The sequence below is a fragment of the Lepidochelys kempii genome, chromosome 25, assembly GCF_965140265.1.
Source record: "Lepidochelys kempii isolate rLepKem1 chromosome 25, rLepKem1.hap2, whole genome shotgun sequence".
NCBI classification, from domain to species: domain Eukaryota; kingdom Metazoa; phylum Chordata; order Testudines; family Cheloniidae; genus Lepidochelys; species Lepidochelys kempii.
In genome coordinates, this window is record NC_133280.1 from 5,636,950 (window position 1) to 5,766,833 (window position 129,884).

The 129,884-nt window shown below is 48.0% G+C and overlaps 1 protein-coding gene across 1 annotated transcript; it reads left to right on the forward strand.

Moving 5' to 3' along the window:
- The first annotated feature begins 25,005 nt into the window (after positions 1-25,005).
- ONECUT3 (one cut homeobox 3) lies at positions 25,006-107,602 on the forward strand. The gene is made up of 2 exons (XM_073324147.1): positions 25,006-26,023; positions 107,310-107,602. The coding sequence occupies exons 1-2, from the start codon at positions 25,006-25,008 to the stop codon at positions 107,600-107,602; spliced, it is 1,311 nt and encodes a 436-aa protein (XP_073180248.1).
- Positions 107,603-129,884: the final 22,282 nt, after the last annotated feature.

Sequence of the window (129,884 nt, forward strand, 5' to 3'; positions counted from 1 at the left end):
CGGCTTTGTTTCCAGGAAAAGCTTCCCAAAGGACTTCAATCATACCGCCTGAAGGCCAGTTATTATTGTGTAACACACTGATGTCTGGTCCCCTTCAGTGCCTGATTGGCAGAAATCTAAGTCAGTTACAACCCTACTTGAGAGCTTTAGCTTAAGCTGTTTCAGCTCATGCTTGGTGTCTTGCACCATTGCAGTCACACTTTAATAGGTGTTAACATGTTTACATGTTAACATGCAGGTTTACCTCTCAACTGGAAACTTCTGGCTCCTGCCCTTACACCATGCCGTACATGTGGCAAGGCTGCGACAACTGGAAGAACAGGTCTTTTAAATGACACCGCAAACCAAGGTCTCATTTCAGGGGAAAGGAGAAGTCCCAGGGTATTTGGCAAAAGTGTCAAGGAGAATTACTAGAGTTGGCTGACAAAAGCTTTTCCTCGTTTTTTGGCCATTCAGGAAGCTGGTCAAAATTTTTCAAATTTGAGTCTCATTGACTTTGATTAAATTAATTTAAGTATGTGTTTAAGTGCTATCCTGAATGGTGATATTTGTCTGAGCCCGATCCAGCTTCTGTTGAGATCAATGGCAAAACTTCTGCAGAACTTGGGGACAGCAGGACCAGCGCCTGTTAGAACTGGGTCAGCAATGCAAAACTTTCTGAGTTTTCCAGGGAATTGGCCCTCAGCCCTGCCCCTATGCCCCCTTTTGTGGTCACTTTCCAGGTGCATGCCTGTGTTTTGCTGCCCAGGGAGAATTGCAAAGTGTGTGAGGATATCAAATGTAAACTCACAGGTGGGTGAATTCACATTTCTCATCCAATCAGGGAACAGGGACCAATCATCGTTAAGAAACTAGCTCAAATTGCTGGTATTTGTGCTCAATCCACAGAGAAAACACTCTGGAAAACGTGTTTGGCAAATATATTCAAAGGGGGCTGAATTCACCTTCAGGCAGGGGGCTCACCTATGACCTGTATGCCACTACATCCCATGTAAACCAATTAGATTTAAATGGGGCTTAATCCACCAGCAGTGAATTTCACCCTGAGAGATGGTCCCATCCCTTGCTTAATGGTTTCAGGGCATTCACTGATGATACCCATTAAATCTTCCCAGCTAGTCACCTTCCCATATTCCCTAGAACAATTATCTTGTAACAATTGTGTTCTCCTATTGTACAAGCTGTCAGGACATCCAGTATCTTTCCCTGGTGGCTGGTCAAGCAGAAAGTTTAGGGAGCTCATGATACTAAAATGACCCCATGACATGTACCGTTCAGGGGGTTCCCTGTGATAAGGCATGAGTATGGAAGTCCCTGTTTTTTTAATGTCAAATGGATTCAGGATTCTAAGAGCACCATATGTAATATTTTTTAAAGGGCATGCACAGACAAATCAATTGAGGCCTTATGCCTGACCCTGCTCCCACCTGGAATCAGGAGCAAAACCAACATTCTCTTCAGTACGAGCCCAGTCAAGGCCTTTCTTTGTTAACACAGGAAAAACAAATGTTTTAGACTCTCCACAGGTGGGGACATGAGAGAGGGATTGTGATGCCATGATTCAAAGAGAGGCAAAAGAAACAGCACTCCTGGGTTCTCTTCCTAGCTATGTATGGAGCTGGTGTGTGGTTCTGGGATAGTCTTTTAGGTCAGTCTGCTCAAAGTGGCTGCCCTGAAATCAGTGGGAGAACATAAGAGCGGACATACTGAGTCAGACCAAAGGTCCATCTAGCCCAGTATCCTGTTGTCTGACAGTGGCCAAGGCCAGGTGCCCCAGAGGGAATGAACAGAACAGGGAATCATCAAGTGATCTATCCCATATTGCCCAATCCCAGCTCCTGGTAAACAGAGGCTAGGGACACCATCCCTGCCCAATCTGGCTAATAGCCATTGATGGACCTAGCCTCCATGAACTTGTCTAGTTCCTGAGTCTAGGAGCTGTGGGTAATCAGCACATCTGAAAATCAGGCCACTTAGTTTGTTCCCCAAGGCCCCGATCCTGCAAAGCACTTCAGCTCATGAGTAACTTTGCTCATGTGAAATTAAAGGAATTACTCACATTGAGCGCAGTGATGTACGCATGTCACCGGATTAAGTATGGATTTAAGAGCCTAACTTTTGTGGATTGGTGGATTCCTAGATGTTAAAGCCAGAAGGGACTTTTATGATCATTTAGTCTGACCTGCTGCATAGCACAGGCCAGATCACTGACTGTCTTGAACCCAGAACTAGACAAAGGCACCCAAGTTTGGCAGTGTTGGCCTTCATTGCTCTGTGCCTCAGTTTCCCCATCTGTCCCATGGAGATGATGATCCTGTCCACATGTGTCATTCAGCAATAGTGCGTAAAATACTTTTAGATCCTTGGAGGCAAAGGAGGTTGATGGAGTGTCACATTCTATTAAGATCATGGCTCCTAGGCCACATAATATTTGTTGGTGGCTTTTTTAAAGATCCCTAGTCATTTTGGGAAATCTCAGCTCATCTATCCATGAAACTCTCTTGGATCAACCAGATTCCTGAGAGTTCTTTTCACCCCTCCCTACCTAAAGGGCATTTGCCCTGATCTATGACATTGACCTCGTGACAAAAATACAAACCCCTGACGTAGGCGGGCTGCGTCGGCACAAAGCAGGGCTGACCTCGGGATATGACAGGGTTAAACCTCATGGTTTAATCCACGCTGCTATGGATTTTAATGCAGACAGGGAGGACTGCTTGCTGCTTATAGCCGGTATTTGCTGATGAAACAACAGGATGATCGAGAATAACGGGAGAGACCAATCATCTTGGAAAAGGGAACGGAGCCTGTTCACACGGCTTCCGGTTCAGCAAAGCATTTCAGTACATGCTGAAGGCCGTCCCTGTGCAGCCAGGCCCCAATTCAGCGGAGCATATGAGTAGTTCCATCGGGGTCAAGAACATGCTCAAATTTAAGCATGTGCTTAAGTGCTTTGCTGAATTCAGGCCCCATGTACTTAAGCACATGTCTAACTTTAAGCACATGTTCAAGTCACATTGAAGTCAATGACCTGAATGCTCAGTAGCTCTAAGGCCTTGCTACATCCTTCTGATTTACATACGCTCTGAGCCTCCTTTACACTGCAGAGCCATGGAGAATTAAGGCCATTCACATCCATGGGACATATGCACATGCTTACATGCTTTTCTGAATAAGGATGCTCTGCTGAGCTGGGGCCACAAGCAAAAAACAAAAACAAAAAAACACCCATGCACAAAGCAGCAGCAAGGGTATCCAAGTTTCTTCTTTACAGATCCCGTAGAGACTTGGTGTCTGGAAGCCAAACCCTCAGCAGCCACTAAAAACCTCAAGTGTTGAACTGCCAAGGATTATCTGTTTTTTTCACTCTCTGCTTGATTTCTACTGGACATCCACTGTGGGCAGGAGAGAGGGAGAGACCGAGAGAGAGGAAAAAGTCAATTGACAAAGCAAGGTTATTAATTTTTCAGAAAAGAAAATGCATTATGTATATTTCAGGAGAAATATTGATAAGAGGTTTAATGCTTGCTTTCTTTGCCGTTTTATTTTTGTTCTCCACACCATTACATTTTAATAAGCCTCCATCTTTTGATGCTCATATCTTGTGCATTAAGCAAATACATTTTCAGCCAAACTGCAGGGTTTTCATTTTCTTCTTCTTTCTTTGTTTATTGAAAAAGGCGGTTACCAGTTAATGTCATGGGATGATTTCACAGGCATGTTGCACATACACTTGCTTAGCACCTCACAACATACCTGCTGAATGATTTTATTTATCCAGGCAGAAAAGTGGCAAGGGGCAGGAAATAATGAGAGATCCAAAATCTGGCAGCTTCTGTGCTGGTGCATTTCAATGCTATTTCTTCCAGCATTCCTAGGGTGTTTCTGGAGTGAGTGACCATGGAAGCAAAACACCCAAACATGTGAAAGCTCCTTTTAAAATTTGTCTTAGCGTTGTTGGTTTTCTTTTGCAGTAAAAACAAGTGAGCCCCTCTGTGCCCAGGGCTATTATTATTGTTATTAATATACTAGTGGAGACTACAAGCCCCAGTCAAAATCAGCGCACCCATGTGATAGGTGCTGTACATGCCCATCGTGAAGGAAAGTGCCTGCTCTAAAGCTCTTACAGCCTAAATAGACAAGACAGATAAAGGGACCAAGGGAAAAGTAGAAATATAACTCACTGGTGAGTGGGTTTTTCAGGGCCCCCTTTTTGCTGATCCACAGAGGGTATGAGTTGTTCCAATGTAAGCTACAGCAGCTGGGCTCAAGCCATGACAGCTCCTACTTTTGGCTCTTGAGGTCCCCAGTTCAATTACTTGTGTGTCCAACATCATAGAAAGTGCAGAGGTCAGGGAGGACAGAAGCCAGCTCACCTGAGTCCTGCTCCATTGCACTATCCGCTAGGCAACACTGACTCCCAGCAGGTCACTTCTGTGAAGAGGACCCACAGAAGTCCTCTGCACCACTGAACACTGAGGGTTTAGACCCCAACCCTACCAGGAGCTTACTGTGGGCAGAAGGACCGTAACACTCATGTGGGGCCTTATTGCTTTCAGGGGGCTCCTCTCAAGCACAGGTGTCAGCCCCCATGCGCCTCTTGACAGAATCCAGGCTTCTGCACAGGGATAAAGGTATTGACAAGTAAAAGGGAATCAGTGGTTCTTTCAAGGGATGGATGGGCAGCTTTTAACATAGGGCCTGATCCATCTCTTGCTGAAATCAATGGAAAGTTTGTCCCCGCTTTCAGTGCGGATGCATCAGCCCTGTCGCGGAGGGGCTGTCCTTTCTCAGTGTGTTTTCAGTTGCAAAGGTCCCTTCTCAAGGCAAATAAAATATATTAAAAGAAATCCCTTATGCACACTATTAACAACACCTTGTATTATTAAAGGGACAGCATGACCTTATAAATCAGATCTGTCTAGAAACAATTGTCACCTGTTGTTACAACTAACCCCTAGATAATTTTAGCAGAAAGATATTAGAGGAAGGGGAAAAAATCCTTTCTTAATCCTGGTGTTTGTGTGAATTCTTCACACCACAAAGACAAAGTTTAAAATAGACAAATTGTACCAAAAACCCACAAAACTTGGCAGAGGGAACTCAGGGGCACTTGAAACTATTTTAAAATCATTTTAAAGATATGGATTAGATTTCAAGTTGATTGTGTCCCTTTAAAATGGAAAGAATTTTTAAAAACTTTCCCTTTCCTTCATTATCATCATCAGCATTATTTCATTCCACTTAACTTGAACATTCCCAGGGGTCAGTTTCCCTTCATTTATGGTCAATTTCACTTTTCTGAGGCTCATGTACCAGCCCCCTGAGGTTACTGTTGCCATGAATGTGTAGGACACCCTGCAGACAAGAAAGAGCAGCTGTGTTTGTGTTGACAATACCACACAGCACGTTAACACTGGAGGGGGGGAGCACTTATTTCCAGTGAGAGTTTTTTAAAGATCATGGAAATACCCTGTGGATCTAATACATGTAAAGAGTCAGCATGGTCCAATAGGTAAGATACTTGACTGGTAATCTGGAGACTTGGGTTCTGTTTCTAGCACTTGGGTTAGTTGCTTCTTGGGTTAGTTGTCCTTGGGTTAGTTGCTTCTTCCTCAGTTTCCCCTCTCACCCCTTGTCTATTTAGATTGTAGGTTCTTTGCTGCAGGAATTGGGTGTGTTCAGTGGACTTCAATGAGAGTTTTGCCTAAGTAAAAAAAAAAAAGAAAGATCTGGCCCATACATTCCTCTGTGATTTATGAAACTTCATGGGGTATGTCTACAGGGCAATGAGCCATGCCCATTGGCTCGGACCCTCGGGGCTTGGGCGAAGGGGTTGTTTACTTGCTGAGTAGACGTTCAGGCTCAGGCTGGTGCCTGGGCTCCAGGACCCTGAGAGACGGGAGGGTCCCAGAGCTTCAGCTGCAGCCCAAGCCCTCATGTCCACACCACACAAAGCCTATGGTGTAGGGTTACTCAGCACTTCTGGGGACAGACCGTCTGCAGTCCTCAGTCCATGTAGCTCCACTGAGTGATACTGACTTACAACCCTGAAGTGGCACCTCCTTTAACCCAGGCCAGCACTGGCTTAAGCTCTGGCATGCCAAGGCAGCAGGACACGTTTATCTCTTGGACTTGTACCGTCAGAATGTTCTCTGGTTCCCTTCATCAGGTCAGACCTGACCTTTCATCACCTTGCTTATTGCAAGACATGCCCTCACCTTTGCAGCTAAGAGCTGAGCTACATTCCAAGAGCTTCCCCAACCCCCTTCTTTCTTCTTATGCAGCTTTTAGTGGATCCATGTAGCTGTTCCTCCAGATGGCCACAGATTTATGTTTTTGCTCTGCAGTCTCTTCTTTGCCTCCCTTTCCGCCTCTCTCTCCCGCTGCTATTTACTATTTCACTCTGCGTTATTTAACGTGGTGAAGATTTTTGTGAACACACCCATTTGGGGTTAGGGGAGGAGAACCTAGAAGGGTCCAGCCAGTTCCTATAACCCCCACACTCCAGTGCTGCAGGCCTGGAACCTACCAGAGCCTTGCGAAAAGGGAGTTGGGGGGGTCCACATGGCTATGGAGAAATGGCCAGCACAGAATAACTACCTCCTCCCAAAGACACAGGCTCCCTCCTGCACCAGTGAGAGACATCAGTGGGGTTCCTGGCTGAGGAAGGTGTTACTCAGCGGGAGTGGAGGTGGCAGAATGAAATATAAGATACACAACTGCAGGTCATGAAAATACAACCTCATTCGGGAACAGGAGGAAATGCACTCCCAGCTCCTGATCTGAGGCCCCAGTTCAGCTAAGCGCATGCTTAACTTTCAGTCAATAGGACTTAAGGACATGCTTAGGGGACCTCACAGCTTAGGTTTCTACAGAGCAATATGGGGCTGACACACGTTACGGTGGCGACTGGATGTATGGATTAAGGGTGCCATAAACAGCGGAGAGATTCTGTTTAAACAATCGTTTGTTGACAAGACTGTTCTAATCCCATCGAAGCCCTAAGTGATAGATGTATGTTGTCTTTCTGAACCTCATGCTGCCTCAGCCATTGATTTTTTCAGCCTGGATGCTAAAGTAACCTTTACCTGAGAGCTTAGGCAGAAAGTGATAGGTGTGTGTGCTCATGCTACATCCCCTTGTTTGCACTGCGGAGGGAGGACAAAAAAGGGGTGGTGGTTGCATTTATCCCCAGAGGAGAAAGGTGGCCTGGCTCGGCCCTTTTTAGGACCACCACCGGGGGAACTGGTCTCAGCTCGGATTGCCTGGTGCTACTGTGTGGCTGCATATGGTTGCTGCAATGCACACAAGGTACATATATATGCTGAAGTGAGGATTCTGCTTGGGGATATTTCCCACAAAAGGCCTTTTCCTGAGCAGGGGGGTTGGAACTAAGGGTGCTGGGGGTGCGGCAGCACTCCCTGGCTTGAAGTGGTTTCCATCATATCCAGGGTTTCCAGTTTGGTTGACTGGCTCTCAGCACCCCCACTCTACACATTGCTCCTGGGTGCCATGTTCCATGTGGCATGAAGCTCAGGTTAGCATTTCAATGTCAGAGGGGTCCAGGTGAGATTCAGATCTCCTGGTAAGAGGCTGTTTCTCTCTCACACACTCACTCACTTCCTCCCAAAGACACCCAGACATAAGGGTTTGTAAAACGGGAGGTTTCTGGAGGGAAGGAAGCGAGAAGCCTGCAAAATGATGGACGCACAAAGGGAGGCATGACCCCTGTGCAATTGATTTGATTGTTTTCTCCTTCCTCTTGGTACTTAGATTTGGAAGTCCTCCCAGCCTGGTTACTTCAGATCCCATTTATGTACCAAGTCTGCTTCTTGACTGAGCACACAGGTGTGTGTGTGTGTGTGGGGGGGGGGGTGTATACCACCCATGCACACAAAGAGAGAGAGAGTTAACTCCACAGGAGACCGCAAACACGGTCACAATCAGCCAGGATTGTCTGTGCATCACAAGTTATTTCATAGAATAGCAGGGTTGGAAGAGACCTCAGGAGGCCATCTAGTCCAACCCCCTGCTCAAAGCAGGACCAACCCCAAGCTAAACCCAGGGTTGTGAGTTCAATCCTTGAGGGGGCTATTTGGGATCTGGGGCAAAAATTGAGGATTGGTCCTGCTTTGAGCTGGGGGTTGGACTAGATGACCTCCTGAGGTCCCTTCCCACCCTGATATTCTATGATTCTAAATCATCCCTCACCACTGCCCCACTCAGCCCAGCATCTGCCCCCTTGTCCTCTTCTTTCATAACACCCCAGGGACTGACCCTATGTTACCCAGCCAGGAAAGCAGCCCAGCCCGAAGCCGGCCAACCTGGGCGATCTGGGACAGCCTAGGCTGGGACAGGCTTGCTGGGCGATCTGTTTTAATCGCCTTTCTACAGGGGAACCAGGGGAAAGGAATCTATTGACAGTCTGTCTTCACATTGCTGTCAATTCTTCCGCCGACATCATTAATCCAAGAGTGGATCTTAATTTAAGGGGTTAGCTAGCGGATTACGTAATGAGTTTTCAATATTTAAAAGTAAAGAGACCCGAGTGATTTATTTCAAAAACAAACCAAACCCAGTGATCCCCAAGAAGCCGGTTTCCGGCTCTGCAGAGACAGTCCCGGGAAGAAATCTCCCTGCTCCCTTTCACAAGCGCAGAAACGACCCCTGCTTACTTTTCCCCCCTTCTTCTCCCCACTGTGTTCAATAATAAATGAAAATGGTAAAAAGCAATGCCTACGCCGGCTCAGCGTCTGGGTTTCTTATCAAGACAATTACATCGAGGAGAATTCCCGGAAAATTACTCTTCGAAGAAGTCTTTCTCTGCCCCCCCTCCCCGCCCCCCAGTTGGGATAAATGGAATAAAAAATCATCGAGTTTAAGGCTCGAAGTGACACCAGAGGGAAAGCAAATCGCACGGGGGTTTGTTTTCTGGATCACAGGTGGAATAATAAGCAGACCCCCCCCTCCTCATAGGGCCCAGGATTCCGCCTTCTGCTTTTTAGGGCACATGGGTTTTGCAGGGCTCCCGCGTACATCTCTGAGCTTCGCGCGGTGGTTTATTCTAATCAGTGCGGGTGTGTGAAAACAAACACAGCCGCCATTGGCATACTGGGGGTGCAGAGGGCCATTGAACCAAACTGCAAACCCTGGGTATGATGGAAACCGCTTCAAGCCTGGGGGGGGGGGAAGCACCACCCCCAGGATCCCTCGTTTGGAAGGAGGAAATACATGACTTCCCTTTCCCCAGCACCCCCCAAAAAGCTACCTTCAGTTGACCCTGCAGAAGCTGGGCGGCTCTTCGCTGTCATGAAACACCTGGGCGCGGTGTTGCTTTTTGGGGGCTGCTTTAGACACACACCCTCGGGTTGTCGCGATGAACGGCCGCATCCTTTTGCATGCAACGAACATCGCACCATTTTAACTGCCGTGACAGCGCCTTTGTGCCCACGATCTAGGAAAGTCCCCAGCGTTGTGTCCCTTGGAAGAGCACGGGGCCCTTCCAAACCCCTGGTTTGAAAAGCTCCGTGATTCTGAGCACAAGCAAAATGGGTTCCGGGGGCTGCGATAAAGGGGAAAGAAGCGCGAACCGACGTTGCTCTTGCTGGGGTGGAAAGACGGTCTCCTCTTCCTAGCCCACTTTGCAGGGAGGCACGGCAACCCCCTGCAGATTTCCTTCCCAGCCCCTCTCTGCTCACGGCTTTAGGCAAGGAAGTTGGTGCAGAGGGGTTCCCTAGCTAGAGAGCAGCTTTTCTGGTTTAGGAGCAAGTGGCATAATAACAAGCTTTAGATTTTCCAGTAGAGAGAGAGAGAGGAGCGTAGAGGTGCCCACGTCCCTACCGTGCTTGTCTATTGCTCCGTCTAGCTTGCCCAGGGGGGGAAATAAAATATTTTGTATTATCATAATATAGCTATGATTTGTCCCCCGGGGCAACCTCAGATCTGAATTGCTTGGGCAGTAGTAAGTGTGTGTGATATACAAACACATTTACTGTTGATATATAATTTATGGTAACGGTATTTTCAAAGCTAGTTTCTAGAACCTCGACCCTGTTCCTATGAGAAGCTTTTTAAAATACATCTGTGGCTAAAGCCTCTGTTGGAGTCTATATCCTGACATGAAGCAGACAGTAAATAACGCCCAGGGACCATATCGAAGTCTGGGGGGGGGGGGTAACACTGTCTCTCAAAGGCTGCAGGATCGGGACCCGCGCACTGATCCTCCTAACCGTGACCCGCCACTGCTCCCTTAGGACAGGGGCATGGTCAATAGGCAGCTATTTGGGGTCCGATCAACCAAACTCCCAATTCCAATGCACCAGTGGTAGCAGGATCGGGCCCTCAGTCGAAGGCACCAGATAAACTCGGGGGCAGGGGGGGCTAACAGGTGAAAACTTAAGTCAGCCTCGCTTGTAGGGCCGAGACGAGAATCTTTTCTTTTGCTTTTATCCACAAACACCCCCCACCCACCCCGCCGCCGCCGCCCCGCAGGAGCCATTAACCCTTTAATAGCAAAAGGAGAAATCGCCGGGAAAATATCCTGTCTAATCTTGCCTGGTTTTGGGGGGGGGGGGGGTTAAAGGACAGAATCGCCCGCCTTCTTTGCCACCTGATTGGTTACAAAACCATGAAAACAAGAGAACTGCCCAGGAAGCTCCTTACTGTGGTCGAGAAGGGGTTTGGAGCAATGGGCAATCGATAGACTTTAACGTATTCGCAGACGTGGAATACCTGTGTACTGTGTAAATACTCCTCGCGGCGGCACATAAATCTCCCCCCCCCCCCCCCCCCCGACCTTGCTTAGAATGGTTGGTGGTTTAGTGACTAAACACCTTCTAATGAGCTCTTGCCATTTGCCGGAGCATCTGTAACTTTCGTATGCTAGGGAGGCAGCCTCCCTTTGTCAATATCAGGTGTGTGATCACAGCACCTGGGGGGGGGGGGGGGAAATGGCCCACCTTGATTACCATGCACATTGTAGGGAGAGTGGTCACTTTGGATAAGCTATTACCAGCAGGAGAGTGAGTTTGTGTGTGTGGTTTTTTGGAGGGGGGTGAGGGGGTGAGAGAACCTGGATTTGTGCTGGAAATGACCCACCTTGATTATCATACACATTGTGAAGAGAGTGGTCACTTTGGATGGGCTATTACCAGCAGGAGAGTGAGTTGGGGGGGGGGGCGAGGGTGAGAAAACCTGGATTTGTGCTGGAAATGGCCCAACTTGATGATCACTTTAGATAAGCTATTACCAGCAGGACAGTGGGGCGGGAGGAGGTATTGTTTCATGGTCTCTGTGTATATAATGTCTGCTGCAGTTTCCACAGTATGCATCCGATGAAGGGAGCTGTAGCTCAGGAAAGCTCATGCTCAAATAAATTGGTTAGTCTCTAAGGTGCCACAAGTCCTCCTTTTCTTTTTGCAAAGACAGACTAACGGCTGCTCCTCTGAAACAAATTATTTGCTTCCCATTGGGTTTGGTGCGCCACTGAACAGGAAAACTTTTTTGTTTTCAGATTTCACACACACACACCCCTCGTACAATTGCCAAACTACACAAATAGTAAAAAGAAGCAGTAGCTCGACTCGGAAACCTAAAACACACACTCACAATGTATCCTAATACTCCCAGATCTTACACACACTGGAAGGTCAAACCGAATCGCAGAAGGGGGAGGGAGGATGTGTGTTAAGAAATAAACCTCAGTAATCGTTTTTATAAACCATTCCTGTTGTTACAGGGTTTATATTATATTATATTTAATTCCTATATAGACGCATATCACATATATAGATATAGATATAGATATATAGATATGTATAGATATATATACACACACAGAGAGAGATATACCTCTCAATATACCCCATATCATCCAGATTCATTTCTGCTTTTAACTGTGAGCTACAGATGATAAATACTCCAGGTTTCTGACAAACGAAACCCTCTCTTCTGAGTTGAAATGTTTTAGTTACATAAACAGCTGAAGCCGATCGGGTCAATGCTACAGTCCCCCATCTAAAGAGCTTTCCATGGGTCGCCCATTCAAATCGTCTGCTCGGAAGTTCATGTCTGTACCTCTGGCAGGGAATGTGCCTTGCATGTGAGACGAGAAAGACGAGAAAAGAGAAGAAAAAAGTGGACAGATGGAGGAAGAAGAAGGAAGGGCGAAGGGATATTTTTACAAAGAAAACGTGTTCCCCGTTTTATGACGACAAAATGTTTTCCTGTGTCCCTAAGCAAATGGTTTCTTGCTTTCACGAGCAAAAGCCTGCACCCTGTGAAATCCGCGGTTTGCTCATGGAAGAGTTTAAAGTTCAAGGGTTGGGCCCCATTTAACTTTTCAAAATAAATTGCGAATTAAAAAGGCTCTCAAAGTCTGCCACTGGGTTTTCCCCCTCCGTCTTACTGGGCAAATGCATTTGTTTCAATTGGTGGAATGGGATGCGCCCTCGACTATGATTCTGTGATATTACACAAGCACAAAAGTGGATTTTGCTGGATTTCCAAGTCGCAGAGGGAATGGAGACACCAACATCTGGGCTGGACGTCACCCCTGGAAATGTAACAAAGGTTTGCAGTTCGGAGGGCTGTGAAAAGGCGTTTAGATTAGATACTCTTTTTAAAAACGTTATTTCTCTCTCTCTCTGTGTGTATAGAGAGACGCTATGTAAATTATAAACATAGGCTAATAATAAGAATAATCTATAGCCCCTAATGGAATAAATTATATATCTAAGAAAACATCATATGATCATATCGAAAATATCATATAATTCCCTTACATTTAAATACATTGTTTTCTTCCACGTGTTAATATTCTTTCTTTCTTTCTTTCTTTCTTTCTTTCTTTCTTTCTTTCTTTCTTTCTTTCTTTCTTTCTTTCTTTCTTTCTTTCTTTCTTTCTTTCTTTCTTTCTTTCTTTCTTTCTTTCTTTCTTTCTTTCTTTCAAAACAAGGCAGTCGTAGACACCTGGTAAACAGATTATTTTTAAAAGACTTTCCTCTGGTCGCTCTGTTCTTATGCCATCCGTCCTTGTCAAAATGTCGTGAAAATAGAAAGTTGCGAGGCAGTTGGTATGAAATGAGAAAATATCTCGCAGACATAAGTTCTACATGGGACTGCTTTTTGAAGCTCAGAACTGGAGACGTATCCAGCTTTGAAATCGGAGTGATCAGCGTATAAAAATAGAATGCATGTTGCAAAATGTTTATTCCTGTAATTACTGTACTTTTCCTTAAACCTCATCCCTTTCCGGTTTAAAATATCTTCTTATGGAACCACCTCCCCAGTGGATTCATAACTGAGCTTTAACAGAGTATCGTCCTACTAGACTATTTGGGTTTTTTAATTTTTAATTTGAAAGTAAACAGATTATTTTCATGGATTTGAAAACTCGGTTCGGATTCGAACCGGAGGAGCAGGCAAGAAGTTTTTTGTCTCTCTGCAGTAGATTTGAAAATAAGAACCAAACGGGCTATATAAACTCCGAAAATAGAAAACGGTACAAATTCAGCTTAAGTCCTGCTACGGACTCATTTTTTAAAAATCCCCTTTCACCCTGCAATTCCTCTGAGAGAAAAATATTTCCCACCTCTAAATGCTGAATACTTCAATCACAATAATGCAGGATCGCAACGCAGTTGATTTACCACGTGGAAGGGGAAGCTAGGAATAGAAATGCTGAAAAGAAAAACCCAGAAGTTGCAAGCGGTTAATGGAAAGTTATGCTTGTGTGTCACGAGTGTCGTGTGTGAGAATTTAGTAACAAAAGGAAAGACGGGTGTGCTAGGGGACGTGGCTCTGTGTATAATGTTCGAAATTCTTTTTTTCGGAAAATCTTGAGACAAAGAACAATCTATAATATATCAGGAATAGATAATCACAGGGATAGGTACATTGATAGACACAATAGATATAAATAGGTGTTTACACATTTACATATGTATCTATATCTTTATTCATATATATCTGGTTGTGTTTGTATATGCCCATCTATAATTGCTGTGAATATGTGTGTGTGTCTACATGGATAGGTGTGTACATATATCTGCATGACTATCTGTATATACATGCTAGTCAGATATATGAGGGTATACATACAATATGTAGAGAGAAGGGTATTTTTATTTACTAAGTAAGTTTGAGACCTTTAGCACAATTCCAAAGATTCAAGATAAATGAACCCAAGTTCTAAAGTAACTTTCTCAGCTTAGATTTTTTGTTTCGGTTTGGTTTGGAGGGGAAAGCTTTTGAAATCCCTTCAAGAACGACTATCAAAGTCTCCTTTCTTTTAAAGCTATTGATTGTAAAAGTCTTATTTAAACCAACACATTTTAGTTTCTCACATTTTAAAACATCATCTGGGGCCCATTGTATGGAAAATCGATTAGCAGAAATTGCCACGGTGTTTGCCTTACAGTTAATTGTTGTAAAATCGAGACATCTACACGCGCGGGCTGGGTTATAAAATATTTGGAACCGAAATGAAAGGGTCTGCAAAGGGATCTTTCAATAGCCACTAAATAATTCACCTGCACGGCGATTCTGTAGTTATTCTGAAGCTTTAAGGAACTTTAAGTAACTTGATTTTCTGTAGGAGACATACCATAAACGCTATGGCTTCCTATCTGCATAAAGGAAATATTCCCTCCCTCTCTCTCTCTTTCGACCTTGCAAAAGAGATTTGATATTTGTGCGTGTAAGATTAGATGATTGACATAAGATTGACATATCCCCTACAAAGGTGGCCAGTGAGTCCCTGAGCTGTATTTTTAGCCATATAACTTTTGCTTTGCAGCTATTCCTAAATGAGAAGAAACGTACAAAAACGCAGAAGAAAATCGCAACAAAATAGCAGCATTGAACCGCTCCTTACTTACAAGGGAGTGAGAGTTATAAACGGGGAAATGCGTTGATAATGTGTCCTTCGTGTTTTTTCTCTTAAAATTAAAATATTTTTCAATACTCGCTGGCTTATCTATTCCCAAATTCTAAGAAATGTAAGACAGACAGACAGACAGACAGATAGATAGATAGATAGATAAAAGGGGTGGATGGGGATAGATAGATAGATAGATAGATAGATAGATAGATAGATAGATAGATAGATAGATAGATTAGATAGAAAAAGCTATGAAGCAAACATAACATTCTTAGGAATACATCAAAGCACCTCAGTATCCAGCAGTCTTTCAAAGGAGATCATAGTAATTAGAGCTGCAGACATAAACAGTCTCTCTGAACTGTACGTGTGTATAGACAGATCTAAGCGCCATCTGTGTATTACAGAATTATTTCTGCCTGGGTTGGGTACAGGTGAACATAATAAAATAGGTCGCAAACTCAGCTAACCCTTCCAGAGCCACATTTCAAAGGACGTTTTATTAGATGGCTGCAAATTTGCCATCCCCATAAATCTTCTTCACGCCTGAACAGCTTCGAAGTCAGAGAGGAAGTTGACAAACAAGTTTAAATACAGGGCTGATGGGAAAAACGCCAGGACTCAGGGTCCCTAAGATACAGTGACCTGCAGTTTGATCAGCGACCCCCTTTACTCAGCCCTTCGCAGTAGGGCTGTTTCCTGCTTATTCTTTCAAAGGCAAGTTGGAACCCAGGGAACAAACTTCAGACGGTAACAAGGCTTAGTGAGTCTACAGGTTCCCTACCCCAATGACGGTCCGAGAGAGCCTGATCCCATTCATGACATCCTTTCTGTCCCTGAACCCCCAACTTGCCGTTTTGTGTCCCCCGCCCCAACCTCTCTCTCTCTCTCCTCCGCAGGCTTTTAGCACTGGCGCAGTGAACCCCCCAGCCCCCCTCGCTCCTGCTGGCCCTGGGTTTGTGAAGCTGACCGGGTGGCTTCGGAGGAGCAGAGAGATGAGGATTAAATGGAGAGAGGGAGCTCAGGGAAAAAAGAGACAGAGAGAGGGAAGGGGATCAATAGGATACAGCTGTCGAATGGAGAGAGAGAAAGGAAATCAAACCCGCCTTCCACCACGGCAGCTCAACTAATTGTTGGAAGGCTCCGAGTGACCATCGGAGAGACCGGGCTGCACTCGGAGCCCGTTCCCCAAACAGCCGGGCGTGCAGGGCCAGGCTAGTGACTTCCCAGAGGTGACATTTGAATGCCCATCAGGAGAAACAGGAAAAGATTGTGTGTCAGATGCCGCCGATCTATCGTCTATCCCCATCCACCCCCTTTATCTATCTATCCCCATCCACCCCCTTTATCTGTCTATCGCTATCCATCCCTTCTATCTATCTATCTATCTATCTATCTATCTATCTATCTATCTATCTATCTATCTATCTATCTATCTATCTATCTATCCCCATCCACCCCTTCTATCTATCTATCTATCTATCTATCTATCTATCTATCTATCTATCTATCTATCTATCTATCTATCTATCTATCTATCTATCTATCCCCATCCTCTCTCTCTCTCTCTCTCTCGTAAAAAAACACCACAATACTGTTGCACTTTTCCCCCCAGGTGTTGGGCAGTATCCACGTTACATTATTTGATGCCGGCTGCAGGGTTTCCTTCCGTGTGTTAACTGGGTTTTTGAAATATAACTATTTAAAGAATCTCTGGCTCAGAGGCACATGTGCTGTACATGGGAGCACAGATGCCTGGGCGTTGCAGACTGGAAAGGGTTTCCAATGAAACCTGTTTGCAGCAGGGAAATCGAATTAGCTGGAATCCATTGGAGCTGGGAGGGCCGGAGGGTTAGATTGTCCGGGTCACTGGCTGGAATACACCGTTCAAAGAGATCCCTTACAGGGGGCCTGATCCTGGGGGAGTCTGGCTACGGAGAGCAGCCACAGTCTGGCCCACCCTGCAGCCTTTGAACAGCTACTCTCAGCCCAAGGGTCTCCGGAGCACGACGTCTCTGTCCCACGAAACACGGCCCTGAGCTCTCGGCCCCGCCAGCCCAGCCGCATCCTTCTCTTCCAGAGGATCCGGCTCCAGGAAGGGGTCTCTGGGCTCAGCCCCCTGTGGTTCACCAGGCGATCGCCTCCCGCCGTGCCGTGCTGTTTGAACATCCCTGGCCGTCCCAGGTACAGGACAAGACCCCGCTGTCTGGGAGGGAGGAGAGGGGGGAGTCGTGTGTGACCGCGGACGTGTTTCAGAAACTGACAGAGTTTTCCGAGGCACATTCAAACCCCCCCCCCAACCCAAAGGAGAGCAGCGCCGGATGAATTAGCTGTTCCCAGAAAGGCGGAAGTGGGGGGACTTTCCCCCCTCACACTGCCTTGGAGCCAGGCTGTGAACGGCCGGGGAACCGGCCTGTGCCCCGCAGAGGAGGGAGGGAAGGGCAGTCGGGGCGGATTTCGGGATTTCTGTTATGAAAAAAATTCCCTTTGACCAAAACCCCACCGGCTGATCACCCCAGACTTTCCAGCGCCCTGGACAACTTCTGGTGATCGTTTTAATGACTCCAACCCCGCCCCCGCCCCAGGTTACCAAAGTAGAACTCCCCCAGACTCGGGCACCCCCTGTGACACACACCCCAGCCCGCGTTCCGCCTCTCCTGGGTTGCCTTTCGGGGGCAGGATTTCACGGTGTTGCAGAAATCCTGCTTCTTCCTAAAGTTCCCCTCTCTCTCCTCCCCATACGTCTGAGAACATTTGCCAGCCTTTCGCCTAATGAGATTGTATTGATTGTGAAGGCGCGATGGGGTGTCTTGCAGAGTGGAGAGACGCGCTAGTATTTCTCAATTATATTTTACTAATTACTAAAAGTCCTCTTGTGAAGCTCCAGCAGGGGACAGATCCTTGACGAGCAGTCCCGGAGTAAAATGAAGAGGTTTGTTGTGCAGAAGAGAAGATCCCAATTTCTGGCTTCCCAAGATACCAGGAATTTGCAGGAGTCTGTTTGCAGCATTCCAGGGAGACTCTCCAGGCGATTAATTAAACAAGCCGTTTGTCCCGTTGTGTACCACCATGCCTAGCCACACACGTCCGGACGTATAAAACACACACACGAGATGTTTAGGGCCAGATCCTCCTGTGGTTACTCAAACAAAACTCCCATTGAAGTCCATGGAAATTTTGCAGGAGTAAGACTGCAGGTTTGAACCCGTGCTAGACAGAGACATAGATTTGTTATTGCTGTTGTATGATACTCCATGTTTTCAAAACACTGATATGTTTTGGTTTTTGTAAAGTTTAATAAAACCCTCCTTCCGGAGCTGCTCTTGAATTAGGTTTTGGATCTTTATGTGTCTTGCGTTTATTCCGATTTCCCTTTCCCTCCCTCCTCGTTTCTCACTCCTGTCTCTAGCTCTTTTGCATGCTTGCTAGGAATTCATTAGGCTTCCAATCAAAGTTTGCCATCTCCCTGGCTAAGGGGTGTAATTACGCTGCCTGGGAAAGGTTTTTCTTTCACGGAAAAAATCTCTGTAACTAGCCCTGAATGAAAAGGGGGGAGGCTGTCAAAAATATTTGCATAATAAATAGAGAACCTGTAACAACTCTCAGTCTCGCGGGCCACTCTCCTCCCCCCACCCCCATATTCACACAATGGCCAGAGACTCAGTACTGGGTTTTGTCCCATATTCCTTCTCGTTGGGGTGAGGATACCCCCAACTCCCCAGATCTACCCTTCTCCCTTCCCGTCTCTGAATCACAAGCTGGCCGTTTGGAAAATCTTTCTGTCTGAAATCCATTTCAAGATCAAAACGTGATCTCAGTATGTGTGTGTGTGTGTGGGGGGATTGTATTTCTTTATGCTACAAATCCTCTGTGTTGTCTCCTTAAAGCAAACACCATTTCATGCCGGATCCACGGGATACAAGCGGCATTTCCCTGAGGACCTGGTACTCCCTTTGATAACAACAACCGCACACCTCTTCTACAGGGCAACCTTCAAACGCATCTGAGATGCTTCCGTTGTTCCTACAAGAGTCAGAACCTTTTGTATCCAGCTCCTACCCCCTTGCTAACAAGGATTCCCACAGGACTCTCCTTGCATTAATAAAAAAGTAAATAATAGATTGATGAGATAAATAAATAAAAAGGAAAGTGAAATTGATGATAAACAAATGGAAATTGACCAGCCTCACACCCAAGTTAAGAAACCAGAAGACTAAGAATTACAGGTGACTGGGAACAAGTTGGAACAAGGCTGAGGAAAGTGACTGGGGGTTTTCAAATGAAATTTACAGACTAAAAGTAAAGCTTGCAGGTGGCATGAAAAGGGGAAAGAGATCGGTGGCCTTGCAACATGGTGATGGGAGGCAATGAGAGTTATTCATTGATTATTAGTAGTAGTTTTATCTCATGCACAAACGTGACAATCTTGCACTCTGCATGGTCTCCAGCTAGCCCTGGACTTGCCAACCTAAGGCAAGCTTCGCAAGTGTTTTCTTTCTTTCCTCTTCTCTTTTAAACGACGCTTTATTGGCGAGAGGAGGAAACACCAAAGCAACTGTCCAACGAGCCCTCTGTCCGCGTTCAGAAAAGACGGGGTTGGTTTGACCTTACTGCGTTTGCTGGTTGGCTCTGCTCCACCAGAAAGGAGCTTCAGAGAACAACAGGGACAGCGCGCTGTTCTGATTCGGAGCACACTGGTGTCAATCCGCATTTAGACCAGTAACGGACCAGAATTCGGTCCAGAGCCCTCTCAGCCCCACAGAGCTGTGCGCGGAGTGCTCCTTTTGCGAGACACACTCATTAGAAAGTAGTCCCTCCTCAGGTCTCCAACCGCCAAGATGTCTCACCGCCGTTCATTTCCCTTTGGCTCCGAAACGGGGAAGAAACGCCCAGACCGGCTCGCCGAAAGGCTTAAGCGGCTACCCCGAGACCACGTGAAAGGCTGAATAAAGATCCGGGGCGGAATGATCCGTTCTCTGTCCCCAGCAGGTAGGCGCGGGGCACTTTGCGCGGCGGGGCGCATGCTGGCGGCTGGCTTTGCAGCGTGCGGAGGGTGGTTCTGGGTCTCACGGGCATTAAGGGGCCCTGGACTTTCCCACACAGGCTCCTTCAATAGGAGGGCAGCTCTCCTGCTTCTTCTGCTCCTCCCCCAGTCTTCGGAGGGAGGATCGGAGCTTTCCCTAGAGCAGCCTGTCTCCAGCTGGGGTCCTGACCCAAAAGGGGGCCACAAGACTGTTGGGAGGGGGGGGTTGCGAGAGCGGGAGCAGCTGGCTGGGTGTCCAGGTCTGAAGGCAGCGCTGAAGTAAGGGGGCATGGTATGGGGGGGTCATCACTTGCGGGGGGGGGGGGTGTGCCTGAAATATTTACAAAGGGTGTTCCAGCAAAAAAAGGTTTGAGAACCCCTGTCCTAGAGTTATAACGTGGGGAGAGCAAGCCCAGACACCAGTGACCACCTGCTTGTGACCACCCAGACAAGGGCCTTGGGAGGCCTGTGGCTCTAGGTGGGGCCTACATGCCTTGCCTTGCAGGCTTGAGAATTGTGGGGAGAGGTGGCATGCGCTTCCAGGACTGTAGACCTCCCTGCTAGATCTTGGGGACTTTCCAAATGCCCTTCTGCTCACACACCTGGTGCTTCAGTGTCATGACCCTGACATGTTCTCCAAGACTTCAACACTCCCACTTCTTGGTGGGGGGAGAAGAAAGTCCAAATCCTTGAGTCCCTGTTTCATGATGTCTCTCTGGGCCACCACTGACACCCTTGCTCTGGATGGAGAAAGGATGCAAGAGTTGTTCCACACACCCTTCCCTTGTCCACAACCAGTTCTAGGGCACAGCGGGGTTCGGCCACCTATTAGGCTCACACCAGTGGAGTGGGAGGGGTCTTGGCAGTCGGTGGGTTGTAGGGAAACCATCCTTCCTTGATGCCTGGTCTCAAGGACATTTCAAATGCTTTAGGGACACCTACAATGGGGGTGGGGAAAGGGATGCAAAATCATGCTCTGAAATGACTAGTCTCTTGTTTGCCAGAAGCTGGGAATGGGCGACAGGGGATGGATCACTTGATGATTCCCTGTTCTGTTCATTCCCTCTGGGGCACCTGGCATTGGCCACTGTTGGAAGACAGGACACTGGGCTAGATGGACCTTTGCTCTGACCCAGCATGACTGTTCTTATGTTCATTCTACAGGACAAGAAGTTACCACTTCAGTAATGGGGGGCGGGGGTGGGAGGAGTGCATGAACCAGTATCTCCTTTGCCCTTTGAGGGCATCTCCTGCCCAGCTGAAGAGTAGAGATTGATGGTACAATCCATCTCAGGTTTCTTCCTTCTCAATGAGCTCTGGAAAACAATGAGCCTCCCTACCACTTCCCTCCAGGTTGCTGCTGCTGTTTTGCAAGTAAGTGGCCTACCAAGGACTAAGAAAATGGCTGGCTCTGGGATTGATTTTATATTGCAATCTCAAAGAAAAAGAAAAGAAAGAGTTGTATTCAATCTCACAGGTTCTATAGTGAAAGCAAAAGTATTTCCAGATGACAATTTATAGCAAGAAGGCTTTTCCCTTTTCTCTATACAGGGAAAAAAATAAAGCCAGAGTCTATTCATACTTTCAGTTTTGAATATTTTGCCTACAAAGTTTGGTATAAAGTGGTAATTGAATATTCATGAAGCTTCGGGAGTGGCTGCACTGAAGCAGAGGTTAATTTTATTATTATTATTATTATTATTATTATTAATAAGATGAAGACTCCCTTTGCCATTTCTGATCAACACTTGCATGCCATAGATCAGCTCTTGCATGAATTCAGTCATTTCCTGCTGTGGAAGATGAAATGTCCCTGCAGCTCAGATGTGTCTGGAGATCTCTGGAATCCCGAAGTCGAAAGGGAAGGATGCAGGACCCGCAGCAGGTGCAGGCAGGAAACGTGCCGTTGGGAGCTTTTTGTCAAGGTATTGTGGTGACCTGGCCAGCGTATTACCAAAATCGCTGCAGGGATATGCACCTTAGATGAACGCAAGGATATCTGGGGGCTCACAGTCACATAGGTGCTTTCAGTGGACATGTCTGGGGGATTCTAAAGCTCATGAAACATGCAATCGACACAATGTAACCCCTAATCTCTGGGTGCTTGCTTATCTTCTTTTCACTTCTCAGAGAGAAACTGACCAGGGATTCCAAGGAAAAGGACTGGATCAAATGAGAGAAACTGGCAATGATGAAAATAAAATACTGCCTGTCAAAATGACTTTTCTCCTACATAAATTGCATTTGTGGTGTTGGTTTGGGAGGGCAGTTGGTGCACTGCATCTGGGTCAATAGCAGCTAAATGGAGACCTCTATTTCCCCCTCCCCCCAACTCATTACAATGATTTGGTCTCATGCAGGCTACGGTAATAGATTTAGAGGGTTGGAGGATGATTTCCAAAGGAATAGGCGTGTTCTTTATTGATGGCGCTTATTAAATCCAAAGCTTCAGAAGAGTTAGTAATGCTTTAAAAATGGTAAGCCAGAGATTTTTTTTACCTCTTCCAATGAAGCTTTGGAAACCAGCATATATTGACCCGAGAGGACTCAGAACAGACTGAAAACACTGGAACTGTCTCAATATCAATTTAAATATTAACCAGAGGCTCCATGGAAGCTAAATTCTCTGTTCTTTTTTTTTTATCTGCTCTTTCTCTCTTTTTAGCCAAAGAATGTTCTCAGATTTCAATATTGCTTTTTCCCTAGAAAGGCGAGAGATGATATGTTGTTGTCTGCCCGTCTGGCTAGAGCTAAATGTCTGTGTTTTATTGTCTCTCACCCACTGTCTCCCTCTCTCTAAGATTCTATTTAATGCATGTGTCTGATCTGAATGTAAAGATCAGGAGTTTTTAAAGGGAGAGAGGTGTGGGAGTTGTTGCAATGTCTGTACAGTCCGTTGGTTCCTTCCAGTCTTTGATTTCCAGAGAGCAGTCTAGTTCTGCGGCGGAAATATTGTATTTTTAATTTTGCCAGCTATCGTGCTGTTGGTGGGGGTCACACATAAGAGTCTGTAATATTTTGCAAGTAAGTTTTAAAGATGATCAAAACACTGATTGGATCCGGAAAACCAATTGCCAGCCTGCCAGCCTGCCTTCCTGCCTTCCTGCCTTTCTTTCTTTCTTTCTTTCTTTCTTTCTTTCTTTCTTTCTTTCTTTCTTTCTTTCTTTCTTTCTTTCTTTCTTTCTTTCTTTCTTTCTTTCTTTCTTTCTTTCTTTCTTTCTTTCTTTCTTTCTTTCCCCACACACCCACTCTATCTATCTATCTATCTATCTATCTATCTATCTATCTATCTATCTATCTATCTATCTATCTATCTATCTATCTATCTATCTTCTCTTTCTTTCGTACAAGGCCAAAAACCCGATTACCCCTTGGATTCTGTGGCGCAAAGGCGTCAGGAACTCTGTCTGTAAGTAGTCTTGAGGAAGTCTGTAGGAATACTCACCTGAGTAAAGTCACTGCTGTTTGCAGGTCGCCTGATGGTATGTGTGATATGCATGCACATTATACATGTGCGTGTCTGTCTATACATGTGCGTGCGTTGCAATCTCACACACAGACACACACCCCTGTGCAGTCGCCGGGCGCTTCCAGGTGAGCCTATGCCATGGCAGTCACCAGGGATTTCCTGACAGTCACATCCCAGTGCGGGTCACCACGTTCCCTAGCCGGTGCCCTGAGAGTGTGAACACCCCTTTCTGCCTCGGAGCGAAGCGGAGTGGCGCTAATTGGCAGGCCAGCCCGAAGAAGAATCCGGTGCCCACAGGTGCCCAGAGAACAGGAGGTGACCCGCTCCTTTCCCCCTGGCTTTCCCCAGGAAGCCTTTTGAGCTAACGACTCAGAGAGCCAGGAGGTATTTCTCCTCCCCTCTTCATGTGTAGCGATCGATACCTTTAGGGATCAGACCGGTTATGGGGACAGAGCCGAGACTGCCCGCGAGCCTGCAATCCCCAGAGGGCGAGCTTTAAGGGGGTGAATCTCTCTGCAGAAAAGCCCAGGTGGGACAATCCTCTTAGCCTGGGGTTGTCAGAGGGCACCACGGTGCGTGTTTTTCAACGCCTCCCCTTCCGCACCAGAGCCCCGCCCGCCGCCCCCGAAACACACGCAGGGAAAGAGACCCACACACTGACAAACACACACACAAACGCACACACACACACATCTCTATGTAATTGCCTGCATAGCATCTATCGATCGATCGATCGATTTAGAAATTAGCTAACGTAAAAGCTATATATATGATATCCAGTTGAGTCTGTATGATCTATAACAAACAGGGAACGACGCTAACTAAAACGGTGCCCACAATTGTTAACTGGTTTTCTCCCCTGCACCTCCCTTTAGAATTATTTTTCCCTCCTCCCCCCTTTGCTTCCGGGCATTAACCATCGATTCATCGTGTGTGTGTGTGTGTTACACCAATGCAGCACGTGTGCAAACGGTCTCTTGGCGATCTACATTTTTCTATACGTTTCAAAGCCGATCCGGTCTCCTCTTTGACACACGGCTCCGGGTTTGCACTCAGACAGGCCTGGGCTTTGTTGCACACGGCGGCGGGGCGGGAGGCGAGGCATGAAGTGTGCATGGCTGGGGGGAGGAAGGGTAGAGCGCTAGGTGTCCAGGAAAGCAGAAGTTCATTTATTTTCCAATTGCACGTTGCCACCAAGTTATAGTTTCACCGGATGAGCTGGGAGGGAGAGAGGGGGGCTGGGGGGGGGGGAGGAGGAGAAGGGGGGGGCTGTGTGGCGAGCCAGGAGCTGCTGACGTCAGGCCCGGCTGGCTGTGAGATTGAGGCTGGCTGGGGCTCGGGGATTCAATGCGATCCGCAGCTTTCCCGGCGCCGGCCGCAGAGCGCGGAGAGCCCGGGCTGCCACTGCCAGCGGCCGGGGGAGAGCCCGGGCGAGCGGCGCGCACCCACTGAGGCCGGGCGTTGTATGGCGAGGGGGTGGGGGCGGGAGGGGGGGCAGCCCGGCGCGCGGGAGGGAGGCCAGGCGCCCCAGCAAACCATGCTGGATTGACTGCGAGCGGGGGGCGGGTCGATGGCTCTGAATTAAGCCGGGCAGCGCGGGCGGCGGCGGCGGCGGGGGGGGGGGCCAGCATGGAACTTACCATGGAGAGCCTGGGCAGCCTGCACGGGGTGCCCCACTCGCAGGCCGGGGAGCTGATGAGCCCTGCCCACGGCCGGCCGGCCGCCCACCGGAACCTGGTCCCCCACGGGCGGCCGGCCGTGGTGCCCAGCATGGCCTCGATCCTGGAAGGCGCCGGGGACTACCGGCCGGAGCACAGCCTGGGGGGCCCCCTGCACCCGGCCATGAGCATGGCGTGCGAGTCCCCCTCGGGCATGAGCCTGAGCAGCACCTACACCACCCTGACCCCGCTGCAGCACCTGCCCCCCATCTCCACCGTCTCGGACAAGTTCCACCACCCGCATCATCACCCGCACCAACGCCTGCCCGCCAGCGTCAGCGGCAGCTTCACCCTCATGCGGGACGAGAGGAGCCTCTCCTCCATGGGCAACCTCTACGGCCACTACCCCAAGGACATGCCGGCCATGGGGCAGCCCCTCTCCCCGCTGCCCAACGGCCTGGGCCCCTTGCACAACGCGCAGCAGCCGCTGGCCCCCTACGGCCCCGGGGGGCACCTGGCCAGCGAGAAGATGCTCTCCCCCAGCGGCTTCGACTCCCACGCGGCCATGCTCTCCCGGAGCGAGGAGCACCTAGCCCGGGGGCTGGGGGCTGGGGGCGCCGGCATGATGCCCCCTCTGAACGGCATGCACCCTCACGGGCACCACCACGGCCAGCCCAACGGCTCCCTGCTGGGCGAGCGGGAGAGGCAGGCGTCCGCCTCGGGCTCGCAGGCCGGCAGCTCCGGGCAGGTGGAGGAGATCAACACCAAGGAGGTGGCGCAGAGGATCACGGCGGAGCTGAAGCGGTACAGCATCCCCCAGGCCATCTTTGCCCAGAGGATCTTGTGCAGGTCTCAGGGCACCCTGTCCGACCTCCTGAGGAACCCCAAACCCTGGAGTAAGCTCAAGTCCGGCCGGGAGACCTTCCGGAGGATGTGGAAGTGGCTGCAGGAGCCTGAATTTCAGAGGATGTCGGCGCTGAGGCTCGCAGGTAGGGGGGCAGAGGGGGCGGGGGTGTTAGAGGCATGGGTCTGTGCAGGGGGGATTGCTGGCGGCACTAGAAACCCCGAAGGACCGGTGCGGGTCTGCACGGGCACCCTCTGCACGCGCAGCAGAGGTGTGACACATCGGTACACACATTGCAAAAATCCAATCCGTGCTTCTCTTTGGACACACACACACACACACGGTGTGCTCTCCTTTCAAGGCTCTGCACTGGGTAGCTGTATCCTTTATTTTTCCTCTCTCTCCCTCTCTTTGTGTGTGTGTTATCGGTTGTTTCAAGTCTTTAACAGATCGCATGAAAAGGAAATCATATTTATCATAAACCTCATCCTTTCCCCCTCCTCAAAATCCCTCCCTCCGACCAGTCTGAAATATAAAGATCCTAGGTCAAAGGGATCAGGGGTGCAGATCCTATAGGTTACTTAGACTCCTCTCTATCTATCTATCTATCTATCTATCTATCTATCTATCTATCTATCTATCTATCTATCTATCTATCTATCTATCTATCTATCTATCTATCTATTCACATACACCCTATCTATCTATCTATCTATCTATCTATCTATCTATCTATCTATCTATCTATCTATCTATCTATTCACATACACCCCTTCTATCTATCTATCTATCCTCATACACCCCTTCTATCTATCTACCTATCTATCCTCAGACACCCTCTCTCTCTGTCTCTCTGTCTGTCTATCTATCTCTACCCAGCTATTTAGCTACCTACCTGCTTTTCTCAGCTTTTTTTGCTCCATTGGAAGGGCTTAATACTGAGCTGGATTCGCCACCCTAAATACATAGCGGTAAATCAGTTACCCCAGCCAGGTCTAAAAGGTCTGTATGCACAGAAACCCCCAAGGCCTGCTTCTTCATGCTGCTGAATGAGTCAAAACTCAGCTGTTCCCCTCCTCCCTCTCCTTCCCAATGGATCAATATGATAGCTCCTTCATTTTACAAATGGCACCGCCAATCAATTCTCTATCGCCCGGGCAATGATTTGCATTTGGGATCTATCTGACGCGGTCCTCTCCCAGTCTGGTTTTCTTTTGCAAGCAAAGGGGGCTTTGCTAGCAGGGAGATGCTGCTGTCTGGCTCTGAAACCGAGGGTACCCAAACCATCACGGCTCAGATGCTGACTCAGTCCTGACTGTATTTTAAATGAATGGACAGTCACCGAAAAATAAATGCACCCACACGGAAGCGGGAGGAAAGGCCTGGTTTTAGGACAGGGGGACAGGACACTTTGCCTCTTGCGCTCCAGGGCACTATAATACTGAACAGAGAGACCCCAGAGACCGAACTGTAAACTCTGAAGCATGTCTGTATACCCTGGGAGAGGTGGGGTCTGGTTCTCTGGGTTAAGATTTAGGTTAAACATTACGCTGATAGCATTTCTCCGCATTCCCCTCCCCACCACCACCCCCGCGAGAGTGAAACTCAGGAGTCCAGTCTAAAGCCCGGTGTGAATTTCATGATTATAAATATGGCTGTCTAGAAAAATACCTACACACGTTCTGTATAATATAGATCATACATGATGCATACAGCTAAACATACAGTCCCATGAAACGTGTATTATAACTGTATATGCATATTTATATGCATCATGTGTTATGTACATTATACACACACATTCTGTATACACACTCACACTCACACTCATAGTCGTTGTGTGTTTATAAATGATACAGTATGAAGGCAAAGTGTGGCTAAGTATTCCTCTCTGTTCTGCATACACATATATGTCTCCTTAGATATGTCAAGACAAACAGAGACAGTTTCTTTCTCTTCTGCTTGTGTGTCTGCATAACAGAACCGTGGGTTTTATGCTGTATGATCATTTATAATGCCACCTAAGCACAGATGCAATTCTCCTGTTGTTCGCATGGAATACAAGGTGAAATATATTTACCCAGATCGATTTCCTACATATGGAAACACAGTGATCTCTTTCATATATCCACAAGTAAGATGAAAACCTCCCTGTGTATCATCGACTTTCGCTTTCTCTCTTCGTTGTGTGGAGAGAACATTTTCCACAGGGGCTCGGGGTTCTCTGCAGTCTCAGGAGTATTTCTAGACATGCTGAAATAAGATGCCCTCGGCCGTGGCAGCCATGGGGATGCTATACACACCTGCACTCACCCCCCCCTCCGCAACCCCCTCCCCCCGTTCTGTATACTCAATATTGCTTCTGACCATTTTATTTCCCCGTGTCCTGTAACCCACCTGCCTTGCTGCTAAGGGAACAGGGTTGCTTCATAGACTAGATAACAAGCAAGTCCTCTGGTCTGGACTTCAGAACCGCCAGACGCTGGGACTGGACTACAGGGGGGATAAATCATTGGAAACTGCCCGGTTCTGTTAGTTCCCTCTGAAGCACCTGGCACCGGCCACGGCCAGACAGGAGACTGGGCTAGATGGATCATGGGTCTGACCCAGTAGGGCCGTTCTTATGGATATTTTGTGTCTGGTGGGCTCAAAGGGGGTGGATTGGGTTATTGAAACAAAATTCCGCATGACCTGTGGGCCATCTAGTGTCAGTGTATCTGAGCTCCAAGCAGATCCTAACAGAGCCTGGGCGAATGGGATGAAGCACTCCCCACCTATAGCAAGATGTCTGGGGTTATTTATGGGGGGATAGTAGTATTCATATGTATTTAGTGTAATTCAGTTGCTCTTTAATTAGGGCAAGATAGTGGCATCCTTTAGTTCCAGTCGATGCCCTATTGAAAAGCAGTTAATAGAATGCAAATTGTTCCTGCCTTTACAAGGTTCTGGTAAATAAAGATTTAAACAGTGCCACAATTGGCTTTTTAAGTACCCCCGTTGTTCAGTCTAATTGAGCAGTTGGTTGTTTTATTTCTGACTCACCAAAATAAAAAAAAAAACAAATTCAAAGCTGGACGATTCAAGGGGGAGTCTGTGAGTAGACATATGGCCGTGGATTTTACCTAAAAGACTCAACAAAAACCCTCCACTAAATGAACTCACAATATTGTTGGAACATGGTCACTCTTTAGCGTTGTGTTCTGAAACCCTTTTCTGAATTTTGAGTTGAAATGAGGTTTCGAGTTCCTCTATAAACTTTGGGGGGGAACTAGGAGGTCATTTGCCCTGGGTGATTTTAATTGATTTAAATCAAAATCTGTCGGATACACGTTTAACGACCGTCTCTGTTGCATATATTAGAATATAGTCCTGCTCAAAGGAAAAGATGTGGTGCAAGATATGCAAAATGTTGCACTGGATTTTAAAATACCAGGTATGTTACATATATAATACAGCGAGAGGAAATGAGCACGTCTGTATTGCATGACTCAGAAATATCAAACATTTAAATATCAGGTATGTTACATACCTAAAATAAAACACACGAAAGAAGGGGGATTACAACCAAAATGCTTTGCTTTGAGCAGGGGGCTGGACTAGGTGACCTCCTGAGGTCCCTTCCAACCCTGATATTCTTTGAAAATCCTGCATCATAGTAAATGCCATGAGTTGTAAATATACACGACAATTCTAAGAAAGGGGTTTTTTTGTTTGTTTGTTTTTTTCGTGAAGGTTTTGGTTTGTTTCCAAATTAGCAGGAAAGTGCCATGTCGTTTAAGCAAACAAGTAAAACTCACTGGGTGTTTCTGGAAACTAGAATATGAAAATCGCAACCCAAAGGCGAAATGGAATGGCTCTCTTGCAAATGGCATTTGTCGATCAGCTAGGGAAGGGATTGTCTTTGTCTGCGTTTGGGGACACTCTGCCAGCGGATTTGGGGATGTGCAAGGGATCTGGGGAGAGCTTATTAACCAGTTCTAAAAAGGGTGAGACACGGAGTCGCTGAAAATGGCAGCCAGCGCGCGGCAGAGGCATTGTGTACTTAGAGGGCGAGGGTGTAATTTCAAAGGGCACCTTTCCCCTGCGCGTGATTTCAAAACGATGTTGGAATAATTGTCGGGCTCAAGAAAGGAAGGGCTGAAAGAGAGTTACTGATTTGGTACTTGTTTGGGTGGGGGGGAAAGAGAACCCAAGTTCCTATATGTCAAACGCTGGCTAGACAGATTAGACCGTGCACCAGGTATTGGGGGGGGGGTATAAAAGAACACACCCATCTAGAGCTTCATTCTGCATTCCTAGTACTGCCAAAGTTCCCATGGAGGCCAGTGGGGCTTAGCGTGACTACCTATGCGTGTATGTTACGGGCACATGAGTGTGCAAAGGCAGGAGCAGGGATCGTGCCCGCTGAGCGGGAGATCGACCTGCGGTGGAGAAGCACGTCCCCCCGCCCCCAGGGGTTGTTTCCGTTTCTACGGATTTCCCCCGTGTTTTCTGGTCGGTCGGTCGGTTGGCCGTGAGGTTGTTTTATTCTTTTGTTCAGCAGTAGTGACTTTTGTCCCTCCTGGCTTTGCTTCCCCCGAGGCTGATCTGCATATCGTCTGCATGCGCCTGGCACACATTACCCTGATTGCCTCTAAAAAGCGCCATTATATGGCAAGAGGACTTGGTCGGGGGGAGGGGGCGGCACGCCAATCGATGCCTTCGAGTTACTGTCCCCAGTTCATCACCGGCACCCCCGCCCCATTGCGTTTGTTTAACGGCCTTCAAATATTGTTTAAATCGCCGCTCCAGAGCACACCTACATTGGGGGGGGGGGGGGGCTGTGACATTGAATCACACGTGGCTGAGAGCTGCGAGCTACAGGGTATAGAAAATCAACAGCGGAGCCAAAGTACAAAGCAACAGACATTGCACCGGGCTGGGGAAATTGCAAACAGGGGATCGAGATATTCCAGATCCCGGGGGGTAGGCAGCGAGGCCCCTTCGAGCCGGGACACACGAGGCGCTTGGGAATCTCTATTTCCCCTCTGCCCCGGGCCAGAGCTCAGCGCGACCCGACAGCCTCCCCCTCGCCCCCCGGGGTGGCCGCGGACCCCGGGCCGAGGGGCGAGCCGGGTGCTTGGGGCGAGACCCGCAATCGGGGCAGGGCGGGAAGGCAGCAAGGAACGAATGTGGCGGGGTTCAGGCACCGATCTGTCGCCTGCCACTTGTAGCTAAAGGGAAGAAAGACCCAACTGAGCACAGCAACCCAAGGAGAAAGGAGGGAGTTAGATGTGGGCGGAGAGTGGGAGGCAGAAGGAAAGAAGGGTAGATGGAGAGTTGGGGTGTGCCTTGGTGGTGACAGAGGGAGGCACAGATGGTGTGCATTGGCGGTGACAGACAGATGCAGGGTGGGGTGTGCATTGGTGGTGACAGAGGGAGGCACAGTGGGGTGTGTCTTGGTGGTGACAGAGGGAGGCACAGATGGTGTGCATTGGCGGTGACAGACAGATGCAGGGTGGGGTGTGCATTGGTGGTGACAGAGGGAGGCACAGTGGGGTGTGTCTTGGTGGTGACAGAGGGAGGCACAGATGGTGTGCATTGGCGGTGACAGACAGATGCAGGGTGGGGTGTGCATTGGTGGTGACAGAGGGAGGCACAGTGGGGTGTGTCTTGGTGGTGACAGAGGGAGGCACAGATGGTGTGCATTGGCGGTGACAGACAGATGCAGGGTGGGGTGTGCATTGGTGGTGACAGAGGGTGGCACAGGGGGTGTATTCGTGGTGTGAGAAAGACACAGTGGGGTGTGTTCTGCTGGTGACAGAGGGTGGCACAGGGGGTGTCTTGGTGGTGACAGAGGGAGGCAGAGTGGGGTGTGTTGGTGGCGGTGACAGAGGGAGGCTTAGTGGGGTATATGTTAGTGGTGGTCACAGAGGGGCGCCTAGAAGGGTGTGTTTTGGTGGTGGTGACGGAGGGAGGCAGAGTGGGGTGTGTATTGGTGGTGACAGAGGGAGGCAGAGTGGGTTGTCTATTGGTTGTGACAGGCACATGCAGGGGGTTGTCTACTGATGGTGACAGACAGGTGCAAAGTGGTGTGTATTTTGGTGGTGACAGAGGGAAGCACAGTGGGTTGTGTCTTGGTGCTGACAGGGAGGCAAAGCGGGGTGTGTACTGGTGGTGACAGGGGGAGGCGCAGTTGAGGGTGTGATGGTGGTGACAGAGACAGGTGTAGTGGGGTGTGTGTTGGTGATGACTGACAGAGGCACAGTAGGATGCGTATTGGTGGTGACACCCTGAGGCACAATGGGATGTGTATTGGTGGTGACAGATGCAGTCACAATGAGATGTTTACTGGTTGTGACGGAGGGAGGCACAGTGGGATGTATGTTGGTGGTAACAAAAGGAGCCACAGTGGGGTGTGTATTGGTGACAGAGGGAGGCAGAGTGGGGTGTTTATTGGACGTGACAGAGGGAGGCAGAGTGGGGTGTTTATTGGACGTGGCAGGGGGAGGCAGAGTGGGGTGTTTTGGTCGTGACAGAGGGAGGCAGAGTGGGGTGTTTTGGTCGTGACAGAGGGAGGCAGAGTGGGGTGTTTTGGTCGTGACAGAGGGAGGCAGAGTGGGGTGTTTTGGTCGTGACAGGGGGAGGCAGAGTGGGGTGTTTATTGGTCGTGACAGAGGGAGGCAGAGTGGGGTGTTTTGGTCGTGACAGAGGGAGGCAGAGTGGGGTGTTTTGGTAGTGACAGAGGGAGGCAGAGTGGGGTGTTTTGGTCGTGACAGAGGGAGGCAGAGTGGGGTGTTTTGGTCGTGACAGGGGGAGGCAGAGTGGGGTGTTTATTGGTCGTGACGGAGAGAGACACAGTGGGGTCTGGGGTGTGTTGGTGTTGATAGATGGGGTGGATGGGGATAGATAGATAGATAGATAGATAGATAGATAGATAGATAGATAGGTAGAGAGAGATAGATGGGAGGAGACAATTTACCTAATACAAATAGTGAACGAAGGGGAAGGACGGGCGAGCCGGACACAGACCCTGGGAGTCACCCAGCCCCGGGGAAGTGCGTGAAACCGGCCCCTTTAACGCCTCCCCAGCAGAAGGAAGCTGCGCGGGGGGTTTCCATCTACCAGGCCTCTCCCTCCAGACCTGCCCCGCGCCCGCCGCCGGGGGACCAGTCCCCGGGAAGGGAAGGGGGCTCTGCCATTTGGGGGGAGCGGGAGCTTTGCAGCGAGCGGGGCAGGCCCTGGGCCGGGTTCAGGAGTCCATCCTGGTGTATGAGTTAGAGTCAGTAAATAGAAGATCAATAAACAAGCTGGGCCGCCTATAAAATGTCTGTTGGTGCCTTTCTCTTCTTTCCACTCCAGTTCCCCCTTCAGGCCGCAGCGCCTGGCCAATGTGGAAGCATTAATTATCCAGCCGGGCTCGAACACATCCCTGGTCCCAGCCGCGGCTCCCAGCGCCAGCCGGGGGGTTTGTTTGGCTTGCGGGGGAGCCAGCTTGCCAGGTTCGTCTCCACTGCCAAAGCAGGTTGGACTCCTGGCCAGAGCGACTGGAGGAGAGGTGGCTCGGGGTGTGTGTGTCTAGCTGCGGCTGTTCCCCCCCGCCCCATGGGTGGTCGGTTTCTTTTAGCCCGATGGACACTTCGCTCGCCTGCCCATCCATCTCTACCTCTGCCTGTCTCGTGGAAATCTTCCCCCCGAAAGACCCCTTTCAAACTTCTGTCTTCTCTACCTCTCCGCACTTCCCTGCCTCGGTCAGATTCAGACTCTGCTTAGGAAGAGAGGGGTGGGGGATAAGGGGAGAGTGGGACCCTGGGTAGTCCTGGGGGTAGGTGCATGTGTTCTGGGCATGGATGCCTTGGGTGTACCCCCACACAGCCACCCTGGCACTCACCTGCCTCGGGGCACACAGAGAGAAACACACATGCACAAAGAGCAGGGCTCCCAGATACAACCGCCCAAGCGCTCACACACAGGTATAGCGCAGTTCCACAGAGACACAAGTCCACCCCCCTCCTCCAGAAGCAGATTCACTTGCAACAGACCCACAAAGACGCGGAGCCTAAGACCCAAGGATACAGACACACACAGAGGCTGAGCAGTGTGGAAGTTCTCTCTGTTGGGCATACGTGTGTACTTTCTGAGTGTGCACATATGGATGTGTATGTGAATATGTGCGCATGTGTGCGTGTGTAAGAGAGAAAAGGTGGGGGTGGTAATACCCTTATATTGGACCAGCTTCTGCTGGTGAAAGAGACAAGCTGCAAGGCTTGAGGAAGATGTAATCTCTGTCGCCAACAGAAGTTGGTCCAATAAAGACATGCCATCCCCCGCCTTGTCTCTCTCAGATCCTGGGACCAACACTGCGAACAACGTGAGTCGAGACGGTAAGAAGAAACATTTCCGTAAGTGTAAACGAAATGTGAACATTCGTGCAGGCCAGCACGGAACAGACACGGAGAAGAATGTTACGCACAGAGAACACGTGTGTGTGCGCGCGTGCCTTTGTGTGTGCACTTGCAGGTGTGAATCCGAGTTGTGCAGCATGGCAATTGTAGGATGGTTTCATCAGGGTACATTTGGAAATGTATTCTGTGGGAAAACCTCAAGTGAATTTTCCAGGTCATCCTTAATGAACGTCCAGACGACATGGCATTTTCTCTGTGCATTTGTTTCGATCTTTAGAACCCAAATGTCAAGCTCTGGGGGCGCCTTCTAATGTTTAAAACAATCCGAAAATCAAGTTAGGCGGAACCACCAAAATCCACAGCTGGCTCCCGGTGTGATCATAATTCACTCCCACCCCATCCCTGCATTACACCACCCCTATGAAATTAACAACCCTCCTCATCCCGTCCGCTCCTCGAATGCTATCCTGTCATGTATGTTCTATTTGTCACACATGTTACAGGAAAATATATTTGAGAGCGGAGATTACTTTATACCGAGGTCAGGCCTTATACCCCTCTGCCCCACGGAGCCGGTTGTTTTAGGGATGGTCAGTTGGACTGTATGGGCGTGGCAGGAGGGAAACAAGTACAAGTAGTTATTGGGCTAGATCCGCACCTGGTGTGAGTTAACAGACTTATTCTGGTTTACACGGCCTGAGGCTCTGGCAGGAAATAGCTACGTCCCCTCTCAAAAGGGCCCCACCCCATCTGTCTGGACCCACGGATGATACCGATGTCCAACATCCGGGGGCTTCCCGAGACTAAACGTGGGCACTGTGTGTTGTGGCCAATGGGGAATCTCCCCCTGGCTATTGTATCAAGACCCCCCCTCTGAAGGGATCCGATCTTACACCGAGAGGGACTCGAACCCAGCATGCCCTTGGCAATAGATTCCTTGGGAGGGGCCCTTCTGCATTGGGATGGAAAGGAAGAAAACCTGGACCCTGGCCGATGGATTAATTTGCTTTGAAGCCGCTCAGAGGTTCCGGGTCTGGAGATAAGTCCCAGGAGACGGATGGGTGAGCAGAGGGTGGGGGCTCTGATGCTGCGACGAACCAGAATGAGAGGAGATGTTCACACGTGCTCACCTCCCACAGTCTGTCTGAACCCCCTTCGCCGGGGATCGCCTTAGGGGCGCAGCTCTGCACGGGGCCCACGGCAGGAGGCAGGGCCCTCGCTCCTGTAACCGAGCCTCCAAAGGCGAACTGGAGAACTGGGGCCCCTGTGCGCTGGAGATTAGCAGTGGCGGGCAGGTCGCCCAGCTAAGGTGCCAGGGGAGGGGGCTTTCCAACAACCCAAGGGTGGGGGGGGGGAAAGGTCTCGCAGTTGAAAGCACCCCTAGTGCCGAAGCCGAAGCCCATGGAAGTAACCGGGGTTCTGTCAGGACATCCGCACAGAGGGCAGTGGCCAGTGTTAACCTCCGTGTGGATGGACGTCTGTGTCCACAGATGACTGTGTAGGTCGGGCAGTGTGTCTCCAATAACCGGGGCCTCTGCTCCCCTCCGCCCCTCACAGGCACACAGAGTCAGGCCCTTAGCTGCTCGTCTTTTGTCCTGTAGTTCTTCGCTACAGCTGCATTTCCCAGTCACACACCTCCCCCCAGGATGCCCCTCTGGGGGCAGGGGGTGGGGGGCAGGGTGCTCAGCAGGAAGGCCAGAAGCAGCCCCCGGCCCATAAGAACCACCAGTGGTTCCTTAAAGAGCAAGGAAGCTTCTGCCTTTGATCTCAGCCACAGATGCCTTCCCACTTGCCTGTTTCAGTGCCCAGTAGAGAGCTAGGCAGGGCCGAAGCCTGTAAATAGCCATAAGCAGTGTGGAGGAGCGGCCTAATCCACACTGGGGTGTTTTCCATGCAGCATATTTAACATTTCCGAAAAAAAATATCTTCCCCCACCCCCATACACACTTTATGTATCATCTGTCTGTCCACTTACACATGGATCAATCGATCTCTCTAGCCCCATACACATCTATCTATCTATCTATCTATCTATCTATCTATCTATCTATCTATCTATCTATCTATCTATCTATCTATCTATCTATGACAGGTTTCAGAGTAACAGCCGTGTTAGTCTGTATTCGCAAAAAGAAAAGGAGAACTTGGGGCACCTTAGAGACTAACCAATTTATTTGAGCATAAGCTTTCATCTATCTATCCCCATCCACCCCTTCTATCTATCTATCTATCTATCTATCTATCTATCTATCTATCTATCTATCTATCTATCTATCTATGACAGGTTTCAGAGTAACAGCCGTGTTAGTCTGTATTCGCAAAAAGAAAAGGAGAACTTGGGGCACCTTAGAGACTAACCAATTTATTTGAGCATAAGCTTTCATCTATCTATCCCCATCCACCCCTTCTATCTATCTATCTATCTATCTATCTATCTATCTATCTATCTATCTATCTATCTATCTATCTATCTATCAGTTACTTACTCATTTAGTTAACTCGCTCAACGCCTCAGTGGTCTTAGCTGGACCCTGTTGAAAACCCCAAATCTAATCATTCGCCTTCATCTCTTTCTCTCCCCCTCTGGGATCTATCTCATTGTGTGTCCGCAGAAGTACTAATGTAGCAGTCCGTGGTCACACCAACTCCCCCAGGCCCAGTTACAAGCACGCTCAGGGCGTGGGCTGGGCTGGGCTGGGCTGGGGGGCAGCGGAGAAAGGCACCCCCGAGCTTGTTGTCCCCGGGGCTGGTCTCCGGTTCGGCTGGCGCTGGGTGCTGGTGGCTTCCATTGGCCGACCCAGCCCTGGCCGCACTGTGCGTTGTGGGGGAGCGGATCACAGAGCCGGTTTGAACTGACGCTGTATCGATCCCCAGCCCGGGCTTTGCCTTTCTGTTGGTAAGGCAGCTCCTCCCGCCCCCTCTCCACTCCCTGCCCCAAACCACCCCAGCCACAGCCTCAACTGGCATCAAAAGGCCTGAAGTCCCAAACCACTGCTTATTACACAGCTAGCCCGGGATGTGCCAGACATCAAAATACAGACAGGCCAGGGAAATTTATAGACTCCTGCAGTGGACTCATTAAGGAATGTGGGATTCCTTTGCCTTGGGAGGGGGAAAATAACAGAGGTCAGTAACACAGAGAGAGAGATTTACATTTATGTCTCTGCTAAAATTTAGCTAGCTAGCTGATCTGTATTGGTGACGGTTGATAGACCACCATGTATATGTATCATTACATATAGATATGGATTGTATGTAGTAAGGTGTTATTCGCTTGTAAGCATCGTATAACGAAAGATCTAGGCATGTGTGAAGGATAGTTTCATATCAAACGACAGGTCTCTGATCTCCCCTCTCCCTCCCCCTATTGCTCAGAAGCCAAAGTGTCACAAGTCTAAAAGCAGAAGCGATTTCTCTCTCCAGGTAGGGATGTTTCCCCGGCACTGCTCTCTAGCAAAGAGCAAAAGCCTCTCTGCGGTGGGTTTGTTTGTAAGCCACGCGAAATGAAACCACGAGTGACGGAACCTAAACGCTGGCCGGACTCCGAGTTGGGCATCAAGCAGCAGGAGCAGATATGGACAGACACCCGTTCGACCCCCCACACATCTGGGAGTGGAGGAAAGAAAACGCTGGTTTAACAGGGCAAGTAAATCCGTAGCTGAAAAGGGGGGAATAAGGAGCGAGGCAGAAAGAGATTATACTTCAGGGTGTCTACCATTTTACCGGGGGGGGGGCACAATTTTAAAGCAAACTCATAAATCAAATACATTTCCAATTCAATATCTCTCCGTCAGCGCCCCCCTCTCTCCATATGCATCTATGGAGCGAGAGAATTGGAAATGTATTTTACGTCTGCGTTATATTTTACTTTTGGGCTTCCTCGTAAAACTAGAATTTGCTCCGTATTCTGTCTGTATGCCTGTTCACAAATACCCATTCATATCTAGGTAGAGTCATGCCGATGTTACTGTCTCTGCAATTTGATGTGGAAGGATAGTTTTGAAATACAATAGGTCAATACAATGCATTTCCGATGCCATCACAGTTCCTATCATTTCCAGTTTGGTTTGTTTTTCTGTGGGCAGGTTTGGTGGTTACAGGCAGGTATCGGTCATGTCACGGCGGCCCTTTGCTTCTCTGCGATAGGGAGTTTCAGGGGGGCTGGAACAATTTGTAGAGTGGGGGTGCTGAGAGCCATTGAACCCTGGATGTGATAGAAACCATTTCAAGCCAGGAGGTGCGGCAGCACCCCCGGGACCCCGAGTTCCAGCACCTATGGGTGATTTACCAGAAAAGCATCAAAGCCATTCTGGCTAAAGATTTATTAATAGACCCAGAAATAGAAAATTCACTTGCGATTATTATTGCGGGGGGGGGGAAAGTCAATAACACGGTTGTTTCCGTTGAGCTACACAATCAGTCCACCGTCTCCTTATTTATTTGTCCTTAACTTGAATTAGCGCTCAGCTAATAAATCATCGGGCGTTTTCTCTCCCGCTCCTATGAGATGCACTTGCACGCAAGAAATCAAAAAAGGCTTTCTAAACCATCTGATCTGCAGATCGGATTTATGAGCAAGTCAATAGGGTTTTTTGTTAAAATGCCAGTGCTGGAAAGAGATAGTCCGGGCTTTTTATTGGGTTCTCTTTATTGTCCCGGTTTCTTTTTAAGAGGGTGGTTTTGAAGTTGATGATACTGAATAATACTTGAAAAAAATTAAATTCGATATATTGACAGGTCATATTCGCAAATCATTAGCGAGCCATCGAAATGTGCGTATTACAGAAATATACACTGGCGGTGTGCGTTTATACAAAACTTAGATCTCCTACTTACATGCAGCATAGTTCCTTCTCATATATGCATGTGAATTGGATCACATGATATGGTGTAGGCCTCTATGAAAGCGAAGTACTGTGTACATATTAAAACGGTGTGTGTGCAAACTATGTAATTATATCTAGGTAACTATCTATTAAACTCATATATTGTGAAGTATATATAATTATATATGGCACATGCCATTAAATCATGTATATACCCATACACGTATATACTCGCTCTCTCTCTCTCTGTGTTTTATACTCTCGGGAATGGCATTGATTTTGTTTATGTATACATATTCCTTCAGTAGCCTACGGTACATTCATGCGCGTTTACCATAAAATAGACATAGCCAGGGGAAGCGGTTAGTCTGTCAAGGGAGAGAAGCCTGCTTCTATTAAAGGAAATACTTTACTTAGCATATTTCAAAGAAAGAACGTGGAAAACGTGAGTTAAGAAAGAAAGAAAGAAAGAAAGAAAGAAAGAAAGAAAGAAAGAAAGAAAGAAAGAAAGAAAGAAAGAAAGAAAGAAAGAAAGAAAGAAAGAAAGAAAGAAAGAAAGAAAAGCAAGCAATATTCACGGACCTCCCTCTGGTAACACTCTGATGCATGTCTACTTCCTGCTTCACTTTAGCCCAGCGGGATCTTTACCCGAGCTCACGAATGATATATAATACGACATAATAACCCCCTTTTCAAAATGCTCCGTTCACCTCTGGGCTTGCCGCAGCAACGTCGTGGGTGGGCGATTGTCAGCACCACAAAGCAACACACACGCACAGCGCGGGGAAAAAAAAACCACCAACTCCCAGCCAGGAAAAGCCGGTACTTGGGGAAACTGAGTAACGTTAACACGAGCCTATTGCGCGCACACTCACACGCGCCATGTGGGCACGCGTGTGCGCACAGACAGACCGCCGCCACCTCGACCCAGCACACGACCGGGCTCCCCCAGGAAACACGAGCGAGGCTCTCGACCCCAGCGGGCTTCCCACGGGAAACACTTGTGTGTCCGCAGTTGAAAGTTGTGGCACGGTTGGCTACACGTGTGTGTAAGGGCTGGTGACGCGGGGGGCGTTTGCACGGGAATTGAAAGGATAGACGTGTGCGTGTGATCTGTGTGTGTGATACATAGATTTAGATCAAATATTCCACATGACCAGTTATTGCACACACGAGAGTGCGTGTGTGTGTGTGAGGGGGACGAGCTAATGCACGCAGAGCGATACATATTTCGAATTTCGCTTTTAATTAACGGTGGCCTCCGATCAATATTTCCAAAAGGGCGTCAATTTCTGTGCTGTATCCTACAGGCTCCGCCAGCTGGGAGAGGAGGGGGGGCCCCGAGGGGCTCTGCCCGCTTTGACAGACCAGGGGGGTTGCCTGCACTTTCCCACCGGGAAGACTGGCAAAAAAGACTGACCCTGCAGCTGAAAAACCCCCAGCACACCCTGTTGGCGTGTGTCCTCCGGCTTACACACCAACAAACCAGCACACAGAGTAAGAAAGGAATAAGCAGCTACTCCGATTACCGTGTGAACCCAACTACTCCTGAAATATTGGAGTCGATGGCCCTAAAGAGGCCCCCCCCCCTACACCACTTCCTGTGCTCTAGGAGGGTAATGTTCACTCCTATTTTCTCTAATCCAGTCCCTTTTGGGTTTGGGATTTCACCAGCCGAGCCCCAGAAAGCCGCTCTTACATTTCCTACCCCGGAGCCCCTTCCCGCTGCGCGCGAAGGAGCTGTCCGCGCAGGCGGAGGGGGGTGTTTTTGAAAAGATATTTGACTCATTGAAAACGGAGAAAAACACCTGTTTTGATCGAATGCCGGTGTAAACGAGTCTCCCAGTATCATCCGGATAGCGAGGGCGCAGTTACCCAATTCGTGTGTATGGAATCTCGGATTGCTACCGGCTGGCCAAGCAAAACGTAAACGGTGGGGTTGCAACAGATTTTCAAATACCAAGCGCTTCTGTATGTTAGACATTTTAGTTTGAGATGGGGCGTGTATATATGTAAAACACACACCACAGACCATTCAGTGGGTTGAAAATATATTTCTCACATATACACACACGTTTATATATATATATATATATTTAAACGTGTGTGTATTGTGTGTATATGTGAGATATATATATAAATTACATATATACATAAATTATATATATATAATTTTATATATATCACATATACACACACACGTTTTAATATATATATGTAAACGTGTGTGTGTATATGTGAGATATATATTATATATTTGCAACCCATTATATATATGGCATTTATATAGATCTAGACACACACTTTTTTTTTTTATCGTAACAGGTCCATTACCCCAGAAATATATTCTTGTCCTTTTATAGATTTTTTATTATAATTCTATATTGAAATATGGGCTTCATCGCACAGGTGTGTAAAAATGTGATCGCTATATGTAAGCGGATTAAGGTATTCTGTAATATAATTCTAATTAATATAATTCATGCCATTTTCCTATTTCCCGGTGCAATTCTTTATGCATCACACGCCCCCCCCCACACCCCCCCGAGCTACGTCGCAGTGTACCCCGGTAGCCCCAGAACTGTGTTCCGACTCTGTATCATTCCACCCCGCCGCTGAACTTTTGATCGAAATAAGCTCAGCCAAAAAGGAACCGGGCTCTTCGGGAATCGCTTCATTAGGCCTTTTCTTCATTAGCTGACGCTGCACTGGAGAGCCCAAGGTTTTATGCGCCCCTAATAAACGCAAGCCCGGGTCCTGGGCTGATGGCGGGATTTCCCCCGGCTTTCTGGACGTTTTAATTTGGCGGCTCTGGAGGGAAAAGGTCGCTGGGCGGCGTGAAATATTTAATCCACTTTCCAAAAAAGAAAGGAAGGCGAGATTTGCCAAAGCGAAGCGGAGGTAACCGGGGCGCGGGGATCTGCTGCTGAGCCGCAGCAAGCGCGCACGGTGGGAAACGTTTCGCTCCTGTTTCCTCGCTCGTGCCATTTACAAGATGCCGGAATAAGCCCCAAGATTTTAAATCTGCCGATTGCAAACCCGAGAGTCCCCGAGCCTGAAAAAAACAATTCACCCACATCGCACTTTTCTATTTTCTTTCTTTCTTTCACCCACTCCCCTTGCAGCTGTGGTGGCTGATTTCTTCAGGGAAATAATAACGAGCAATATTCGCTGGTGTTTTTTTAAAACGATTTTCAAGCGGATATGGATCCATTTCGCCCCGATGCCGGTCTCGGAAGAATAAAATACTGAAATCTGCTCCTTTTCCTGCCCACTGCTGTGGAAATAGACCGATCAGACCCGTAGAAATGTTGGAACATAATTCACCATAACTGATAAATAATTAAGAGCGAAACCTCTTTATTTAGACTGGGTCAGTCTCGCCGGAGGATTCGCCCTACATTTCCCTTCAAGTAAACACACCGTAGGTCGGATCCAGAGCCGCGAATCTGCCCCCAGGTTTTTCTGTACATTTTATCTTGTTAGTTTCAAACTCCCGTCTTCCAGGGCCAAAGTATTTTCTGTTTGCTGATCACAGTGGCCAGAAGGAGCCCAATAAAAGCTACTGTGAGTTAAATATTAAATTTCCCCCCCCCACAAGGAAATCGGCTCAATCCCCCTAAAAATAATCTGATCTCAAGCCTTTTCTTCCCCTCAGCCTGATGTGTGTTGGTTTAAATTAGAATCCACGCTATGCTTTTTCAAATGTCATTGTTTCCTGAGAAGACTCGTGGTTTTCCCCTGCTTTGGTATTAATCTGAAAACCCAAATATTCCACCCAAAACTTTCATCTCGTTGGTCACATTTATTTGAAGCAGCCCTTTCATTTACTGCTTGTCTCAAAAAGGAAACACATTCCCAAAATGTGCCAGAAAAGTGGATCCGAATTCTCCACATTGTATTAAAGTCAATGCAGATTGTTTTGTGCTGCGTCATTTTGGGGTGCAGATTTTTACAGGTTGTTTGGCTTTGTGTGGTTGTGAGGTTTATTTTATTTTATTTTCACCGATTGCCACTGAAACCTTAAGGGAGAGATAACAGAGAAGAGAAAACTCTCTGAGTGACCTTTGAATCAATTTGAAAAAGCTCATTTAACTGATAAGTCTTGAAAGCCCCAGAACTAATTTGAAAATACGTCTATTAAAACCCCATTGCTGGTGCCTAAATACTGGTGTGGAAGAGTTGCAAGGCAGACTTCCTGGGGTCTGGGGATATCTGTGAACAGCTTTAAGCAATGGTCAACAAAGAAATTGCTTCATGGCATGACAAATTATGAGGCTTAAAAAGAACAGTCCCTCCCTCCCCCCACCCCAGCTATCATGGAAAGGGAGGTAGATTTGCAGGGCGAGGAGCATTTCCCTAGCATAACCATCGAATCAAAAGCGACAGAGGCTGGAATCGCAGACAGAATATTGGATTTTTCTCTTGAAAACAAGTCCAATATTTTCTCGTTTTGTTCAGTTCAAACAGCGAGGCAGGAGAGTCTGAGGTTCTCAGTATGGGAAGCAGTGGCCTGAAGAAGAGGTGGGGGCTCTGGGTTGGAGCTTTTCGTTATTTTCATATGGCTTTATCTCGCATGATCCGGGTTTGGTTGGGAAACGTGGCTACCCGAGCAGCCGGGGATAACGGACAAAACAGGGTTATGTCGTCGTTATGTTTCCTGCATGGTGCCAGCCCTGACTGGGCAAACAGGTTTTACTCATGCGAGCAGCCTCCTGGACTTTAACAGCAATTGTCAAATTCAGGTCGGTTGTTAACTCTTAGGACCAGGGACTCTCACACTGTGTCTGGGCGGCACTTGGCATAATGGGCCCCTGATCCTGACTGCAATCCACTGTCATCCAAATAACACATAGGGATAAAGGTTGCGGGATGGCATCTATCTGCTGCAAGAGGAAAATGCAGGACTTTTGCCAAGACCAGCCCTTTGATTCTGGCCTGTGGGTGGTTTGCTGGTCAAAATAGAATCATAGAATCATAGAATATCAGGGTTGGAAGGGACCCCTGAAGGTCATCTAGTCCAACCCCCTGCTCGAAGCAGGACCAATTCCCAGTTAAATCCCAGTTAAAATGCCCTTTTAGTTTTGGTCTGGCAGGAGAAGTGATATGGCGGGGCAGTGCTATGGACGGGACTGCAAGAAGGAGTTTTGGTCCTTGTTGATTTCGAAACACCCACTACAGTAGTGAGCTGGGAGGGAGATAAGGACTTGAGACAACAGGAGAGGACCAGGAGATGAAGCTTTCTCAGGACAGGCCCAAGATTGTGCAATGAACTCCCCCAGGAACTAAGGATCATCACAAACCTCAGCACCTTCTGCTCCACAGGCCAGACCTTTGTTTGATCTTGCCTTTTCTAACATAAATATATAGCAATGTGTATGTACACACCTATCCACCTACCTATAGATATATATAATCCAAACCAAAACACTGCCCGGCAAACCCTTGTCCCCCTGGGGAGAGGAGGAGAGAACAAACATGTGACAGATCTTAGGCACATTGCTTTTTGTTATGGCTCAGATACTATGTGCTCTAATAAATTGGTTAGTCCCTAAGGTGCCACAAGTCCTCCTTTTCTTTTTGCGAATACAGACTAACACGGCTGTTACTCTGAAACCTATGTGTGATGAGTGTGGTATAAGAACTGACAGAATAGACTAGAACTAGGAGGGGGCGGTCTACTGAGCCGCGCACAGGTTTCTCGCGGGTCCAGGAGCCAGTGAACCGGCCCGGATGGACACACTGCTTGTTGCATGGGGACAAGGGCCATTTTCTTGTCCTGTGTACAGCACTTACCAGAGAGGAATCTGGCCCATGACCCGTGCGCACAGGTGGTTCCTTAATGCACATAATAAATAACAATATAAGGACAATGTTATATGGCCTGATCCAACACCCCCTGATGTCAGTAGGCATCTACCCAGGGAGCCCCCAGAAATTTTTCACATGGTATAAACCCCCTTGTGCCTGCCCAGGCTGGTTCCCCCACGCGGGTGCTCACCGCAGCTCCCCTCCCATTCCGTGAGCACAGCAGAGGAGACAGGGGCTGGCAGAAGCGGGACAAGGCCAGGCAGGCCCTTGGGGCGGGGGAGCCTCGATGCAGGAGCTGGCCCCATGGCAACAGCAAGGAGGAGCAGTGCTGGCCTCTGCACTGGCCACTCAGATTTGGCCCAGCCCCTCCCTTGTGATGGGTCGGTGGGGCCAAAACTGAGTGAGTGGCATTGCAAACTGGTGCACGGGGGTCCCAGCACCTCGCAGGTCTGGCCCTGCCGCCCCTCTGTCGTGACCCGGGGCCCAGGCTGAGTGAGCAGTGGGGCGGCCAGCACTGCTCCTCCTCGACTTGCCAGTGGTACACATCTTGTGTAATGTGGCGGGTGCCCCCGAGTCTTGCCAGTAACTTCAGTGGGCTTTGGATCAGGCCAATAAGAACTAGCTTCGGTAGCTTCCATAGCACTCTATATTCTTTTTTTCCCCTGAGATTAGTCACAACACCAGAAGACTGTGGAGTAGCTCATGTTAACCTCTGTCTTTAAACAGTGGGGTGTGGGGGAAGGTGCGAGAAAGGAAATGATGAGCAAGTTGATCTGTCTGCAGTCGCAGGTAAAATTCTAGGCCACCATCATGAATAGATCTATTGAATGGTGTGAAGGTGTACACAGGAGTAATGACAGGGAACCAGCTGGGATTTGTGTGAAATAGATCATGCCAGAGGCTCTTGCCCACCTTGAAAATATTGGGTTTTCAGCTCCTTCCAGGAAGCAGGATTAATCCCAAAGGCAATTCAGGGGATATTTTGCAGCTAGACATCAGTAAAGCTCTTTCCAGCAAAGTACCACCTAATCACTTGGTTCTGAGGCTGGGCAGTTTGGGACACTAGTCTATACGTTTGTTAGCAGACTGGCTAAGCCAAAACAAGCAACAACTGAAAAAAACTTGTATATGGCAATGGGCTGCAGTGAGAAGGAGTCACTAGAAGGGTATTTTAATGGCCACTGCTTTTCAGCGCATTCGTTAATGACTTCATGCAGGGCTGTCCCAACAGAGGGGCAGGATTTGCTGATGAAATGGAAATTGGAAATCTTGTTAATACCTCAAGTGATATAGCTCATCTCCGGAAAGATTTAAACCCAGCCAGGCAATGGCCTGCACAACAGATGATGGATTTTTTAACACATGTTGGGTCTTTTTTAAAAAAGAAAGAAGATAAAGTGGGATGTTGTCATGTCTAGGAATTGGGTAGTGCCCCTTTAAATAGACAGGGGACCCCGGAGGAAGAAACAATATTAAAGGTAGGAAGAAACCACGCTGACTCATCGCTACAAATAGACATGGCTGCTCTGATAAGTTCTGGGGGCTTGCACAATAGAAGACAGGGTTGCCCACTAGAGGGCTCCCAAATTATTTAAAGGGGTGTTACCCAATTCCTAGACCCTAGAGAGGTGCATTGCGAGGTGGAGTGCAGTAACAACAGAAGGAATCCATTGTCAGCTGCAACAGGGGAGGGTCCTTGAGGACATCCGAAGAACATGGCAAGGAATATTGTTCTGCCTTTGCCCAAAGCCAGCCATAGCCTGGCCTACTGGACTGTGTCCAGTTTGGGGCACTGCACATCTGAGAAGGTGTACAAATTGGGGAGAAGATCCAGGGAGAGCTACCAAATGGATCCGAAGTGCAGAGGGGGTCTTAGGTTTGCTGAAAGGCCAAAGCACTTATGTCTGGGTGTTTCTGAGAAGAAGACATAGCTCTTTGATCTCAAAGCGTGTGATGTGATACAGCCAGAAGTAGGACCCAGGTCTGCTTAATCCCCATGCAGTGCTAATCACAAGAGAGGGTGCTCAGCACTTTCTGAAAATCAGATCTCAAAATGGGCACCCAAAATCAATAGTTGCTTTTTGAAACTTCGGTCAATTACCCCTGCTTTCTCCCATCCTTATCTGTGTTGTCTGTTTAGACTGTAAACTCTGCAGGGCAGGGACTCCTGCTCACTATGTAGCTATGCAGCACCTGGCACAAGAGGGCTCCGATCTCAGCTGGGGATTTTGTACTCAGATTGTAAGCTCCTTGGGGCAGTGACTGTCTTTTTGTTCTGTGTTTGCACAGCACCTAGCCCAGTGGGGACTCGGTCCATGACTACGGCTCCTCATTGCTTTGTGCTCACAAAACTAACTCAGAACTTCAAAACACACATAAATCACCAGGCCCCAATAGCTAGCATCCTAAGATACTGTACACTTTGAGGAGCAATTAACCACATCAGCAGATACCTTCCCCTGGTAGCAGGGAGAGCACCAGCGGTTTGGGGAATGTTCATGTTACTCCCCATTTTAAACAGGGGGAAAGATGTGAGCCAGGAAATTATAATCCAGTGAGTCTGCCAGCAACCACAAGAAAAATTCTGGAGATTGCCATGGATTCATAGATTCCAAGGCCAGAAAGGACCGTGGTGATCATCTGTATAACACAGGACAGAGAATGTCCAGATAATTCCTAGAGCAGATCTTTTAGAAAAACAGCCAATTTTGGTTTAAAAATTGAGAATCCACTAAGACGCTTGGTAAATTGTTCCAATGGTTAATCATGCTCACTGTTAAAGGATAGATAAGTTTATTATTAGTGGTGCTAGACTATTATTATTTACTAGAGCTGCTTGATTATTTCTGAGTTTCAAAGTACTGAAGACAAATTTAATAGATGCTTCATCAAAAATAAAACAGGGTGAATTTTTCAAGCAGGGATTGTTATTTATGCAGTAATTGTGTTTATAGAGGCCCTAGCCAAGATCAAGGCCCCATTGTGTCAGGTGCTGTACATGCAAACCCCTAAAGAGCTTACAGTCTAAATAAACAAGAAGGACAAAGAGCAGGAACAGAAGAGGAGTGACTTGCCAGAAGTCATGCAGCAGGACAGTGGCAGAGATGGGAATTGTATCCTGGGTGCCTTATCTCCTAATCTAATATGATTGTCCTAGAATAGCCTCATAGTACAGGGGTTATAAATGAGAAATAGCAGAAGAAGAAACAGATCATGCAAGAAAAGGGGAAGACAGCAGCTGACCAAAGGAACACGTACAATATCGCTACAAAGGGCTCATCTATGAAGACATAGGTTTTTCCATCCTGAGAATATTTTTGAGACTTTGGAAATTCTTCCTCCAAATTGCAACAGAAATTAGAAAAATTGAGAAAACTGAATACTTTCTGGTTCAGTCGATAATTTTGATATCGCTTGGTTTGATTTTGACCATTATAAAATATTATTTAAAAAAATTGTACTGTGATTAGCTTATCTTTAGAAACACAAAGTTCTTTTGAACCAGAAAACTGCAATTTTTTGTGTTTCAAAACTGTCAAAATGGGGCATTTCAACAATTTTTCTTTTTTTTTTTAATTTCAAAATGTTTTCAAGTGGAGAAATTTGTCAAAACCAACCCTTTCCCCCATGGAGTTTTGGTTTTGACAAATCAGCATTTTTTCAACAAAAAACATTCTGTCAAAAAATTCCTGCCCAGGTCTAATTTATGTGTAGCATCCAAGCACTTCACCAGCATAAATGAATTTATCCTCACAGGAGGTAGGGAAGTATTATCCCCATTTGGGGAAACAGGCATGACAGAATTAAGTGATTTCCCCGGGCTGACACAGAGAGTCTGTGGCAGAGCCAAGAACTGAAGCTAGATCTCTTAGCTCTTAGCCTGAGGCACAAGACCATCTCAGCACCATCTCCCTACCAAACACCACTGCAGCGGTATCTAGTACATCTATCCCTGGAGAGGTATCTAATATCCACTTCCCATGTAGAGACACGAAGTACCCTCCCTCACTCAGTTCCTCTGGCTGGGAATGGCTATTTTGGCAGCAACAGGAAGGGGTGTCTCTCTTTACAACCGTGGGGCTTCCAGTCCCAGGAGAACGTGGCTTCTGGCTGCTCGGCTCATCAATGGCAATCACAGTAATAGATCCCAAGAGAAAAATTTAAAGGGCAAGGCTCCCCTTTCTTCATGCCTCTCCTGAAACTTCTCCCCCCGCCCTCACAAAAGAACTGCATAAAGGGCCTGAGCCAGAGCCCATAGAACAATATGGCCTAGTGGAGAAAGCCCTGGAGATCTGTGTTCTGTTCCCAGCTCTGTTCCTGGCTGGCTGGGTAACTGTGGGCAAGTCACTTCCCTGCCCCATGCCTCAGTTTCCCATCTGCAAATTGGGGATCATGACACTAACCTCCTTTGTAAAATGAATTGCTAAAACCACCGACAAAAAGGATGATTATTGGAAGACAATTGACTTCAGTGTACTTTGAACCAGGCTCAAAGTTCCTAGCCCTGGATTCCCCCCTTGGTCAATTCACCTTTGTGTGAGGCAGCCCAACACCAAACAGATTGTCTGTTGTGGGTCCTGAAAGCAGGGGAGTGAATAGCAATATGCAGGTGCCCAGGAGTGCATGTGTGTGAGATATGCTATAGACTTAGCTATCCTGCTCGATTCTTTTATTTTAATCATTCATAGTATAGCCACGGTGGCATCAGGATGCATCACACACAAACGTCAATGTATAAAAGTCTGCCAAGGGCAGGAATGACTATTCATGGTTATTATTTATTTATTACTTGTATTATAGCAGCACCTTGAGGCCCCATCAGGTCTGGGTCTCTCTGTGCCAGGTGCTGTACAAACACATAATAAGAGACAGTCCCTGTGTTGAGAGCGTACAGTCTAGGTGGAATGGGGGAGGGGGAGAAGTGGTCTCTTCATAGCCAGGTGCCAGAGCACCATAGCGGTGGGTAAATTAATCTAAACACCTGGGAAGCAGATGGGGGTGCCACTGGGTTTCATGAAGCACAGGTCTGACATGCCCAGACTGCCTAGTTCTGCTGAGCAGCGGGGCTGCCATCTTCTGCTCCAGAGGCAGCTGCTGAGTGCGGTCAAAGGTGGTCCCTGACTAGGTGCAGATCACCAGTGCATCCAGCTGGCTGCAGTGAGGTCTCCTTCTGCAAAGAAGGCCTGAACCCTCCAAGGGGACATTGCCCCGTGGCCACCAATTGTGGCTCTTTGTCCCCCTCTAGTGGCTCAAGCACATATCAATATTTAAGCACGCTACTACCTCCGTAGCGGTGGACCTTCGCCATTCAGCTCGAGCAGCAGTGGTCCGAGCTGTTAAAGCCGGAGGTCTGGGGTTTAGTCTTCACAAGTGACCTAACCACAGTTCTCACTGAATAATTATGGTTGGGGGGGAAAAGCACATGAGAGTCATTGGTTCGCTGTGGGCATCCAAGAGGCCTCAGAGTGCCCTGAGACTGAGCATGTGTGGGGGGGGTTTGGGGGTGCTTCCCAGGGTGTGGAATGGGGTGAGCCCATTTTAGGGTAAACTTGAAAGGCAGCCATATGTATTAAGTACAAGACCCCATGCCTACAAGTCACAGTAAAGAGATTTACTGTATATACAGTAGTATTAGCCCCATGGTGAGTGGGTAGCATGTGGGGTTTGACTAGGAAGAATCCCCCAGTTGAGTTTGTTAGCATCACCAAACCAATGTTGCCATTCAGTTGGCAGTTACCATTGTGAGTGAAATCTGATGAAAGGATGGATTGGAGATGACAGTGGTGTTTGAGGAACACTCCCGTGTAATTCACATTGTCTTTGAAAGGAAGGACATCCCAGTGGTTAGATGCTAGCCTGTGGCTTGGTGTGGAGTACTGAAAAATATTGTGATCTATCACTTTAAATTCTCAGGGTTTTCCTCGGCCTGCTCGCAGGCAAGGGGCTCTGTGGAGAGGCATGTGATATGAGCCCAGCAGTGGCTGCAGTCAGTTCTGCAGCCAGCCAGCTTACAGTTGGGGTGGGTTGTGCAGCTGTTTGAGGGAGCAGCCTGCTTTGTCTGTCTCTGGTTTGGGGTTCATATGTGTTACTGCTCTCAGTGCTAAGAAATAAAATGGTTATGATGTAACCTCCCAGCAAGAGTATTTGACGTTTTTTATCTACTGTCTCTGCATCATGAACAGTTGGGGAGCCTGGGTTCAATTCCCTGCTCTCAACAAACTTCCTGCCATGCCCTTGAGCAGATCACTTCATCTCTCTGTGTCTCAGTTGCCCATCTGTAAAATGGGGACCTTCCTTCCCCACAGGGATGCTGTGAGGGATGGGGGCTGTCTGAGCCCCAAGGCGATGCACGATAAGGGAGTGGAAATTTTCAAACTGGGGTGTGAAAAGTGAGTCCCCCAAATCCATAGTGACACTTCCAAGGAAATGGCTCATTTTAAAAAGGCCCTGAGTACCCACCAATCCCACTGATTGTAATGGGACCCTGGCAATGACTCTTCACGATGTCCATAGCCCACTGCAGGGTGACGGCTATTTTCAATTGGGCCCCCTTTCCTGGCTAGAGGGTGCAATGGATTCATGGTGCCGGTTCCAGGAAGTCACTGGGGCTTATGCCGGAATGGCCAGAGGAGCCACGCCTTGTACCTGCCTATTCCCATTGCAGCAAGGGGGCTTTGAACTTGTGTGGTGTGGGCTCACAACATGCCCTCTGCTGTACAGGTTTGGGGGCGGGGGGGGGGATAAGCACATGAACGTGAGAAAATAATGGCCCCCACTCCGCACCTAGTCTAATGAAGGTGGGTGCTGATGCACCCCAGTCCTAAGCTATAGCCTTCTCCCCTCCCCCTCACTCTCCCAGTCCTGGGCCCCCTCCCACATACAGTTCTGCCAATGCCCCTCAATCCCAACCTGCAGCCCCTTTGCTCTGCCAGTCCTGGGCTCAGACAGGCATGCACACACATGCACCCCCCTCTGATGGCTGAGACCCTCAATCCTGAACTGCAGGGCTCCTTCCTGGCAGTCCTGGAAGCCCCAAAGAGCTGACAATGTGCACGAGGCCTCCCTTGTGACGCTCCATTATATTCTGACCCTGGGTTTCCTTTGAGTCGTGACCACCAGCACCAATCAAAACCAACGGCAAGAACTGTTCTGAGAGATGAGACCCACCCATCCTCTGACAGTTCCTTCCTTGCGGACCTGTCCCAGGACACCTGTTCCCACGTGCGATCTTTCCTTTGCCACCCCCTGCCCCACAGCATCAGCAGTATTTATATCACAGTAGCACCTAGAGGCTCCAACAGAGACTGAGCCCCCATTGTGCCCCAAGGGCCTTACACTCTAAATGGACAAGGCAGACAAAGGAGGGGAGAAGAAGCCAATTGCCCAGGATTACCGATGGTAGACCTGGGACCAGATCCCAGCTTTCCTAAGTACTATGCCGCTGGCTTCTCCCCCCGACAAGAGGATGTTGGGAATCATTAAGAAAGGGATAGATAATAAGACAGAAAATATCATATTGCCTGTATATAAATCCATGGTACGCCCACACCTTGAATACTGTGTGCAGATGTGGTCGCCCCATCTCAAAAAAGATACATTGGAATTGGAAAAGGTTCAGAAAAGGGCAACAAAAATGATTAGGGGGATGGAACAGCTTCTGTATGAGGAGAGGTTAATAAGACTGGGACTTTTCAGCTTGGTAAAGAGACGACTAAGGGGGGATATGATCGAGGTCTAAGAAATCATGACTGGTGTGGAGAAAGTAAATAAGGAAGTGTTATTTTCTCCTTCTCATAACACAAGAACTAGGGGCCACCAAATGAAAGTAACAGGCAGCAGGTTTAAAACAAAAGGAAGTATTTCTTCACACAATGCACAGTCAACCTGTGGAACTCTTTGCCAGGGGATGTTGTGAAGGCCAAGACTATAACAGGGTTCAAAAAAAGAACTAGATAAGTTAATGGAGGCTAGGTCCTTCAATGGCTATTAGCCAGGATGGGCAGGGATGGTGTCCCTAGCCTCTGTTTGCCAGAAGCTGGGAATGGGCAACAGGATGGATCACTTGGTGATTCCCTGTTCCGTTCATTCCCTCTGGGGCACCTGGCATTGGCCACTGTCGGACGATACTGGGCTAGATGGACCTTTGGTCTGACCCAATCTGGCCGTTCTGATGTTTTTATGTAAGACCATGCTGCTTCTAGATTTGCCTTTAAGCTTTTCATCCTCACCTTCAAGGCCATGCGCTGCTCCGCCCTGGCCTGCACCTTAGCTCTTGTTTCCCATCCCTGACTTCAGCTTCCATGCCAGGCACAATGCCAGGACCCACCACCCCAGTGGTTTCCCTCTCTTGTTCAGGTGTTCACCCGAGGGCAGGGAGCCGGGTTCCAATTCAAGGACGCTCTCCCTTTAGCTCAAGTGGCAGGGCCCTGTGCTCCTGGAAATGGGCGTCTAGGCTTACCCTTTGTGACGTGATGTTCTGAGTGGTGGTCAGGCATGAGCTGGTGTCTCATGCGTAACTCCTAGATATTTGTGAGACTGTTAGGGAATGCTTTGCTATTGCAGATCTCTCCCCCGCCATGAGCACCTTTCATTCAACCGCAAGGCTGTAAAGGGTCCTAAGCTGAATGAGCCAGAGACATGCCAGGGGTGAGCTCCCTGGGTGTGGCTGTGTCCCAGGGCATCTGGAATGGCACAAAGTCCAGATGTGCACTGACTGTGTCTGCTGCACAGATGTTGCTGTTCTCTTGTATTCAGGCAACGCCGGGGTGTGGGGGGGGGATATTCTGAGTCCATGGTAACATTTATAGAGACAGACATTTGAAGGGGATGATGCTGATGGTTCCGTTATTTATTTGGATTGCGGTAGCTTCCAGGAGCCCCATCATGGACCTGGATTTCATAGTGCTGGGTGCTCTACAAACACAGAACAAAGAGACAGTCCCTGCCCCGGAGAGCTCACCAAGCATAAGGATGGGTGGGCGCTGGTTGGAGAGAGACAAACAGAGGAATTACCACCTCCCTCCTGGCCTGCCTCAGTTCCTGAATCAGTCGATGTTGCATTCTTATCACTGGTAGATTACTTTGCCCCGCATTTCCTCTCTCCTGCATGTGCCAGGGAGAGAGACAAGGGGAGAGAATCTGCTTCCTGTTGTTATCCCACTTCAAGAAGCCACCAGCTGCTTGCAGGAGCTTCTGTAGCTCGGAGAGCAGCAGATTCCAGTGCATCAGAGCCAGCAGCCATGCTCTGAGACGTTCCAGTGGGGAAGGCAGAGCATACAGGGGTATCCGATGCTCCCCTGTCCGTAGGGCTGCTGTCGCTACAGTAACTGAGAGCCTCATGGGTGCTGATGAGGCAGCTTGGTCCATTAGAAAGGCACTGGGCTGGGATTCAAGAGATTAGAGCACTCTGACCCTGTGACCTTGGCCAACCACTTCTCTCTGTGCCTCTGATTTCCCGCCTGTCCCTATTTCAGTCTGTGAGCTCTTCACAGCGGAAGCTCTCTCTCACCATGTGTCTTTGCAGCGCCTACCACAATGGGCCCGGATCTTGAAGGGGCTACCGTAAGGCAGTCAATGCAGCTTGTGAGGCAGGGAAGTAACATCCCCCACACCTTACAGTTGAGGAAACTGAGGCATGGGGAAGGAAGCTGGCAAAACTCCAGATCCCAGCCCACATCTACTAGTTCAGGTCTGGGTCAGACACAAACCCAGAGAGGATCTGTTTTGCAGAGATGGTTCAGCTGCTGTTACCCTCTCTTTTTCCATACACATCTCTCTCTATCCCCGTACACATCTGTCTGTCTGTCTAGCCTCTCACTCAGCACCGTGGTGTCTGAGCTGCCCTGGAGGTTGGAAATCTCATGACAGCAGCTCATGAAGTTTCAGCCGGGTTACGCTCCGCTCCCCAGCCCTGGTGCAGCCTCAGACCTGACCCCCAGTGTCTGCCTGTTCCCACTCCAAATGCTGCTTTCTCCATCCATGTCCATTCATGAGAAAAGAACTGTGATCTCAATTGGAAGGGAGGGATAAGGCTGGATGGGACTAAGCCTGTAGTATGTTATGGAGGTAGGAGTTTTCTTTGAGTTAGGGCTTGCCTTGTTTCGTGTGTGTGTGTGTGTGTGGGCATCATGTTTGTGAGAGTATCTGCATGTGTGCTTGAATGCCCAGCATGTTGGCATGTGGGTCACGTGCATGTGTAGCTGCACGGGTCTTTGTATGGGAAGGGTGGGAGTAGTATCTGAACGCATGTCGGCATATGAATGTGGACGTCTTCCTCCATTCGGGTTTCTGCCCGCTGGTCTGTGTGTACACGCTTGTGCGTGAGCATGCCTGCACGCATGCGTATTGAGAGGGTGGGAACTGGGTTTGCATGTGTGCATCAGCATGTGTCTTTCTGCATGTGTCACGTGTCGGCATGTGTGGGCGAGACTCGGGGTCCGGTTTCTTACACAAGGGGACGTGGGCTGCTCAAGGTGACTCAGCTGGGGCCATTTATAACATCACAGAATACCGCCCACTTTGTTATTTTTCTAAAAATTGTCAATGAAATCTGTGACAGAAAGAAAGAAAGAAAGAAAGAAAGAAAGAAAGAAAGAAAGAAAGAAAGAAAGAAAGAAATGCCATGGGTCAAACTATTGCCTGGAGTAACAGGTGACTTCAACGCAGTGACACCATGGCTGGTTCTGGCCCCTGATATGTCAGTGCCCTGAGTCTATCATTCTGAAACTGCAGGAAGGAGCGGTATCTCTCCCTTTTTTCACACTAGAAGTGGCTGCTAATCGATAGAGTCAGGGAATTGATCTTTAATCATGTGTTCTGCATTCCAAGCAGTGTGATTTCTCTTGGAAAAGTGATGTCTGGAGGAACATTTTCCCAGTCTGGTGCCTCAGATTTTCCCCTCGGAATGTTCTGCTTGGGGATCTTTTTGAGAGCACTTTATTTGTCTTTTATATGATCTCTTTGAGATTGGTCTGGGTGGCGCTCGATCTACAAGAGGCTACATCCTGTTGGGATTTGCCATGATCGTGATGATAATTTGATGATGTTCTAATTCTTTCAGGTTAGTCTCGTTTGTGTGTCTTCTCCTAGCACCTCAGTGCAGAGGAATGGGGAGATTTAGAGATAATAGGGAATATACCAGTCAACTGTAATGTTACTTGCTTAGTGAGGGAAGGGTCTGAGAGTCAGGACACCTGGGTTACATTTCTGGCCCTGCTGCTAACCCTCTGCAAGGCCTTGGAATCATTTCACTTCAGTGTGCCTCAGTTTCTCTGGAAAAATAGATTTTGGGTTTGTGTTTTTTTCCCCTTCTGTTTTACTTTCCTTTTCCCTTTTCCTGTAAAAAAAAGTGGGAGGAGGACAAAAAGAGATGGGGTAAGAAAAGGAGAGAAAGCAAGGAGGAAATAACCCCAGAACATTGAAAACCAAGAGCCAAAATTTCTTACATTTTTTAGTAAAAAAACCCACAAAACCCTGAAAATTTCTACCAAAATGAAAACATTTCATTTTGGTTGAAAACCCTCTTTTCTTTTCTTTTCTTTTCTTTTCTTTTCTTTTCTTTTCTTTTCTTTTCTTTTCTTCAAAAAATGTTTCCAGGGAAAACCTTCCAACCAGTGGTAGATTTTGGTGCACTACTTTCTCCACCCTTTGGGGGAGCTGTGAGGAGAGTGGGGAGCCCCCAGGGCAGAGCCAACAGGATCTTTATACGCAATCATAATCGAACCGCTCCCCTTTCACTCCTGGCCTCAGCTGCCCCCCACCCCCTACACATGCTACATGCATCCCATCCGACTCCATCGTTCAGACAGAAATACCCATCCCTAGAAGCCACTTTTCTCTGCCTGCCTCGTTACAAACCTTGCTGCCCGCTTTACAGCCAGTCACGTAACTATCAAACCAGTGTGCCAGCAACGTCCAACACGTAGTTAAAGCTACTCAAGGAGGTGTTCAACAAATTCAACAGGCTCAGGGATCAATGAGCCGCCCCAGCTTCTCCCTGCCCCCAATACACACAGAGCATGAGGCAGAGGGGAGCGGGAAAAATACAGCCAGGCCTGTGAAATGCATGCCATGGGAAGGGAGGCAGGCTAGAGATCTGATTACAAATCTATCACAAACTTCCCATGATTAATTGCTTCTTTACCAGAAAAAGCAGTGTGCACGGGGGTCATTTTTTAAAGGTAGTGCCGGGCTGGAAGTTTCTTTCCAAGCTGCATTTACGACCCTGATTCAATAAAACATATATCACCCGCAGGTGAGACAGAGAGAGAGCCAACCAAACAGAGAGGGAGGGGAAATGAGAGGCTGCATGGAAAAACAAAAGAGAAGGAGAGTGGTTCTGAGACCATTGTAACTCGGAATTATTCTGGATATATGCCTGTGTAAATAAAGTCGGAGAAGGCGAGCAACTGCGGAATACCGAGATAACTCTAATGGCAGGTCCACTCCAGAGAGTTTTGCTGATTTAACTACGCAGGAATAATACGTAAGGTGACCATACGTCCCATTTTTAGAGGGACAGTCCTGTTTTTTGGGACTTTTTCTTATATAGGTACCTACTACCACCCACCCCCGTCCCGTTTTTTTACAGTTGCTATCTGGTCACCCTAATAATACGCCATCAAAACCCTGCTCGGGTAGACACAGTTATATTGTCAGAAAGGTCGGTTCTACCCATGTCGTTTATTTCAGTTCAGGAAGTGGAATAACCTGGCCAGTATAAGCACTGATACAGATGTATTCACACTAGAGCTTTTATGGATGGACAGAGCTATGTCAGCGCAAATAGTCGTGTCCCTCACTGGCATAGCGAGAGCAGGAAAACTTTCAAGTGCAGAGCAAGCCTAGGAAGCCCTAAAGTTCCGTGTGCATATCAAGGGGTCCCATGGCAATCGGGGTAGTCATGACACCAAAATCCAAGGGAGCAGCTGGAGGAGCCAAAATCAGAGTCCAGTTGTGCAAGGTGCTGTACAAACACACAGGGAAAGACATTCTCTGGCCTGAAGAACTCTGACAGCAATGGAGTGTGCCTTGCACCTGGAAAAGAATGTGAATCAGTCACTCCTTGATCTGCACAATCTGGCAACTGACAAGAATGACCCTCATTTGTGTGGCTTCTGAAGAACTTTCAAGCCCGAGCGCTTCTCTACACTTGAAATACGACAGTACTTCAGTGTAGACACGGCCTATGCTGGCAGGAGGGGGTCTCTTGTTGGCATAGGCAATCCAGCATCCCGAGAAGCAGCAGCCGGGTTGCCAGAAGAATTCTTCTGTCTGTCTAATGCTGTCTACACCAGGGCTTAGGTCAGCTTAACTGCACTGCTCAGGGGTGTGGATTTTTCACACCCCCGAGTGACGTATCTGGGTCAACCTAATTTTTTAGTGTACACCAGGCCTGATTCAGAGCAGGGACTTGAACCCCGGTCTTTCACAGACTAGGTGAGTGCCCTAGACACCTGACTATTGACTCCTCTAGGGTGGGCTTCCTGCTCTTTTATTTTTCACAAGAAATGCTGAGAGGTCTTGTTTTCATTCCAGGGAAGAATGGGAAAATTTCTTGAAAGCTTGCAAATTTTCCCAGGATAGGGAAATTTTTTCCAGGATAGTTTCCTATCCGGCACTTGCTAGCATCCATTTGTGTGGGTTCCAGAGACAAGTCCTGAAAGTCAGAAAGTGTTGAACTAGAGCTGGGCTTGAGTGGCAAAATTCAGCTGGAACACCCTCAAATTGTTTAGGGTCCTAGGATCCTTCTGGGGGAGGGTCCAAGCCTGAGTCCTGCTGTGACTTGGGTCCAAGCCTGGTCATTCTGCAGCGTGGACGCAGACGGTCCGTGTGCAGTAAGGATGAATTAGTACAGCTGCAAGACCCAGGTTCTGCAATTGTAAGCCCAGGTTTACAATCATAGAATCATAGAATCATAGAATATCAGGGTTGGAAGGGACCCCAGAAGGTCATCTAGTCCAACCCCCTGCTCAAAGCAGGACCAATTCCCAGTTAAATCATCCCAGCCAGGGCTTTGTCAAGCCTGACCTTAAAAACCTCTAAGGAAGGAGATTCTACCACCTCCCTAGGTAACGCATTCCAGTGTTTCACCACCCTCTTAGTGAAAAAGTTTTTCCTAATATCCAATCTAAACCTCCCCCAGTGTGAATCCAGTGTGAATGTTCACACATGGGCCTGGAAAAACACCAAGTTCACAAGCTGAGGTCCCACAGACCCAGGTTTATAATGCAGTGTAGACATACCCTTCATCTCTCTGTGCATCTGTCACCTACCGCACAGGGCTGTTGTGAGGATAAATACATTAAAAAGGTTGTGAAGTGCTCAGATATGATGATAACGGTGGCCAGATAAGAACCACAGATGGATTTTATGTGCTCTTGCCCTCTATACTTAGCCATTATCTCTATGTGGAATACACATTGGATACGATTTTCAAAGCAGCCGAGGCCATTTGGACATCCAGTTACCATTTGTTTTAATGGAAACTGGGTATGCAAATCTCTTAGACAGCTTTGAAAATATCAGTTTATATCTCCAGCAAGTCTGATTGGAAAATGCCAAGTATTTCATGCACAAAAGGAATTCCTGCAACATGTTACATGGAATTTTTCAACAAAATGAATCAGAAGAAAATTTTTCTTTCAGTGCACATGAAAAGTTGTTTTGGTGTTCTGTGCCTTCCCCCCCCCCTTCCAATCTCTCCCCCACATTGGAAATAAAAAAGAGGTAGGAGTATAAAATATTGAAACAAATTCACTTTGAATTCAGCTGAACCAAAAGAATTCAATTCAAACCTAAAAGAAATGAAATGTTAAACATTTTGAAAGAAATGCAAACTTTTTGCAAAAAAAATTCATCCTCTTAACCCTCCCCTTAACGTTTGGTTAAAAAACGTGTAGGCAAAACAGTTCATCCAACTCTAAGCTGCAGTTTTGGAATCATAAATTGCATTCTAGTTGATGCTAAAGATAAAGAGATGATCATTTCTGTGCTTACTTACATCCCAATGGAATTGCACGAAGTGTAAGCCAGGGCATAATTTGGCCTAGTGTTTAAAGAAATTTTCAGGGGGCTTGCTATCAGTTTCTACATATAACATTCCTCTCTTCCATATATGACAGGCAACCAAGTCTAATTACCGGCTGTGGCATTACACCCCATATTCTTCATAGAAATATGGTTATGATATGCATATGGCATAACTAAGATATATTTAATGCAAGAAGAAAAGGAGTACTTGTGGCACCTTAGAGACTAACCAATTTATTTGAGCATGAGCTTTCGTGAAGTGAGCTGTAGCTCACGAAAGCTCATGCTCAAATAAATTGGTTAGTCTCTAAGGTGCCACAAATACTCCTTTTCTTTTTGCGAATACAGACTAACACGGCTGTTACTCTGAAACCTGTCATTTAATGCAAGATGGCTCATGTAAGGTATCATTGGAAAGGTTGTGATTTACTGAATGTGATTATCCAATTTGTAGGCATGTATCATTTCTGTATCTAAAGTTAGGAATATTGACTATGTAACATTACAACGGTGTGTGTATTTGGGAGACACGCACCAGACAACCAGCCATCACAGCCTTGATGTGCCATTAGGAAGAAACAATAAGACTGTGAAGATACTAAACTCTCAGGAGAGACCAGAGACCAGGAGAGATGGCTGTATTTCAAGGAATCCCTGTTGAGGTTACAGGGACAAACCATCCTGATGTGTCGAAAGAATAGTAAATATGGCAGGCGACCAGCTTGGCTTAACGGTGAAATCCTAGAGGATCTTAAGCATAAAAAAGAAGCTTACAAGAAGTGGAAGGTTGGACATATGACCAGGGAAGAGTATAAAAATATTGCTCGGGCATGTAGGAATGAAATTAGGAGGGCCAAATCGCACCTGGAGCTGCAGCTAGCGAGAGATGTTAAGAGTAACAAGAAGGGTTTCTTCAGGTATGTTGGCAACAAGAAGAAAGCCAAGGAAAGTGTGGGCCCCTTACTGAATGAGGGAGGCAACCTAGTGACAGAGGTGTGGGAAAAGCTAATGTACTCAATGCTTTTTTTGCCTCTGTCTTCACGAACAAGGTCAGCTCCCAGACTGCTGCGCTGGGCATCACAACATGGGGAATAGATGGCCAGCCCTCTGTGGAAAAAGAGGTGGTTAGGGACTATTTAGAAAAGCTGGACGTGCACAAGTCCATGGGGCCGGACGAGTTGCATCCGAGAGTGCTAAAGGAACTGGTGGCTGTGATTGCAGAGCCATTGGCCATTATCTTTGAAAACTCGTGGCGAACGGGGGAAGTCCCGAATGACTGGAAAAAGGCTAATGTAGTGCCAATCTTTAAAAAAGGGAAGAAGGAGGATCCTGGGAACTACAGGCCAGTCAGCCTCACTTCAGTCCCCGGAAAAATCATGGAGCAGGTCCTCAAAGAATCAATCCTGAAGCACTTGCATGAGAGGAAAGTGATCAGGAACAGCCAGCATGGATTCACCAAGGGAAGGTCATGCCTGACTAATCTAATCGCCTTCTATGATGAGATTACTGGTTCTGTGAATGAAGGGAAAGCAGTGGATGTATTGCATCTTGATTTTAGCAAAGCTTTTGACACGGTCTCCCACAGTATTCTTGTCAGCAAGTTAAAGAAGTATGGGCTGGATGAATGCACTATAAGGTGGGTAGAAAGTTGGCTAGATTGTCGGGCTCAACGGGTAGTGATCAATGGCTCCATGTCTAGTTGGCAGCCGGTGTCAAGTGGAGTGCCCCAGGGGTCGGTCCTGGGGCCGGTTTTGTTCAATATCTTCATAAATGATCTGGAGGATGGCATGGATTGCACTCTCAGCAAATTTGCGGATGATACTAAACTGGGAGGAGTGGTAGATACGCTGGAGGGGAGGGATAGGATACAGAGGGACCTAGACAAATTGGAGGATTGGGCCAAAAGAAATCTCATGAGGTTCAATAAGGATAAGTGCAGGGTCCTGCACTTAGGACGGAAGAACCCAATGCACAGCTACAGACTAGGGACTGAATGGCTGGGCAGCAGTTCTGCGGAAAAGGACCTAGGGGTGACAGTGGACGAGAAGCTGGATATGAGTCAGCAGTGTGCCCTTGTTGCCAAGAAGGCCAATGGCATTTTGGGATGTATAAGTAGGGGCACAGCAAGCAGATCGAGGGACGTGATCACCCCCCTCTATTCGACATTGGTGAGGCCTCATCTGGAGTACTGTGTCCAGTTTTGGGCCCCACACTACAAGAAGGATGTGGATAAATTGGAAAGAGTCCAGCGAAGGGCAACAAAAATGATTAGGGGTCTGGAACACATGAGTTATGGGGAGAGGCTGAGGGAACTGGGATTGTTTAGTCTGCGGAAGAGAAGAATGAGGGGGGATTTGATAGCTGCTTTCAACTACCTGAGAGGTGGTTCCAGAGAGGATGGTTCTAGACTATTCTCAGTGGTGGAAGAGGACAGGACAAGGAGTAATGGTCTCAAGTTGCAGTGGGGGAGGTTTAGGTTGGATATTAGGAAAAACTTTTTCACTAGGAGGGTGGTGAAACACTGGAATGCGTTGCCTAGGGAGGTGGTGGAATCTCCTTCCTTAGAAGTTTTTAAGGTCAGGCTTGACAAAGCCCTAGCTGGGATGATTTAATTGGGGATGGGTCCTGCTTTTGAGCAGGGGGTTGGACTAGATGACCTCCTGAGGTCCCTTCCAACCCTGAGATTCTATGATTCTATGATTCTCCTTCCTGAGAGGCACCCTGGGACATAGCTGTGACACTACAAGGTCAGGTGATAATGTCACCTGATGCAAAATACCACCTTGGACACCGCTGGTACTTTTCCTCTGTAGGGGGATGGGGATCAGACAAAAGTTTCCCGCCTTAGGAAAATCCTTTTTAAGGCTTGGGAGGGGGTTAATCTAGGCTCTCCTCCATTCCTACCCAAGAAGAAAGACTGCTGAAAGTACAGGAAGGGACAAAGGAACTAACTTGAGGGAAAAGGCAGGGGTGAGTCCAGACTGAGACAGGGGTCCAGTCTGTAAGAAGAAATAACTGGAGGTCTAAGCTACAGAAACTCTGCAACTTGCCTAAAATAACATTTCAGGTGAGAAATTATTTCTTAAAACCAGTTTCTTTAAGATCTTTAGTTCAGTATGAGTGTTTTGTTTTATTTGCTTGGAAATCTGCTTTGTTCTGTTTGCTATCCCCTATAATCACTTAAAATCTACCTTTTACAGTTAATAAACTTGTTTTTGTTTAGTATTAAACCCAGTTTGTGCAAGCCATATCTGGGGGTGCAAGAAGCTGTGCGTATCTCTCTTCACATTGAGGGAGAGTGCAGATTTTTATGAGCTTGCTTTTATGATCTTTCTATACAGTGCAAGACAATATACCTTTTGGTCTGCACTCCAAGGGAGGTGGGCACCTAAGTACTGGGGCAAATCCCTTAAGATGAGTCTTCCCAGAGCTGCTCTCAGTGTCTGTGCCTTTCTGCAGCTGGGTGTGGCCCTGCTTGTTTGTGTGCTAGAGGAGGCTTAAGAGCCTGGCTCAGCAAGACAGGGTAAAGGGGGCCCAGGCTGGTGGAACAGGTGGGCTCAGTGGTATCCCAGTACATCAGGGGCAAAGGATGTAGTTTCTTTCTGCCTTGTGGGGGGACCTTAATGCCAATACAGCTGTCTGTTCTTCCTGTATGAAGCATGTACTTAGATCTTCAGAAAATGCACCTACAGATAATTCAACTGACTTAGTCAGATCATAATAATTTCAAACTGGTGAAATGGTGATCAATGTATCTAACTGCTCCAATGCCTGAATTCTCAATGCCAGGCAATGTCAGTTTGCAGTCCCCTTACAGGCTTACTGACCATGGATGGATTTGGAGTTAATTTTGTCAAATAGTTTATCATCAGCATAAATCTCTGAAGAACCCATTACAAGCAGTCAGCCAAAAGGGCTAAAGCAATCCTGGGATGCATAAACAAAGGTATCTCGAACAGGAGTAGAGAAGTTACTTTACCTCTGTATTTGGTACTGGTGTGACCGCGGCTGGAATACTCTGTCCAGTGTTGATGTCCAAAATTCAAGAAGGATGTTGCTCATTTGGAGAAGGTTCAGAGAGGAGCCACAAAAACAGTTAAAGTATTAAAAAGCCTGTGATAGACTCAAGGAGCTCAATCTATTTAGTTTAACAAAGAGAAGGTTAAGGGGTGATTTGATTGCAATCTATATCTACTTGGGGAACAAATATTTATTAATAGGCTCTTCAGTCTAGCTGAGAAAGGTACAGCACGATCCAATGCCTGAAAATTAAAGCCAGAGAAATTCAGACTGTAAAAAAATGTGTAGATTTTTAACAGTGACGCTAATTAACTATTGGAACAATTTACCAAGGGCCATAGTGGATTCTCCATCCCTGACATTTTAAAATCAAGATGGGATGTTTTTGGAGAAGATCTGCACTAGGAATTATTTTGGGGAAGTTCTCTGGCCTGTGTTACACAGGAAGTCAGACTAGATGATCACAATGGTCCCTTCGGGCCAGGGAATCTATGAATTGTAAAGCGGGCATTTCAAGTATTGTTTTTGTTTTACCTGAATCAGCAATCAAACCATCAGGGTGAAGTCCTGACCCCGTTTTAGTCTTTAGCAGTTTTGCCATTGACTTCAATGGGGCCAGCCTTTCACTGTCTGTGCTTAAGAGGTTTCAGAGTAACAGCCGTGTTAGTCTGTATTCGCAAAAAGAAAAGGAGTACTTGTGGCACCTTAGAGACTAACCAATTTATTAGAGCATAAGCTTTCGTGAGCTACAGCTCACTTCATCAGATGCATATCGTGGAAACTGCAGCAGACGTCTGCTGCAGTTTCCACGATATGCATCTGATGAAGTGAGCTGTAGCTCACGAAAGCTTATGCTCTAATAAATTGGTTAGTCTCTAAGGTGCCACAAGTACTCCTTTTCTTTATGCTTAAGAGGTAACTTATAGAGGTAACTGCTGGTAAATCAGCTGAGGACTTTTTAAATTTCAGCTTAAGGTGTCTTGCTCGCTGTAAAAAATTGCCTGTGTCTTCCATTGTGTTCTTTAAGGTCCATAGCCCAAACTAAAACATCATCCATTATAACTTCAGCATTTTGTAAATCCTTCACAGATCTGTGCAATTACTCTTTGAAATACCTTGGGAGTAGAACCAATAATGTCAAAACAGTATATTAAAAGTCCCTAGCTTAGAGCTTGACTCACTTGACTGGCCAGCGTGTATGTCCCACACCTCACACCTAGAATAATTTTGCTCTTGAGAGTTCAGCTTTCAGTCCCTCAACAGGTTTATCAGACAATGGTCGCATTTTCTGGCTTTAAGGAAATCATGGAGATAAATGCATATCTATTAGTGCGGGTCAAAAAAAAATTAATTAAAAAGTAATTTTGAGCAAAACCCAAAACTGTTCACGGGAAAAATTTGAAAAATTCAACAATTGCCAGGCTTGGGATGAAAAATCAGAAAGCAAAACCCCCAAATTTTTAATGAAAATGGACGATTTTTACCAAAATCAGGTTTCTCAAAACAATTTTTTCCATTTTAGTTTTTTAAATTGAAAAAAAAAGGAGCCAAAATGAAAAAAAGGAGATTTTTTTAAAAAGATTTCCTGAAAAAATAATTGGCATTTTTTGATCCGCTCTAAAACTTGGACCTTTATTTGGCTTTTCAGTTCCACTCCCACAAGTGAGCCGGTATGATGGTTACTGGTGTTATAAATGGCAGTCGTGGCCAAAGGCTCCGGTCAGGAGCAGGGCTGCACTGTACTCGGAGCTGTTCAAACACAACAATAAGGCCTGGTGCCTGCCCCGAGGATCTTGCAATCTCACTAGACCGGACAGGCAGACAGTGACAGACAGACACCGTACAAAGTCTCACAGGATTGTAGCTTGTTAGTTATTTTTTTCTTTTGACTCCCCTCTAGCCATCCACCCCACTCCAGTCTACGCCTCTGTCCAGGTAACCTGCTACAGCACTGTTGAACCAATGGGCCATCTTCCACCAGGCCCAGCCCAGAGAAATGGGTATATTGTTCAAACACGTCCTATTCTATTGCCAGCACTTTTTGTTTGATCGGGGTGCCTGTTGTCTCGTGCTTTCCTGAATCTCCCCCACTCACATTTCAGCTCTAATTAGCCCCCACTCCCATACCCCGTCACAGTTCAGTCCACATGTTCTACTGGCATCCAAGCTTCTGAACAGAGCTGGTCAAAATTTTTTTTGTCCAGTCAGTTTTCCCTAAGAAATGGGGAATGCAAAAGGCCGAGGCAGCCCCTGGGTTGATGTAAATTTGATGGAGAAGCTCAGTAACGTATGTGATCAGATTCTAAGCCCAAATCACCATAATCTACCAGCTGCCACTGCTGAGATCTCTCAGGTAGTGTGTATATGTGACTAGTCCAGGACTATTACATCCACTTCACGAGGGTGAATGGTCAAGAGGACCTTTGGGAACTGCCATTGCTTTCTCAGAGGGGATTAGCTTCAGACAAACATAAGAACACAAGAACGGCCATACTGGGTCAGACCAATAGTCCCTCTAGCCCGGGTTGGGCAAACTTTTTGGCCTGAGGGCCACATCTGGGTATGGAAATTATATGGCGGGCCACGAATGCTCACAAAATTGGGGGTTGGCGTGTGAGAGGGCGTGAGGGCTCCAGCTGGGGGTGCGGGCTCTGGGGTGGGGCCAGAAATAAGGAGTTCAGGGTGTAGGAGGGGCTCTGGGCTGGGGCAGGAGGTTGTAGTGCCGGGGGGGCGTGAGGGCTCCGGCGAGGGATGCTGGCTCAGGGGTAGGGCTGGGGATGAGGGGTTGGGGGTGCAGGAGGATGCTCTGGGCTGGGACCAAGGGGTTTGGAGGGCAGGAGGGGGATCAGGGCTGGGGCAGGGGGTTGCGGCGTGGGAGGGGGTCATGGGTGCAGGCTTCAGGCGGTGCTTACCTCAAGCATCTCCCAGAAACAGCGGCATGTCCCCCCTCCTGCTTCTACGCAGAGGTGTGACTGAAGATCGCTGTCCCGTCCGCAGGCGCCGCCCCTGCAGCTCCCATTGGCCGTGGTTCCCGGCCATGGCATGCATGGAGTGGGGCAAGCCCCAGACCCCACTCCTCAGCTGGAGCGCAAGGGCTGGGTTAAAACGTCTGAAGAGCCAGATGTGGCCCCCAGGCCGTAGTTTTCCCACCCCTGCTCTAGCCCAATAAGCTGTCTTCCAACAGTGGCCAGTTCCAGATGGCAATTATTGAGTGATCCATCATGCCCTGTTGCCCAGTCCCTGGCAGTTGGAGGTTCAGAGACACCCTGAGTATGGGGTTGTATCCCTGACCATTTTAGCTAACAGCCGTTGATGGACCTATCCTCCATGAACTGATCTAATTCTTTTTTTAACCCAGTTATACTTTTGGCCTTCACAACATCCCCCTTCACCCACAGTGACTGGGAACTGCAGGGTGACCATATTTCCCAAAGAGAAAACAGGATACTCCCAGCCGCTTGCCCAAGGCACCCCCTCCCCACCCACCTCCCACACACGAGGCTGTCGCCCATTGCTGGAACCCTGAGGAGAGCCCCTTCAGGAGGCTTTCTCATGTTGCTGGAACCTTGCAGGGGGCCCCATGAGGAGGCTGTCACCTATCGCTGGAACCCTCCTAGGGCCCTGCTGCCTGCCAGCTCCAGTCCCTCGGCCCCTGGGCTGAAGCAGAGAATGTCACGGAGGTCTCTGGAAGTCTCAGATTCTGTGATGTCCATGACCTCCATGACATAAAAGTAGCTTTATTTATGAATATGTTGAACAGCACAGATCCTTGGAGGACCCCACTAAGTACTTTCTCCATTATGAAAACTGACCACTTATTCCTATCTTTTGTTTCCTATCTTTAAATCAGTTACTGACCCATGAGAGGACCTTCCCTCTTATCCCATGGCTGCTTACTTTGCTTGAGAGCCTTTGGTGAGGGACCTTGTCAAAGGCTTTCTGAAAGTCCAAATACACTATATCCACTGGATCACCCTTGTTGACAGGGTTGTTGACTCGCTCAAAGAATTCCAATAGATTTGTGAGGCATGATTTCCCTTTACAAAAACCATGTTGACTCTTCCCCAATATATTGAGTTCATCTGTGTGTCTCATAGTTCTGTTCTTTATTTTACTTTCAATCAGTTTGTCTGGTACTGAAGTTATGCTTACTGGCTTGTAATTCCCAGGATCACCTCCGGAGCCTTTTTTTTAAAAAAATGGCATTACGTTAGCTATTCTCCAGTCATCTGGAAAGAAGCTGATTTATGCAATAGGTTACATACCACAATTTCATCCAAGACCATATTCCACAGAGAAGCTGCTCAGAACAGGGAACATTAATTTTTCATTATGTTCCGTTAATTACAAGTAATTATTTCACATGTATATATTTACATATCAAATCAAATTTAGCATCGCAAGGGTCAGCAGCCTTCATCTCAATTAGCTCCTTTCCATGCAGACGAAGCTTAGCAACTCTAATTGCTCTGACTTGCCCGCATTGTTTGGCCTTGGGATGGTCTCTGTTGGTAAATAATAAAAAAGCATTGATTTCCCATGTAGATGAATCGCTTTGGCTCTGAGTATTTCCAGTTTGATATCCATCCCATGTGCAGATTTACTGGGAAGCCCGAGTGTTTGAGTAGATCGTTTCCCTTATGCCAGGAGTAAATATTCCCATTAATCTTGTTAGTAGCGTCCCAGCCAGACGCCCAGATAGCCAGCTGCTAATCCTTTTACCGTTATGGGTGTAAATGACCCACATTTGTTTTATAGACACACATCAAAGGCCAGTTTATTATTCCTGGCACCCAGAGCAGTCCAGGGCTGCCAACCACATTAACACTTGTTTTCATGTTGCGCCGTGAATGCAGGCTGGGCGACCAGCCAACCAGTGCTCTCCATTCCACGGTGCTGTCCCAAGATTCTATCATCTGTGTTGGAATAGGGGATATCTTGCATGGGACGTTTACATCCACTGGAATAGAGGCTGCTGATTGGTTAAGGCTGGGGGCCAAACCCAGGCATCACCCCACAAGCCCCTCAAAAATGTATGCGAAATGGACCATTCCATTCTAGTGTGTCATGTAGGGGTCTTGGTTAGAATGGTTCATTCCCTTGCATCGTGTGGGGGATGTCAGCAGTAATATTCCATTCCATTGCATTGTGTAGGCCATGTTGGCTGGAATACTCCATTCCCTGGTGTAGTGTAGGGGGGTCAGCTGGAACGCTGTAATCCCTTGCATCATGTAGGGGTGTTAACTAGACTGTTCCATTTTCTTGAATCGCGTTGGGGTGTTGGCTGGAATGCTCCATCTCTTGACAACATGTAGGGGTGTCAGTTGGCATGCTCCATCCCCATGCGTCGTGTAGAGGTGTTGGCTGGAATGTTCCATAGATTTCCTAGATTCCAAGGCCAGAAGGGACCATTGTGATCACCTAGTCTGACCTTCTCTATAACACAGTTCATAGAACTTCTCATTACTTTGTATCGTGTATGGGTGTCAACGGGAATGCTCCATTCCCTTTTGTTGCATAGGTGTATTGGCTGGAATGTTTCATGCCTTTGAGTTGTGTAGGGGTATCAATTGGAATGCTCCATTCCTTTTTGTTGCATAGGGATGTCAGCTGGAATGTTCCATGCCTTTGTGTCATGTAGGGGTATCAGTTGGAATGCTCCATTCCCTTGCATTGCACAGGGGTGTTCCCTTTACCAAAATAAAATTAAGAGACAAGAAAAAGCCAAATATAGTGATTTCTAACATTAATTAATTTAGTGCATTCAAGCATAGTAATTTTGCCGAGTGGGAGCAACATCTGTTCTCTTCACAGAGATGGATTTGAATGGGATTCACTGGAGTTGGGAGCGTTATATCAATAAGAACCTTACTAGGAGGGAGCAGAGCATCTAATGCTACCTGAAATTGATCATTGGTCATCTGTTGTTACAGGAGTACTACATAAATTATTCACACATTAGTGGGTTGGGAAAATTGTTCTTATGACCCACAGAATAGCTTCCAACATCCCGCTCTTAACATCTATTGGCTCAGATCAGGCAACCCCAATGACTGATGTCAAAGGCCTCATAGTTACATACATTTACAAATGAAGTAGGAAGAGTTTTGCCACCAAACCTCTTTCTGTTTGAAGTCAGTTTGAAATCAGGATTCATCTTCACTTCCTTCCTAAATTCTTGTGTGGCTTTGCAGCTGTTAAACAACCCCAGAGGTGGTTGCACTTGATTGGTAAAGGGACGTGATCCTTCTGTTTGTAGGTCCAACTCCTCAAGTTATCACTCAGTCTTATGACATTGAAATGAATCGGAGTTTGACCAAAATAAGAACCGAATAAGGCTTAATAGGGATGTGTTCTACAGTGAGTGAAATGTTTTGAGATCCTTCAGGATGGAGGGCACAATATTAGGGTCAGCGTTATGGTTATTTCATGTTAATGCATTAGGTTTGCTTCACCAGTTTTACTCTTTCAGGACTGAATAGCTGCTTTGCCCCAAGCCTGAGGACGGAGAAGTGCACAGGTGCACTGCCCCAGCTACAGAGGCACAGACATGCATAATCTCACCCTGGGTTCCCCCTTTGCTCCAGGGCAAGGATTAATCCATGCCAGCCTTTACTATTTTCTGACCAACTCCACTCCCCAGCTCATCCCCTCCACACCCACTGAGGCTTCTGCTTTCTTTGTACAGCTTCCTGTTAAGGTTGTTAATTCTTGTAGCGAACTCTCCCGGCTTCCAGTCATCCCCCTGATAAACACCTAGTCCCCAGGAACTTGTGGTTATGACCAGCCAAATCTGCAGCGGGACTCTTTCGGGGCGGGGGGAGTCAGCAAAACCCCAGACAGCCTCCTCTGATCACGCTGTCCTTTGAAAAAATAAGAAAGGATACAACTGGAAACAGCCCCTCCCCTGCCACACATGCCACGACAGCATTTACTTGTGATGACCCACTGGGGTATGTTTCTCCTGTGCTGGCGGCTGCTTCCTCACAATGTGACATTGCTATTTGTCATATATAAATAACAAAGTGGAATTTCATTATGAGCTTATATGGGTTGTTTAAGCCTTTGAGGTCTTGGCTCCCAATGGAATGGAAACTTGATTATAAGCCCCTGGGGCCAGACTCATGCCACTTGTAAGCAGGTCTGGCTCCCATGAAAGAAGTCTCAGGGACAAACTCGCCGGCGATCTTATCAGTGCAATGAATGGAACATGAGGTGCTCCTGACCTCGCCTTCAGGGGTATAAATCAAATGGAGCTGATCTGAAATCGCAATTCCCATCCTGAGGGAGAATGCTGCTTGTCAACACTTGTCCTTGTCCAAAACTGAGACGAAAAGTTGAAATTTCAGATGTTTTCGCAGAATTAAATTTTCCCAGAAAATGTCCATTCCGAAATGTCAAAATGTTTCATTCAAGTCAGGTTGGCTTCATTCTAGTTGCTGCAGTGTCTCATGGGAGTTGTAGTTCAAGTGCCTCATGCCTCCATTCTCCCATTGGGCCAGCCTCCTTGGTCGGACTACACCTCCCATGATTCTCTGCTGTGACACCTCCAGAATGCATCATGGAAGATGTAGTCAAGCAAGGGAGCCTGGCCCATAAAGGACATGAGGCCCCTGAACTGCAACTCCCATAAGGCAAAATGACAATTTTGCACACGCACAAAGTCTCCCTTTCATTCTGGGTGATTTTTATGCCCCTGAACTTTTCATTTTCTTTAGGGGAAATGGGGGGAATGAACAGTGAACTGGGTACAAATGTGAAAAGCCATTTTTGTGCATGACACTGCACTGGTGAAATCTTGAGCAGAAGGGAAAGTGGGGGAAAGCACCTGCTCTTGAAATGTGGGGTAAAGCATAGGTGCTGACTCTGTGGGTGCTCCAGGGCTGGAGCACCCACAGAAAAATAAAAAGGGTGCTCAGCACCCATTGGCAGCCCTGTGCATCAGTGCCTTCCCCTCCCCCCAACACCTCTCACCCACCTTGATCAGCTGTTCAGCGGCATGCAGTAGGCACTGGGTGGGGAGGGAGAGAAGCGGGAGCAGGAAGAGGCGGGGGAGGGGCAGAACGGGGCTGGAAGAGGTGGGGCAGGGTGGAGTGGGGCAGGAAGAGGCAGAGTGGGGGTGAGGGCTTGGGGGAAGGTGTGGAGTGGGGGCAGGGCCTGGGGCACAGCGGGGGTCCAGCACCCTAGGGGAAATCACAAAGAGAAGGAAAGGGGTAGCTTGAATCGGGACAGAACTATAGGTGGGTTGAGATTTATAGAGGGCCTTGCCGGTGAAGAGGAGGCGGATGCAGTATGAAGGAGGAAGCCTGAGAAAGAGGAAGTTTTGTAAGGGCTATCAGCTGTTTGCATGCATCCACGCAGGGCCTGACCCAAAGCCCATTGCAGTCAATGGGCGTCTTTCTTCTTGACTCCTGTAGGCTTTGAATCAGGCTCTTGGTGTAATACAGCTTTAGGAAGCTGCTGAATCCAAACCCACAGCTCCCTCACCCCCATTGGGGCCAAAAGGCATCACAGAGGATGAGGTGTCTGGGGATCCCGCTGCCCCAGGACAACATCCCTGCCGCCGTTACCTTGCTGCCCTTAAGTCTGCATCACCGACAGACGTGTTTTAAATAGCATAAGGCCAAAGTGGAAAGCCAGCTGTGAACCTTGGACCCCTTCTGGACACAGGGATGTTGTGTGTGACCTCCTGTCTTCACAGAGAGCTACCGCACCCGCCAAGTCTTTTACAGAAGCCTGTAAACTGGCTATGGGTCTGATTCCGCTGCATGGGAGCCACTGAGTTCGGTGAGAGCAGGATTAGGCCGTTATACAAATGAGCCCAGTGACAGGAATACATCCATTAGAGAAATGCATCAGACAAAACCTACAGGGTAGCTCAGCTGTTGCCTTTTCAGATTCACTCCTGATAAGTCGGCCTGGAAAGATTAGATATTAATCAGGAAATGAGGGTTATCGTCAATTTCTCCCACCACCCTCCTACCCTAAAAAAAAAAAAAAGACACAAATGTTTCCTTGATTGATAATTGAAAGGTGCCAACCCTGGCTGCCAGTTCTCCCCAGAGATCAGTTCAGAAGGACTCAATATGCTGTAGCAATATTAGAATGAAATATGATTATTTTATTTCTCAAGTTGCTATGGCTCTCAACTCCTATCGGGTCAGTAAGAAACAAATCTTGGTGCTGTTAAAGTCAGCCAGACTTTTGCCACTGGCTTCAATGAGAGCAGGATAGTTAATGTTATGACTGCTCTAGCAGTGAGGAACCCCAGTCCTGCACTGTACAAACACAGAATAAAACGGGCCCTGCCTGAAGGAGCTTGGAGTCTAAGTAGGGATGCGAATCAGAGATCAGGGCCCCACTGCTGTACACGCACTTAATGAAAGGGTGATCCCTGCCCCAAAGAGCTTACCTGAATGTGTCAGAGGAAAGACCCAAGGTCAGAGCTTGCTTATACACACTGGCTGAGTTCATCATAATATCCTTTAAAGCACTGCCAGGTATGGCCAAGGTTAGTTTTTAGAAGCTATTTTTTCATGCAGCTCCACCTAGTGACTGAGCAGTATAATACAGTTTAGCATTCCATTACATCTCCCCCTTTAAGTTCTACATTTACAATATTTACACTATCACCCTGTCTTTGAAGTTAGTACATATCTGTCTGGTAAGTCTCTCTGAATCATCCTGGTTTCTAATTACATGACCTGAACGTATAACAACTTGGTCATCTGGCTGTCCATTAGATGCAACAGCTAGTGTTGGTCGGTTTGGAATCCCTTAGGCCTGGTCTACCCTGGGGGGGATCGATCTAAGTGACGCAACTTCAGCTACGTGAATAGCACAGCTGAAGTTGACGTACTTAGATCTACCCACCGCGGTGTCTTCACTGCGGTGAGTCGACTGCTGACAATCCCCCGTCGACTCCGCCTGCACCTCTCGCTCCGGTGGAGTGCCGGAGTCAACGGGAAAGTGCTTGGCGGTCAATTTATCGCATCTATAAATCGACCCCCGCTGGATCGATTGCTGCCCATCAATCCTGAGGGTAATGTAGACAAGCCCTGAACTGTAGTTTTCTTGTTCTGCATCTGCCAGAGTTTGTTCTGTTGCTTGTTCTTTCTGAGGAACAAACTGTAGATGTCCATGGTTTGCTGCTGAACTCTCCACTGTTGGTCTCAATCACATATGATCTGGGCACTGAATTCTTTTTCTTTATGAGAGTTTTCAACCCCTTTTCTCCATCCCATTTGACATGAAGACAGTCACCAGGTTCTAGACCCAGCAGTTCTTTAACTGAGTGACGTCTGGCCATGTTGGAGATAGATTCTTTTCCAAAGTTGGAACAGTAGTTCTGAGTTGCCTTCCCTTCAGGAGTTGTGCTGGACTATATCCCGTAGCTGCTATTGGTGTCAATCAGAAGAGCAAGAAATGGATCTTCCAGCTGTAGGATTTTCTTGGCTGTTTGTACAGCTCTCTCAGCCTCTCCGTTTGCTTGTGGGTAATGTGGGCTGCTAGTAATATGATCAAAATCATATTTTGTTCAGAATGAGTTAAATTCTACTGCCGTGAACTGTGGTCAGTTGTCTCTCACTAGTTGTTCTGGAATATCAAAGGGAGCAAAAGTGCTCTTCGGTTTCTCGATAACACGGCAACATGTGATGTCTTCCAAGTACATTATTTCTTTATATCTGGAAAAATAGTTCACAACAACCAGGCATTGGTGTCCTCTGAATTCGCATCAATCTGCACCTGTCTCTTCCAAGGTCCGTCTGGGAGGGGTGTTGTTATTAAAGACTCCTTGTGTTGTGCTGTTCTTTTAGTTCTGCAATGTTCACATGCCGATACTCTATTCTTTATGTCCTTGCTGATGACCGGCCACCAAACTGACTGGTTGGTCCATTCACAGCATTTAGTTAATCCCCGATGTCCTTCATGGAGGAGGTTTAGGATTTCTCCTCTCATTTCATTTCGAATTACGATGCAATTTATCATGAGTGCATTTGACTTGCTTAATTGTCCACACGCTGCAAAGTCATCTCTTGCCACTTCCTTAGTGTCCTTTAGATACTTGGGCCAACCACCCCTAATGTAACTTAGAACTTCTTGAAGTTGCACGTCTGTAGAGGTTGCTTTTTGTAGCCGGAATAGTCTCATTTCTGACACTGGCCTGTCTTTGTCCACAGCATCCTTTATGTCATCTTTGAGCTCACAGGTAGTTGAGTGCGATGCTGGAGTCCATGACAGAGTGTCTGCTACTACCAGATGTTTTTCCAGGAACATATTTAGCAATTGGATTAAATCACATTAACCTTAGTAATAGACATTGGCATCTTAGCACTGCTTCATGCAGGTCTTTTCCTCCGTTGAAGGTTACAAGTGGTTTATGATCTGTTATTAGTATAAACGAATCCAGTCCACACGGATAACTGTAAAAGTTCTCACATGCCCATGTGCTTGCCAGGCACTCCTTTTCAATCTGTGCAGGGCATTTTTTTAGCTTCTGTAAGTGTGGGAGAGTAAGATGTGGCTGGCTTCCACTCAGAGCCATGTTGTTGCAACAATACAAAACCTAGGCCATTGCTGCTTGTGTCCACACTTACCACTGTGGGTTCATGCACATCGTAGTATTGGAGAACTGGATTGGCTGAGATAATTTCTTCTACCTTTTTAAAGGCCCAATTTTGATTTAGCCCCCATAACCAAGATGTGTTGGATTTTAGCAATTCATTCCATGGTTTGTCACTGTAGGAAGTTCTTATAGATATTCACCAAGGTAATTTACCATCCCCAGTATACGTTTCAGTTCTGGTACATTAGCTGATGCATTCAATTCTGAATTGCTTTTATTTTCTGAGGGCTAGAACTGATTCCATCTTTGTTTATCATCTGTCCCAAAATCCCAATTTGGGGTGGGCAGAAAATGTGTTTTTCCTTGTTTAGCTTCAGTCCAGGCTGATTGATTAGGCTTAGGACTTCATTGAGAGTTTTGTTGGAGTGTCTCTGCATCGAAGATCCATATATTAGAATATCATCCCTGAAAACTACAACTCCATTTGTGTTCGTTAACAGTTCTGCCATCTTTCTTTGGAAAATGTCAAGAGCCCAGGTAATCCCAAAAGGTAATCTTTGAAAGCAAAATCTCCCAAACGGTGTGATAAATGTAGTCAGTTTAGCACTTTCTTTGGTTAAAGAAATTTGGCAGAATCCAGATTGGGGAATCCTATAACTTCTTTCACTTTGGGGAGGAAATCATCCAGTGTTGGGAGAATATATTTTTCTCTCACTCCTGCTTCATTAAGTCTTTTAAGATCTACACAGATTGGTATTTTTCCATTTTTCTTTATAACTGGTGCCATGGGGGCACACCAGGCTGTTGGCTCAGAGATTTTCTTGATTATGCCAATCTGCTCCATTCCCTTTAACTCAGTTTACACTTTATGAAGTTATGGGATAGGAATTCTGACACGTGTTTGTACACTGTATGGTTCACATTGTCTCTTAAAGTTATTTGTACTGGATCTCCTTTCAAAAATCCAGTATCACCAAGTATTCCATCAAGTTCTTCCACCTTTCTCACTAGGCCCATTGTGGCAGCCATGCTGAGAAGCCTACTGCTCTGTGGTCCTTTGATCACACGCAGTCTGAATGCAAAGCTTTTGTCTTTGTAAATGTATGGCCCCACAGGTGCAGAACCCAGGAATGTAGAGCTACCAGCCAAGGAACATCTCCAAGCTACCACCCAGCAGTAGCCGTAGCCTACTTGGGCTCCACTTCCCATGACCTGCTGTGGACACAGACCCTGAGAAGTTCCACCTTAAGGGGATGACAGACAGCAGCCCCATGGCTCTGATTGGCTCCCTGCCCTATATAACCCCAAGAGGCGTTCCAGGAAGCGTCCAGGTAACAGTGTGGATCTTCTGTAGCTATCATGATTGGTCCTTGCTCTTGAATTCCTGGCTTGACCTTGGCTTGATTTGGACTTTGCCTCCTGATTCAGGCTCTGACCTTTTGTATCAACCCTGGCCTCGACCTGAGTATGAACTCCTCTGCTACTCCCAGCCTCAGGTTTGCCCTGCTCTGACCCTTGGCCCTGACTGCCCTTGTTGGGAACCTGGCAGTAAGTTGTTTCTGCGGTGAACTGGCCCATGCAGTTCAGAATACCTCTAAGGCTAGTCAGTGACTTCACCTCTGAGAAGGGTTGAAGGTGACTGTAAGTCCCTTCTGAAATGACTGTGATGTCACTTCCTGAGTCAGTTTTAAAGTCATTAGTCTTGCCATGAATATTCAGTTTCAATCTCCAGGTAAGTTCTGTATCTTCACAAGTGATAGTTCCCAGAAATAATGGCTCTTGATTCTGTAATATGAGTTAACTTCCCTGACTACTTTGGTGAGGGAGCAACAGCAAAATGTTCATATTTCATACATTTTTTACACCTTGTGCCTCTGGCTGGACATGCATCATCTCTTGGGATATGACTTTCTCTACACCTCGTGCATTTAGGCTGGAATTTGGCCCTCTTAGACTGGGAATTCTCTCTCCTTGCTTCAGGGATTTTCTGATAATGACTTTTAATACACAAGTGTCTGTTTACAGCTTCTAAGCTAGTTTCAGGTTTTTCAAGTTTTTCAAGTTTGTTCTGTTGTTTGTCTAATTCTGACTTCTTTGTTATCTGTATAGCTATGGATAAGGGTGAATCTCTCTTCAATTGTAGCTGCTGTGAAAGGTTTTTATCTCTTAACCCAATAAGCAGCCAGTTGCCGATATTTTCATGTTTTGCATTCTCAAAATCAGTTTTCAACCAATGGATGCAGAGCTCTTACAAAACATGCAACATTTTCCCCTGGTTCTTGAATTCTCTGGTGAAAACATAGTCTTTCATAAACCTAATTTCTCTGGGGTATAAAGTATGCATCAAACATAGCCAGAACCCTTTCATAGTCATCTTTGTGACTGTCTTCAGTAAAGTCTAAGGATTTAAAGATATGCTCTACCTTCTTCCACATACCATAACTTGAAGAAGATACCTGTATATCTCCAGTGCCCTTGTGGAGCTTGTTTGCAATTTGAAATATTGCAAAACACTGCTTTCAGTCTGTCCATTGTAAAGGTTTGTCAGAGGCATATTGCAAAGGCATATTGCAGAGTCGCATGTTGATGAGATCCTGCAACCTTTGTAGCTTTGTTCCTTTTGTCTGCAACCTTGATTGCTATTTTCCTTCTGTTTCTGTTCTTAGTTTACTCCTGACACCATGTCATGTTCCTATACCAGAGGTGGGCTGGCTACCGAGATTGCTTATACACACCAGATGTGCTCATCATCAGATCTTTTAATGCTCTGCAGGGTATGGGGAGGTTTATTTAAATAAGGTATTTTAAAACCAGTGCCACCTAGTGGCTGAATAGTATAATATGGTTTAACGTTACATTATGGTAGCTATTGTGAAATAGAAAGGGGATTCTCGATTGAGGATACAGGATAGAGTCATGTTTCTTGACCCCCCAGTCCTGTGCTTGAACTATTAGGCCAGCAGTTCTTAAGGTGGTTGGAAAAACTTTGATGGAGCCATTTTCTGTCAGAATATACAGTTCTCTTGAAATGGAAATGCATCACAAAATTGTGTTGATTTTGCTGAAATTTCCTTTAGGAGAAAAGGCTGGGGGGCCGGTGGTGAGGGGTGGGGGCGAAGATCCCATTTTGACATTTTCAGAATAAACTGTTTTGATTTTTTGTTTTGAAATGGTTTTTCTGTAATATATATTGTAATGGAAAATTAAGTAAAGGTCAAAATCAAAACAAAACATTTCAATGTTTGTCAACCTGAAACATTTTGATCAATCTTAAACAAATGTTTCCCCCAGAATTCTCTTTGGCAGGCAGTTTTGCAATGTTGGGGCTCTGGTCTGACAGGGACTGAGAACAAATTTTGAAATCTCAGAATCCTTCGCGAAACAGAATTTCTGTCCTTTGGACAGCTCCATTCTCAATCTTTCCCATACCGTGACCCCATGTTACAACAGAAGAAAGCTTCAGGCTCCCTCTCCCAGTCCAGACATAAAGAAAAGGAGGGTGGTCCCAATCTCCCAGGAAGGTCAAAATCCACACACTGTGTCTATAGTGACCTTCGTCCCAATATGATACTTTACATCCATCCCCAATAATCCATTTCCCAGGACTTACCTGGGCTCACAGCAGGGGCTGATTTTCCCCTGTAGATTCCGACATGTGTTTAGCCATCCCAGGTCCTGGCAGGTATCTTTCTGGCACCGATGGACTCAGCCTGCCAAGTCAACTTACTCCAGCACTTTATTAGCACCAATTTGCTCTTCTGACGTTAACTAGCACTGACTGGGAAGACGATAAAGAGGAAGAGTTCAGCCAGCAATGGATACAATGGGAACCTCGATGCAGCTCCCTTCCCCAGTGCCGGGGGATCACTCCACAATGGGGGTCACAATGAGGATTAGTCAATGAATGATTACACTAGCCTCCCCACCTGAGAGCAGGGCACCATTGTGCTAGGTGCTGGACAGAGACAGAATGAGAGACTGTCACTGCCCTGAAGAGCTCACAGTCTGTCTAGACAAGACAGACAAAGGGTGGGACAGGAAACTGAGGCACTGTGCGGGGAAGGGCTAGCATTTTTATTTTTATTTCAGGGCCGTCAAAAAGGTTTGTTTCAATTTTGACTCTTTAAATGTTTGGGTTTATAATACAGCGCCAACCGTTAAAAAAAATTGACATGAAAAATCATTTCCAAAGGAAAAATTGAAGCGGTTCATTCCCACAGTGTAGAAATGGGACAGGAACCTCCTCTCCCCCCACACCCCGTTTCCTTCCTAAATGAAATTCCGATGAAATTGACCCCATGTGATCTTGACAGAACTGCATATTCCGCCAGGATACAGTTCCACCGAAGTTCCTGCAAGCCAGCTCTGGTCCCAGTCCGGCGCCCTCCTGAGTAGAGGTGACTCGGCCTCTGATCTTGGGGCTGCCGGTTGCTCACTGTCCATGCAGATCAGAGAGGACTTGCTATTTCATTTGCAAACATTTTCTTCTGCCACAGTTTACACATTCCCCTGCAGCCCTGGAGACCCAAACACAACAGCACTGGTGCTGAACCGCTCCGTGAACGGGACTAAATAAAGAGAATGGGAAAGCAACCGACCTCGACCCGCTGCTGAGTTGAGTGATGTCCAGAGAAGTAACCAAGCTCCGTAACTGGTTAAAAATCAGCACCCTGGATTGGCACATTCCTTTTTGTCAGACAGTGTCATTGGTAAGGCAGGGAGATAACCTGAGGCCTGCCTGGCCCTTTGGGGGGTGCAGATGGACAAGGAGATCCCTTGCATAACTTTGGTCCTCACTCCCACACCTATGCTGTCACCTCTCCATCACACTCCCTATCCAAAGTCCAGAGACAATAGCAAAGCTAGGAATTTCTCCCTCCCAGTGCCCCGGGGAGGTGCATCCCACCCCAAAGGGGCTGCAGAGGGGGCAGGCTCCTGGCCTTCCCTTTCCCCTCTGCAACAGCCTGGAGAGCAAGCTGCACTTTCCACAGGGGTGGGCAGGTGTCAGACTCCCCCCTGCACACAGAGGGGTCAGGGGAGGGGACTGTACCTCCATCCTGATGCACAGTCCACCCTGATGTTCCTGTGAGGTGCTGGAGCCCAATGCCACAACTTGGCCCATTGTGTTTTGAGATCTATCTGGGCCTTTAATGCCCCGATCTTTAAAAGTAACCCAGTACAGCAATTCCTTCGACCCTAAGAAGAGCATCCTTCATGAAACTCTCCCAGCAGAAGCATGCATTCAAAGCAGCGAAGTTATTCCTTGGGGAGACAAAGCATCTCTGACATGACTAGACTGGAAGAGCACTTGTTTGGATATGAGGCCTTCTGGTCTGTTACAGGGGGCCAGACTAGAGAAGCTAATGGCCCCCTCTGGCCTTGAACTCTGTGAAACCATGAAACACCACATCAGCAGCAATCGAAAGATGTTACCATCTCACAGCTCTTTGGCCAGCTGCTTTTAACGAGCTTGCGGGTCTCTGTGTCACTCCTCCACATCCTAAAAACTCAGGGGAGCTGGCACTGTCTGGCATGCTTTGTGCCCAGCTCAGCAAGAGGCTAAGGACAAAATGGGCCATGCAGACCAAAGTCCCCTCTAGCCCTAAGGTGAGACCACAGATGAGGCACCTTGGCAGGGCAGCATGATGTTGGGGAATCTTGCCCTGTCTAGGCTGCATGGACAAATGGAGGCCTTCCCTTTCCAGCGTCTTCAATTCAGTGCCTTTCCCCAAAGACTAAGTTCATCTTAAGGAAGAGACAATACCCACGGCGATGCACACAGGAGCTTTGTGTATCACCTTACACCCTAATTTGCGGAGTTCAGCGGGAGATTTAAATGCTGCCAATGGTCTGCTGGGGAGAGCAAATTGCCCAGAGCATGCAGGCTGCACACCAGTGACCAACGGGCCCCTGCAAGAATTGGGGCCCAAACTTCCACCACTCCCGGGAAGTGAAGGGAAAATCCCGGGCCCTCACATGCAGGCTGCACAGTTAGAGACACAAGCTCAGGCCTCCTAAACGTTTGGCTTCCTAATTTGGGTTTCCCTCAGCTTGCAAAGAAGTTGTGGTGGATCAATGCTCGGGCAACTGTCTCACACCAAAGATCCCCACAACTGGAGAGACTCATGGGACCAGATCCTTTCACCCTGATCCAGGACTGGCTCTAGGCACCAGCAAAGCAAGCACGTGCTTGGGGTGGCACAATTCCAGGGGCGGCGTTCTGGCCACCCTTTTTTAAAATTATTATTATTATTTATTTTTTTGCTTGGGCAGTTGCACTCTCGGAGCTTGGGGTGGCAAATTCTTTGATTGGGGTGGCAAAAAACCTAGAACCGGCCCTGCCCTGATCCTCATCTGCTTTGTACTGATGGTGCGACCAAGGGCCATTAACTGCCCTCCCCCCCCGGCCCCGGGAGTTTTTTGCAAGCGTCCCTGTTTTCTGAAAAGGTGCATGCAACTGCGTTCTGCCTCCCCCAAAACTCCTCCCTCTCTTTAACTGGATATAGGATTCTTCCACCTATCCCAATGTAAGGTCTTGTACAACCTTGCTACATCCAGTTAAACAGCTGTCTTGATCCACCCTGATGGGGCCACATCCCAGTGATGAGTTAAGCGATTCCTTTGCGCTTACCTAGTGTGCAAAGGGCTTCAGAGTGAAATACACTAACCAGATGAAAGATGTGTCTCTAGGACTTAGACACCGCAAAGCTGGGCAGTGCTGCCACCCTGAGGACTTGTGAGGTCATGCATTTGAACTGCAAAAGTGACCCCCTTTACAGCCTTCACATCTGAGACGCTACGTTCCATTTGAAATATGCAATGATCTGGTTTTAGCGTCATGAGACAGGGTCAGATGGTTGAATAATCAAAATTCCTTGCCCTTCTCTAGAGTTTTGCATCTGACGATCTCAAGCTATTAAGCAAGTGCAGTGCAGTTACAGGGCACTAGACTGGGCTTCAAGATTCAGCCATTCCCCTGTAAGGTGAACCTTTGAGTCATTTCACCTCTTGATGTTTGTAGCTTGTACTGCCCCAGAAGTTATCACACCTTGCCTGCTCCTTTAAGATATTTATTTTTTACTGTCAGATTAATGATGTGTGTGTCAGATTAATGGGTGTGTGTGTATGTGTTGAATTAGGTGCAGAACATTTGCCAGGGTTAATCTTCCAGATAGAAGAAGCCAAACTCCATTGTTTAGAAGCTTTAGGAACATCATGGCATCTGGAGTTTGGTACCTTTTTAGGAACAGCATGAGTTTTGGGGCATTTTTGAATGGAAGCGTTCTAGAATTCGGAAACTTTTTAGAACTTCATTGACTGAAGTTTGGAAGCGCAGAGGTTCTAGAGTTTGGGATCTTTTCGAATGTTATGGATTCTGGAGTTTGGAAATGTTTGGTACATTCCATTCCACTGCACGTGTGCGTGGGGGGGAAAGCACGTATTCATTCTAGACATAAATAGTTACAAAATCCCAGATTTCTCCAAGTTTTTTTCCAAGCCCCCAACTTGGTATTTTCCTGGGCTACTTCAGCTGCGCTGCCATGAGGGAAATCTTGTAAGAAGGCAAGAGTTGAACTATGTTTCCCAAATCCCAGGTATCTGGCAGCCCACAGAGTCTGAGAAGAAAGTGAGGGGGGTAGACGCCTGGCTCTGTTGAAGGCAATGGGTGTTTTGCAGAGTTATGCAGAAGCACGGACCCTTGGGGACCCAATGGCCATAGGTTGAACTGATCAGAATTCTTCATCTTTCAAACAACACTGTCACTATTTAAAATTTTTCAAAAATAAAAAAGCAGGAAAAAGTTGGGGAAAAAATCATTAATTTTTTTTCTGGGTTTCCCCCTCCCCAGCTATGGAGCTGGTGGCAATATTTCAGGTTCTGAAAATATTCATACAACTTTGAAACCATTTTCAAAACAATTTTACTGGGTTGTTTTTTTCCCAGCCAGCTATAGGAAGTACCTCCACGAGAGAGGCAAGCTGGCCCAGTGGTTAGAGTGCTAGCCTTAAACTTAAAGCTAGCCTGGGTTTGAGTCTTTGCTCTAACACACTCTTCTTATGTGGCCTTGGCCCAGTCACTTAACCTTTCTGTGTCTCTGTTCCCCACCTGTAAAATGGAGAGAATAGCAGTGCTGTCAGGAGGGTTGAAAACGTTTAGCCCCAAAGCATATAAGAAGCAGAGGTTGAGTTCAAATGGAATAGAGGCTGCCCAGTGTTTCGGAAACCCAGCGGACCGATCCAGGCCTGCCTTCCTATTAGTCACAGAGAGAATCAAATTCACTGCAGGCTACCCCGGGGGCCCCAGTGTGTTACACTGAACACACATTTGTGTGGGTGCTTTCACTGGGTACATCTCCACTGCCAGAGACACCCTGGGGCAGCGAGTCTCGGAGCCTGGGTCAACTGGAAGCGCTCAGACTACAAGGCTGAGATAGCAGTGTAGACGTTCTCACTAGCTGAAGGCCCATCCCTTCGCTGGGTTTCAGGATCCAGGCCAAGCCCAACCCGTCTACATGGCTCTTTTACCTCCATAGCCCAAGCTTGAGTCAGTTGAGCCGGGTTCTGCAAATCTCTGCAGAGCTGTGTGGCTTTTTGGCTGCCCTGATGTAACCACTGGCTTTTCTGTGGCAGAGGAGGACTTTGCCAGCACCGGAGAGCAGTACAGTGGGGCATCAGCAAGCAAGATTTCCCCCTGCCCTGGATTCAAAGACAGAGTCTTGCCAATTTTTTTTAAATGGAAATTTTTTAAAAGAACTGGGGTTTTTCTTCAAAATTCCCCGTGACTTTTGATTCTTCATGGAAAGAAACAAAAAAAAATTTCGTCAAACAAAAAAACCCCCACATTTTACATAAACATTTCTTATCTGTGGAGGGAATGTCTCCGAATGTAGAGGAGGGGGCAGGGAGCCAGGACTCCTGGGTTTTAGCATGGTAGTCCCTGGTAGGAGTGTGTAGCCGAATGATTAGTACTGGGAGCTGGGACTCCTGGGTTCTATTCCCAGATCTGCTATTGACTTACTGTGTGAGCTCAGGGGAAATCTCTTAAATTTCTCCATCCGTGAAATGGGTATAATGATACACTCACATCTTAGCGGCCTTAATTCACGTGCTTTGGGAGGCATGGATGGAAGGTACTGTCTGAGAGCAAAAATGTGAATATACTGCATATAGTGATATGTGAAATATCCATCCGCAACCTACACTGTCCAAACCCCAGCCCTAAACCATGTAGTGAGAAGCAGGACTGGAGACCAGAGTGCAAGCTCTCTAGCTTATTATAATTTATGCAGTATTATGATTGCACAGAGATGCCCCGGTCATGGATTCATTGTGTTAGGTGCTGTGCAAACACAGAGAAAAGATATTCCCTGCCCCAATGAGCTGACAATCTTGTGGTTTCCCTCAGGTTATGATGGATAGACATTGAAAATACTGCCATCAAATACGTGTGTGTGTGTGAGAGAGAGAGATGGGATTGCAATGTAATCACTAGTCCATTGCATGACTGATGGGACCTATCCAGGACTTAAGGAAACTGCGTGTGCCAGAAATTCCCACAGGTTGTGTCTGTGTCCCGTAGCCTCAGTAAGGAATCTCCATTCATAATCTATTACAACCCAATGTGGTCTCTTTACTACGAACTAAGGCGGAAGAGCCAAGCTAGTTAGCATACGCTAGAGCTGTTGATCCATCGGTACTATCTGCTCCCAGGTATGTAGCAATTACCGTGTCTCTAGACAGATGTGAAGGATGACTGTCTATGCTCTTCTTCAGAGGGAGGTTTATTACTAGTGATGGCTCTTGTGCACTCAGGGACTGGTCAGTTTTCTTGACTGAAATCCTTTTCCATCAAAAAAATACAGTTTTGTTGAAATCGAACAGCCTTGCAAAAACAAGCCAATTTCAACAAAATGTGCATTGTTTTACCAACGTAATTGGAGGCGGGGGGGAGAAATAGTTTCAAATTGCATTTTTTGTTTCATTTTTTTGAAAACTGGGGGGAAAAATCCAGTGGGTTTATTTATTTGTCTGGATTTTAACTAGAAATCGTAGGGATGGGAAGTCTGGTCTGCCTGGGGTTTGCCAGAGGACTTCTTGGAGGTAATATGTGAATTGTGAATGCTCTGAATCATGCCATCATTCAAAAAGAGCAGGAAGGAGGTGTTGCATCTTCAACATGGACTCCTTTTCTCAAAAATGTTTATTAGTTATCGCAGTTAAATATGTTTGAACAAAAAAACAAAATAAAATAATAAAGTGTTTCAACCCATCTGACTAAGAACCCCTTCCTCTCTCAATTGCTTTCAGTTCCTGGCCTCTTGTGATGTCACCATTTCACTAGCTCTCCAGTCATTATAGTCTTCTAGGGAGACAGGACCTGAATTTTACATGTAAAAAAAGCATATTTAACAAATCTTTTCAGGCCTTCTTGCTACATCATCAGGCAAAAAGGGGCACAAGTTGTTTTTCCTTTGCAGCTTCTCTGTTCACTAGCGCCTTTAACCAATCTTGGACTCTACATTTTTTGTAGAAATGCAGATCAAGACTCAAATTTCCCCCAAAGCTCAGGGATCAGATCTGGGCCGGGGGGGGGGCGGGGGGGGTGAGAAGGAGGGAGAGAGTTCATGCAGGGCAGACACAAAGCTTGGATTTCAGATCCAAAGTCTGGTGATCCCGTCTTGGGTTTTGGTTTAGCTCATTTCTAGCATCCAATAGGACCCAATTTTGGCTGGAACAAACCACCAAAATACCCATAAGGAAGGCAGGTCTCCTAGTACAGTCTAGAAGAAATCTGGTCTTCCAAATCACTTAGGTGACACGAGATACATTGGCATTGAGTGCTCGCCTTATAGCAGAGTGGGACACGCTGGCAGCAACTCGGAAAGGCCAGTCACATAGCTGCGGGTTGAGCTATTTGGGATTCCGCTGTATTTCTGAGCGGGCTGTGCCAGAAACCTTACCGGGAAAGCTATTCCCAGCCTGATTTCCCAACAGAGATGTTCCGATAAACCCCCCTGAGCTTCCGAACACTCATTCAAACCGAAGCTCCAAGGAGATTTCCCCCCTGGGCAAGTTCAAGCCTATTTGACGGGGAAGAGAAAAGAGAGCCCGGTGTTTTTCTAACCTCACTTACAACCAGCATGTGGGCCCTGAAAAGCTCTGCCGGTCTTTTGTGACTTCAACAAATCGCCAGCACTTAAGCAAAGTGGGCAGAAAATTACAGGTTGTATTACAGATGAATGGAGAGGGAGAGAACACTGGGGTTGAGAAAACAGAGGCCTGGAAAGCCACCAGGTATTAGTTAAATGCTTATCAGTGCCCATGTTGGGAGGCATAATCTGTGCTTCTGAACAGCAGCCATTGGATTGTCTCTGTTATGTCCCTTTAGAAATGATTTGGTGGCTATTTTGCTTCGAGTGGTCAAGGTTAAATCAAGGAAAAGGCTCCCTCCCCCTGTCTCTGTGACACTCACCCAAGAGCAGAAACCTGTCTGGGGGAAACAGGAGGCAGGTTTCTCTGCCGTTCGTCTCATGGCACTAGTTCTACTCTGGAAGTTGACTATGGAAATGGCTCCTTCGGACGTGCTCCCAGTGTGGTTTTCACAGTCAGAGCTGCAGATCTTAATGCCAGAAGTTAGCTTTTACTTTGGAGGGTGGGGTTACATCTGTTAACCCTGCAGAGACAGCTCAGCTTTGGGAGTGGGAGCCGGCTCCTGTTCCTGCTTGTGCGTGGTCAACAGCACGGCTTGCTAAGTCCCAGTCAGGGACACCTAGCCGAGGGGCTACGGAGGGGTCATGAGGGGCTGATTAGCCCCGTAGCAGATCGTTAGTTACATGTAATGATGCAGAAGAACAGAGGCTAGCTCGGCATGTGGAGCCCAGGGGTGTTTGCAGGGGTGGCATTTGGACAAAATATATTTTACTGGTAAGCTGAGCACACTCGATCTGGAGTCACTAGGTGACCATAAACATGGAGCCTCCCAAGGCCATTTTAGAGAGTTCTTTTTCCAGGGGAAAACCACCTTTGAAGTGCTCAATTCTTCTCTCACTTACCCAGCTGTAGCTCAGCGGCATCACTTCTAATTTCCACATTGGTAAGTGAGGTGAAATCCAAATCTCATATTTCCATACTGAACTGCATTGCCAAAGGAGGGTTTTATCCATGTCAGGGCAACTACTAGTAATATCCCTAGCTCTTAGCATACGGAGATCTTAAAGTGCTTCACAAAGAGGTCAGTATCCTGAGGGGGAAACTGAGGCACAGATTGGTGACGTGAGCTGGCCATGATCATCCAGCAGGTCAGAGGCAGAGTTGAATAAAGAGAACCTAGGTCTTCTGAGATTCAGTTAGTGATCTAGCCACGCTGCCGCCTTATTCTGCACTACCATTGTTCAAGTGATTTATTTTGATACAAATGAAACTGTTTTATCCGTCGCATTGAGAAGCCCATTGATAAATATGTGCCTTTGCATAGAGCAGGACAGGTCAAAGACTAAACGCCCCAATGGTGAGATTATTCACCTACAAAGTAGTTTCCTGGGGAAAGTGGAGGAAGTCTGGTCACCGTAGACTTTTAAAACAAGACCAAACCCAACAGCAGACATGCTAGCTGAGTGGGACTAGGGATCAAACAGCCCCGGGTACAGCATGGGTCTAGGAACTAGGCTGGTGGGTCATAAACATGGCTCAGCCATGGACCTACTCTTTGACCTTAGACAAATCACTTCCTCTTTCTATTTATTTTCCCTCCCACCCTTTTTCTGTCTTGTCTGTTTTGACTGTAAAGTCTTTGTAGACGGGACTGTCCCTTACTATGGGTCTGTTCATCACCCAACATGATGGGGCCCTGATCTTGAACGGATTCTCTTGGTGCTACTATAAAAATAAGGTATTTTCTCTCTCTGTTTTCTGAAAAAATACTTTCCTCTGCACCAAGCCAAAATCATCTATGGAAAGAGTGAAACTATTTGAATAGAAAGACTAAACTTCCCATAGTAAAGAGACCAAGTGGGTGAGATAATATCTCTTATTGGACCAACTTTTGCTGGTGAAAGAGACAAGCTATCGAGCTTATGTAGAGCTCTTCAAGTCTGGGAAACTCACTCAGTGTGTCACAGCGAAATACAAGGTGGACTAAGATTGCTTAGCATAAGTAGTTAACACACATCTCAAGAGACCATTCAAGGAAAAGAGGCCAGTGAACAGTCCTGCAGTCATAGGACAAAAAGGGGCTGGCGGGTTAGTGGTTACAGACTGTTGTAATGAGACATAAATCCAGTGTCTCTGTTGAGGCCATGATTTTTTAGTGTCTAGCAAAGTTATGAACGTAAGCTCCAAGGCTCATCTTTTGAAGGTGTTGTGCAGGTTTCCTTTGAGGATGAGGACTGAGAGGTCTGCCCTAGAGTGATCGCTTTGTGAAAAGGATTTGCCCCCAGATGAGCTGCAGGTTTTGTCTTTTTCCTGCACGAGTCCATTCAAGAGCACAGTGTTTGTCTTGTTTCACCCCCTAGTTGTTGTTGGGGCATTTAGTGCACTGGATGAGGTATACCACATGCTGTGATGCTGCCCATATGGTAAATAGAAAAATGCAATGGGAAATCTTTTGTGCAGATATTTTTGTGTGCACCACACTGGAGTATCCTATCTATGGTCCTTACATAGCCCCATTGCTGCAGCACCAGGGCATCTTGCAATTTTTAATGCATTTTGCTTCGCAACCCACACCCCCAGTGAGATAGGGCCATGCTATTATGCCCAGTGTACAGATGGGGAACTGAGGCACAGAAAGAGTAAGACCTGCACAAGGTCATACAATAAGCCTGTGGTAAAGCAGGGAATTAACCGTGGGTTGCTTAGGTCCCAAGTTTGTGCTCTAACCATTCTACCATTCTCTCACGTAGAAGAGCAGCGCTGCTTGAAATGAAGACGTATAGAATGGACACCCCTTGTCACAAGTAGCTCTCGGGTGTGACTCTCCCTTGCCCTGCACCTTGTCTCATCCCTTACACCAGTGCACTGTGTCTGTAAAACACTACCATTGTGACACAGTAAAAGCTAGGTATTCTATTACTTGCCCTGTGTCTGAATAGAGAACTTTAATCTCCAGGGCTGCTTGGTTTTTTCTTTTAAAGAATACAGTTTTGGTGCAAAGGGGGTTTCCTGTCCGTTCCTCTCGACGTTGTCTTGTAATCTAGCAAGTGAGACGCATAAACAGCTAATGGCCAGTGCAGACCCCTTGAGCTTTAAAGCCAGGGTCTGCTTGCTACTAAAAGTGATTGGGGGGAGGCAATCATAGGGCTGCATGTTTCTCCTGCCTCGCTAATTACGATCTCAGTCTCAAATGCACTCAGCTTAAAGGAAGAGGATGTTTTCCTACCTGCCAGCCCTGCAGACTCCCCCTGGGATCTGAGAACCAAGCTGGGCTCGTTCCTTCTCATGCTTCACCACCCATAATGCAGGGTCACCAATGCCCTCAGTGACACCCCAGTCCCTGCAACCTTAATGTCTTCCAATTAATCCCTCAGCGACACCTGTGGTGTCCCACTGCCAGCAGCAGATCTGCACAGGTACCGCTGACTGGAAGGTAGGAAAACATAGCATAGAGTCCAGCTCCCCTCCCAGAGTGCTACTGGCAGAGCTAACAGCAGTAAAAAGCTGCCGGAGCTTAGATTTCCAAAGGCATCTCCATGTGAGATCCTCTCTTAAATTAGCATTTATTAGGGGGCTGGCTGGATGTTTCATTTGGTCATGGGTTTGAATCCAGCCTACCCACATAGGGACTGAGTGTTGTTCCCCTCTAATGGTGGTGTGGTGGCATCCATGAGATGAGTTTGGTGGGTCTCAGTTCCAGCTCCCACATTCCAAGCTGTGCGCTAACAGGCAGGCTCACCAGACAGTCAGAGGACTGCAAGGGGGATGGAGAGTGACCTGCCCCCGATGGCGCCCACAGGAGGTCCCGTCCCCCCTATATTGTGCATAAGGCATGTTGACAGGGGCGGGCAGCCTTCCCTGAAGTCATGGAGAGCGCGTCCTTCACCAGGCCACTGCCTTCCGCCACCACTAAATCCACACTGCTTTTTAAAGCTGATGTCTATGGCTCTACACAAACTATGTGAGGATATGCAAATTGGCTCCTTAAATAACGTGCCTATAATGTCACCCCATGGCCACAGGAACATGTGGTTTAATACCATCCACATGCCCTAAACCTGAGCAGTGGAGCCTGACGCAGGTGGGGTGGGGGTGAGGTTGCAAAAGGGACGGGGAGCAGGGAATCCTCTCCAGCCAGCCCGTGGCGGGGGGGGGGCAGAGCCCCTGAGGCTACAGCACCGAGGCAACCGATCCCAGGAGGGGTGGATCCACCCGCCAGCCCTAGGCTGCCGCCCCGTCTGCCCACAGGCAGCAGCGCCATAGAGAAGGGGCCTGAACCCTCAGGGAAATCACCCCGACACACACTTAATCAATCCAAGGCTAGAACTGTGCGTCTGGTGTGGAACGCGCCGTTGCTCGTCTTTTGGAGAGCGGGTTAGGGGCTGTTTGGTAAATGTCAGTGCTGATGAAATAGAGGCAGGGCTGAGCCAGGGACAGTGCCGGGGAAAGGCTGTACGCACAGAGCTCTGCCCCAGTACCCCTCGGGCCTGACCGCAGCCCCAGACCTGGAGCTCCCCGCCCTGTTGGCAGACCAGTTCTGTTGTGTAACGCTCTTCCCTTCTCAGGCGCCCACACTGCTCTGCCAGTGCAGGGCACTTCTGATCTTGCAGGGTCTGTGTACGCAGCCCACGGCAGCCAGCCCGGGCGAACAGGCTCGGGCCCACTCCGCTGCACTAGAACCAGCTGCGTAGACATTGCGGCTCACGCTGGAGCAGGGGCTCTGAAGCTCGAGGGGGTGGGGGGGGCAGGGTTTCGGAGCCCCACCTCAACGTCACACAGCTGTTTTCAGAGCACGAGCGCCAGCCCCACTAAGCCATGTCTGTCAAGCCCGGCTGGGAGCCTCGCTGCCATGGGCTGTGTAGACGTAGCCCTGCCGTTCATGCCCAGCCATGGGGTGGAGCCACAGGAGACCGACAAACTCATTGCACAGGTGACCACACCCTGATAAAAAAGGTCCAGGTCTAAAAAGAGCACGAGGCTCGAGAGCCACCAAGCCGCCGTCCCTGAACTGAAACCATCTTGTTCGCTGGAATTCAGGGACCCCCAACATGCTGTTACTCAGACTGCAGAGACTCAGTACCCTAGTGGCTAGTGTAGTAGGTTATGAGACCAGCAGTGCTTAGTTTGTGCCAGGGCTGAGTCCTGGCACCTCTGGGCTTGGCAGTTCAGAGCCCCGGCACCTCTGGCCTTGCTGTGTCAGTTATGAAAGTAAAAGAATTACTTGAGCCCTGGCACCTAATTGCTTGAGCTTCACAAATGAAGCACTGGAGACCTGGGTTCAGTTCCTCACGCTGCTAGTAACCTGACATGTGACCTTGGGTGAGTTACTTCCACTCTAGTTCCCCTCCCACCCAGTGTCTAGTTAGGCTCTTTGGGGCCAGAGACTGTCTCTTGCTATGTACAGCACCCACCACAACAGCACCTGTAACGCTAAGAAACATAACAACACTTTGAGACAGGAAGTGAAGAAGAAGCAGAATGTATTCAACCGCAATTGCAGGTTGGTAAAATATAATTCATTACCCAGACTGGTTTCAGAGGAGCAGCCGTGTTAGTCTGTATTCGCAAAAAGAAAAAGAGGACTTGTGGCACCTTAGAGACTAACCAATTTATTTGAGCATAAGCTTGATGAAGTGAGCTGTAGCTCACAAAAGCTTATGCTCAAATAAATTTGTTAGTCTGTAAGGTGCCACAAATCCTCCTTTTCTTATTACCCAGACTGGAATTTGGCCACAGCCCTCTGCTTAAAGCCCCAGTGTTAGAAATTATTATTATTATTATTTTATTATTGCATTAGCCAGCAAAAGCTTCCATCAAGATGGGACATCATTGTTCTAGGTGAATATACACAAGTTGACATATTCTTGCAGCTTTGAAATGGAACTTTAATGGCCACAAGTGGTCCGGACCTGAGTTTTGATTGTCTACCCAAAGGCACCCTTATAAAATAGTGCTGTACAGTACTTATGGGAACAATCCTCTTCCCCACAGCTTGTGTCAGAGACTGGAGTCAAGCAACTAATTCCCAGCAAATAATGGATTCCATGAATTTTGCTCCGTTAGGTGAGCAGTTTGCAGTTTTATCAAATGAACTCCTCGTTACAAGCTATTCTGTGAGTGGCACCAAGTGGCTGATATGGTAACACAGGATCAGCAGGAAAGTGCTGGCTATTGTCTTTCCCCCCCCCCCCCCACCTCCCATGCCAGTAGCAAGGGACCCTAAATCCAAACAGTTCATCACTATTGTTAGAATTGCAGTAGCATCCAGTGGCCCCTGCTCAGGTCCTGACCCCCTTGTGAGAGGCAGGGCCTAAAAGCGATAGTTGGAGATTTTCCAATGGAACCGTTTCTGTTGGAAAAGGCTGATTCATTAAAAGCCAAATGTTTCATGGAAATGGATCCAGTTTGATGAAATTTCATTTTGGGGGGAAAAAATGTCTTGAGAAAGTTGAACAGAAAAAACGAAGACACTGCAGAATTTCCTGCAAAATGGACAATCACGTTCCCACCCAGCTCTACTGTGGACACAAGAATGGCCATAGTGGGTCAGACCAAGGGTTCATCTAGCCCAGTATCCTGTCCTCTGAAAGTGGCTGGTACCAGATGCTTCAGAGGGAGTGAACAGAATAGGGCAATTCTTGAGCGATGTCATCCAGTCTCAGCTTCTGGCAGTCAGAAATTTAGGGACAGCCGGAGCATGAGGTTGTGTCCCTGACCATCTTGGCTAATAGCCATTGATGGATCGATCCTCCATGAACTTGTCTGTAGGAATATAAGTATGGCCATACTGGACAAAACTGCCAGCTCTCGCAATTTTATTGCAAATCTCATGATATTTGTCTTTTTCTTAAATCTCCAGCTCCTGGAGTTAGATGGAAATCCCAGCATTTAGTTTTTTAAAAGTAAGTTTCTAGCCCTCATGATGGTTGGACCTGAAACCATGACCCCATAACAGTTCAAAAAGCAGAAGGTGAATAACAGGGAACAAAATCTATTTCTTTTTCAAATCTCATTATTTTAAGCCAATCACATGATACTTGAATGCTTGGGGTTGGTAATACACCATGATGCCACCCGCTTGGCCAGCACACCGGGCATTGAACCAGATCTAAAAGATTTAGCTCCTACCTCTTGAAATGAAGAGCCAAGCAGCTAGAGTAATGGGGTGCAACGATTCAAATCCTCTGTGGAATGGCACCAAGGGGGACCTAGAGCGCGCACACCAGTGGGTTAAATATACACGTAGAACCCTACATTCCCTGTCCCAAAGAGCTTACATTCTAAAGAGATGAGAAGGAATAATATCCCCATTTTATAGATGAGGAGGAACAGTTATGTGCTATAAGGAGCCTGTGATAGAATTGAACCCAAAGTACTCACAGCTCAGGCCACAAGACCATCCTCTCGCCACATACTTGGATTGTCCCCCATTTGTAAGGCTGGCGAGAACATTAGAGCCCCAAACCCGTCCCAGTGTTCTGCACCCCCCTCGCCTGTGCTCCCAGCCACCTTCTTCTGCCCAGGGAAATGGACCGGAACAGCGACGGCAGAACAAGCTATTCAGCACTAGCTATTCTAGAAAGGCTCCCCCCCGTGGACATTGTATTCCAGAATCATAGTGATTTTATTCCAAAATATTTACCCCACTTTGTTAGCACAAATAATTCCAGAATGAAGGGGTTTTTATTCTGGAATAGGGTGTCCACTCAGGAAGCTTTTCTGGAATAGCTGTTCTGCAAGAGCTGTTCCGGTCAATTTCCCCCTGTAGACAAGCTTTACCTTCCTTGTGCAATGACCTCTGTCCTGCCCCCACCATTCCCAGAATGCCACATTTTGGGGGATGCTGCAGCATCCAAAGGCACCGATTGGCTGACCAAGAAGCCCCACCTTTGTGAGAGCTGGGCTTTGTTCCAGCACAGGTTGTGCAAATGTGGCAAACCTCTCCCACTCCCATTTCCACCGTGTTGGTGCGGTATTAGGTCAGGGACTCCTTCTAGACAGAGGATGCCCAGACAGCTCCTGGCAGACAAAGCCTGCCTGGGAAAGCAGCTGCGAGGGATGAGAAATATGAAAAAGATCCATCAGCTTGGGGTTTAGATAGCCATTGTAAATAGACCTGACTAGAGTCACTATTGATTTTTCTTGCATGGAGCTGTAATTAGATTGAACTGGGAAGAGGCATGTTAAGCTGCATCAGCAGAAAAGAAAGAAAGAAAGAAAGAAAAAGAAAGAACCAGGGAGGTTCTTTACAGAACTGCTTCACTGCAGCGTCCCTCCTGTCTGTGACCACCCCTTTCAGCATGATAAGTCTGGAAAGTGCCTAAGCTGTCCAAATCCCAAAGAAGGCAGCGTGATCCTCTCCACAAGGCCCAGTATAGGCAGTCAGGGGAGCACGATTCTATCCCTGGCTCTGCTACTTGTTCCCTGGGTGACCTTAGGTGAATCACTATGCCTTCCCATGCCTCAGTTTTCCCAGCTGTACAATGGGGATAATGTAAAGCACTTTGAGCTCTCTGGGTGAAAAGTGCTATATCAGCGCTAAGAATCAAATGCCAGCCTTAGTGACTAGAGGCGGGAGATTTTTTTGACAAATCATAAGCTAGGATTTGGCTTAATTCAGGTTGCCACTATTACAGCCTCCCAGTCCTGTATGGGTTGGCAGCAGGATTTGAACCAGGGACCTTCAGCCCGTAAATGGTAGGCTTCTTTTGAGAGAAAGAAGGTCTCCCGGTTGAAGGAGTGGACTAAGACCCTGGAGATCTTTGCTCAAATCTCAGCTGGGTCACAGACTTCCCTTGTCTTTCAGGCAGTCACAGCATCTCCTTTTGCCCAGCTGTAAAATGGGGAGAACCAGCCCTTCATTGTCTATTTAGATTGTGAGCTCTTAGGGTCTGGCTAGACGGCAGCTGGGCTTGCACCTCCCAGCCTGGCTAGACTGACTCGTGCTGGCAGCACAGACATTATAGCTCAGGTTCTTAGGCCCAGCCAGGCCCGAGACTTTCATTGTCTATAAAAGGACGTTTCTAGCCCTAATGGTTCATAGCATCATAGAACATCAGGGTTGGAAGGGACCTCAGGAGGTCATCTAGTCCAACCCCCTGCTCAAAGCAGGGTCCCGAACTAAATCTGGTTGCCTGGAAACGTGACCCCAGTGTAACCTACGAACCTAATGAACGTAATTTTTTTTTCTGAATCTCATGATTTTTAAGCTGATCTCGTGATTATCTGAGGCCAGACTCAAGATTTTTGAATGTTTGGGGTGGCTAATACCACACCCGGGAAACACTGCCATTGTCAGAGGGCCTCAAGGATTAAGGGTTCTTCCGGGCTGTTTTGAATCTGTGCATCCCTGAGCCAGTCCTATCCAACCACAGGTCGGCAAATCAGCCATCTTTATTCAACTGTCTGTACTTCACTCTTGCCACTAGATGGCAGAATAACATCGGACACCATTCCCTCTAGGCCCGGCTACCTGTATCTCCATGGGGCTGCCCCCATAGTTCAGGTTCAGTTAAGATGCAGAAGAGGTGAGATGCCCGTACTGCTTCCCCAGTGAGTGTAAATCCACCTCAGGGCCCAATTTTTAAATAAAAAGGCCCCAGAAGCGATCCTGGCAACTACAAGCCAGTAAGCCTAACCGTGGTATTAGGCAAATGGGTTGAAACCATAGTAAAGAACAGAATTATCAGATGCACAGACAAACACAATGCAGCTTTTTCAAAAGAAACTCATGCCTCGCCAATCTATTAGAATTCTATTAGAATATCAACAAGCATATGGAGAAGGGGTGATCCAGTGGATATAGTGTACTTGGACTTTCAGAAAGTCTTTGACAAGTTCCCTCACCAAAGCCTCGTAAGCAATCATGGGATAAGAGTGAAGGTCCTCTCATCAGTAACTGCTTAAAAGATATAGGAAGCAAAGGGTAGGATTAAATGATGAGTTTTCACAATGGAGAGAGGCAAATAGTGGGGTTTCCCAAGGGTCTGTACTGCAACCTGTGCTCGTCAACATATTCACAAATGGTCTGGAAAGCAGGGTGACGAAATTTAGAGACAATGCAAAATTACTCATGACAGTAAAGTTCAAAGCTGACTGCGAAGAGTTTCAAAGGAATATCACTAAACTGGATCTCTGGGAAACGCAATGGATGAAATTCAATTAATTCAGTTCACATGAAATTCAGTGTTGATAAGTTCAAAGTAATGCACATTGGAAAACATAATCCCAACTGTACATACAAAATGGTGGGGTCTAAATTAGCTGTTATCACTCAAGAAAGATCTCAGAGTCATTGTGGCTAGTTCTCGGAAAATATTCCCTCAATGCGCAACAGTGGTCATAAAAAGCGAACAGAATGTTAGGAACCATTAGGAAAGGGAAAAATAATAAAACAGAAAATGTCATAATGCCACTCCATAAATCCTTGAATGCTGCAAGCAATTCTGGTCGCCCCATCTCAAAAAAGGATATATTAGAACTGGAAAAGGTTCAGAGAAGGGCAACAAAAACGATGAGGGGGATGAAGAGCTTCCATTTGAGAAGAGATTAATAAGGCTGGGACTGTTCATCTTAGAAAAGAGATGACGAAGGGGGGAGATGAGAGAGGTCTATAAAATCATGACTGGTGTGGAGACAGTGAATAGGGAAGTGTTATTTACCCCTTCACATAACACAAGAACCAGGGGTCACCCAATGAAATTAATAGGCAGCAGGTTTAAAACTAGCATGCGGAAATACCTCTTCACACAACACACAGTCAACCTGTGGAACTCGTTGCCAGGGGACATTGGGAAGTTCAAAAGTATGACTGGGTTCAAAAAAGAGTTCAATAAATTGATGGAGGATTGGTCCATCAGTGGCTATTAGCCAAGATGGTCTGCAATGCAACCCCATGCTCTGGATGTTCCTAAACCTCTGACTGCCAGAAGCTGGGACTAGACAACAGGGGATGGATCACTCGATGAATTGCCCTGTTCTGTTTATTCCCTCTGAAGCATCTGCCACTGTTGGAAGACAAATACTGGGCTAGATGGACCACTGCTCTGACCCAGGGTGGCCGTTCTTATGTTCTGGCAGAGAGGAGAAATGATGAGCCCAATGTCACACAGACAGAAAAGTATCTGCACCAGAATGAGAACCCAACTCTATTTCTAACCTGCTAGATCACAACAGACCATGGTCCCCCCCGTCCTCAGCATATCACTTCTAATATTGTGTATGGCAAATATATTCAGTAGCAATACTAAGGGTATACTTTGCTTTCAACAGCAGCCCTGTTTGTAGCCAACCAATCAGACCACCATATCTGAGGTCTTAGTGTCCAGCGGTGCTATTAGTAATTAATGATTGCATATTGCTATGATTATTAATAATTACTCCTAATAATTGTGTTTGGAAACAAATGCTGGGTTTAAAAACTTGAAATACCGAATAACCGATGTTGTCTATGCTTAGCCAATACAGCTTGTCTAGAGGATAATCAATACATGGGAAATGTAATAGCACAAATTCATCCCTGCAGGCCATCCCAGTTGCTTCACCCAGGGTTAATACGGCCTTTTATCTGCCTATGGGAGAGCACACCGACCTCACACATACCACTTGGGAGTTCCTGTGCAAACCACCGAGCTACTGTAGACCCATCACATGTAGCCAGAAGCTGGAGGTGTTTACAGCCATACCACACGCAGCAGGAGACACGAGCTACAAGAGGCTGCACAGATTTTCAAAGGCTGCTGGGCATTTTGGGTGCCCTGCCCACCTGGACACACTTTAGACAGACCTGATTTTCAGAGGGTGCGGAGCAGCTGCCTTCTGAAAACCAGGCCCCGAGAAGGGGCTGAATGCTGGGCCCTGAAAACCCACCAGTCTCGTTTGAAATTCTAGGCCCTGCCATGTACAGAAGTATTTGCAGATAAAAGATATGGGCAGTTCTGCAGCTCTGCCACGTAAAGGACAAGGAGCAAAGAGGTGCTGCAGACATATGGTACTCAGGAGGTCAGACGAGAACAGGATCAAGTCCCTCGTGACCTAAAAATGTATGACTCTATAGCCCAGACAATGGAGAGCAGGAGATATGACCCATAGCAAGAAGCTGGAGCTATGTCACACACCAACAGAGGGCGATGCCGCTGCATTTATACAGTGGTCACTAACAGAAAGTCAACATTTGCCATGCTAGTTAATTCCTACTCTGAGCTCAGGGAAGATGTTACATTAGCCCAGAGATTGCTGGGGAGTAACTGCTGGCAGACGGTGACCATTCTATCACAGGTAGCAAGAGGCAGTAAATAGCCTTGACATGCCTGTTATGTTTTTGCTTTCTCCACAACATTAACAATTCCTATACACTCCAATACCACATTGTTATTGCATTTGCACTGTCCCAAGTCCTTTGCACACACCAGTTTGACCTGCTGCACACCTTTGCCTCTGGCTCGTGATGGTAACATTGTGGATGGTGAGTGGAGGATTGGACGAACGCGTGTCTTGCAGCCAATGGGGAGGTGACGGGGGTGAAGGTGGAGGAGGGAATATTGTCGTAGCAAACATATCACTCACTGTTCCGATTGTGCACATCTGCGGGTTTTTTGTTTGCTTGCTTTGTTTTGGTTTGTTTTTTTTTTTAATTGGTGTCTGGAAAAAAAGTCAAATTTTCTATAAAAGGTTTCTTTTGTTTGTTTTTTTTGCAAGCATCTGATGGTCATAGGGTAGGTTTTTCCACTACAACATTCATCTGCCAGTTGTTTGACTGAGGTACCTTATGGGATACAGGCTCCACCTGGTACCACAAAGGGTTAAAAGTATCTTTGTTGTGTAGGATGTTTGTTTCCACTGAAGAAAGAGCATCTGGATTCAGGGCCATTTGCAAGGGCCAGGAAAATTATTTCTGTTAACCATTATTACCAGAGAGAAAATGGCTTGAACTGAATATATTTGCTTGGACAAATCTATTGTCTCCTGTAAACCATCTGTCCTAACTAGAGCTAAGCAAATATGGTGCACTCAGCCAATCAGGGGACAGAATCCACGCCATGGGATTTATATGACCAATCAAATCTCTCTGACGGAAGCACTGAATGCATACAGAATCCATTTGGGAGCAGTCCATGGAGCTAAAAAGTGCCTAAAATTAATTGATTAATGAATGAATTTGAGGAAATTACAACCTGCTTGTGTCTATTCCAGGCAGTAGGCAAAGAGGCTAAATCTGTTGGACAAATGATTTGTGACAAATGATTCGCTCAACTCAAGACCTGCCCAACTTTGGCTGGAAGTGGAGGACCTCAGAAGTTAGTTTGATACTGTTAGTTCAAGGTGGCTGTAATCTGAAGAGGATTCGTACATGAACGCGAACTTAGAAAGCAATTCAGAAAAAGAAATGGGTTTTGCCAGTAATTAGGAGGAACCGATTTGCAATTAAAATGTACTCTCACTATTCCTCGTGTTAAAGGCCAGGGTTAGAAGCAGCTGCATTGAGGCCCGCAATTTCATTTAAACTGGAAACAAGAAGCTCATTTTTAACAGGAAAGGTAATTAACCACTGGAGCAACTTATCCCGGGGGTGTGATGGATTCTCCATCATCTAGATCTTTAAATTGAGCCTGGATATATTTTAAAACAATATTCTCAAGCTCAGTCACAAACTATCAACCTCAAGGCAGGAATGACTAGGTGGCATTCTCTGGCCTATGCTATGCAGGAGATTAGACTAGATGATCGCAGTGGTCCCTTCCGGCTTTCAAATCTATGATTTTTGCTCCCTCAATAAGCTACATGCAGAGTGCGGAGAGCTCTGCATGCCTGATACACACAGTAACGTTTTCAAAAGCAGCTAAGGGACTGTTGGCGAGCAGGGCACAAACCCCAAACTGGTTGCAAGATCTATACTTAGATTTCACCAGTCACATAACAAGTGTAAACTCCTCCGCCACTATACAGCCTTGCCATGGAGTCCCAGACAGTCCGCAGCCTATCTTGCCACCCTGGCAAGCTTGATTCTGTGATAGACGGGCACGTTACACCAAAGATCTCAAAAAGGTCAGCTTACTTCCAGTCCCAAAGGACCAGTCACTTACCCTAGGTCCATTTACATCTTAGATCTCACACCAAAGACAATGCTTGTAGCCCTGCCTATAGTCAACTAACTAAGGATTCGTTAACTAGGAAAAAGAAATGAGCATTATTTACAAGGTTAAAGCCAGGAAGCAAACACATACACAAACGAGTTGCAGTCAGGTGTGAAAAGTTAATAGTAACGTCTCTAGTAAGCAGACTCTGAATATCCCTTAGGGCTAACCCAGGCAAAACAGGTGGGGGGCTCCCTGCATGTGCTTAGACATCCCCGCCTCTCAGAGTTCCAGCAGCAGCAAAGGAATAATAAGTTCTCTCTGACAGGCATTTTAATTCCCTTCCCCCAGCGTTCATGCTGTGATGGGATGGCTTGGGCATGTACCCTCTTCCGGGCTGGGTGGGAAGCAATCAGCAAAGTGTCTGTTCCACAATGGCGCATTTGCATTCACTAGTCCTTCCTGATGGGCAGGAGATAACGCCTCCTGCAGGCATCCAGCACTAGGTGAGTTTCCCTGTTTGGTGAGTTATGTAATTTCAGAACAAACATTTTACAGTAACAGAACAAGCACGTGAGTATTACCTTATAGCATGGGAAATCAAGTTTATGCGTAAGATTAATGCATGCAGTGATTTACAAGCATTTCGTGAAGTCTAAACAGGATACACTATATAAGTCCAATGCCTAGCTTAATGATACTAACGCACAGGTGAGACAGAAGGGTGTCCACCTATTCATTGTTCAGTGAGGCCTAAAAGCCTTGGCATGAGCTGGCACCTGGTCTGCCAGTATTACAATCCCCATTTTACAGATGGGGAAACTGAGGCTCAGAGAGGAGAAGGGACTTGCCTGATGTGACCCAGCAGGCCAGTGGCAGAGTCTGGAATAGATTCAGGGCTCCTGAGTCCCCATCCAGAGCTCTGTCCACTAGAGTCATAGAATCATAGACTTTAAGGTCAGAAGGGACCATTACGATCGTCTAGTCTGACCTCCTGCACAACGCAGGCCATGGAATCTCACCCAACCGCTCTTGTAACAAACCCCTAACCTGGTCTCCCCTATAAATGACTCTAATTTTTACATATACCCCCACCTAGGGTTGTTCTCCAGTAGCCACCACAAGGTTAAAAATGACAGTGCGTGTTTTATATTGAGATCGCGTTGCAAGGTGGCTAGTTGGCTTGATGTGAAAACACAGCTTATTTTTTGCAATGGAGACATAGCCTTAGGCACATTTAAAATTTTTACCCAGTCAGGTAGTTAGATGTCTAAATGCAAGTGATCTCGCCTGCAAAATGAAAGGCTCTTTTCCAAAATCAGTCCCTAAGCCTCTACAAATCTTTGGAAGGTGAGCTGGGATCTGAGGGCAGGTCTACTCTTAAAACGCTGCATCAGCACCGCTGTAGCATGTAAGTGAAGACACTCCTACGCCGACGGGAGAGACTTTTCACACCCCTGAGCACCGCAATTATACCGATATAAGTCTGCAGTGTAGACCTGGTCTCAGATAATTTCAGTTCACCTTTAAGTCGGCCTTAATACAGAGTAAAATCCCATTGTGATTTTCTATCGCTCTGATCTTTGTTGGTGTAGAACACTCCTCTACTGATCCCGTGGCATTTGACACTCACTTTGTATGGGTGTACGTGACCACACACAAGGTGTATTGCAGTGAAATATCAGCTTCACACCTCTGACCTTTTTCCTGCACTCTGGATCCCTTTACGTCACGAAGCCTGACACAAGGGAGTGCTTGGGACCGGTAGATTAGGGCAGGGGGCAGATGGCTTCAGAGTGATGCCTTTACATTGGGACTGACCGTATAAAATGAGACCCTCCCTTTCCTTCCCACTAAATATCTCCCCATTTGCACAGCAAAGCTGTTGAGGTCTGATAACATTTCTATTTGACATTAATATATGTATACATATATATATATATATTGGGGAAATTTGTGAGGCCTTTTTTTTTTTTATGTTTCCCCTGTTTTCTGACCAAGTACAGAGGTGATCAAAGCCGTTTTGAAATTTTATTTGAAATTTTTGGAAATGAATTTTGAAATAAAAACAGGCAAAACTTAAAAAAAATCTTCACAGGTCCCCCCTCCCACACACACACACACAACTTTTTTTAAAATCCAGGTCACCTACCAAAGAGCCAAATCCTCAGGACTTTATTGATTCAGTTTTTGTACTTGCTCGGGCCAAACTACTACCGAAGTTAATGGTAGCTTTGTTGCAATGAGTAAAGCATGAGTAAGGACCCTCAGAATTCAGCTCCCAGAGAGCTCACTGCTAGGACAAGGGTGATGTGCATCATTAAGTAGAGATGCCAAAATGCAGAGCCACATGTCTGTTATGATGCGATACCTTGGGAATTAGAGAGCTGGTACTGAAATGTGTTGCCCTTCTCACACGATAATCCTGCTTGTTTGTTAGAAGCTCCCGAAAAACAGAATATATTCAGGGTTCTGGTGCTCATGACTCCCTCTGACCTGGATTTTGGATGATGGCTCCATAAATGCCACAAGCTAGCGGGTAGTTTTTAGAATAGCATCATGACTACATTTCTGGAGGACGCTGGAACTCTAGAAATCAGATGTTGCATTCATTTACATGGCTGCAATTCTAGAGTAATTCTAGAGTAACTCCTACACTTAAATATTTAATCATGTTTTTAGTCATGTTTTACCACATGTTAAAGAACACAATTGTGAATTCAGGGGTAGACAGGACAGTTTGGACCAGATTCTCCATTGCCCTGTACCTTGTACAGTCTTTTACACCAGTGCCACGTGGCGCTAAAATCAAAATGGGTTTGTTTTACACCCACTATGCATGGGTGTAAATAACCATTCAAGGTACAGAAGAATGGCAAATCAAGCTCAGAATGTGCAACTTAGGGCTAAACACAACTAGGAACAAATGTGTGTCATGTCCACACTAGAGTTTACAATCATGTTAGTTAGCACGTGGGAAAACATGACTAGAAATTCCAGTGTAGACAAACTCTAGTAGCGTTCCCTGACATAAGATCCTCGCCAAAGTATTGAGACCAATTCCCAGTGTCCTCAGAAGGTGCCATTCTGCTGACATAATAGCGCTCCTGAACTGACCCCATAAAACTCTTAAATAACAGGCAAGGAACGCTTTAACCTTTACCTTGTGTCATTGGAAATAAAGACGGATTGGGCTCCTCATTGTGAATCATCGGGAAAAGGAGAGGATACTATTTAAGAGTGTTAAATGGCAGGTGGGCAGGGCAAAGAGGTGAAAGTACCAGACCAGCCTTGCAGGACCCATGATAAACGAATCTGAAATGGCCTTGGAATCCTGGACACAAAAATGGAGCTTCTTGATGAGCTGTAGGGGAAGTCATACCCATGAAACCCAATGAAACGCACCAGTCTAATTGGTATCCTCTGTTCCTCCTTATTTGGGGTTGGTTTTTAAGCGGTTTCCATTTCACAACAGCCGTAGGACACAGTGGGCTGTGCATTCTCATGGGCCTATCTGTCCTCTTAGGCAGTCCAGCTCCCACAGAGTTTTTGACTCATAGACTTTAAGACCATCCTGATCATCTAGTCTGACCTCCTGCACATTGCAGACCACAGAACTTTCCCCCCCTCCCCCGCAGACCAGCTCGGATCCTTGCAAGTGGAACCAGGTGTATCCTGTCCTTCTGCTCCAGCTGGCCAAAGTCTGTGAACAAACCACTCCTGATGATGCCAGCGACACCCAGATATTTTTGATGTGAGGCTGGCACAGGGGCTGATGGCATCTGAGCTCTGTTTGCCTAGGAGCTTAAGGCATGAGCAGAGAGTATGCACATTAGCTGAGCACAAATATCCCATCAGGGAGATCCTCCAGCTGAGAAGGTGTTGAGTGTGTGTGATATCGCACTCACAGGGCTGATCCACAAAGGGCCTGGTACAGCTACAGAAAGAGAGCTCGCCATTTGGTAGTGACCTGGGGCCAGATCAGCAGCAGCAGGAATTGGTCACAGCGCCATTGACTTACGTCTTACCCAAGTTCTGGCTCTCGTGTGGAGCGAGGTGCGCCCCCGCCAGCTCCGACTCACCCCACTCCTTTGAGCCCCTGCCCTGTCTTCGGCATTTCCGATGAGCTAGCTAAGGAGGGTCCCCGCGCCGTGTGCTGGCTTCCATGAAGGCCTTTTTTAGGCACCTTGCTCTACCCATGCATTGTACAGGGAGCCCGGGTGCCTGGCTCCAGGCTGGGTATCCCAGCTGGCAACAGGACACTGCAATGCTGAATCTCCGGGTATGTCTACACTTCCAAAAAAGACTCGTGGCAGCGAGTCTCAGAGCCTGAGTCTACAGACTCGGTCTCGCAAGGCTCATGCTACAGCACCGAAACCAGCCGTGTAGACGTTCCCACTCGGGCTCTGAGACCTGGCCAAGGGGATGGATCTCAAAGCCCAAGCGGGAACCTCTGCATGGCTATTTTCAGTGCCATAGCCCGAGCCAGAGTCCCAGGCTCTGCAACTCGCTGCCACGGGGTTTCGTTTGCAGTGTAGACACACCATAAGTCCCCTTTGTGAATCCCACCCAAAGGGACATTTTAGAAAAAGGCACTTAGGGCAGGTCTGCACCTACAAAGAGTATCAGCATAGGTACCTCTCTCAGGGACATGAAAAATCCACTCTCCTGAGAGATGCAGCTTTGCCGACCTAACCCCCAGTGTAGACAGGGCTAGGGTGATGGAAGAATTCATCTGTCGACCTAGCTACTGCTTCTCGGGGAGGTGCATTACCCCAGCGATGGGTGAACCCCTCCTAGGTGACCAGATGTCCCGGTTTTATAGGGACAGTCCCAATTTTGGGGTCTTTTTCTTATGTAGGCTCCTATTACCCCCCACCCCCTGTCCCGATTTTTCACATTTGCTGTCTGATCACCCTAGCCCCTCCTGTTGCTGTAATGAGTGTCCACATGGCAGTGCCCTGGCTATGCCGCTGTAGCGTCTGAAGTGTAGACGCACCCTAAGACTCCTAAATCACTTAAGCGCTTTTGAAACTCCCAGGTAATGTTAACATATACCGCAGAAAAATGGCGACCAAAGCCACGTATTCTGCTTCAACAAGGGTTTTTTTTTTTTTCTCTTAAAAAAAACAAACCAATGGCAAAAGCCAGGGGCGGCTCTACCAATTTTGCCGCCCCAAGCAGTCGCCGCCGAATTGCTGCTCGTGCAACAGTGACGGAGCTGCCGCCGAATGGCCGCCGCGGGACACGGCCGGCCGCCCCTTTCTGAAGGCCGCCCCAAGCACCTGCTTGGAAAGCTGGTGCCTGGAGCTGGCCCTGGAGAAAGCTTTCCCCAAAAGAGCAAAATCTGGCCATTTGTGCCAATTAAAATCCATATATTTAGTCACTGCCTCAGCCCCCGTGCAGAGTGTGGAAAATTTAATGGGGTTTTATTTATTATTATTATTTATTTTATTATGGTGGGACCACCTGGGAGCTCCAGTCATGTCCCAACCCCCTGCCCATGCCAGGCACCACACAAACACAAAAAGCGAGAAGACGGTCCCTGTCCAAGGAGCTCGCAATCTGCTCATCCCCTGCCCACAACTTCCATGTGCCACCTGCAGGGGAACGCACCTCCTGGCGTGACCTATTGCTCAATGCGGAGACTGGGCTGTGGGAGGATTTTTAACTATGGAACCTGGTTCTGTTGGACTGAAATGAACCAGTGACATGTTGAGAATGGGCTTGAATCCAGCAGGAGAGGGAGCGAAGAGAGTAGCGAAGGCAGTTGGGGAAGCATAGATTTCCTGGACTGTCACACAGTCCATTTCACAGACAGAGGGGAAATGAGGGCAAGCCCCATGACAATCTATTCTGGGAGCTGAATGATGGTTGCCTCATTTTGCCTTGAGAACTACTGGTGCAGGCCAGGAAATGTAAGCAGACGTCACAGAAAGTCCATGTAGAAAATTTCAGCTGTTTCCTGCTGGTTTAAGTTGGCATCTGGGCTTAGGGGCAGAGCCACGGGTCTGAGGATCCACTGGTTCACGGGCTTGTTGGTTGTCCAACTGAGGTCAGCAGAGATCAGCAAAAGCCAATGGAGAGCAACAGAAGGTTTCCAGTGGGGCCTACTGGAACCTCTGGTATAGGGCTGCAAGCTTGGCAGAGGATTGCATGCATCCCTGTATTAGCCCCACTCAGGATTTAGGAATTAGGAGGTCCCAAATTGCCAGAGGGTGAGGAGGGCAAAATCAAGGCATGAGTTTCCTCCAGTTCCAGCCTGGCTGCCAGAAGGAGATATTGGAGTGACCCATGAGTTGCAAGTCTCCAAGGGCCTTCCACGTGGTCACTTGCATTGCATGTCTTAGGCAGGTGGCCCCATCTCAAGAGATGGAGGCAATCGAGAGGAAGGAGAAGGAGACACCTTTGGTCCCATCTCAAGAGACAGAGGCAATAGAGAGGAAGAGAGAGGTGGAGAGGTGGCAGAGAGGGATGGGCCGAAAGTGAGGGCGGAAGTAGTGAGAGAGGAGCGCTGGGCACCATGGGCCAGCACCCAATTAATGGCCATGTTCTTTCTTTTGAACGTCTAGCCTGCAAACGCAAAGAACAGGAGCAGCAGAAAGACAGGAACCTGCAGCCCAAGAAGCAGCGGCTGGTCTTCACGGACCTGCAGCGCCGCACCCTGATTGCGATCTTCAAGGAAAACAAGCGTCCCTCCAAGGAGATGCAGATGACCATCTCGCAGCAGCTGGGCCTGGAGCTCAACACCGTCAGCAACTTCTTCATGAATGCCCGCCGGCGGTGCATGAACCGCTGGCAGGAGGATGCAGGCGCCAACCCTGGGGTTCCCTCATCTTCTACAAGCACTTTCTCCAAAGCATGACGCCCCTCTTCTGTCCCTCCCCGATCCCCAACCACTCCCTCCTCACGACAAAGCCAACCACATCCGTCCCCCGCCCACATCCCACGACAAGCCACGCCAACATTGGCCATCCAGGTGGGTGCTTTTGGGTGCTGCAGGGAGACCACCTCACCAAACCCATCGTGTGGAGATGCTGTGATTTGCCCTCTGGACCTTGGCTTAGTCCCATGTCTCGCTGCCACACACGAGCCTTGGAAGAAGCTCGCTTCAAAGGGGAACCATTCGGAACAGGGCAGTTTCCTTCCCTTCAGAGCTCTGAGGAATCTCCCCCAATGGAGTGAGTGACCCCCAGGCCATTGGGGGGAATGGGGGCTCCTGCTTTTTGCAGCGGAGGAGACTGTGCCCCACCCCTGCCCCCCACGCGCTGCCGCGTTTGCCAGGCTCATCTTTCCATCACACGTTATTGGCCTTTCCCCTCCCCCTGTAAGATACAAGATTTGAGGGGCAAGTTTCAGCCCCACGCTCTCCACATTCAATCCCTAAGCATGTCGGGGGGGAGATTCAAGGCATTCAGGCCCAGCCTGTCGAAGGCATGTAGCACTGAGGTGCCTGATTCCCATTGATCTCAGTGACTGATTTCATCGGGAGTTCGGATCCGAGGCCCTTCCCAAAACCCCACGAGGCACTTCTCTGCAGCTGTAGGCACCTACATACATTTAAAAATCTGGCCCCTCGACCCCAGGAGGCAGGTGCCAAGGCACCTGGAGAGAGGGTACACATTAAAGGTAACTGAGCACCAAGGCTGGGGAGAGGGTAGGTGCTCTGCTCCCTTTAAAGTGTTATTGCTCACAGGGAGAGCAGGGCAGTGTTACCTAGCAGTGAGAGCACGACAAACGGGCAATAGGACTCCAGGGTTCTAATCCCAGCTCTCCCGCTGCCTTGATGTAGGGCCCTTGGGAGAGTCCCCAAGCTCTCCGTTCACCTCCAACACCTGGTGTGCAAATGCTTCCTCGGGGACAGGAGGCTTAAGGGTGAATGTTTGTGTCAAGAGCTTTCAAGACCCCGAAATGGCCAGCGTGAGTGGAGAGCAAAGCACTGGTAGCACACGAGCTAGCCCAGCGCAAGCGGTATCTCTCCCTGGGGGGGCCGGGTACATGAGGATGAGACCTGTAGGCTGTGAGGAAGAGATCACCTCTCCCACCCCCATTCACTCCATCCAGCCCCACCTTGCAGCCAAGAGACCCTACATAGGGAAGATTATTTGATCTTCTGCGGAGTGTCCAAGAGCATCCGTTGCGGCCACCGGTCATGAAGCCAAGTGCACAAAAGAGGTCCAAAAAACCCCAAAAAAACCACAAAGAAAGAAAACTCCCAAGAGGAGATCCTTTTCTCCTAGGATTCCTTCCAAAGATATTCCACGCCCAACGGAAACCGTGGAGATGCTAATGTCACAACACTCCCCCAACCCCTGCTCACCTTGCTCCTAAAGCAGGGGACTCGGGAGCCAGCACAGGAGGCTGCTACATTGAATTGCACTGTGTCACCTAGAGATCAAGCAGGTCAAGAAGCACATTTTAGCGACATAAATCGGGTATAAAAATAATCCTTGGAAAAACCCAAGAGGAAAGACTTCGCCTGAAGGATCTGCTCTTTCCTGGGGACTGGATCGGTGAGGCCAGCCTGGCTCAGCCATGATCTTCACCTTTAGTTCAGTTTTGGTTTATAAGCAAACCCAAACAAAGCACTGTTTTGACTGCTTTGTGTCTCTTCTCCCCATCCCCAACACATGCACTGTATCCTCCGCCCCCTCCCTCCCCGCCCCTTTCCTCGTCTCTGTTACCAAAGAAGGAAAATCAAAATCATCACGGAATTGACACTGGTGCACAGTGGAAAACCAAAAAGATATGGATCCGTTTGCAATATATCTCTATATATACACACACGTTTCATATGTTTGTGTGTGTGTGTGTATATATATTTATATATAGCGGGGGAGAAACTGAAAAAAGAAAAATAAACCAAATAGGAATTAAAACCAAAAAAAAAAAAAGAAAGAAAAAAGCTCACCTAAAAACCCCCCGGCAACTTGCGAAAGACGACAGATTTTTTTGTGTGCCAATTAACAACCTGCCTTAAAAGCGAAATCCTAGAGAGATGGTACTAGCTTCAAAATTATTGTTTCCTCTGAGCTCTCGATGGTGACTTGTGCCATATACAAAGCAATCACAAGGGAAGACGATTAAGATCTGCTATGAAGCAACTAACCCTCCCTCGCATATGCCTCCATGAAAAACTCCAGTGCCTCCTTGGGGAGAGGAGGAGGCGTGGGAGGGAACAAGACGGGGTGGGGAGAAAGGGGAGGCTGCTCCCCACACTGGGAAAAAAAAATTTTTTAAAGGGACAATATTGAATTGATGCGGGTAAAACAGTACCATCTTTGATCTAGCGTTACGGTTTCTTCTATTCACTTTACTTTGAAACATGATCTGTTGTGCAACAGCGAGGCACCTTGTTGGAAAGAATGAAAGATGGGGAAAATATCTAGCTATCACTAGAGAGACAGCTCTAGACACAAAAATGGTAGAAAGAAAGAAAGAAAGAAAGAAAGAAAGAAAGAAAGAAAGAAAGAAAGAAAGAAAGAAAGAAAGAAAGAAAGAAAGAAAGAAAGAAACCTACAAATAAATAAATAACCTATTGGTATTAGAATGGTCCCCATAGGCTATCGGGATGCCTTGTGACAGTCACACCAAAGCAATCATTGGAAAAGGTGAGGTTGGGACAAACCAAACGCGGGGGGGAGGGGAGGCTCAGATTGATATGGTTATGACCAAATCATATGTAACAATTTACTACGAGAAAAGAGTGAGCAAGCGCGAGAGCGGGAGGGACGGAAGGCAAAGGCCAGGCACCACATCACGTTCTGCCAACCAAAAGTCATGGAAAAGCCAACGTCGTTTCCCTCCCTCCCCTGCCACCGAGACTCCCCTAACGTTGTTTCTTCTTGTCTTGTCGTGAAGCGGTGATGGTGATGGATTCCTGAACCCCATCTAGTAGTATTCAAGGGCTGAGAAGCCAAGAAGGGGCCTTGGTTTGGGAAGCGACAAAAAATTGAGTAAAGCAGGCCCCAAAGATGCAAAGACATTTCTAGTGAGAACCCGAGAATAAAGGCTACCTCACTTGAGTTTTCAATTTCTGTGATTTGAAAATCACGTCTGATACCAAAGATTTTGTTCCCCTTGTCTGGTCTGCGCTGGAAATGCCACTTTCCCTGCTATCTTTGCGACAGGTATACGAGGAAAACCTTCCCCCCCTTTCCCTCCATCCCCACCACAGCCTTCTGCTCCTTTTCTGAGCCCTCCCGTGCAACCCTTCCCAGCCCCTAGCGAGAAAGAGAGAGCGAACTGGATGGTAGCATGGTAGACGAGTGCCTTTTTCTTGTACCAAAGGTGTGTGGCCATTTTTTTTTTTTTTTTTTTGCTTCTTTGCTTTTGTCCGAGAGACTCACTATTACCTCAGCTCTCTAAGCAGATGGATTCTGGCAATTCTTGCAGCCTTTGGGTGTTGGGACAGAACAATACCCCACCCCCTGTTTCTGCTCCTCATGGGCAGAAACCCCCCCTTACCTCCCCTTCTCCCTGAACTTCTCCCTTGCCCAACCCAAACTCCCTCCGCCATCAACTCCCCCTCACTTATCTCAGGCCATGATCACCACCCCTTGTGCAGGCCTTAACGTGACGTCAAGGGATGAAATGGGAGCTAGGTATGTTTGAGGCTCTCTAGTAGCCTGGCAGATGCCAAAGAAACATAAATGTGTTTCACTGTTAAAAATTCCCTTCCTCCTCCTCCTGTGTGGGACAGGGTGGTGCATTCCTTGACCCTCCCCGGTCAGAGCCCAAGGAGTAGCCGTTACAGAACTTGGCAGGATGAGGCTCCCAAATACCAAAGTTAAAGACAGAAAGAAAGGAATGGGGGGGTGGGAAGTTCTCTGCTCAGATCCATCCCATCCATGTTTTCACTGGGAGCCTCCATACCATTGCAGAGGATGCTATACGGGACACAAGAACATCCTTCTAGCAGGATGCTTAGCCTTGTGCCTTTAGCTTTCTCTGAACCTCTCTATTAGTACATGGGCTGGAGCCACGAAATTCAGATCCTGAACCATAGTATGTGGGTCAGGAGATCCCACCCAGGGTATCCTCCTTTCCATGGCTCCCCGTTTCTGATAGGAACCGTTAACAATCGAAGCAAGATGGCGCCAAACCTGGGAGGAGTGGAAGGAAATTTGAAAATGAGCCCACCGTTGCATGCGGGCTGGGCAAGGCAATTCCACCCCCTCGCCATCCTGCCCTTGTTCCTCATATAATGCCATGCCCCCGGGCAACGTTCCCTCTAATTTTTGACAGGCCATGTGCACAAAAAATTTCTTCTCCGCAAATTGTTGTGCTTCTGTGCAAATTTTTTTGAGTGCAGTGTTTCGCCGTGTGCGCAGGGTTTAGGATCTGTGTGTGCGCACACGCACAACTTAGAGGGAACAGTGCCCCCGGGCTGGTCTCCAACTGGTCTCAAACAGAAGCCCTCCGGGTCTAAACGACCCGGTTCATCAACCCCAGCCACCACTAGAGGGGGACAGAGATACTTACTTGTGACCTCACAGGAAGCTCCAAGTGTACAAAACGGTGAGCACTCTATAGGCAAGCACTAAGCGAGGAGGAGAATTTTACCCTAATATTTCTTAGCTCCGTAAAAGAACCACAGCAGGAACACCCTATCCTGGCCTTACCCCCTGCCTCTTAAAGCAGCAGCGCCACCAGACCCAAAAAAAAAAAAAAATCACAGCCCAGATTTGCAAAGGGGCGTCAGTCATTTGGGTACGTTATACTTTCTGGGGAGATGATAGGGCCAGACCCTGATCCCTGGTGTGTTATGCAAGAGATCAGACTAGATAATGGTCCCTTCTGGGCTACTACTCTAGGAGTCAACTAATGACACCAGCATAAATCAGAATAATTCTCCACTCACTTCAGGGGGTTTACACCAGGGTCAGCAAGATCAGAAGCCGGCTCTTAGATTTCATTTGAGGTATTACTCAATGTACTAATATTACCCATGTACTAGATGGGGCATAAAGGCATGTGGGGCCTGATTTTGTTCCCAGGCACACCGGTGGAAATCAGGCGCAACTCTGCCGCAGACACTGGTGTACGTGGGAGTAGAATCAGTTCCAGAGGGTGCATCTGCCAGGGCAAACAATGAGCATTTGCACAAGTTCAATATTCCCTGGCAAGTCCCTTTCAGGGTGGTTCCCTCATTAAATTACCCCCTTTCACCCACATTTTTCATTGTGTAAATACCCCTGGAGACTTGGTGCCATTAATTTCATTGGCCTCTGAGGATCACTCCCCACCCCTCACTCTGCTTTGACCAGTGAGTGAGAAATAATGTGTTATTTCCCCCCTTGGCGCTATCAAAATCTGCAGCACAAACGCTCATGCTATCCCAGGTCACTTGCGACGAGGCCCTCGCTGGTTGAATGTCTCAGGTCAGTTGCACGCACAGTTAGGATGTTACAGGTCTGTGACTCCCAAAGTTCCATCCCCAGCGGGGTGGAAATGTCGGCTTCAGTTCAGGAGAAAAATGCAGCAGGTGCTCAAATCCACTGACTTCAAGTCAAAGTCAATCACGGGCTTATATCCTGTCCTGAACAGCGGCACCCTCCTGAACCAGAGCATTAAACTGAGTTCCAGCATGGTGCTAGAAAGACACGGTTACAATTTGCGTGAGGCCAAACTAGATCAGAAGCGAAACCTCAACAGGGATCGAGAAGGTGGTTTTTAAACATGGTCCTGCTAACCCTGTATGGTTCAGCTGGGTCCGGGTTTCCAACCCTCAGTTCTTAGCCCAGGGAAGGAGAGGCAAAGACCGAGGCTGAGATATTATCAAAGCAGGCTAACAGATTTAGATGCCTGTTCCCATTGACAGTAATGGCAGCTTTGGAAAAACACAGTCCAAAGCTAATTTTCCCCTTGACCCTCCCAAGGGAAAATGCAATAGGAAGCCCTCAAAATAGGCAGGTTGACTGATCAGCCTTGTTAAGCCACCCACACCCGATACTTCCCCAACCCCACCCCCTCCCTACAAATCCTTCCCCTGGCCCTACCCATCCCAGACCTCTTCCCACCAGCCTTCTGCCCAATACCCACATGGCTTTTGATACCAAAGACATTTTTCCATGCATGGGAAAGCCCTTTTTAGGCCCAGCACAGACCTTACAAGCTTTTGACAATGTTCTCTGAAATACCTCAAAATATTTAATGTATAGTTTATGTGATAAAAAAAAATTACTTAGCTAGTTTTTGGAATTTGTGACTTGAAGCTTTATACTGTTAAATTATAATTTTGCAGAAGACGGCATGTTCTTATTTCTTTGATGCGTTCAATGGGAGACATATTGAATGTTAAGGAAACGAAAGCTGGTTAGTTTCACGATATAAAAAGAGAGAGAGAGAGAGAGAGAGAAAGATTTTAAAAAAGGACCCGTGGAGTTTACAGATTTCATATTTAAACAAGTCCTTTTAAAAAAAAGAAAAATGAATAATGATGAGGACGATACCTTTGCGTTGGGATGTGTTACTTTTCTCTGAGTCATGTCTTACGAGAGTATTTATTATATGTGTTCTGTGTTCTAATGTAATTTAAGAAGAAAAAAAGACAAAAAAAAAGACAAGATGAAAATTTGATTTATGCATGAAAAATATACTCTTTCTTGAAGTAATGTAATAATTATTCGTGGGGGGGGAGGGGGGGGTACAATGTGCGTTTTGTCCACCAGGTTTTATTTGACTAGGACTTCTCTGCATGGATCATGTTTTTCAAAATCATGCGCTCATGGGAGACAATTATTTCTTTAGTTTTCTTCTTCTCTTCCTTTCCTTTGTATATAATTGTGTTGTAACAACACCAGGGAGTTTAGAAGAAGCCCCTCCCCCACAGTGAGGGGTCGGGGGGAAATACTGATCGAGGATGGGGTTTGGACTGAGTCACATGGCGGATCCTAGTGTCCAACAAACAGGGTAAGAGTGTCTGGGGCACAAGGCCTAGAGCATCCATGAGTGACCATCATGGCAGTCCAACCCATCTGACTCCCCACCCCTCCAAAAAAAACAAACAAACCAACAACTCTGAAAAAAACCCACATTGTCAAAGTTTTTTCCTTGTAATCTTGAGTCACCTTGTTTTGTTTTAACCAGATCGGTTTGCTCACTTAGTAGCAAATCACAAGTGTCTTTGTGCAGAAGAGAGAGAGAGAGACAATCAGTTACATTGACTCCTGGAGCTTGATCAGCAAGACCCCTGCGCTCACTGAGACAAGGGAAACAGCCCAGCCTGGGCCCAAATCAATGAACACAGCAGCAACGGCATCCCCTTTGTTTTAGCCACTTAGGCTCCGATGCCAGGATCTAACCAGGCCAAGAAGACAATTGGGCTGAGATGTTTCAAAGCAACCTAAGTGATCTGGATGCTCAGATCCCATTAATTCCAAATCCCTTGGCAGCTTTAGAAACAAAGGGAGAAAGAGGCTCTCCCAGTTCAGCGGGCTTGGAAAGCATTTCGATGTGTTGCAATGCGCAGTTCCGCTTTCATGCTCCAGGATGGACTAAAGAGCCAGTTTTATTCTATTTCAACAGGTTCAGTACTTCTGTGGCCCCATGTAGCACACTATCAGAGCACCTCACAAGCTTTAATGCATTTATCTTCACGCTATCCCTGTGATAGGCAGGGGTAGATGGGGAACCTAAGACACAGAGACTTGCCCAAAGTCACACAGGAAAGCCCTGAACCTGGGTCCACTAAGCTGTAGTTTCACAAACTTCTCCCTCGCTACCCATCTGTATTCTCCTGATGTTCCTATACCAGGCCTGTTACGCTGGGGTGTGCGTACAATCATTCTTACATAGCTGTCTCTTCATTACTCATTCACACCAGGAATTATAACCGTGAAAGCTGGGTGGTTGTCTCTTTGTTTTGGTTAAATCTAATTATAATTGTCACTGTTTAAACTGATTGCTCATTTTTGTCCTTAACTCAGGGTGAAATTCACACCCCGGTGCCAGCATATGACCCAGATAATACTTAACTCCCTGGGAGGAATTCAGTGCATAACCCTGGTCAGTTTCTAGTCAATTTCCTTTGTGTTCCCTTGCATTAGACCCTGCCACTGCTGTTCTCTTTGGGTGACCACACCCCCCGGGAATGTTCTAATCTGCTTTAGCTGGTATTTTTTAAACCCTTTCAAACACTCCTGTTCTGGTTCAGCACAGCGCGTAAGCACGTGCTTGACGTTAAGCAGGTGGGTCATTGCATCAAAGTTACAGCTGAATACCTGCTTCGCTGCATCGGGTCTGACAACACTTGACAGTGGAGTGAGCCATGATGGGGCCCCACCCACTGCAGTGGGAGCTGAGGGAAATAGTCAGCTTGCACAGTCCCGCTGGCCAGGGGAAGGTTTTAAAAGGCTTGGGGAGAACTCACTTCCTATCCCATGGGGCAAAATATAACCAGCTCGCTGTCCCCGAAATGTGTGCAGTGCAGCCTGCTTTGCCTGCCTTCCCCATCCTGGTCTGCTCACCCAGCCCCACCTGTCCAGAGATGGGGGTGGAGGGTAGGAATATCCAGGGGAGCATGAAAAGATGAGGAAATAGCCACACCTGGAGGGGGGGGAAAGAGTATAAACTACCTCTTTCTGCTTCTCAAACGCTACAAGAGACAATGCCTTAAATGACTATTCCCCACCCTCTGCAGGCCCCTCTTCACCCCCAGCCCGGAAGACGGTCCCTCTGCCCTGAGCTCTTCTGAACTAGGTCTCAGCTTCTCTGCATTCCACTGTGGCGGGCAACGGACAGCTTCTCCCCAGACGGGAGCTTATTTGCAGACAGTTCTTAACAGTGCCCCCTATAGGCAGCATGAGACAGCATCTCCGCCACCCACAGGCTCCGGGACCCTGCTGCCTTGTCGCGTCTCCTGTGCCGTACAAGGCCCAGTGGCTTGTGCAGAACGCCGCAGTCCCAACTTCTAGGGGTCGCGCTGGCCTCTGTTGTGGCTGCCAATGGATTCTCGTTCTTGCTCCCCAGTCTTTTCAATGCCAATTGTTTTCCCTTCCAGCAGCCCCGCTCACTGGAGTAACTCTCCGTTTGCTGCGGTGGGGTTGCTCTGGATTTATGCCAGTGCAAAGGAGATCAGAAGCTTCCCTGGGTGCCCACATGGTCTGGGACTATTGGCCAGAAGGGCGAGTGGCAAACCATTCTCAGGGCAAAGGGGAAAGCTTTGCCTTCCATTTGCAGCCCACCAGCGATTCCTACCACTGCTCCCCGTAGTGGCAGAAGCGGCCTTCCTGGCACCTTGGCCTCACTTTATTTCTTTACTTGTTAGCAGCTCTTCTGGCAGGAGAGGGGTTTGCTATCCCCAGTCACACAGAACACATCTCCCGCCCAGTCCCTCTGGCTGTGCAAGATAGCATGGTCTGCACCGAGATAGCACGTGGCAGGGGGAGGCAGGTCACGGGCCCACACGGGGTTCATTAGGCTGGCTGAATTCCTTCTAACAGGGATTCCTTTAACAACCCCAGCCCATCAAGCGAAGCTCCTCTGGCCTTGATGCAGCCTAGAGGATTCAGGATCGGTGCCTCCTGGGTTTGCCTTTCCGGCGATTTGCCTAGCACCACCCAGAGAGCTGGCCCTGATGCTCATTACTGGAGAGACTGGCCCGGCCCCCCCAGCTCTTGGGCTCTTTAAGGGGAGGGGCACTCAAAATATTTTCCTTCCGGCAGCCCCACCCTCACCTTGCAAATAAATGGGATTGTCGGCATCACCGCTCTGCCCCTCCTTCCCTCCTTTCATCCCCTGATATCCCCAGATTCCTCCCCATCCCCACAAGCACCTTCTCCATGCACAGGACTTTCCCCCACAAGATCTCATTACCACTTCAGTCCATGTTTCCATCCGCAAGCCGTCCTCACCCGCAGCGCAGACAAGGAGTCGTCTCCGAGGTCACTGAGATGCCAGCTGCTGGGCAGGAATCTTGTGTCCAGAGTTGCTTGGGACACTCACGGCCCATCCATCCTTCCTGGAGCAGGGGAGCCTCCCTGGCATTGCCTAAACTGGGGTCCCTTTGGCATCTTAGTCCAAGCCCCCATTGCTTCCATGGGGTTAATGGGCCTCCCACATTCGACAGCTCAGCTGGTTCCCACAGCCCGGCATCAAGCAAGTGGCCCCAACAAAGCAGAGTGACGGGCCCAAGGGGGGATTTTGCAGATGTGCTCAGAAGCACTGCCTTTATTCCGCTTGACTCGGGTGGGCGCCAGGGGAGGCCAACGCCGAGCACGCCGGCAAGTCTAGCCGCCGACTCTCTCCCCTATTGCAGCCGGTGTTCCCGGCTTTGCCTGGGGGAGGAGAGGCTCTTGTCCTGTTTGCCCAGGCTGAGCCACAGAAGGTTAATGAAACCCGGCACCAGTGCCCTGCTGTCTCCCACAGGGTTCCCCTTGGCGCTGCCCGCTGCCCAGACAGTCACCAAAATGGCTTGAGGAACAACCTTTCCTGATACCAAAGACTCTTCCGTACAGGTAACGACAATCCTAGCTGTGTCCTAACGACAATTCTCTCAACCAGGGGTGTCCCTGAAGAACATTTCCATGCTGCGGGAAGCAGGCGCAAGTGCTGGACCCTGTGGGGCAGCCCAGCAGCAGCCCAGGGAAGTGCAATGGGCGGTGACTAGCGTTATATCGTTCCTTGCGGTGGAATTCTGCTGCTGAGAGACCTGTGGCTCCCTGTTGATCAAACACCATCCCTCCTTCCAAGCTAGTTGTATCCAGGATTACAAGCCGAGGGTGCCACGCAGCAAAGGGCGCTAGTGATTTCTAAACCTGCCACTGGTACTGGGTTGGGAGCCAGGAGACGTGAGGTCTATTCCCGGCTCTCCCCACTGACCTCTGGGCAAGTCATTTCCCTGTTCCACTCCCCTGTTCTCCACTGTAAATTGGGGCTAATGATACTGTGTGCAGTGCTTTGAGATCTAGGGATGAAAAGTGCTCAACGGGGGGAGAGCCGAGTGTTGGCATTCCTGGGTCTGGGATCCCCATCCAGACCCTCAGAGAGCAAACAGCTGGTGCAACACGCTAGCATATACCATACTCGCCATATACCATTGGAGGATGGGCGGAGTGTGGAATTCTAGGGGTGAAATCCTGGCTCCGCTGAAACTCAAGCCACTGATTGCAATGGGGAAGGGGGACAGGATTTTACCCTATGCAGCTCTCTGATTCAGTGGCTGCTGGCTGAAGCACTCTTTCCACAGCGGGAATCGAGTGGGGCTTGCTTTTGATCAGCTAATCCCTAGCTTCCAAAATTGCAAGGTTTGTCCTTTTCTGGTCCAATCTGCCCAAGACAGGTGTCCACGTAAGAGTTTCTAGTCTGCTTCGATTTGGGCCAAATTTCTGCAGTGAAAAGGTTTTTAGTAGAAAAATGGGGGTTTGTCAGAAACTTTTTGTATGTGTGTGTGTGGGGGGGAATATCGTTTGTGACATGAACTGAAACATTTTGAAAGTCAATTTCTTTTTTAATTTTCAAAATTGTTCATTTCAAAAGGGTGAGGGAAAAAATCCCGTTTTCTTAGTTATTTCCCCCTTCTCTCCTCTGTAACACGGGGAGGTGGGAGGCATGGAAGGTTGGGGAGGGGAATGCAAAAATTTGAAATGAAATTTTTTAAAAGGAAACAAAAAATGTTGCTCTGTTTAAAATGAAAAACTGAACCCTGTAAAAGAAATTAAACCCTGTTTTCTTTTGAAAAGGTTCGTTTAACGACGTGGCCAGCACGGATCCTGCTGTGCCGACTGTAAAAATCAGAGTGCAAGTTCCCCTAGGTCATCCGATTCAGTTCTACCCAGGTCATGCCCGAACAGCTCTTTTGTGACCATGAGTTTGCTAGTTCTCAGTCCAGTTCCCCATGAGAAGAAACTCCCCAGCAGAAAGGCAGGGGTACTTGAGGGGTCCTTGAGCCAGCAGGGTCCTGGACCGGGTGCCTAACTTCAAGCACCTGAGTAAATGGGACTACTAATGTCCTTCAAGTTAAGCATCTTGCTGAAGCAGGACCAAAAAGCGTGACCGCACCTGGCACCCCAAGCCCTGATTCAGCAAAGCATTTGCGTCCAGTCTAGTCACTGGGATCTGGCCCACAGAGAGGAGCTCTGAGCCTTTGTAGGGCCGCAGGAAGTGGGGGAATGAGTCAAAGACACTTCCAAAGACCCCTGATTCTAGCAGAGCGTCAAACGCGTGCCTCCAGCAGAGCAGGGAGTCCTGGCACTTGCTGAGCATGTTTGACTCTCCCCAGCGATCCAACAAAAAAGCCCCCGTGCCTTCCCAGATGACGCAATGCTCCCCAGCCCTCGTGTCTGTTGCTTTGCTGCTTGTTCCCGGGCCTGGCACCCATGTCGCTGAGGGGGGTGCAACTCAAAAGCGTTGGGGGTCTGGCTTTTGGCTGATAGTTGTTGTGAGGGGCTTGGCCTACACACTCACCCATGTAGCTGTTTGCTCTCGGTAGGTCTTGGGCAGTACCGGCCGATGCTGGCACCCCATTGGAATGGCAGATGCCCTGAGTCTAATTCTCAGGGTAACTTCCAGAGCAGCACTTCTCAAGCCACGGAATTCAGGCCCTTGGCAGAGGGTGCGGAGCAGGGAACCCAGGCAGGAAATGAAAACCAGGAATCATTTTCACTTCAGAGCCAGCAAAAGCAGGGAGAACTGCCACTGGACGTGGGGAGGGGGGTGCGGGGGGGGAGCATGGACTCTCTTTTTGGAATTCATTCTCAGGCACGGCTTCACCATGTCGTGCCTCAGTTTCCCCCACCTATAAAATGGGGATAGTGATCATTCCTCTGCCCTATGGTGAGAGTGAGGCTAAATTCATCCGTGTTTCTAAAGCACTTTGGCTCAGATCCACATCGAGGGGCTGGGCCTCTGAGAGCCTCCTGTGGAAGGTGCTGTAGGAGGGCAGTTCCAATTGTCATTGCCCCATGAGCTTATAGATGGTCCTGCTTCCGTTGAGCACTGCTTAGAAAACCTAGCAGCCAAGGAGAACCCCCCAGGGTATCCTGCCCCCATGGCTTGACTGCTAATACGCCTCCAGTGGTTCGACTTGGGTGACCACCCCTGGTCTGTAGAGCTGAGGGGCGGGCTATAGCAGAGGAGGCCTGAATGTGTCTTCTGTGCAGGGGCCAGTGGGAGAATATCTCCAGCTCTGTCCATTTCCAGCGATCAAGAAACTTCTAGTCGTCAATCACAGGCCTGTTCCTGATGCCCCTAAGCCAGTCTGGATAAGGAGGGCAGGTTCAGACTCCCAACTGCATCTCAGGAAAGCAACGCAAAATGTTTAGCAGTTACAGGCCTGATTCCCCCGCGGTTTAAAACCTGTGTAACTCCATTGATTTCAGGGAAGGCCTGGTCGAAACCTGTTGAAGTCAATGGACATATTCCCATTGGCTTTAATGGGCTTTGGATCATCCTCCCCACACATACTCTAGATTTTCTCTTATGTAACGTCTCATCTGCCTGCAAAGCTGCCAGAGTGATTTTAAATCGGTTTAGTGAAACCGATGCAAACCACTGTGTGAACCCCCTTAAACTGGTTGACACTTGGTTTGGTTTGCTTTGGAAAATGTATAGGCCCAGCCAGACTGTTTGGCCACGCAGAGGTTCACACTGGTTAATTCAATCAGTTTTTACACATTCTAGTTGTAGAAGTGAGTGACAAGAGAATCAGATCCTGTTTTCTATGCCTTCTGGCTTTGGGATCTATGAATCTAGGACTCATTTCCCTTGTCTCAGGGGACAATTACCCCAAGAAGGCTCTGAGAGCCAGGGTCAGTTCTGGATCCACACAGCCCTGTGTGGAATCCAATTCCTCTTACCTCTGTCTTTCTTCCTTGGGTTTTGTTTTGTTTTTTAAATCAATAAAAAAAATTTTTTAAATGTTCCTTTTTTCCTGAAATTTAAAAACAAAAAAAGACCAAGTCAGCCAGAAATCATCCCAAGAACAACCAAAATGGACTATCCCAAACATCTTGAAAAACAATCACTTGTCTTTTTTCTACAGCAATAGGTGACGCTCACCCTGGTACTGCATGAACTTTTTTGGGGGGTGGGTGGGGGGGATTGCATCTCTTTCATTTTTAAATGGCTTTTTCAGTTAATTGAATTGATTTACTTTGCTACTGTGTCACTGATAATCTCATGGGATCGGGTCTATTCTACAGCGAAATGCAATTGGTACTCCTCTGTGTCTTGCAATTATGTTTGTTTAAGCTATTTACAAAGGTTAAAAAAATAAAAATAAAAAGAGTCGTACGTGTTAGGCACTTTATCCAAACTGTGCGGTGTCATCTGGAGTTGCGGGGCTGGGCTCCTTGGGTGAGTCATGCAGAGGGAGGTTACTGGGTATTCTTAACTCCAGCCTGTTAGCAGATTTTAAAAGGGAAAAAAAAAATCTCTATTTGTTCATCTTCTGCTGTTCATGACTGTGTTGTAAGTTTCTGCAGCTTTCTGTTTCTTCAATAAATTATTTTCTAGTCATTCACCCCGGAGCATGTATGTCAGACAACGACACGGCTTTACTCGGCCTTTGGAGGGCGCTGTGCGGTCTTGTGTACGATTTAATTTTCCTCTGTCTGGTTAAAAAAGGAGTCTTTTAAAACTCATGGGCCAGATCCTCAGGTGCTGTAACCTGACTAGATGCCATAGACTTTTATGGTTTCCTGAGAATCTGCCTGTGTCACCACTACCCCCTCCGCTGGATGGAGTCAGAGCCACTAATCCGTGTATCCGAAATTCCGTAGTCCTGACAGAGAGCCCCCTTTCTTTGGTCACATGCTTGGGACTGGGAGGACCTGATTTGGTCCCTGTTGCCATGGCATGCTGTGATAAAGGGAAGGTCTTGGTCCATGTGCATGGGAATCATAGAATATCAGGGTTGGAAGGGACCTCAGGAGGTCATCTAGTCCAACCCCCTGCTCAAAGCAGGACCAATCCCTGATTATTATTTTTTGCCCCAATCCCTAAATGGCCCCTGCAAGGATTGAACTCACAACCCTGGGTTTAGCAGGTCAATGCTCAAACCACTGAGCTATCCCTCCCTCCAAGATGAAAGAGAAACTGACTAGAATCAGAAATGAAACTGACTCAGCTAAAATAAATTTGTTAGTCTCTAAGGTGCCATAAGGACTCCTTGTCCTTTTGTCTCAGCCAGACAATCCCCGCCCTCCCCCCGCACACACACACACACAGGATCCAAATGGAAGGAATAATCCAGGTATTTTTCACCACACACAAAGCCCTATCTCAAAATAGTCTTCCCTATGCAGTGAAAAACAGGGGATTATTCATTTCTCTTGGGTGGTGAAACCAGATGAGTCCATTTCACTTTTGATTCTAGTCAGTTTCCCATGGGGGGAACCACAAGGGGAGTAAGGGGGCAATTTATGCCTTGATTTGGGGCCAGAGGTTCAAAGATATTTAGGCGCCTTGAGGGGTTTTCAAAGGTGCTGAAGTAGGTTAGGCACCTAAATCTCATTGATTCAATAGACATTATGCCCCTAAATACTTTGAGGAACTGGGTCTTAAATATCTTGCAAATCTGGTCCGTGCTCCAAATTTCCAGATGTAGGGGGATGTTTACAGGGAATTGTATTTAACAAGCGAGTGAAAACATTTTATCAGGTTTGTCCAATTGTTTTAAACGAACATTTATGGGCTCAGGCTTTTGGCTTTCCAATAGCCAGAAGCTGAAACGAGAAAAAAATCAAACCAGAATAGGGGGACCAGACAGCAAATGTGAAAAATCGGGACAGGAGGTTGGGGTGGGGGTGGGGGTGGGGGTAATAGGAGCCTATACAAGAAAAAGACCCAAATATCGGGACTGTCCCTATAAAATCAGGACATCTGGTCACCCTAAACCAGAAAGCAGCAGCAGTGGGTTTGAAGAGACAGGGCTACTCATCAGTCAAAGAGAACACCGGGATGGGGTGGGTCTTTAATTAGCACAAGCGAGGACATACAAACAGTGGCGCCTTCCTCTGTGCTCCAGCTGACTCAGAGGGACAGGTGCCACCCCCTCGGCCAGCGGGCAGATCTCCCCTTCAAACGCCATTCCGGACCAACGCAGCTTGGTTTGGAAGATCTAACAGAAGCGTGGCCCGGGACGGGGGGCGGGGGGTGATGCTTAATGCTGGGGCAGTTAAAATACACACACACACACACTCTTCTGGTAAGTGCTCCTCTTATTGTGGACACAAATTTGCCTTTGTGGCCTGTAAACCAATTGATGTCTGGCTGGTGCCCGCTGATCGCTGACCTCAGAAATGCAACTGAGGCTTCAGAATTCCTTAGATCTCAACGAGAGGCAAATCTTGCGTTATTCCAGCCTCCCTCACCCTATCCTGGGCTATTTATTTCAGTCCCTTCCATTTGGGAGACGGATGTCCCACCCTTAAAAAAATCCCTGTGGGCCATAAGAATCCATCTAGTCCAGGAGCCTTTCCCCCATAGCTGCCAGGTCCAGGAAGACACCCTGCCGAAGCAGCGGTGGGCTAACGTGCTCCCGAGAGAAAATCCCTTCTGGCTCAAGTAAGAGAGGGCAGCTGAGGCCCTGAAGCATCTGGGTTTATCTCCCTTCCAAAGCTCTTGTTTATGTTTGAATAGTTCTTCTTCCACCTCTGGAAGTTCCTTTAATATGGAGATATACCTATCCTATCTCATAGAACTGGAAGGGACCTTGAAAGGTCATCGAGTCCAGTCCCCTGCCTTCACAGCAGGACCAACTACCGTCCCTTATTTTTGCCCCAGATCCCTAAATGGCCCCCTCAAGGGCTGAACTCACAGCCCTGGATTTAGCAGGCCAATGCTCAAACCACTGAGCTATCCCTCCCTGTGCGGCTTAGAAATGTCCGAGCCTTCGCTGCCCCTTGTGAGATCCCACAGCCTTCCCATTGGCATGGAAGGGGCAGTAAAAATAACACTTTAAACCCCAGCCCAGGGGCATTTTGCTTTCTTTAAGTACAAGGAGTCAAATTTGCTTGGATTTTTACCTCGCTCCCCCAAAGGCGCAGCCCCATTGCAGCCCAGCTCTCACACCCAGCTCCCCTCTTCCCCCCAAATGAGGAGCTGCAGAATTTAACCTTTGCCCCCATGGAGCTGTTGGATGTAATCCAGACTAACCCAGGATGGCTCTTTGCCCCTTCTAGTGGTTAGCGCAGGTAAAGAGATTTTGGAGTTTGCAGCTGTGCATATTCCCATAGGCTTGATCTTTTTGCTCAGGTACTAGAGGGCAATTCAGAGGTTGCAGGTTCAATCCCTGCCCGTGACCCTTCCAGCGGCATTGCCAATCCAAAGGGGATCTATTGTGGTTGTTGGACACAGACCCTGTGGTGCTTTCTAGCTCCCAGTTTTAGTACTATAACCTGGGCTTTCGAGGGTCACAATACGCTGCGTGTCTCTAAGTCCCTGGACCCCAGTCACAGAGTGACCTGGCAACTAGACCACAGGATCTAGGTTTGGAAGAACTCGGAGTTTGGGGTTGTTTGAATCAGGAACTTGGGTTTAGATCCAAACACTCAAACTGCGCCAGATTTACTTTATCTCCTTCCACTGTTTTTAACTTGGGGGACGTCTGTTGCCTCATCAGACCCCTGCCGAGAAGCAGCAGACTCAGGATATGGATTGTGGATACAGGATGGGTATTGGGGGTGCAATCTGACCGGCAAGGTTCTCCTGTTGTTTCGAGCTCAGCTCTGCAAAGCCAAGAGATGAAATGAGGTTGGATGGGAAGGAAGCTTTGGTTGAATGTACCCTGTCTACCATGCTGCGTGTTCCTGGTTGTGTCCCAAAGAACACGGTTTAAGTCTCACACAAGGGCACGCCCGTTTCCCTGCATACAGGTTCCAAAATGCTATTCAACACCACGCCCAAGGCTCATTGGCTGGGGGCAGCCCGAGCCCGGCTGTTCGTTTGCTGAGCAGTTTGCAGTGAACCAAAAGCCATTGCCTGGAAAATGAAGCTAATGTGACTGTAGATGAAACCACCCCAGGGGAGCGTGTCGCTGTCTCCCGCCTTACCGGCTGGTCCACACAACTGGTTAAAGAGACTGCTCCAGGTAGGGGTAGGATGGGCAGGGGGAGGGGGTCACTGCTCTGTACTCCCTGGCCCGGGCACACAATGTCAATTACCTGCAGGTATCAGCCAGCACTTGATTATTAGCCCCTCCTGCCCTGGTGCAAAATGGAGGCATGGAAGATGTTGCCACTAAAAGGGGGGTCGCTGAGTTGCTTCTCCCAGGGTGCCGTTTATACACCAAGCTATGCACAGGGCTCTGCCTACAGAACGAGCACAAGTACCGTAAACTGACCTGAATAAAAAGTTTCCATGTTAGGTGTTTCTAGGGTGCCAGCTAAGCGGGATTTTGAAGATAAGGGTGTTGTGTAGGTGTTTGTGTGTGTGTGAGAAACACACACATACACCCTTTCCGCTCCTTTTGCCCACTGGTAAAATCAAACCCTCCATTTAATTTGAGTGGAACCTCAGGAATTGCAAGACAAAGAACACAGCTTCCCCCCCATTAGTGTGGATGGCGCTAGCTGGCGGGGGGGAGAACCATAATGGAATCAGCTAGGTAAAAGCTGCCCTTAGAGGCACAGAGAGGCCAAGGGACTGTTCAATGTCACACTGGAAGTCAGTAGCAGAGCAGGGAATTAAACCTTGGCCCTTAAGTGCAGGGCTAGTGCTCTGACCACTGGAGCAGCCTTCCACTCCAAGCCCAGCCTCCCCATCACCTCATTGATGACAGGATGGGCCACAATGGGGGAGGGGGGAAAGAAAATCGAAGAGCCTCATAAACACCGAGTGCCATGCAAAGCGGTGAGCCAGTTTGCCAGTGATGTTAGGCAGGCTGTGACATACGTTTTGTTTGGTAAACACAAAACACATTTCCATTTTCAAATGCGGATTCCCTAGGGAGGTGGTGGAATCTCCTTCCTTAGAGGTTTTTACGGCCCGGCTTGACAAAGCCCTGGCTGAGATGATTTAGTTGGGGATTGGGCCTGCTTTGAGCAGGGGGTTGGACTAGGTGACCTCCTGAGGTCCCTTCCAACCCCGACAGTCTATGATTCTATGAGCCCTTTGTGGCCATATGTAAAACACGATCAGCCGCTTCATTAATCCGCCGTTAGAGACGGAGGTCACGGAGATAAGGGCCTGTGCGCCCCGCAGTGAGTGTCCAAACTGTTGTTTAGCCTGGACTCGCTGCACTGCTGATCCTCACCACGAGGGGGCAACAGCGAACCCAGCTCCGGGCTCACACTATTGACAGTGGCTCCTTTATATTCCCCCCCTGCCCCCCGCAGAGGGAGCCTGCCACCCCCGACACGGCCCTGTGGGGGAGACGCACGACACAGGGGGGGTTGCCGGTGACAAGCACCCACGTGGCTGGATTCCCGGGGCTTGGGAAGAGCCCAGGGAGGGGGTTTCCCCAGGCTGCTCCACCAAGGGCCTGCAGAGCAAGAGACCCCCCCTGAGAAGGGCTAGAGAAGCCTCCTTCGCCAGCCCTTCCCACCGACTTCATTCGTGGACTGGGGCGGGGGGAGGGGAGGGGGGGTTCATGCCAAGGGCTGGGACCCTCCCTTCCACCCACACCTGACACCGCTGCCCAGATCACCCAAGTCGCTTGTAGCCTGCGACGCGTCCCCTCCCCCTTCCCCATCTCATCAAACCGACTGTTACTCGCCCAACGCCCAGGAGCATCGCTTACGAAAGATCGTGCTTTGGAGACGCTCCCTCCTATGGGACAGTGTTGAGAGAGGGGGAATTTGGAGATGTGCCCTGGGGGTGGGAACACCCATGGCGGGGTGCAGCAGCACCCTACGGAAGCTCTGCGCTTTGCTTCATTCCTCTCCGTCACTGGTTTGTTATTTAACGAACCGCAAGGTCGTCACAGGTCGGGAGCCCCCTAGGCCCAGCCCTGCCCCAAAGAGCTTCCAATTGCTGTCAAAAGTGAGAGATGGGGCCGTCAGTGAAACACTTCCCAGCCCTCGTTCTGTGCCCCACGCTGACCTGGCCCCCCAGGGTATTTATCCCCACACTCCCCCATGAGCTGGGACGGGTTATCATCCCCGTGCCACCAAGGGGGGATCGGAGGCACAGAGAGGCCATGTGACTATCCGAGGTCACACTGGAAGTCAGTAGCAGAGCAGGGAATTGGACCTCGGCCCCCTAAGTGGGGGGCTAGTGCTCTAACCACTGGACCAGCTTTCCACTCGAAGGTCAGCCTCCCCATCACCTGCGTGTGAGATGCTGACCGCCCCCCGCGCCCCTTGGCCAAGCTGTCAGTTTACCCCGCAAGCACCTGGGAGCTTTCTCCCATGCTGCCCCTGGTGCATAGAAAGAATCCAAGTAAACTTCACAGGACACGGCCCTGTCCTCCCAGCTCCTTCCGGGCTCAGGGCCTGCAAGGCACTCCCTATGGCTAGGACAGCTTGGGAGCACAAAGCATTGCTCATCACACTGACCGGGACCGTCCGGCTGGCACCGTGGACTCCCTTCCCGGTCTCATCTCAGACTGGGGTTGCCAGCTCTCTGTGGTAAGGGCAGCCTTTTCAGTGCATGCTCGTATAAGGGCCCCGATCCTTGGCTGGACCCCTCCGCTCTGCAGTAACCCAGATAATCAAACCGAACAGCAGAACACGAGCCCAGGGCTGGGCGCTCCAGCCAGGCCACTGCCAAGGAGAAATACAGCCCCAGGTTTGGAGCATGGGGGTGATCAATGCCTGGAACGTGGCGGATTTGCCAGTTCTTGGTGTCTTCAGATCCAGTCCGGCTGCCTCTCTAGAAGCTGCTTTAGCCCAGCCCCAGTTACTGGCCTCCCTCCAGGGAGCGATGAGGTGCAATCTAATCGCCTGTATTGTGCAGTGGTCAGACTGGATTGAGCTAAAGGCTCCCTTCTGGCCTCACAAACAATAAATCTCTGCACAATATTAGGAATGGAGAGGAGCAGGATCCCCAGCTCCCTGGGAATCTCCTACCCAGGAGTCAACCCACCCTTCTGGGGGGGGGGGACAGTGTGACAGGGTGTGGGGCCCCATCCAGTGCAGGGTGAGTGCACCCCATCCTTCGAGCTGCCCTCTACCTCAGGGCCACAAGGCCCAGTGGCCAGAGGCAACGGGGTGGCAGGCCACCATCCAGGGATGGGTGGCAGCCAGGGTAGGGGGTCCCAGCTCTCCCTGGTCCCAGACCAGGGCCCTGACAGCAGCAAGTTCACCACTGAGTCCGCAGGGATCCAGCCACAACATGCCAACTACACTCAGGACTATGGCTAATCCCTCCCCTGGGCTACTTCCTACCATGACTCCTGCAGTCATGGTCGGGGTGTCTTCACGGTCACCAGCCCGTGCTGTTCTCAGTAGCCATGAATCCCCTGGGGCATCAGCAGCTATCTGGGCATCTGCCAGAATCTCAGCACCTCTGGCTTCCACAGTTGGGGGCTGTAGTTGCTTTCAGAGTGGAGCTTGCAACATGCATCCGCCCTCTCCAGCAATCAGCCTGGATTTTCCAGGGTTGCTCCCTTTTATACTAGCACTTCACGTGGGGCATGCCCAGTAGGGATGTGGGGGCGTGGCTTCCTCAGCCCACCATGAGGAGTTAACTCTGTCCTGTCCAGTGCAGGCTGAGTGCACCCCCATAGCGACTGCAGCCATATTGCTGGAACATGAATACAGATGGGGGACGGGGGGGGGGTGTGCATATGAGTCCAGTCCAGTCTGCTCAACACAATTACAAAGGGCCCAGCCCCATGAGGTTCACAGTTACACCCTTCGCTCCCAAGGGTGCTAACGGGCACCTAGCATCTAGCAACTCAGGGCCTGCTGCGGCTCCCGTTGACTGCCAGGAGTGCAGGCAGGGTCAGGCTTGTGGGAGATGCTAAATCAGATCGGACCCGGGGGCCAAGTAATTCAAGTAATTCATGGCACAGAGGACAGTACAGAGCAATCCTAATGGGCAATTATGAAATAATCCTCCCCTGTGGGAAGTTTCTTCCTCACCCCACCAGTTAGTAGCTGGTAGTAGTTTGTGCCTGGTAGCAGGAAGGTTCATCTACTTAATCAGTGTTCTCACCTATCCTGCTAGGCTCCTTGTCTCACTGAGAGCCAGGGGTGGGGAGTTCCAAAGGTTAAACACCTGTTGTGCACCAGACTATTGATGGTTTTTGAATCTGCTGC

Excerpts from the sequence above, each read along its gene's own strand:
- ONECUT3 (XM_073324147.1), top strand. The coding sequence starts at position 25,006 with ATGGAACTTACCATGGAGAGCCTGGGCAGCCTGCACGGGGTGCCCCAC. Across the intron at positions 26,024-107,309 it reads GTCGGCGCTGAGGCTCGCAG|CCTGCAAACGCAAAGAACAG; the intron begins GTAGGGGGGCAG and ends TTGAACGTCTAG.